Raw genomic sequence first — 129119 nt, 5'->3', positions numbered from 1 at the left:
ATTATGTTACAAAATCTTAGAATTAGCTGAAGTTACTTTATTGTCTGTCTCAAGAGGATATGTGGAGTTTATGTGGCTACGTGGTGTCTAATGGGAGAGAGCTGTGGCAGCATCTCAGAACAAATGAAACACCTTTTTGATGCCTGTTGTGAAAGATCTCATCTATCGATCTCAGATGCAGCTACAGTTCTTTCAGCCTAAATAAATAAAGCCAGTAGTACCTTTTTTATTACAGATCAACGATTCAAGTTAAATTCTCCTCACTTCTCTGTTTTCTAAATATAAACTCCGTCATACACATTCCTGTCCCAGATACATTATAGCTCTACTCCACATTACACATTATTAAACTGTCAGTCCTCATCAGGTGGATTGAGGATGCCTCAAAGGCAGAAATGTCCCTTATTTGTCATTCGCACCCATGAGATTTCATAGAAAGAGATTAAAATAGGAAATGTGGGAGTACAGTTTGTTTTATTGGACATACTGTTCATTATCGTGCATTTATATCCTGCACAATGGGCTGAACTTTGGTTTAAAAGGAGCACAGACAGGTCTCTTTTTGAGCACGATCTCCAGGAAAAGGAGAAACTAAACGAGCAGAAGGATTTTATTTGGACTTCACGTCCTAAGCTGTAAACATCAAACAGAAGAACAGAAGACATGGAGCCAGTTTGTGATTAAACGTAATGTCCAACTCACTGGCCGAGGCCTCTGTTTGGAACTGTGAGCTAACCTCAGGCAGAGGTGGAATAAAGCCGAATTATCTCGTTTGGTGAAATATTTTTAACCCGAGCGTGAGGTCTGTGGGTGATGGGAATCTCGTGGCTGCTAATAAACTACATCAGGAAATCTGCTCTTATGTGTGAGAATGGCAGCAGGGAATGTGTTTGTGTTTGCACCAGTGGTGGAAAAAGTCCTCAGAACTTTAAGGTAGCAATACGCCAGTGTAAAAATCCTCTTATTTTCCAAAAATGTTTCTTGAATTGAAGTACAAAATTGGATTATTGGATCATTAGGTGCATCACTAAAATCTACTTTGTTAGGCTAACAACTGCACAGATGTCAAATAAATGCAGTGTACTGAAAGGGACAATATTTCCCTGTGAGTAGCACAAAATGGGAATACTTAAACCTGCATTAACAGATGTTTTTTGCCGCTCAGGGGCAGGAGAAACAAGCTGCGAACACAACAGTGACATATTATCAAGTTGATAAAGAGCACATTTTAGCAAACAGTCGCTTATTTACACCTCCTGCAGACACAGAGGAACATTCGCATTCATTTGTTGTCTTGTTTCTGTCCTGCCACATTAAGGCTTGTCTCGTCAGCTGCGTGCATGTGGCAATCCCGGAAGGTTGCATAGAAAAGCTCAGTGAAGCGGCTGTGTGCTACTCTTTAATGAGGCATAGTGATTAACTTGATGTACATTTGCCAAACCAGTTGGTTAGCTTTCAGCTGAAAAATACAGTTTGGAAACATGATAAAGCAGAAATCTTACCTTTCTGGCATTTTGATGTTTGGCCGCTGGGGGGAAAACCAGCCACTACAACTGCAGTTCTCACCAGCCATCATGTATCGGGGTGTTTTCCATTCTTTGGCCTCAGGGGGGCAGTAATGAGCACATTACAGTTTGGCACACCACAACGAAGCGAAGAAGCTGCTGCACTAGAAAACTTATTTGGACAAAAAGGTGGAATTTTTGCACCACTGCAAGAATTTTCAAACAGTATTTTTAAGTTTCATAAGAGGAAACACTTCAAGGATGTCGACTAAGCAGCTGGTTTGGCAAAGGCACGTCTGATTAACCACCTAGCCCCTAGACTGGGCTAGTTTCTGTCCACTTGATGAATATATGTCCAATATTCGCTTTCCTTTTACTGCCGCTTCACGTGGGAATTACGTTTATGAGCCTGAACCAAAACATTGGTTGTAAAACTGCAACAATGAGCTGAAAGCTCTGCGTGTGGCTGAGGGGAGTTTTCTGTGGGTTCTTCACTACGAGTAACACTGATTAGTGCAGCTTTAAGTAAAGTACAACTACCTCAAACATTTTTTTTCTGGTGTGTAGACATGCATAATGAGCATTTTCACAACAAACAGCACCCAGAGAAGCACTCTGGGAATTTGCATGAATAACCAACTTTGAATTCTCACTGCTTTGCTTTCCTGACTTAAGTCAACACAGCCCCGTTCCCTCCATTTCTGCAATGTTCTCTGTGCCTGAATAATTCAATGTTGCTCACTGTCTACTCCTGTTGTGTACTGCATGGTTAAGAACCAGTGAAGGGGAAGGCTCAATGCATGGGGACAGGCCTTGTTTTCTGCGCCTGCAGCCAAGCGTGTGTCTTATGTAAGGGCCGTGCATGTGTGTGTATGCGTGTGTCCAACATCCACTGCATGACAGCTCCTGTCGCTTTGTCATCGTGTGTCTTCCCATCCTTACTCTCACTTTCCATGTGTTATGACCTCACTGACACCCTAATTTTTAATGAGCGGTTGAAACAGCTTTCTGTTGTGATATTTCATTTTCTGTCATTCCGTTGTCGTTCTGAGGCTCTCTCTCGTTCCGTGTTTCCATATCTGCCTTCAGCTCTTTATCTCTCGTCCCAACCCCCACTCTCTCCTTGGTCCTCTCTTAACAAGCAGACATTTTGACAAGACAATCATGATTACCATTTTTAGACTTCTTAAGGAGCAATTCATTTTGGCAATTATGTGTTTCCATCATCATTTTTTACATGAGCAAATGTTGTCTGTGTGCACACCAAACGTGAAGATTGTACTCATTAAAATGTAACTGCTGCTCACTGCATCTATTACAGGTTTCTCCAAAAGAGAAGATTTGAAGCTTGTATCCTGTGAGACATCTGGAATATGAGGATTCAGCTGTAACTCCTGCATTATTTAACAAACCCTCCAGTCATCTGATCCTTCGCAGGTGTACATGAGTCTGTTTCTCATGATTTTACACAGCACAAACACTGTGCCTCAGATGTTTCTCAGAATTACAAACAGCCACTGGATTCATCTTTGTGTCAATACGCTTTGTATTCCACATCAAGAAGTTGTTTATCTGCCTTCTCAGGCTGTCTGGTAATGAACAAATCCTTTTCACAGGGTTAAAAAAACTGCTTTTCAATACGCTTGATCTGATGCATTCATCAAGTGTACAGCAATATAGCTAAACTCAAATTAAGAACACAGTGTGTGCAATGCAAAGTCAGGGCTTGTGAGTATTTTTGCTTTGTTTGTTTTTTTGATGTGAAACAGAAATAAATTTTCGCTAAACTCCACTGACCAGCTGTTCAACTGTGTTGCACTAATCTGTCTCACATGCACAAGAAGGTAACTGAAGGCATCAGCCAGTACACACACTGCAGGCTGACTGTACTTCACTATAATGGTTATAGTCCATATTTTTTGGAATAACAATGTAAGAAATGACAATGTAAAAACAATGTAAAATAGGTCGAATTTAAAGAGAATTATCACCCAAATCTGCTTCTCACCTTGACTTTACAGAGCTTCAGTTTGAGTTCATTGTTTAGCTGCAAACTTACTGTTTCGGTTCACTCTCACAGCTCTCATGGCATTGTTTTTTTTGGCCACAGCAGGCAGCTGTTTCCCTAAAAACAAAACAAAACAAAACAAAACAAAACAAAACAAAACAAAACAACTGTACTACCTGTACAGTACCTGTTTAGCACCAATCTCCGTGTGTAAGAGAGTATTTTGAATGATGTGATTCAATGAAACACCCTGAACTATCCCACCACGGTCTCCAACGACAGCTTTGATGCAGTATATTTTATTCTTTGACCGCCATGACAGATCAATACAGTGTTTGACTTGCTAGTTAATGTTTAATTGCTGTGGATTGATTGTGGACTCGTGGCATTCCTGAGCTTTGGACAGCCAATTACTGTCACTCATAAAGCTAAACATACTCTCTGTTACACAATTCTGGAGGAACTGCATTCATTATTTCACCAGTTGCGGCTGCAGGCTCTGCCTTTAAGTACCACTCAAAGTCAGGCTTTTCTTATCTGTCTTAACAAAGTGACTACGTATGTGTTTCTGTTTACATTCTATTCTTCCCAAAGAAACAGTCTGTTTGAATTGCTGAATCTTGTTTAGAGTCACCAAAATGAACAGAGAGCTGAGCCTCAAGTGGAATTGGTGTGTACATATGAAAAGACAATGTCGGACTCCATAGTTTTCTCTGGGCCGCTGCCAAATCTGACCAGCGATGACATGTTTAGCCGCATGTCATTATTCAATTGCTGGCTGTCGAGGTGGTGTCCAGCAAAACGATGTGGGCTTCACTGATAATTGGCAGGCTTTCTGGGGAAGACTTGGTCTGGTTAGGAGAGACGACATCATCCCACTTTGGATGAAGCAGCTCTCATCTCTAGAAATCTGACCAATTTTATTGGAGAACCAAACCCGTGACAACTCACTCAGTTGGGACCAGGAAGTAGAGCTGCAGTCCTACACGCTTCTCTGCGCTTCCATTAGAGCAGTTATCCACCCAAAACCCCATAGAGTCTGTGTCTGTCCCCTGACCATGTAAACTAATTAAATCAAAAATGAGTGAATATCAGACCATAATATTGATTTATTTTGCCTGACTGAAACCTGGCTGTGTCATGAAGAGTATGTTAGCCTAAATGAAGCTACTCCTCTGAGCCATATTAATACTCAGCGGCCAAGAAGGAGGCGGAGTTGCAGCCATTTTTAACTCAAGCCTATTAGTCCACCCTCAACCTAAACTCAAGTATAACTCATTCGAAAGCCTTGTTCTCCACATCAAACCTGAAAAAGAGTGCAGCCAGTTTTATTTGTTATAGCGTACTGCTCTCCTGTTCTCATTCTGAATGAATATATTCATATTTCTGAGTTTCTATCAGGCTTGCTCCTTAAAACAGATAAAGTAATTATTGTAGGTGATTTTAATGTTCACGTCGACGTCGATAATGATATCCTTAGTACTGTGTTTATCTCATTATTAGACTCAGTCGCCTTACGTTTGGTGTACAAACTCTGTTGTCAAACCTTGTTCTGACATATGGCATTAAAATTGAACACTGTGACAGACCAAGAAGACAGACATGAAAGACTTTTTCACAAATAAAGATTTATTTGCACAAAAATTAGTCAATACATAAAAGTTCTGGGCCCATAAAAGAGGTCAAGTAAACAGAACTTAACTCAGGCTATTATAACTTAAACAGAAAGTAAATGAACAGATTGAACAGAAACAAACTTACCAAAATCTACCCAACAAGCTCAACACAAAGGGGAACATATATACTGGCTGGTCAGACCATTTGTGAGACAAAGGGGATATCAAAAACACATATTTCCAGCTAGACTACAAATAAAATAAAACAGCACAACCAATCTGTCAGTCAGTCATTGAAATAATCTACCTAAACAAAAACACTAAAAACCCAACTGTAATTTAAAGAAATAAAGAAAATCCTAAACTAAACCTTCTGAATCCCCCCTGATGCTGCAGGCACTTGGTACAGTCCAATTGGACACTTCCTGGATTTAGTAGCTCTGTTCAAGTAGCCGCATGCTTTGCTCAGGCCTGGTCAGATGTCCCGACAAACAGCAGCCGGACCCCTAACACTGGTAACTCAAAAGATAAACCATTCAAACTTAAGGCACACAAAACTGCAGTATGACTGTACAGCCACACCCACAAATTAAAGCAAACTTCATGAAAAGTTGAAAGGAAATGGCATTCCACCAATTTGGAAGAATTTCGTTCGTTTGTTCAGTGCTAGAGCAGCGCATAACTGTTCACTAATAGAGGAAAGTAAGAACAATTCCAGGTTTCTCTTCAGCATCGTAGCCAGGCTGATGGTCATACTTTTGTTGAACTATGTATCCCTTTAGCCCTCAGTAATCACGATTTCATGAGCTTCTTTAATGATAAAATTCTTACTTTTGGAGACAGAAACTTTCCTTTTTTAAAGGTTACGTAAGGGCTGGCTCAGGCTTGCGTTAGACCAGCCATTAGTTATGCTGCTGTAGGATTAGACTGTCAGGGGACTTCCAATGGTACACCGATCTCCTCTGTTCTTCTCTTCCTCTGCATCTGTACACTCCCTCTCTCTCTCCTTCTCCCTCTCCCAACCAGAGGGCAGATGGCCGCCCACCCAGAGCCTGGTTCTTCTTGAGGTTTCTGCCTGTTAGAGGGTAGTTTTTGCTCGCTACTGTCGCCAAGTGCTTGCTCATGAGGGAAATGTTGGGTCTCTGTAGACAGAGTTTGGTCTGCACCAGCTCTATATGGAAAGTGTCCTGAGACAACTTCTGTTGTGATTTGATAATTGAATTGAATTGATAATTTCCTGACTCTCCTCAGGACTTGATTGGCTTGGCTGACATGTCACTCACTCTCTTGTTGAAACAGTGAAAAGAATAATTAACATTTTTGGGAAATATGCTTCTTGCTGGGTTAGATGAGAAGATCAATACCATGCTTCTCTTCTGAATATACTGTAAGGCCACAGGCAGCAGGTGATTAGCTTAGCATAAAGGCTGAAGTAGCTAGCCTGGCTCTGTCCAAAGGTAACAAAACCCAACTCCCAGCACCTCTAAAATCCCTAAATATGTTACATATTGTGTTCGATCTGAACTGTAATGACAAATCAGAGTTTTATAGGAGGTAATGTACTGAACAATTTCTTGGCAGAGTACTGCTGTCTGTAGCTTCATATTTACCATTCAGGTATGAGAGTGATATCAGTCTTATCATCTCAGGTTCAATGGTTCAATGTCTGGCTCCTACTGCACACGTGTCAAAGTGTCTTTGGGCAAAGCACTGAACCCAGTTAGACTGTTTTTAGAAGTAGTTTAAGTTTGGGGTACATCTGAGATTCTATTAAAGCCGTGTTTTGTGCAGTAAGAAAGCACAATGTCAGATGTTTTTTTCTACTTGTATTCTATAGATTTTGACATACTGGTATGTTGGATGTCATTACCACTTATTGATGTCCTAACTGTTTCAGGTGTTTGGCTTCCCTTTTGACTGGTTGCTACAGCGTTTAGCTTTAGCGTGAAGATGTTGCTGTGAATGTAACGCCTGATGAAGGTCCATGACGTTGAACAAAGGTCATAAAAGCAGCACTGACAGGGTGCGGAAATGCAACTTTTTCTTGAATTTCAGTGCAGCAAATTGTAAGACAACACTCAGACAAAGCTTTTTATGTATGGAGCCAAGCTTTCAGAAGGTGGTTTGATCACAGTGCTATATGTAAGAAACAGTGTTCACCTCACCAGTCAGAGCGAATCGGTGCCCCGGATGTGTGTCACATTCAGTGGCCTGCAGCTGGTGTTCTCCCTACTGAGAATGTCATGTGACGTATGACTGGCAGCACAGAGTCCACTTTGTAACACAGAGTAAATGATAGTTGTGTACGTTGTGTGCACCATACACAGATGCACATGAATGAAGTTAGCATAGACCCCATGGGGAAAATAGACAAATGGCCATATTCTAGTTGTTTACCATCGATATAATAAGCAGGAGAGGTAAAAGTAACACAGTTGAGTCACCGTGAACACTACCAGCACTTAACATTGAGATGAAATGGGATGGAAAGCTGCCTTTCATGCACTGCTATCCAGGCCACTGCCCTCACAGACCGTGGTAGAGTGCCAGTTACTTTATCTGAACAGGCAGGAAACACAGCGAGCCTTTCTTTCCCCTGCAGAGACATGTGTTTCTCACCTGATCCCTCCATGCTATATCCAATCTGCAGAAGCCCCAGATATTTGCATTAGTGTAGATAATGTTCCTGTCAGACACCGACAAATGTTCCATGCTTAGCTTCTTTTTAGGGCTGTTGAAGGAAACCTTATTTCACCTAAAAAATGTCAACTTTTCAAGCACTACAGACGATACTCACAATTACGCAATGGCAATTTCATGCCTAAATCCAAAAATAATTACCACGAAATTATGTCTGAGCTTGTCAAAACAACAAACTGTTTGAATACATCCCTTGTGCAAATATACGAGCAGACAATAAATTTGCGAGACAGTTTTGTGTCTCTCTAAGCCTTTGTGAAGGTGAGGTTTATAAGTCAAAAGGGTGCAACTCTGAGTCACGTTGGGTGACTTCTTCACGTTGATCAGTCATTCTGTGCTTCAGCAGGAAGAGGTTTACAGGAACACGATGGAAGTTTAAACTGTTTAAAAAGTTATTTCTGAAGTTTCTACTTCAGATGTATGCTTCAAAATTCACTTGTGGAAAGGTGACCAAACAACATCCTCTGGAAAGACCAAACAGTCTTCTACCTCTTAAATTAACTCAAAATAGACGCATTACAGGCAACTGCCTGGGCCCCTAACAGTACATTCATATATGTGCTGGGTAGTTTTATCTCTATTAATCTGTCATGTTTTATGGTTGGTTATTTGTTTTGTATCAAAGTAACCTACATATACTCAAGTACTGCATTCAATCATAGTTTGGGTGTATTTGTACTTTACTTGAATATTTATATTTTATGTAGCCTACAGGTTGTTCAGATACAAATTTACACATAATCAGCAAATATGATGTGATGTGTTACTAGAGATGAAATTACCTTAAACAGACTTGAAATAAATGTAAGTACATTGTGCTGTTTGTACTTCTGGATGAATATCATCAGCAGTAAAGCTGAAACCTTCAGCCTACAAATCACTAAATTTGTGTCTGCCTATAATGACAACTACAACTAATGCAAATTCTGCTAAAACCGTACTTTAATTGTGCTCTTTGGTATGTATATGTGCGAAATACTAAAATGCTGTTGAGAAAATGAACATAAACACAGCAGAAATTCCGTTCTGAAACATATGCCCTGAATTTATATGTCAGTAAAAAAAATAACAGAAACAAGTGTCTCTTCATAAAGTTCACTCCTGAGTTTATGGCTCTGTTACATCACTGCTGGTTTGGAGTTTGAACCAACAACCCTCATGAACCTGCAGCTCTGTTGTGCTCACAGGGGAGCGGGTCTCTGTGGTTCTGTGGTGCGGTTCTATTATTTATGAATAATGACTAACGGCTGGAGCTCCTGGGGGATTAGACGCGCAGATCGCTGTAATCCGTTTGGAAACGCGTGCGGGCCGGCCGGCTGGGAGGGGCTTTAGGACCCGGTAGGTGTGGGGTCGGCTCGGATTTTCCCTCGTGGAGAAGCAGCTGGACGCATGCGCTCCAGTTCTACTATTTCTCATCCACAGTGCAGCAGCAAATAGGATGAATTTATCGTGGTACCTGCTTAAAGGCGCCGCCGGTTGTATGAACAGCCCAGCCTGCTTACGGGATAGGTGAAGGAAACAGTGTGTTTCTCCTCTGGAAAGTTTGACAAAAGGGAAAATACTCGCCAGAGCTGGAGGCAGAACAAGCAGATTAATGAGCAGAAGAGTATTTGAATGCAAAGCGGACAATCAGAGAGCGGATTAGACCCCACAGCGAGGAATCAGAGCGTGTGCTGTCAAAGATGCGGAAACAACAACAGAAGCAACAACAACAATCCGGATTTTGATCCATCGGGGTGTTTACACTGGGAGCAGCATGCCTTGGCTCAGGAGAAGGGTGAAAATGTTCCAACTTGGAGTAGCACCCGAACACCCTGAAGTTTTCCGTCTGTTGGGACTATCTCTATGCATCGGCTGATTTTACACCATTCCTCGGGACTAACGGGTTCGGACCTGATTCATCATGTCAAAAGTCATCCAGAAGAAGAACCACTGGATCACCAAGGTGAATGAGTGCGCGGTTATCCGCGACGCGCACGGGGAGCTGAACGTGGAGCTGCGTGGCGGAGCGGAGAATGGAGAGTTCCCATACATCGGACAAGTTCGAGAGGATGCTGTGCTTTACCAGGACGGTAAACTCTGCGAGGGGGAGCTGCTCCTGGATGTGGAGGGGCTGTCTGTGTCTGGATTACCCCTCTATGACATTTTAAATCTGATTGACTGCTGCAAAGGTCCCGTCAGGTTGAAAACTGTGCGTCAAGGTAAGAGGAAACTGTAAGAAGTCATTATCAGGCTACAGTGTGTGTGTGTGTGTGTGTGTGTGTGTGTGTGTGTGTGTGTGTGTGTGTGTGTGACAGACGGATGTGTGTGTGGGAGATTAACACTCACGCACAATAAGGGGAGAAATCCTAGGGGAAGTTGTTTTATAATTGCCATGTGGGGCAGCATTAGAAGCACACAACAAAATGGTGATGCTTGTGAAGTCGGGCGGACGAGCGGTGCTGCATGCTGCTGCTCATCTTCTCTCCACAGCAGCCTGGAGTTTTCTCAGGCTTTGACGGGAAGCTGCCCTGACAGTCCTCCTGCCCTCATTTGTCTAACATCGCTAAACCCTCTGTGGGTCAGACCTGCGGGGTCACAGATTAGGCCACTTACAGTGACAGCAGCTCCAGAGCTTCATCTACACCCAGCAGCGCACAGTCTGCTGCCAGTTCACTGCTCTGACATGAGAAGGTCCAAACTTTTGATACCTAACTCTCTCTGTCTATGAGCACCTGACTTTATGTGGCTTATTTGTGATTTTCTGTTCAGATAGATCCAATCAACAGTTCAGCATTTAGCACTACAGTACTTCTGTCAGAAGGCTGCAACTAATAATCATTATCAATGAGTAGCTGGTCTGTGAAACGTCAAAAGTGTAAAATTTTTATTGACAACTTCACAAAGTCCAATGTGGTGTCTTCAGATGTCTTGTTTTGTCCAACCAGCGGTCCAAAACTCAAAGATATTCACTTTACTACAATATATGACAAAGAGAAGCAGCTGGAATCTGAAAATGTGGAACAGTGACTGTTTTTGCTTGAAAAATGACTAAAACAACTATCAAAGTAGTTGCGACTAATTAATGTTTGGTTGCATCTCATCCTGATTTTCATTGTTGATTAATCTGCTGATTATTTCCTCAATTTAGTGATTGTTTGGTCGATAAAATGTCAATCAAGTGTTTCTTAAAGACCAACATGGTGTCCTCAAATGTCTTGTTTTGCCCACAGCCAAAAGACATTCAGTTTACTCCCATAGAAGAATGACGCTACCAGAAAATATCCACATTTAATAAGCTGGAATCAGAGAATTTTGACTTTTTGTTCTTAAAAAGTCAAACCGATTCACTGATGATCAAAACAGTTGCAGATTAATTAAATAGTTGACAACTAATCGGCTAATCGCTGCAGCTCTAAGTTGATTAATCACCTGATCATTCCGGCTCAGCCTGTTTCTGTAAAAGTAACGTTTGTTTAGGTTAACTCAGGGATGCTTTGTGTGTGAGAGCAGGACACCACTCATGGGCAGCTGGGGTTATTTCTAGAAGTGCTCCCTGTGTGTCAGATGAGCTTGACCCATTGCCCACGGTCTGCTGCTTCCGCATCTGTCTGAGAGACAGCTCGAGGGAGAAGGATGCAGCCACTGACTCAAACTTTGCCTTTTTTTGTCTCAGAGTCTCCAGCATGTTGTGTGTGTGTGTGTGTGTGTGTGTGCGTGTGTGTGTGTGTGTGTGTGTGGTGTTTTTGTTGTCTTCATCCTGGCCAGATCTGGATATTGTGCGATGCCTGAGCGGATGCAGAAATTTCTTCAAATTTCCATCAGCATCTGTATGTTTCACCTCATGCGTCTCTTTCCACACACTCACGTTCACTCCCTGGCTCACACATACTTGCACAATATTTGACAAAGCTTGCTGTGCCTCCTCTCTGGGGAAATCATTAACTGTGTTATATAACAGCAGTTCAGTTTCAGTGTAGCATCGTTGCTTTTCTCTTGTATGTCCATTAGTGGCTGCACAGTGGACGCTTGACCTCTGGAGCTGAAGTCTCGACCCCTGGGACGAGAGCTCAGCACTGACTCTGCTCTGCGCTTGCAGAACAGCCGTTTGCTCGACATATGATCGGACCGGGCTCGCACCATGGGAGAGTTTTCATGTCTATAATCAGTTTTCTAATTATTCTGAACTCCAATGGAAACACTGTGCTTGTGAACACTCGCGCAGCGCCCTCACTGTATACATGAAGGATATCCTGAGTCGTCTTTGTGGCTTTTGTTCGTAGTTTCTTGCACAAGTCAGCAGATTCTCCTTGTTTGCAATTATAAGAGAGGGATATTCTTCATCTATCTGAGTAGCTCACAAGACCTCCATTGTGCCTCTGTTGGGCTCCTGTGCAGAACCGGCTGGGGAAGGCGGTCCAAGCCATTCCAGACCAGGTGACAGCCTGTGTGTAGGCACAGATCGGATCTCCCTCTCCTTTCCTCTCCAAAGAGCTGTGGGTCATATTACAGGAGGCCACATCACCTCAGTACTGGAGGTGGAAACTCTATCGGTGTGTGCAGGTAGGCAGGTCGTTGCCGTGGTATGCTACAGCCCCACAGGTGTGTCGCTACCGCTGAGGAATGCAGAAAGAAAACCGCCTTAGTGAAGTCTGCACATTCCTGTGGAGAAGGTGGGATATTAAACTCTGGTGGTTTTGTGTCTGGGTTTTTTTTTTTTTTATTAAGCTCTGTAAATAACACTTCAAACTGGAGAGGAGTAAAGGAGATGAGAGAGAGGTTGTTATTTACACAACAACTGTAGAATAATACTCTGGAACAAATAATTGTGGCACCTGATTTAGATTTTATTTTAATCTTAGCCTTTTGATGAAAATGTTTTAGTCCATTTTTTATTCATTTGGTTTTTGTTTAATCAACAAAAACAACACACAACACAAAGGATAGCGGACTGAAAGTTACATCCACGTCCAAAGCACTTAATGTCACGTTAGCTTAGCTTTTTAATGTCTGCGTGCTGCTGACATATTTTTGTGGTCTGTCTCAGCTGTTTTGTGGTCGCTTCTTCTTCTAATTCTCAGGGGACTGTAGAAGAATTTAGCCCATAAATCTGTTTCTTCCGAGAATCCGATATGTCAGACAACATATTACTGACAGAGACGTAAAGTTACTGAAAGCGAGATGCTTGTTATTCACAGCTAAGTCAACTTCTAAAAAAGAGATATTTTGGGCTGTTTTACTAATCAGGTGCAGAGCAGTGGTGTGTGGAACTCTACTGGAAGTGACGGTATCCTTTCAAAGTGCAAGTCGTATTCAATCTGAATTGGACTTGGAATCATTTTGGTTGAAGTACAAAGAGGTAGTACTTTCAGGCGTATTTAGACTCTGACCCACCAGTGTAACTCTTGTGTCCTCATCAGTTGAATCATTGGTCGTTGTCTTAAAAGCTGCAGCGATTAGTTGATTAACGGATTAGTTGTCTACTGTTAAATTAATCAGCAGCTATTTTGATCATTGATTAATTGTTTTGAGTCATTTTTCAAATAAAAATAGTCAAATTCTTCTCAAATGTGAATTATTTTCCGGTTTCTTTAGTCCTCTATGACAGTAAACTGAATGTCTTTGGGTTGTGGACAAAGCAGGATGAAACTTTTAGTGAGCAGCTGATACCATCTGCGTACCGGTAAAGATGCAAAGATTGTGCATCAGGTCACACAACGTTATTAGAATGATACACAGAGGTACTCTGATAAAACATCACCAAGAAACAGGTGTTAACGACAGTGAGTTTTAGCTCCTCTGTTTTTTACCTGTTCAAGTGAACCACAAACCCCTCGAGCACTGAACAGGTCTGGTGCTTTATGGTGGTCTGATTGTTGGTGGGTTTGGCCGGGTGTCTGTCTGATCTCAGGGACAAATGACCCTTAGCTGCTTTAGATCTCGCCTTCACTTGAACCCAGCCAGGAATCAGGGCAGCCTGCTGGATGCCAGGCATTCCTGAGAAGTAGGACCAGGAGTTCACTGGTACATCCCAATGAAACACCAAGACTTTTAGACAAAAAAAATCTCCATTTTCATCCTGTTTCAGTCCTCCTCTCTGGTCATCTCTTGTTTCCTCCAGTCGCACTGCTCACTCCTTACTGACAGGGTGGCACAGTGATTAGAGAGCCCATCTGTTCAATCATCCAAACCTGCTGAATCACAGAACTGTAGACATGGAAAGATCAATTAAAGATGTGTTTTACTCTGCTCTTCAAAGTCAAACTGAAATTTGAATTCGCCACACAGATCTGCTGCTTTGCCACTAGTTTCCATTTCTTTGAGTGATGTTTAAAACACACGTTTCATGTACATCATCATTTATCCTTTAAGATCAGTTTCTGTTTTGTGCAAAAATTTGAAATGCATAGATGTAAGGTGGCTTATTGTTGTGTTTGTCCCACATTATACAAAGGAAGGGGGGCTAACTAGCATTAGCTGTTTCTCTTTCATGAGTCCAGATGTGGCAACTGCGATAACTGAAAGTGACGAGTGGAGTACCATGCGGACGGATCCACTAACTGGGACAAGATGGGACAAAACAATGGCTGACAACATCACATCTCAGCTGCTTAAGTGAGATGATATCATAAACTGACACATCAGTTAAATTAAATGTCAACATTGTCAGTTTGAGCCCCAGAGTCCTGCCTCCTGGAGAATATTACTGTAGGGGGCACTATCTGAAACTTATTATTTTTGGTTTTTACGATTTTAAGCAGGACACAAGTTAAAACAAACATCAAAGTTCTAGATATATTAGTGATTAATTAGCAGAAGTGAAGTCTGTGCACTCTGTTTTTTGTCCTTCCTAAACGTGACTCCGTTATGTAAAGACTGCTCTAAGTTGTGTCACTGAAATTGTGTCTGTGGTCTTTGTGCATGGTTAAGAAGGCTTACACACATCCAGAGGATGTGAGGGCTTTGTAGACACAGATCTCTTCTGTGATGTGCTTGTCCCAGAATGCAAGTCCCTTACATTTTCTTAAGTATGAAGATTTGTCAGTCTTGATTAAGTGCAGCCGACTGCATAAGCACATCGCTGAAAGGCTTGTCAATGTCTTGTGACATGAATCCTGCAGCTATCTCTCCTCCTTGTCTCTGTACCCTCTGCTTTTCCCTTTTCCTTCCACATCCACTGTCCCTTTATGAGCTCTGTCTTAGGCAGCAGTGGGGGATCTCAGATGCTTTGTATGTTCATATCTTTTCATATGTTCAACCTTTTTAGGCACAAACAGTGACACAGACAAACAGAGAGTTAGAGAAACTCTGGCGCGGGTGCCTTCAAAGGAACTGTTGAAACAGTCTTGTTTGCATATCTTGCATTTGTTTTACAAGGTTTATACACTGGAATTTTTCTTTTGGTCTTGATGAAGTGACTCGCTGACATCGCTAACAATGGCAGCATACCAGCAACGGAGCAGCGGCTCCACACTCAAGCAGCTTGTGTCATTTAAGCTTGAACAAACGGCTGTTTAATTCAGAGACTTTGCCTCAGGTGTTGTAACAATGAGGTTGGAATGAAATGCAGACAAGAAACAAGAAACAGCCACCGGCACTATGGATATAATACTCCAGCAGAGGTATCCGTTGCTTTAAATTCCATTCAGTTAACTGTAACCATGTCACTGAGTGTTGTGTTACATTATGTTTTTTGTCCCCTTTCATTATACTCGACTTGGGCTGGTCATCAAACCTTATGTGTCCTCATGCAGGACAGAAAGCTTTCAAATACCAAAAACTGAGATTTGTAATCTTGCATAAAGCCGTTAACGTTATTTCACAGGCAGTGCAGACGGTCACACTGAGCCAGACGGCAGCAACACAAGAGCCACTGAGTTTGAACAACAGGCCACATTAGCGCTCCTGCTAAAGTCTCCTTCTAATCTAACGTAGGAACATCAGCACATCTTGTCCTGCACTTTAGCTTGTCAAACATCCACTGCTAACGAGAGTTTACAGGTTAGAATGCCAATTAGCTGCGCTGCTGCAGCGCATTAAACTGCATGTAAACATATCTGCAAATGTCACTGCGGTCCAGTGAGATGCTGGTGAACAACTCTGTCTGTCCATGACGTGTAGGCTTCTGTGCAAGTTTGTTTACTTTGTCTCTCAAGGTGTAACACAACAGTCTGTCAGTCAGACAAAGATGCTGACACGGACAAAAAAGAGTATTCAACATCAGTGTGGGCTCTCCAAGACAAAGAAAAGGTATAAAGAAATATGCATGATAACATGATGTGATCATCAAAATGACAGTATAATTATACTGAAAGTATATGGATGATAGCACAGCACAGCCTAACAGCATTTAAGGCCTGGACGCACACTTGAGCTGTCGCACTAGTGTGATGTTATGTGGAGGTGTGTTAGTCGCAGGTTTCCATTATTTCTCTCATAGTTATGTGAAAAAAAAATGAATTTATTTGACTTGATAATTGAGTTGATAAATGTGTAACATCATTTAAGCTCACTTATAGTTTAGAGCGTGTGTGTGTGCGTGTGTGTGTGTGTGTGTGTGTGTGTGTGTGTGTAATGGAAGATGTGCATTATTTCATTGGTGAAGACATCTGACCCTACACACACACACATGTGCCCAACACACACAGAGAGTTATGTTTCGATCACTTTTGGGGACATTATATAGACTTACGTTCAGTTCCTGGAGACTTAGCCGAACCATAACCACTACATGACAAACCCTAACCTTGAACCAAGTCTTTACCCTAAACTTGAATGATTTATCTTGCGGGGGTTTGTGTTTTGTCCCCATAAGGAAGGCGAGTCCCCACAATGTGACTGTGTAAACAGATTTATGTCCCCACAACATGAGTAATACACGTCCACATACTCACACACACAAACAGAGATGTTGTTTTATTTTGGGAATAATTCATTCTTTGTTTCAGGTGGCATCACAGTGTGATCATATTGTGTGTTTCTCATTGGCACTCATTCAGTAATGAAGAGACAACCTTTTTGTAACGACCTCAGCTGTAAAGGAATGCTGGAGCTGATATTGAGAGTGAATCTGTGTCTGGACAGTTAGTTCATGAATAGATGCCGTCCTCCTCCACAGCATGCCATTTACATTATCAGTAACAAGCAAGCAGAGCCCTCAGGCTTTCTGGGACGTTGTCTATCATGGAGTTCATGTGCATCATGTTTCACCTCAGAGTCCTAAACAGAGACATGATGCTGAAAGCCGCAAATAGGCGGCGTGTTCCTATACGTAGAGACATTTGTGATTGACTAATATTTGAAATGACAAAGGTTTTGCTTGAGTCTGGAAAGCAGAATCACGCCCTCTCTTTTTTTCTGTGTTAGGCATTTTGTTGTTGCTGAAATGTAGGTGAAATTGTATGCTCACATAGTTAAAGTTGTTTACAGATGTGTTTCAGTTCAATTCGTCACACTCACTGCAAATATAAACGATGAAGAGCAGGACTGAACTCAGTGTTCTCGTCAGCAGCCTGAGCATGTGTGAACATAGGCCATTATTATCGTCTGCATATACTGTGAAATATAATGCAAGCAATCATCATTTAGCTTGTACATTTCTGTCATTACATACACTCAACACAGCTCGTACCTTCAACTCAGACACCATGGAAGGTGCAGTTTACAACCAGCGTTTACAAACCTCCTAGCTGTAAACTTTATGACTTTAACAAGGGCCGCCTGAATGTACCATCAGTTTAGTTCTGTGTGAGGCTCGAGCGTCTCGTTAGGGGAGGATGTGCAGCCTCCCAGACCTCAGGTCAATCCCCTGAAGGCCACATCTGCAATATGGAAGTAATGCATGCAGCTTCTTATAAACTCTACCCAGATCGTAGTTGCCATATTCCCCTGTGGTAGTTCCTGTTTTTTTCAAACTGATTGACAGGTTTCCCTGCGATTAATCATGGTTGTGTGTGTGTGAAAACGAGATGCTGTAGGAGCCACATGCTGAATGATCTTCAGAGCAACTATGACCTCTGAAAAACAAGATTACGCACAAATGTTTGATTTGCACAATGAATGAGTGAATTCTGCACAACAAGCGTGGGTGCAATGAGACCCGCTCAGACAGTCTCATCTGTATGTGGCTTTTTATTGCTTTGTTGTGCATGATTAGCTGTGACTGATTGATGTTGATACAAGCAGAAACTTCTGTTATTGATGTTCCAAGGAAAGTCTACCTAATCTGCACTTCACTAAATATTTTATTATATTAAACAACACCAGGTGACACGGCCAGCAAAATGAAACAAGACAGTATCGCATATGAATGAGCAAGAACAAGTTATCAGTAATAAATAAAACCTACATGCGTTTGCAGTACAGGATCATTTACCTCCTGTGTGTTGTCTCTTATCATGTCCCCCCTCCATTGTTTTGGCAGGAAAATAAAAAGTAAATGCATGACTCGCTAAAATCCTAAATGACAGATGTGGGTCTAATTAATGAGAAAGAGATAGGAAGCGTGATCAGTGTGTGGAAATAAGAACATTTTCTGAGCAGCAGAGGAGCAGGCCTGTACAGGGTGTACTGCTAACGCATGGATTGTTAAACAAGACCACAGTCTGCAGCCATCAGAGCGGTTAATTTGTATTTATAGGCCGTTTAAAAACTGGCAAAAAAAGGCTTTTATATATTTTTGCTGATATAAACATCTGGTATCAGCCATGACTTCTGTGGGAAAAGCCCATTTGGAATAGAAAGTGATGCTTTTTATAAATGGCCTGTTATCTGGGAGCTATAGCCACATTGGCTAACCAGGCTAATATCAGCATGACTGATAGTGTCAGTGTACTTTAGATGCTTGACTACACTTCTGTGATTTCTGCCATTTTTCATTTGAACTACCAAGTGAATGTCTTCCAGGACCAACTGAAAATGTTCAGTGACATCACTTTTTTTTAAATATGTAGAATCTGGTCCTGCTCTGTGACAGGCGTCTTTTCATAGTGCCTTTGACTGTGGCTGTTTGGAACAACGTCATATTGTCCTTTGAATGTGGTTGGTGGTTTCATGGTGATCCATTGTGGGGATATTCAGTGTGGACCAAAGTGGTGGACCACCAAACGATATTTCCACCCTTGTAGCCATGCTGCTAACATGGCTGAAATGGCATATTGAGTTAGTCAAGACAGGAATCTGTAAACTCACAGCTGGTTACTTGTGGTTTGCAAGGTTACTTTTTAAGACATGTGCAATACAAGTGGCAACCTGTGGAGCTGAAAAATGAAGCCAGAGGGCAAGTGCCAAAAGCTGCAGTCCCATTTGACACTGGATTCAGAAGTGAGCCAATCCCCATAGACCCCCATATTAAAATTTGCAACTTTACAGCAGCCATAAACATGTTTAGAGACTAGTATAACAAATGGTTTTGGTCTCTACAGCAAATTTCCCTGTTAATGACGACTGTACAGGAGGTAATTGTTTATATAACTCACTATGTTAAGACTTAAAGTTATGCATAATTATGGGCATGGCTGCTGTGAGTGACCGCGAGCCGCCAGAAACAAGCTGGTGCTGTCACAGAGACTGCATCCATGTTTTATACAGTCCATGATGCAATACTGTAGCAGAGGTCTTTCTGTTTCTCCTTCTACAGGTGAGGCTGACGTCTCCACCCTGCCTGCGAGAATATAATGGTCTGAATCAGGTGATCCAGAAAGAAAAATATACTGGGATACAGCTGCAGGAGCTCGCCATTGAATTCCCTCTCGGTCTATCTTACTCGGCCTCTCTCTGCTGCTCTTACATGCACATGCAGTGACCTTCACACTCACACATGCTCTCACTAAGTCAAACACACACACACACACACACACACACACACGTGCACACCCACGTTCACGACAAGATAGTCTCGTATATTGGAGATAAATTGACATTTAAGCTGCGCTCCTCCTCGATTCACACATCTGGAAGGGATTACGTACCATTACGGGCTCGGTTTCATACACATGAATCATAGTCCTACTTTTAGTCTGTTTCTTTGGTTTTGTTGTGGTTTGTAGGCACAGTAATTACACCTTCCTTAAGATGCAAATAGCATATAGTGTGAGAAACGTTCTAATTTTCTCAAAGGTCCTCTGTCATCAAGCTGGATTTCACAAACTGAAGCAGCTCTTTAGAATTGAAAATATACCTATAAAGGACTAGCCTGTGTTCATTTGATTGTTTGTAAAGTAAAGTGCTGCTACACTTGAAACATTGCTCTTATTATATAAACCTTGGTGCGTTGTTTAGCCGAGGTGAAAGGTTTGCAGATGATCCTTAGAGGATTTCTCATGCTGCTGATCTCTCTATCCCTCCCCTCCTCCTAGTCCGTCAAATCTCCAGAGATTCAGGTTGCTCGTAAGCTCTTGAGAGGCTGACCCGGCTCTGCTCGTTTTACCAGTGTATGAAACGCTTTATGTACCATCATCTGATGTCCTGACACTAATGTTCACACTGCTGTTCAAGCTGAAAGCAGGCCTCTGACTGTATGCACTAGTAAAACATGTCAAGATGTTATCCTGCGACTCGACTTTGGAAGGCCACTTAGCAGTTTTTAAAGCAAACGGTGCAGAAACGATAAAATGGGTTTACGAGTAACTCCAGGTTTGGCTTTACCCCTGTTGTACTTCCACTGTTGTGAAGGCTTCCTATTGGTTTGTTGATATTTAATCAGTTACATGGTTGTTGTGAGAGTTTAACTCGCTCAGCACAGACCCTCCTTTGTTTTGCTTGGTTTTGCAGGTAGTGACAGTTGTGGCACGGGTAGGTCTCCTAATAGGTCACAGCTCGCTTTATTGAGACAACAACACAGTGAGGAGGAGGAGGAGGATGAAGAAACATTTTCATGTGAAGTACTTTGTTCTGGAATATCGTCAAAGAACTCAGCTATCTGCTTCAGTAAACAAAGTCCAGACTCTTGTTTGGTTTAGAAAGCACACAGCCTACAGTGTCAGATAGGTCCGTCATTCAAAATCTGCCAAAGCTTGATATATAAGTTTATTAGCCTGTGGTGTAGGACTTCATCATCGTCTCGGACTTTAGGAAGGTGTCACGGCTATTTTTCACATCTCAAAATTGGTGACTTGAGAAAATAATCATTAGATTAATTGATATTAAAAGTAAATAGTCGTTGCAGCCCACAGTGCACCGTTATGCTCTAAAAGCTCAATTGAAATACAAGTAGAGTTTTTCTATTTAGTCGGATGAATAAAATGCACGCATGTCTTATTTTTAGTAAGACTGAGTGAAAGCATGTTCGGTCAGAGGCTTTTAAATGAGGCAGTAGCTTTTCTTAAAAACATGGAGACATTCAGTGCTGCGTTTTATATGGACTCTGGTGGACTTTCTTATGTTTATCCCAAACAAACCACCGTCGTTTCCTCTGAAATTTTTAAAATGCAGCACTTCCTGTGCAGCAGAGGAAGTTTCCTGGCAAAGTGGGAAACCCTCACGCTGTTGGCATGTAGAACAGGAAATGTCAAAGCCTTCATTAAATAGCAATATGTTACATCACTGTTGAATGGCGCCGGTTGGCAAGATAAACCCAGACATTTATTCATACAAACAGCTGGAGATGGTTACTGTGTTGCAGAGATGTGTCAGGCGAAGCTGTTGTCAATACAGATGTAATGCAGAGAGAGAGCCTTCTAGTGGCAGAATCGTGTACTATGACGATGGTGCATTCAAAGGACTGAGGAGGGCCTGTTGTCTCTTGTTTTGATTTAAAGTCATTTAATAATAAATTTCATGTAGTTTTGTCATTTAAAATTGTTTAAAAACGCCATGTTAAAACATGTTATTTACAGTAAATATGTGTAAGAATTTTTGAGAAACCTAATAATATTTTTACTGTACAAAGGAAGTTAAAAGGAAAAACCTTATTTGCATTCAGAGATGCTTTAATATTGAAGCTATGTGGAAAGTAACTCACCCAGTGCCTTGTGTGTTGGCTTTAGTGATGCTACGTGAAAGTGAGAGAAGTCTTGTTTGTTTACTTTCTTCTCTGTTTAAACTTGAAAAAAAGCAATTTGAAGGATATTATTTGAAGCTTACAGTGCAGTGCTTCATCTCCTGACAGATTGGTGCAGTTGTGAGTATAAAAATATAATATTTAATCCTGTTTTTTTGTCATGTGGTCATACTGATACATCTTCTTCAGTTCTGTTATGGTTTACAGAGACAGAGAGGTTCCACTTCTCCTTGTTACACCTAAACCCAAACACACACAGACACACACACACACACACACACACACACACAGACACACACACACACACACACACACACTGGAGCTCCAGCCAGAAAGCAGAACTGGCTTTGATGTTTCAGCTTTAGAGGAACCCAACTAGTTTTCCCATGATCTTGTTCCCAGAGTTTTTATCTTGGAAAAGGTGAAGAAGTTCAATCACACCAGAGAACTGACAACTTCAAACAGGTGGAGAAGAGCCTCCTAAGTTCAAATGCCTGTACGAGCTCTGTGTATGTGACAGAGTACGTGTTCTGACATCCACATTACCTCCACCATTCCCAGTCATATATCTGCACCTTGTGACAGGTGGATGGATGTCTTATCTAAATCAAAAGCAGCTTCGCAGGACCTGGCTTCCTCCATCTGATATTCTCATTACTGTCAAGAAGCTTGAAGACCATTCGGGTTGAGGTGGTTTGACTTAGTCACAGTAGCTGTCAGGCCACAGCGATGAAGGTGAAGGGAGGCCTCTCTGCTGTAGTGTGTGGATCCCTGCAGCTGCGTGAAGGTGCACAAATAAAACTAATAATGAAAAGAAACACGGAAGCTGCTGTTGTATTCTAATTAAAAGAAAAAAACCTCAGAGTTCATGTGTTTAGTAGCTACATAGCTTGATTGATGTGTTGCATGTAAACAGCTGTGTGTGCAGCTGGAACTCATCTCCATAACACCCATAACACACTTCTCTGGCACAACAGGCTGATCAATCATCCCACCTGCCAATCCAACAGTTTTCATCATTTCTTTGAAAGTTAAAATTTTCCTGACCTGAAATGATGTGGCTTTTTCTGCTATACACTACTTGTGTTCAATATATACCTGTAAGGAAAGAATCATCTCTGTCCCTGACACTTTGAGCACACCGTCCCATAGAGCAGAAATTCAGTTGTATAAGAGCTGTATAATTAAATAAACACACGTGAAAGCCATCACATGCCTTTTTATTATAGTTGATGTTCCAGATTTGATCGGTCAATTGGTTTGACGCTAAATCAGCACCTCACCAGATGATTCGGTAAGCTTGCTTTGTGAGATGGACACCAACCTCTTTATCTTTAAAAGAAAAACACCTTTTTTTCCGGTAGTTTGCAAAGTATTTGAGTCTGCAGTCCTGCTCGTGGCGCCGTCAGGCTGTGCTTATATAGGCACATCTGTGCTTTGAGCTAAATATCAGGATGCTAACATGCTCACAGTGAAAATATTAACATACTGATGTTGTGCACATTCTTAGTGTGTTAGCATGCTAACATCAGCTAATTAGCTGTAATCATAATGTACAACTGAGGCGAATGGGAATGTCCTTAGTCACCAAAGTGATGCCAATCATATCCTGAGGGGGCATGAATGTCTGAACCAGATTTCATGGTCATCCATCCAATTGTTGTTGAGACATGTTGTGAAAAACCACACATGTGATCTTCATATGGAAGAAAAGTGGAGTGATCAGTCATTGGGCTTCATGGGGACCACAGATGTCTGCACCAGCTTGCAGTATTTAAGATGGTTCAGTCTGGACCACAGCTGCAGACTCTCTGACCAACATTTCCATCCAAAAAACAAGGTGGACTGTATAGTGCGGTTCTCAGAATAATGGCTGGAACTGAAAGTTGTGTTCAGTATTGATTAATCTGTCCCTAAAATGTCAGAAAGCAGTGAAAGATCATCGTAATTCCCGAAGATGGCATCTTTAAATTACTTGTTCTGTCTGACCAACAGTCCAAAACCCAAAGATATTTAGTTTTACAGACAACAGAGAAAAGCAGTGAATCGTTCACTTTGGGCATTTTTCCTTTTTACTTGACGATAGACTTACTGATTAATGGACTAATCATTCAGCAATGGCCAGTTTTCTTCTGTACTTTAAAGTTCTTCCTAAAGACATAGAATTTCTTCATTTCTATTTGCAGACGGTCTGTGCTGTCCCGATGTACAGAAGTCTGACTTTCTGCTCATGACCACTGGGTAAACACATCACATGAACTTTCCTAAAAACAATATTCTCCTTTGGTCCTTTGGCCTGCTTTCACATACAAATCTACCACAATCTGACACATGCCTCCACCTATCAGATCACTTGCTGTTTTTCTTCCAGCTGTGGCTCTGAATCGCTCCATTTCCAGAGTAAATTTAGACTCTTTTGACAAAGTGAGATAATGATGGAAACATTTTTCTTGAGCTGTTGGTGTAAGATAAATTCACTTTGAACACTAAACTTGTGTATCTCGCTCTCTGTCTCATCTTGTGCTCTGCTGCCTTTGTAAGCTTGACCTGAAACCGACTCAAATCTCATCGAGCTCTCAGAAAGAAAACAGTGTTGTATTCTTTTATGTCCGTCTCTGTTCTCAATATAGGGCCTCAGTGTGAGGTTATATATGGTAGCTGAGGCTGTTTAATCAGTAAACCGTCACTGCAAATGCAAATTTTAAATTGAAGAGCAGAGACATGGGCGTATTTTTAAAACACTCAGCAGGCAAGATGATAAAAGGTAAATATCTGTTTCTCGTGCTCCTCATAGCTAAAAGAGATCATCCAACTCAAACTCTATGCAGATTTGTTCAGTTACGCTTTGGGACTGTTTGCAAGCTTCTGTTTGTCCGGGGAGGGAGTGACCTTGGGCTGCAGCTGTTCATCAGAAGTTGGCAGCATCTGGCTGTGCTGAAGGGTGAGGTGCGGTGGTGGGGGAGTCGGGTGCACCGAGAACTGAAAAACTTTGTGCCGAGCAGGTCATGCAGGGTTAGATGGTGGACAGGACTGTAATTTGTGAAGAGTGAGACAAAGGGAGACCTGATGATGATTTAACACACTGAGAAGTGTGTTAAAGAGTTCGATGATACGTGTGGTTTGGCATGTTTTAGTGTATTAGCAACAAATTATATACAGTTTTTGTCACTGCCAAACATTTTTGAAAAGATCGATTTCCAGCCGAGCTCTGGCACTTTGATCATTTTCATCACCTGCTGATGCATCTGCAGCCAGGGACCCATCTGAAAACCCTCCATAGTGGTGTCTTCAAGGAAATTGTGTTTGGTAACTGTTTTTCTTTGATTTGTGATACCATACCTCATGGCTTTGATGCTTTTTGGCAGCCGACTTGCAAGTATTTAATATCAGAGGATCAGAGCAACCTTGAGCCTTCAAACAAGTTTTCAGTTTAAGATGAAGTTTCCAAGAACTGTCCCTGTTTGCAACTTCAGGACTGTAATAACCAAAGTTATAAATTTAAAAAGTTTTAAAAGATTGATTCACTCAACTGAACTGAAATAAGATATTTTCTCACTCATCTCTTGGGCTATCTAGCCATGTAGGTAGTTTTGGTTTTATTTGCTGAGGTTTTCAGATGTGCACTCTTAGATTTCTTCCTCTTACCCAACATGGAGGTGATTGTAATTTCATTTGTCGTGCTCACTTCATAAAAAAATAACATTTAAAAAACTCAAAAGAAACATCTCTTTTCAGAAATTGTGTCCTAATAATCGTCACGTAACGCATTAAACAAGTGTTTTGTTACTTAATATTCACACCCATAACTGCCAGGTGTCACTGTTGCTCAGCTAACTGAACCAACTGACAAAGCTAATGTTAGCTTGCTAACACAGTCTATATATAATGTTGTCAATCACTGGACACTTGATCGCAATCCTGTCAAATGATGTAAACTACGCATATTTGAAATCACATTTCACAACAATACACCTTGAATTACAAAGTTAACCCAACAATGTTAGCTTAAGTAACTAAATAGTATTGCAGGCTAGCTTAATTGGGTATTTCCCTCCCTTTTCTAAGATGCATTAATACTAGCTCTGAAACATACATTTATCTTCATGTATGCAGGTTTGACTTAAACAAAGTCATTCCTAGATTCACAAAGGATTGTTAGCTAAGTATGGTACAATGTTTGGCCCCTAAAATGTGGATTTTGGCAGATGTGTTACATGTTGTGATGCTACTGTGACTTCCTGTTTACACAGCTGATTGCTTTTGATTGGACAGCACTACAGATGTTTCCTAGTGACCAAATTACACATTACTCAAGTCCTGACAAGCTCAGACATTTTTTAAATTTTGATGGTGCCACCAGATTTCATAAATCACTAGTTTGCAACAAGTCAGTAGCTATAAAGAACTTTGTTTCAAAGGGCAAACAATTATCTGTTTATCTGTTGGCATAAACCCGATGGAGAAGCTGCTCTCTGTCTTTAATACACCATTTTTCAAATGTTCTTACAGTACGCTCTGCATTAGGTTTGAGATTATAGGGAAACAAAATTATAGGAAATTGGAAAATGAATAATTTTGGAGTTTCTAATTATAAGTTAATGCTGCAGCAGTCTGTCAGTCTTTCATATATATTTGATGAATTACTGCAGCAGTCATTTAGAAGCAGTTATGTGTCTGTGTTGGTGTATCTGCCACTGAAATGTGTGTGTGCAAGTGCAAAGTGAGATTGATTAGTTGTTAAATACATTTTGCTGAGATTCACGTTGAACAAAATCTTTCTCAGTCCAACTTTTCTTTAAGTAGCTACTCATTCATCATCATGTATTAGTGCTCACACACACACACACACACACACACACACAAACACACACACACAAACACACACACACACACACACACACACACACACACACACATTTTATAGCAGTTCTAGTGAAGAGGAATTGAAGAGTTGGTCTAATTTTCATGCACTTGGCCACACTGCAGCTGTTATCTCACTGATAAAAGTTTGCAGATATCATGAAAATGAACCTTTAGCATTTTAGGATGAAGTTCCCCCTCAGTCTGGAATATAAACAGGATAGTCTGAGGGATTTTGAATGAATGACAGCCTGACACCAGTCAAAGTGGAGGACAGGAAGCAGGGAATTTAAGGCAGTTTTATGTGATTAATTGGTTATCAAGTTGTTCATATGATTCTGTGGACTACTTGCCTCTAAACAGTTGTTGTATATTCATTGTCAAATAATACCAGACATATGAGAAAGAAAACCTTCCTCTGGTAATCTTCCATGTGGATTATACCTTCAGGATTTACTTTCTTCCATTATTTGAACAGGAAAGGCTTTTTAAAAGGTACAAGGTGTTTGGCCACAATTAACAGACATCCTTCCTTCTCTTAGACCTTGAACTCATCCCTGGCTTGAATGTGCCTGAGTAAGCATTGGAAATTGTCCAATCCTATTGTCATTACCTCTCCAGCTCTGGTGGATTTCTTGTCATTAGCATGAAGGACACGGGAAGGAAGGAATTACTAATCGGGTTTTACCATTTATATGACAATAGCCTTGAACGTAGCAAAGATACCACGCAGACCAGAGAGGGATCTACAAAAGATCTACTAAATGAGAAAGTTCAAAGACTCGATTATTATGTAATCATTTCTGAGTGGAATGTGAAGTTTTATTGTATTATTTCTACTGTATCATGTGTGTAGCATCAATGGTTCCCAGTTATTTTTTCATGTTTCAAAGCTACAGCTTGTGCCACAGGATCCCGTTATGTAAGATTATGTCTGAGCGCAGAAGTGGGAACTGTTTAAAGCTGGAGGTAGAGAGATGACAGTGAGGAGCTTAAAGCTTTGATCAAAATACTTGTGACACTCTCTTACGTCTCTCTCTCTGAACTTTAAATTAGGGCTGTAACTAACGATTATTTTTATTATCAATTTATCTATCTATTCTTTTCTTGATCCTTAAAATGTCAAAAAAATAGTGAAAATTTTCTCAAGAGCCCGAAGTGATGTCTTCAACCAAAAGTTCAAAAGCAAAAAGTATTAAATTTACAGTCTTAAAAGACACTTTCACACCTGTAGTTTTGGTCCAGTTTGTGTTTGCACTCACTTTTTACAAACAAGCTGTAAGTCATATGGACTGACAGGTAGCTCAGTGATTGGACAGTTTCTGTGATGTCATCCTGCATCAACAGCGCTACATAGACCCATGTTTGGAAGTTAAGTTTGGATTACATACAGCAGGTCATGCTGATTATTTACGTTTTTGCTGTCAAAAAGAGCTCATTGATAACTAATTATGATCATTAGCAAACACAACCGGGACCCAACTGGAGATATTTTTATTATTGACTATTTTCTTGATTAATTGATTTGTAGTTTGTTGATTAAATGTAAAATAATTGATGAAAGGACCGATGTGTTAGATTTAGGGGATCTATTGGCAAACTATGGCAGAAATGGAATATAATATTCATGTTTTCATCAGTGTATAATCAATCATCAGTAAGTGTTTGCATTAGCTTAGAATGAGCTCCAGTACATCCAGTTTTTTCTTTTTTCCTTTTTTCTTGCTGTGTCTCCTATCACCTTTTCACCTTTTAGTCATCTCCTTTCATACTTCCATCTGAGATGTCTCGCAATCATCTCTGTGTTCGGTGCTACCCAGCTGTGAAGGAGAGTCTGAGATTTCCTCCAGTCTGAAGGTCAGATATCTGATGGTTTGACGATGAGCGGTTTATGAAGGATGCACAGCGTGACGGCAGTCGAACGTCACACACATATTCACCTTTATTCTGAGGCGCTTTCAGGCAGAGGTGGTCACATCATGGTTTAATGAATGCTTCAGTCTCTTCACTGAGCACAATGAGGGGATAGGCGCTTTGTGCCACCTGAAATGTCCTTTTAAAGGCACAATGAATATTTTGGACAAAGATGTCAAAATCTTTTCAGACTTCATCTTTGTCGTGGTGCGTCTGGTTGATTACAGATCCATCATTTTAGATTGAAGTCCATTTCCGCAAGTTTCTGTCTACACACACACACACACACACACACACACACACACACACACACAGTGCTCACAAAGAGGGACAGACTCTGTTCTGTGGACCATCTGTTACAGTGTCACCCATGGGGGTGCTTGGTAGATTTACCCAATGAATCAATTTTGTTGCATCACCAAAAGTCAGCAGCGGCGCCTGAGTCTGGGAAGTTGTATCTCACAACATAACATCAGCTTTTTGCTGTTCACATGCTGTTAGATTTACAGTTTGATTGATTCTTCACCGGTTTGATCCAACCTGTTTCCTCAACAGTGTCACTGTCATGGTTTCTCTTTTGCCTTCCTCTGTCTCATTCTCTCTTTTCGGGTTGTATTTGAAAAGCAAGAACCAGAAGTTGTGTTTGCGGTGTGCTGCTACATGCTGCTGAGGATGATGAGGTTTGAAGAGGCAGGACTGATACACACCTATGAAAGGTTGCAGCATCATAACAACAAGGCCGGCTGCTGAGATCCAAGGCCTGTCTTTAATCTTATCTCAGCTGTTGATCCCCAGCTGTCAGTCTGCCGTGTGTTATCTCGCCTCTCAGACAGTTTTGATGGAGACTTGAGACCTGAGCCCCGCTGTAAGTGAATCATTCTTGCGGCTCCCATCTGTTTGAAGGCAGGCTTCTTGAACTCCGCTTTAAAAACTGTAATTCTTTGACTCACTTTCTGGTTATGAACACTTTTTAGCATATTAGCTAAATCCTCTAACAAACTTGCCCAGCTAGCATTTCTGAAATAGTGCTTCCTCTCAGCATAAAATTGTGACAGCAGCATCCATTGGGTAACTAACTGAGGAAATTCACACAACAGATTAATTTAATGAATCTCCCTGTGGGGCGTCTTGTCTGTCAGCTTTCTCCCTCCACACAGCTCAGTATATCTGATGGATAACCCCTCGGTTACAATGGCTATTTCTGTAAAAGTGGGTGTCCCATATATGTTAATTAATATTAGGTTTAACACAGAAGAGTACTCAGATATATAGGTCAATGGATGTCCCGTCCTCTAGTCTCAACTTCGAGTCACTGGTCTGTTTGTGTGCCACATCAACAGCACAAGAAACCCTTCAATTACAACCCTCAAGGTACAAATTAGTGGTTATTAGACCCAGTGGAAGGGCTTCTCCTTTTCCACTCCTTCATCCAGATGCATATAATTCAAGCCTAACGTGGTAGTTTCCCGTCTCGTGTTTTTTATTGAGAGTTTCGTCATATTAGCCGGCTTGTGATGACACACTGTGTTCCAGTCTGCCGCTGCAGCCGAGGGAGGCAGGCAAGATGGGGACGTGTAACTCATCTCCGTCTCATTGCCCGTGGCCATCGGCTCCTGTGAAAGAGGGGACTTTAATCACAGAGGGGCCCTTTGTGTGTGACGGCAAGGCAGGCAATGACATTTAACAGAGGCAGCCAGTCAGAACTGATGGCATGCTCACGTATCGACTGAAGCTTGCCGCTTGATGCTTTCTATCAGCGACGGGGAGGATTCAGCCCGCTTGGAGCTTCAGTGTTTTTTACACGTGTTGCCCACGGGAGGAAAAAAGATACAATGGTCACATTAAAATAGCTGCTCTGTGTGCATTTTTTTTTTTAGAAACATGGCACAAAAACGTGTTTTGCCTCCGCTTTAAAAATGAACCCAGGGGATGAGAAGAGAGATCTTGCCATCTGGAGTATGTTGAGTTTGGTATTCCAGTATTTGACAGGAATAGTCGTCCATGTTTAGTCTGTGTTAAAATATTTTTGGCGTGTGCAGAATTTCTAAGCAGCATGTCTGTTTATCTGGGTTGGTGCCCACGTCATTCAAGATTGACCCTCCTCCCAACCCCTCTCCCTCAAGCTTTTACTTGTCCTTTTAGTCTTTACAGTCATACCAACCCTTGTTTCTCCTCGCTGCCTCCTTTTTTCTTCCTCCATCCTTTGGCCTACTCAGCTATTAACACAGAGCAGAGGGAGCGGTAGGCCTGGGTTCCTCTGGTTATATTTAGCAATGAACAGATGCAGCGCACTGGAGCAGAACATACCGCCTCTGCTCGCCTCAGTATATGCGCCTGTGTGTGTGTGTGTGTGTGTGTGTGTGTGTGTGTGTGTGTTGCTTTATGTCTTTGTCTGTGACTCTTCCTTCATACCAGTTCTCCCATCATGCACTGCTGACTCTGACTCAGCAGCACAGCACTGGAGAACTGGGTCAGAACTGGCCTGCCTGCCTCCTCATGTAAACCATCCATACATTTCATTACATGTTCAACAGCCAAAACCAGAAAGTAAACCAGAGTTTGAAGGGAGAAATCTGTGCACTCTTTCTCTAAACTGACTCTTTATTATAATGTCCAGGGCTGTATCTAATGGTTATTTTCATCACTGATTACTTGATTAATCTGTAAAATGTTGGAAAGTAGTAAAAAATTTGACACAATAAATTTAAGTTCTTGTATTCAAACTGCTTGTTTAATCTAAAAGTCCTAAACCCAAAGATTCAGTTTAATATCAAAGAAGACAAACAGACAGAAGATAAAAAGCAAGTTTTCACATTAAAGAAACTGCATTGGAAGAATTTCTGGCATTGTTTTGCTACGGAAAATGTCTTATTTCTTCTAAAATATCTTTTATTGTGTCACATGGCGACAGCATGAGCTGTGTTTTCCCAAAATAAGAAGTCTGGTAAATGGTAAAAAGGTAAATGCGGTGAAAAGTCTATGGTGCATTAAAAAAATGGCAGGTGACTGCAGGTTTGAAGTTTGGAGCTTCCCATGAGCAGCTCAATGCACCAGCCTCTGTGATTGTGTTTTCAGATATATGACCAGGAAATAATGCTCTAACTTTGACAATCAAAACCCAAAATGGAACAGAATAAAATAAGTAAAAGTCTATTATGTCATCAAAAGTGTAACCACGCTCAACCGTGACACAGTGCAGTGACACTTTGACATCAATGCGACAAGGTGAGAAGCAAAAAGAAATTTTCTGGCTGCTGCTGTTAAAAAACTCCTTAACTGTCTCACCTCAGTTTCCTACCACTGAAATGACCTGATACCGTTTGTTGCCTGGAAACCATGTAAAGGCATTCATCAATCTAAAAAGCTGTGAATACACTTCAGGATATGATCAGAAATTAAATAGCTGCAATTTGCATTTGTTAAAATGATGCACCGACTGTACCGACTTTTGCAGAATATGATGGTCTGATTCAGGGATCTTGCCACTGAACACGGCTTTGGACTGGGAATAACATGAAAGCAGCTCTGGGTGTGGCTGGTTGTGGAGGTAATTATAGAAGGAGAAGGCCGGTCCAGAGCTTTACGACGGACCTCTCTGTGATTGTTGTTTTTTCCTCTCCACCCCTGCCACACTGATTGCAGGGCTCATGGAAGGCACCAATAAGACAGCAGGACACAAGCAGCTAAGCTCGCTGCTTTTACATGTGTGTGTGAGTGTGTATGTTTTAATTGACATGAGAGCAAAACAAGTGTGTCCCATGTATAATACTATTATTATCATCATGTCTTCTGTATTAGCTGTCATGACCTCTCAGCTAGGCTAATGGCTGCGTAATAGCTGGAGATTGAGGCTACTTTATCACACCAAGAGTCGAGTGAAACCCATCACAGAGAGGAATATTCGATTCCTGATGTTCACCTCTCCCATACCGCCCCTCCTTATATTGGTGGATAATGTAGAGTTAAATGCTCTCATCTGTAACTGGAGAGTCCACTGTTGACTGACGGGATGTCCTGAGACCCACAGGAAGCCGCTGAAACAATGGAATTTACTGTTTAAGAAGCAGCATTTCCAGTTCCTACTCTGTGGCCATTATTTTGAATCGGCCAGAGGAAATACAATATTATTTGTCCTCTGGAGGAAATGCCGTCTCTTTGTGCTCAGTTTGAGCTCTGGGTTATCGGCCTTAGATGCTCTGGGAGCTGTATGAGACGATGACAACAAGGGCAATTTAAAGATCTTGAGGTTGGCTTAAGAGAAATTAAACTGTAAGGGACAATCAGTGTGGGATTTTGTGGCTGTAATTGTGTTTAGTTTGCCACAGCACCACACCAGATAGGTTGCAGAAAGGATGCAGACAGAGCGGAGCCTTCTTAATCAAAATGTGATAACAGACAGGCTTGCGAAATCCTCAACTGGCCGCTGTTTCTGACATGCTTCTAGCTCTGTGCAACAGTGCTCTGTGTAATACTGAGCACATCTTGATGTACTGGCCAGTTTGACATTTTGAGGAATAGACAGTTTTTTTTTGGAGAGAGTGAGAAAATAAGATTTATACCACTATATATGAAGTTAGAGCCAGCAGCCAGTTAGCTTAGCTTAGTGTAATGAGTGGAAACAGGGGTAAACAGCCTGTAACTGTCTGCCTATCACCACCTCTAAAGCTCACTAATTAACAGGTTATGTCTTGTTTAATCTGTACAAATCAGAGGAAAATTAGAAGAAACAGTCCAGCTCATAAACACCGTAAAACCACACATTGTGGTTTTTGAACTTCAGTTTTTCTAAGGTTTAAACAAACAAGACAGGCCCTCATACTTGTGAGCTAAAAATGTAGCTGGAGCTGAGCTAAGCTAACCAGCTTAGCACAAAGACTGGAAACAGGAGGAAGGTTAGTTTGTGTTAAGTGTGTAAAAACGACAAATTGATGTTTTTGAGGGGGTTATGAGCCAGACGTTTTTTTTTTTTTTTTTTGGATGGGGATCAGTAACTTCTCGGAGGCACCGCTGGTTGCCAGGTTGTCCCAGCAAAGAAACAGACTGGTACATAACCCCTAACCCCCATTCATTCCCCACCCACCCATGAAAAAAACAGAAAATTATTGTTTTTACAAGTTGGTTTTTCTTCAGATGTATTATTAGTGAGCTTTAGACGTGCTGGTAGGGGGAATTTTTTTGACCTCCAGCGCAGAGCGAGGTTAGCTATTTCCCCCCCCATATCCGGCCTTTATGCTAAGCTAAGCTAACCAGCCTCTCAGTGTCACCTTAGCCCAACACCCTCTGGTGGGAATCGAGCCTGAGAGGTCGCCTTGTCTTGCAGTGTAATCCTGTCTGTCATCACTACAGGTGGTGTTTCATTAGGTAGATTAATGTGTGTGTGTGTGTGTGTGTGTGTGTGTGTGTGTGTGTGTGTGTGTGTGTGTGTGTGACTGTCTTCCAATTACTGCAGGATTGTCTGTTCCCCTCTACCCCAAAGTAAGGGCAACCAGCCTGTCATTTAACACCTAATCTGTGCCAGCAGCAACTTCTAGGGGAGAGAGAGCGCACAAAGACAAGCCTGACACACAAAACCGGAGCTCTTCCCAACATGTGTCGACCACGTTTGCACTGACTAGACACTTGCACACAGACTCTTGGCAGGCATCTATGTGGTTTTTCTTTCTTCTGTTGCACCAGATCACTCCAGGAGCTGGGTGGCGAAACCAAGTTGATTTCCCTTTGGTGATGTTTGTGTTTGTTTTGAATCTGTTTTGGTGTAAATAGTGGTAAAACAAGACTTGGTGCGAGAATGTTTCCATCTCAGCGGTGCCATGCTCATCTTATCTTGTAATATGTATTTTGATTACAGTAATTAGTCACCTACCAATTGCAGAGTAGCATTCTCCCAGAGAGCAGCTATAATTTAGGGATTTTTTTTCTGCTGTGACCCGTTTAAACCTACACATTCATGTGTGGTCCGTATCTTAAAAGAAAACATCTGTGTTGATGTCTTTTGAAACCCATTAGACTGAACTGTTACAGTGTAGCTGCAGATTGTTTGTGTCTGATGTTGACTGCCTGCAAGTGTGTTTAGGACTTTCAGCTGTGTTTCAAACATCTTGGTTGGCAGTGTTGGAAAGTACTCATGTATTTTACTGAAGTGAAGTGAAAACAGCACTCTGTTACAAGTAAAAGTCTTATATCACAGATTTTTGTAACAGTACAAAAGTATAATCAGCAAAATCACTTGAAGGAAGCGGCCCCTTTGAAAGTATTAAAATATTATATATTCCCTATTATTTAAATATTAGTAATAGCTCATTTTAACTGCTTTATATTGTGTTGCATAGTTTAATCTGTAATGATACTTTACAGTTTCATCAGATGTTTTCTATTTAAAATCTCAATCTGAAACATACCTCGAGCTGTCAGAAAAATGTAGTGAAATAAAGCATAAAATTACATAAAATGTGAGTAAGTACCTCAACCTGTACTTAAGTACGCTACGTGAGTTGCTTTCCACCGCTGCTCGGTGGTGCACTGTGGGTAAAAAGCTCTCCTAACCCTTCATTTAGCAGCTGATTTTACAGCCTGTTGTTATGACTCTTTAGATGAACTCCAACTGCAACCACAAGAGATTAAGAATCACATCTTTGAAGTCCAAACTCCACCTCTGTTATTATTTTTTTTTTCCAGCCTCATGATTGACATCCACCACTGGGGGGCAGCAGCCCATAATGACCACACATGCTTCATCTCATTCACTGGTTGGCTCTGGGTTGCTGTGGTAACGGGGTCTGCGTGAAGCAGACTTTCAGTGGTGAGGCTCAGAGACACAGAGGGCAGTGTTGAGCCGGAGGACGGGAGATGAATCCCAATCAGCAGCTGAGCAGAGCCACACACACACACACACACACACACACACACACACACACACACACCGAGAACAAACAACAAACACACTCACATGGACGTCTTCTGAAATAAATGTTCCTTCCCTATAAGCTGTTGATTTGATTTGTCGACTTGTTCATATGAATAATCAAAAACACCCCAACCACACCTGCTGTTCCGATGTCTAGCTCTTCTGTTTTGGAATGGTAACCACCTGGCATGATTGGCAGGTAGTGGCAGTGACTCGTAGTGATGGCAGCTGTTACGTGGTGCTATAGGCTGCAGCTGCTTGGCAATCTTCTGCCGATACCATATGTTTGTGTTCTTTTGCTATCTGGCTGGTATGTTTTTAATGCAGAGAGTTGAATCCTCTGCATTAACGCCACTTCTTGTATAGCATGTGGCATGAGCTAAAAACATCCCAACCTTGTCAAAAGAACTCACCCTCTCCAATTAAGATCAGTTTTAAACTCACTCTCTGTGTGTTCACCTGTGTTCATGTTCACAGAAATGTATATGAGAGAACGTGTGAATCACTATCTCCTCAGATGTTTGAGAACCCCCCCCCCCCCCCCCCATGCAGCCCCAAAATGAGACAGGGATGCATAACTAGATTTAAGGTTATGTAATGCTGACTGGAGGCATGGAGGATGTGTATAATCCACTCTTATTTGGGTTAAACCCATCTCTCTCTCACTCTGTGTCTATCTGGAAGAGGACAGAGGCCTCACATCCTCACACATTCCCTCCTCTGCCTCATCCAGGGCTGACTGTCACACACAGTCTTTTACCAGCCGGCTCCACAAACATCTCGGCTCCCAGGAAACATCTCTCAACGCGTTAATGTCTCTGGTGTCTTGGATTTTCCCTGATGGAGTGATTTCATTGTTATGAAAATCAAGAACATCCTCTCCAAGCTCTCAAATGATCCATCCTATCTTCTAGAGGCAGACTGATTGTCAGTTATTTCCAGTATTTTCACTGACAGAATAACATTGCATTCCCTAGAACTGACTCATCTTGAATATGACAAATGCCCTTTAAGTTTCCCTACAGACCAAAACCAATTAACAGTCAGTTTACTATAATAGAAAACTATTTACAGCTTAGATGCTGGAAATAGTGAATTTATGGCATTTTTGCTTAAAACATGACTTGAAACTGTTGTCTAATTGTCTGTCGATTGATTAATCAGAATCATTTCAACTCAGATTTTTAGCCATGCTAACGTTTGGCTCTGTGGGTGGCAGTGTTGGTCAGTTCCTCACCTGTACTTGCACTAACCCTACTTTGCCTGTCATGCTGATTAGCTAATGTTAGCATGCTGACACGCTAAACTAAGATGGTGATTGTAGTAAACATTGCACCTGCATCATCATCATGTTAGCATCGTCATTGTGAGCATGTTAGCATTCAGCTGAAAGCACCACTGTTTTTTTCTGCAAGCTCACAGACGTTGTCTGTTTGTTTGTTTTTTTCTAAAGATGCTCATTTGTTATTTTTGCCTTTATATTTTTATGCATTGTTGTCATTGTGACCACAGGTTTCTCTGTAAAAACAGGAAGTGGTTGGATCAGTTGTTGTTTTAACATAAATGCCCAAGTAGACTATTTACTGCAAATGTAGCATTGATACACTGATATTGATTATATCGATGTGTTCTATGAAAGAGCTCTCTGAGTGTTTGCTCCAACATGAACGTATTCTCACGCAGGCCATCATTTTATTCACTGTACCTGCAACAAAAGCCTATTGTGTTCAAATATCAGTTGGAACAGACAGCTGTGGATTAGCAGCCACAGTGTATGAGAATGTCCAGCACATTCCCTGTAACAATATGCTGTCTCTTATTGTATACAACACAAGGCTCTCCATTCAATACACATGACGAATTGAACAATTCGCCATGTGTATTGTTCAAAATCCGTGGAACACTGCAGCGCAGCAGTTGAGATAATATCGCCCGTTTTCTCACCACATCTGGTTGTTTTTGGAAGACTTTAAGCTTTATTTGTGTTTTGTTTTTGTTACGTGCTGCTGGGAAATGACTCGAAATGGGTCAAGAAAAAAAAAAAGAACTCTGTTGTTTTATTCCAAAGTCTCAAATGCCATTTAATACTGATTTCATAAAGCTGCATGTTATAATAAATGACAGGAACTTATTTTTTTTTCTAGCAGCTGGACATCAGTGTGGTTTTACTTTTCAATTTGCAGAACATTACACCTACAGCACCGTAACATCTGGTTATTTATTCACTGAAACAGCATTTGTGATTAAAAATCCAGGGAGAGAGTAAGTAAACGGCGTATGAACTGTACACACACACACACACACACACTCACACACACACACACACACACACGCCACAGTAGTGTGATTGTAATCTCTGATCCACACGGCTTTAATCCTCATAAATATTGAATATTTGATGACTTTCTCATTGATGGAGCATGACACCTGGGTGGCCCGCCCTCTGCTAGCTGTACGTACCCACAGCGGGGGGTGCGGTGGGGGGGGGCTTATCTCAGGGAAAGCATCTGAGCCAGCAAAATTGACACGACAGTGAATGCAAACACTAATGTATGTGTAACACATTTTATTTTTGATGAGCGCATTTTATATAAATCACATCACAGCAGAGATGGAAAGTGAGCAGCGAGAGGATGCACCGATTGAAAGAACGCTTGTATGTTAAGTGTGTGTGTGTGTGTGTGTGTGTGTGTGTGTGTGTAAGTGTGCTGTTGTATCTGTTTTTCCTTTTACAATCTGACTGCTGCTTGCCTAGCAGGGACTGTAATGATGGTCGTCAGCACTGGCTGGTTGCTAGGTAACAATTACCTGACTGTGCTTTGCTTGCACTGAATTACACAGTGGGCTGTGTGTGTGTGTGTGTGTGTGTGTGTGTGTGTGTGTGTGTGTGTGTGTGTGTGTGTGTGTGTGTGTGTGCGCAGAAGAACGGAAAAATACAGCAAGTAGACTACCAACCAGTGTCTCCGCTACTGGGTAAAAATGCCCCACGGCAGCATCACAGTTGTGGCTATGATAATATTAGCATAGCTGCGCTGCTGAATGTGATTTACACCTTAGATTTTATTATGATTGTTATCACCTTGCCACAAATTTCTGTGTGACAAACCTGTCAGGGTTGTTTTTGAATTAAAAATATATTAGTGGCTGACTTGGTTTAGATTTAATATTTCATCATTGTTGTAGAATTCCTGTAGATGCCTGTGTGTGGTTGTCTTGGGACTCAGTATTTATAGTAACGTCTATGGGGGGAGGAGGTGGATGTGAAGCTGAAGCTGACAGATGATGATGTCACCACGAGGCCACACCTCAGGGCAGATGACAGACACTCCTCTGCTAAGACCGTTTTCACTGTCTCAGCTGCTACACTGATGCTTCTGATCTGTCTGTCCTTGTCCTCGACTTGCTCAGCAGCACTTCCTCTCAGGCTGTAAGCACTTCCTGCCTCCTTCCTGACTCTCACTCCCAAACCTTAGCCACAGCCCAAACTCAAGCCTTAAAGGAATGGTTCGACATTTTGGGGACATATGTTTATTTGCTTTCTTGCCGAGAGATGGATGACGCCATTAATACCCCTCTCTTAGCGTAGCTTAGCATAGGACTTGAGTCTCTGCTGGCTTCCCGGCAACTTCTTGGCTAAGAAATAGTCCAGCACCTACTGCCTTTTAAAGAGATTTTTTTTAATCTTTAGACTTCACTGAATAAACAAGTGAGACATGATGTATTAATGAGTGAGTTTTAGATGTTCTGGTATGTTGATTCTGACCGTTAGCTTGTAAGCTGTAATAGTTATAGCAAAGAAATATCTGAGGTCTGTGTTTGGATGTCAGCTGTTGTAAACTTTGTTTGCATTCCCAAAGAATGTGGATGAGGTCTAATTGATTCATTTTTCCCCTGTCCTCCTCCTCTGGATCTAATAATGCTGTTGAGGGAGGTGTGGGTGGAGGATGAACAGTCTTCTGTAGCCCCATATCACTCTGTATTTGCAAAGCTACACCCATGTTATAGTGAGCCAGTCAAATCTGAAAAATCTCTAGCTTTACGTTGTCCAAAAACATTCCTTTTGACACTGAAATATGTCACATTACAGAATCTAAAGGTGCACTAACTGCCGTTTCACTGTCACTTCAAACCATGTTATAATCCCCCTCAGAATCCAAAGTCAACTCACAGCACGCTGACCTTGCCATCCCAGAGCACAGAGCCAGGAGAAACTGTTCCTCTGTGATCGGAGGCCGACAGGAGGCCATGGCACCTCCCCCAAGAAGTGCTTGCCAGCTCTTCCAGACATGGATGATATATTTGGAGATCATTAAATGGTCCTAAATGAGACCCTGGCGTGAGAGCGAGCTCTGACCATCTGGCCCCATTGTGAGTGCCGGGACTCTGTTAAAACTCAGCCAGCAGCATCAGCACCTCTGATTGGGTGGATGCTGAGTAAGCCTAAGAATTCCAGCCAATCAGAGAGTCTTATAATCAATTACCCAAGCCCACCTCAATCCCTGCATTTCTCTGTGAATTAAGCACCCTGTTACACACCGTGTGTATTTCTATGCTCTACTCAAACTGTCGATGTGGTTTATATTTTTGGTATTTGCTCCATTACCATCCAGTGAATTGGATTAAAGTGTTTCAAGTTTGAGTCAAATGTCCTGGATTTTAGCCACACTGGCTGCATGGCTGTAACAGCTGAAATGCATACAACACGTCACGTAGGTGGCGCAGAGGGGAGTTTTCTACCTGCTACGCAGACTCCATCTTTGTAGCATGTGGTCTCATGCCAGCTTCACTGTTTGCATATTGAGTTTTGCCAAGTGATCATGCTGTTGGTTATGCAGGGCTTGGAAGTGTAGGCCTTATTAACTGGTACTGAGTTAATTAACCAGGTTAACTGTTTTAACTACAGGATCATGGATACATCTTGCGCAGGTGCACACAGCTTCCATGTAATAGCATAATAATAGACACTCTGTGCTGTGGGCATGCTGCAGCAGACCCTGACATGCGCAGGCTATGTCGGCCTCAAGGATGGTAATGTCACTAGACAGTCTGTCGTTCTGTCCACCACTTAAATCCAGAGTGAAATATGTCAAAAATAATTTCATGGATTATTATGAAATTTGGCACAGACATGGGTCATCTCCAGAGGATGACTCAAAATAACTTTGCCAATCCTGACTCAGCAGATTATGAAATCTGGTACAGACATTCATGGTGCCCAGATGATGCATCTTTTGGCGACACACTGAGGTTCAGTTTTGTTGTTTTAAGATGTTTTGAAATGTCTCAACAACTATCGGGTGGGTTGCCATGAAAGCTGGTACAGACATTTATGTCCTCCCCTCAGGATGAACTGTAATAACTTTAGGAAACCCTTCACTTTCCATGTAGTGGCATGCAAAACTAATGATCATCAGCCTCAGGTGGACTTTGTGTTTATTGCTAATTAGCAAATGTTGGCATCATAACAAACTAAACTGAGATGAAGAGCATGGTAAACATTACACATGCAGTATGCATATCAGTATGTTTGCATCATCATTGTAAGAATGTTACCATGCTGATGTTAGCATTTCGCCCACTCTCTATGAGTACAGCCTCACAGAGCCGCCAGCATGACTGCAGACTCCTCGTCATGCTGCATTACATGTACTAAAAAAGAAATCTGTTCAAATTTGATCGCATTCTTTAACGACATTATATTTATATGTAAACACTAAACAAATACATGTATTTACTGGAGGGCCCTTGTTTTTTTCCATGAGGAAGATAGAAGTATCCAGGAGCATTTCAACAGGAGAAATGTCACGGCCTTTCACAAACTTACTTTTGGTGAAATGACAGGACATAAACAACGAAGAGACAAGCAGGTTTTGTGATGTCGAGGTTTGTTTACTTGAGTTTTTGTCTGTCTGCTGTTTCCAGGTCACAAGCTCAACAAGGACCTGAAGCACTACCTCAGCTTGAGGTTTCAGAAGTCTTCCCCCGACCATGAGTTGCAGAAGACCATCCGAGCCAATCTGTATCGCCATGCTGTGCCTTGTGAGTAGGAATACTAATACTTTAGCATTATTTCTTCAGCTTTACCCTAATGACCCACTTTCTTTTGGCTTCTTTCTCATTTGTTTCATCTCCTATTTATCTCATTCTTCCCTCTCATTCACCCATAAATTCTTACACTTTGTTTCCCTTTCATCATTTAAAATCTTCACCAGCTCTGATTCTAACAAATTAAAAGAGAAAAAACACATTTCCCAAACACCATGACTGTAGTTTTTGTTATGTATTACTGTCCATTAAAGACACCCCTGGCTTGGCCGCGCCGGGGCACCATTTTTGCAGCTGTCTCACATAGCTGTGAAGTATGGACAAAGTGTGTCCCGAGCCAAATACCCAGCACCATGCCAGACTCCACAGCTGGGCTCGCTTACATCACAAGCAGCTGGATGTGCGGTTGGGTGACACAGTCCAGCTCTGCTCAGTTTAATGTTCTACTGTACTCATGTCATGTTTGTGTTCTGAAAAGGTTTTGTTTAAGTTGTGACGACCACAAAGCTCGAGGCTTGAAGTGTTTCAATTGAATGACACGGTGAATCTATTGTGGGAGTGATTAGACTGCGTGTGTACATGTGTGTGCGTGTGTGTGTGTGCGTGTGTGTTTGTTTCCCCCTTGAGGAATTGTTTTATCTCACATATGCATAGACATCATTTAATCAACCGAGAAAAGGATCATCATTCCCATCAAACACCACTTCCTCCTGTTGCTATGGACTGGGCCCTGTCTGTGTGTGTTCGTTTGCATGTATTTGCATTGCCGTGCTCCCTAATAAAATGTGGGTTCTCGACCAGATTAATGTATTTTTCCCTCCTTCTGTCTGTCTTTTTCTTTGCTTTTTCACTCTCTGCCTTTCTATCTCAGCTGTCTGTCCTTCTTTTGCGCTCAGCCATGTGACCGGTAAATCCGCCTCTCTGAGCCTCCCCCGGTGCCCTGCCTGGGATTATGATGTTCTGATATATTGAAAATAGATTCCTGCCTGATTATGTGATGAGCATGTTGGGCTCTTGCAAACATAACAGGACGATGGAAAGGCCTCTGTGCACAGAGGACAGACATTAAACTTTAAAAAGCACAGACAAAAATAAAAAATGCTGAATATGTTGTAAGGCATTTTGGAAATCTGAGGGGACACCAGATGCTTTCTGATTTTTTTTCTTACTTTTCATTTATTTTTGCTTTTTTCCTGGGAAAATACTGGATACATGTACCTCCTAATTACTGTAAAATTCCCTAATACTAAAAGTTACTCGATACTTTCACCTCAATAGGCCTCTGAAATCCTTTGAGTGAGTAAGATACTGGATATTTCACCTCTTTGGACCTCTAAAATCCATAAAATGAGTAATGTCCTGAGCAATTTCACCTGTTCAGGTCTAAAACATTTCTGAAATCAGTGAAATACCTGATACCTCCACCTCGTCAAGCCTCTAAAAATCCTTCAAGGGACAAATCCAAGAAGCAATTTCTTCATTTTAAGGGGTTTTAAGCCCAAAAGGTTGGGATTCACATACTGTAAGGGTCCCTCATTTAGACATTACTGTCAGGAGATTATGTGAAGCCCTTCTAGTTGCATTTAACAATAGTGGGAAAGTCTGTGGGCCATCACACGTGTTTTACTTCCACTAAATTTAACAGATAACCATAATGACTATATTAAAATGTGGAAGTTTCATCATAGTGGATAGATTTGAAATGTGTTAAATGTGTTTCTAATGAATGAGGTCATCAACCATGAGTTTCCTGAGAAGCTAAAGTTAAATTAGGGCAATAACCTTTTGGTCAGTGAGATTATAGATAACTGAAACAATGTGCGGCTCAGGAGTCATTTCCTTCAGAGTTTCATTGTGTTTTTTCTGATCATCTTTAACAAAAAAAGCCTCATTGTTGTCAGATCTTGATTTTCTTCACTCTGCTTTCTGGAGCTGCAATGAGCTGTGTTCCCTTTTGCAATGATTTAGACTGATTGTACTGACAAAAGTCCAAATGTGCAGGAAAAAAAACTTTCATGGAGCTACATTAGCTCTTGGTGATTAGCAAAACTCGACAATACTGTAGCTGATTTACTGTTAAAACGCCTCCATCAAAAAAGTCTCCATCAATGCTAGCAGCTCTGTGAGGGCAGGGCATTAGCATGCCCACAATGCTAACATGCTGTTGTTCTGCAGGTTTAATGTTTGCTATGTTAACCATCTTATTTTAGGGGGTTTGCATGCTAACATTTGCAGTTGAGGCTGATTGGAATGTTGTTAGATTGTCAGGTACAGTTGTATTTGGTCATAAACCAAAAGTATTGAATACATTTTGGCCACCAAAGTCAGTAAGATTCATCCCCTGGGACCATTAAGGTTTGAACAAAAATTCAAGGCAATCCATCAAATTGTTTCCATGAAGATGCATGAACTGACAGCAGATCTTTTAAAATATGATGCAACTACACACCTGTGGTTAAAGTATTTGAAATTAGCTACACCTGAACCAGCTGCAATATTAAAATGTTAAATGTATAACTGTATTTTTATACCAAAAGAAGTCAGTGCTCAGACTTGGCATTATCTGTTTTGTATGAACAAAGTGTAAAAATGTTCGCCTCAGTTGATGTTCAGCATTGCATTTTGTTTGCAGCATAAAGCAACACAGTCTGTTGCTTAGACAGATGGTCACCTGAATACATCTTTGTGGAAGAAGTGCCCCTGATTACTCATTAATTGGAAACATTCAACTTTTTCTGGGTTGCATCTCCAAATAAAAGGTTCTCTGTCTCTAAATAAAGCACCATTGGATGGACACAGAATGGACTCTGCCCACTCTGTGGTGATAAATCATTAAAGAATTCGGCAGGTCATGAATGTAAAGTTACTCTGCAAACTCAGGAGTAAATAGTGTTTGTTGGGGACTATTTTCAGACATGAATTTGGTGTGCTATAGTGAGTATTTACAGCAGCAGAACAGTGCATGTGGGATTGGCTCAAAATAAACTACAGTGCCCACATTCACAATAAAACATGTCATCCAGTGAAACACTTTGGCTCTCTGATGTGTTTTTGGACAACAATGTAGGTATATGGCACAGAGGAGTAGGATATACTATGTACTGCTATTTGTTTTTAAGTACAGGAGTGCAGCTATAATGCAAGATTAAAGGTACAAAGTGTAAGGAATGGCCACCTGTCTAAGTTTGCCTCAAACAAATCAGGGGCAGCGTATCACCACCACTAACTGCTGTTCACGATACTCTTTGCTGTTGCTATCTTTCTGTAGCTACTAGCTACCAGTAATTACTAAGCTCAGTTAGCTGTGCAGCTTGTGGCCTGATTAGCTGACTGGAGTCTGCCCCAACCAAGAACTCCGCACCGGGGTACTGGCAGCCAGCCAAACAGGTAGCTAAGTAAGTGATACCATGGATGTAGAAGGTTGTAATTAGCGTGCCATTGAGCAATGAACACAGGTAGTTTGTGTTTTGAATGATTTCATTTAGTTACTTATGCCCATATACAAATGAAGCCAGATTTGAAACATTTAATCTGAGGAAAGCTTGCAGTGCAGGCAGAGGTCATGCTCATCTAACAGGCTATCAAAATGTAGCTTAGCTAGCTTTCATTTCCTGCAGGCACTGTGGACGCAGCACAAGCTGGCCAAGTTTAACAGGCCGGCTTTGAAATGTTTCTTTGCAAATGCATCACAAATAAAGAAGCCCTCAGAGGAGTGAATGATGAATGAAAGAATGCTTTGATGCCTTTTCATCTTTGCTAGTTAACATTAGCTGGCTGTAGACTGGAGAAAAAATCATTTATTTCACTGTGCTGCTCAATGGCCACGGGCAACTTTTAAGGTGGAATGTTCTCTTGTATGTTACTCAAAGCACGAGTTGATCATTCAGCACCCCTAAATGTACACAGAACTTTGACCACTGTATTTTCTTTTATTGGCTCTCTTCAATGACATATGCTTTAGTGATGATCGGATCTTCAAGTGTGTCAAAGAAATGTCCATGAATTTCAGATTATGCAAACTGTGAGTATTCTAGTTCCTCAATTGGAGAAAAAAAAAAGTGTCCAAGCATCATTCTGGTGTGATCTGGCAGCAGTACACCTACGTTAATTTTTATAAGGATTTAGAATGAATTTTCATTGATTTTGGTCTTTCAGTTTGATTTGTTGACATAAAGGCAAATATGTGATATCACCAGGTTTATCCTTTTAAATAATGAGGAAAAATTTGTGTAAGTTTTGAGTGTATTTTGACTGTATTTTTCCTGGTAATGACTAAAAAAAGCAAAGGGCCACAACACAGTGCCGGCCATTCACACTGAAATGTTTATAGCGTTTACCCCTCCTCTCCCTCTCTCTTTCTGTCTTCCTGTTCCTCCCTCTCTCCCGTTCTTGGTGACCTACTATCGCTGCCACCTCCTGTTTATTGTCTCTCTCTCACACACACACATGCAAATATTTCCTTGGCATGACAAGGCAGAATGACAAAAGCAGTCAAATAAAAGCCACACTTCTGAGCCCTCTGTTTCCTTTGTCTCCATGTCCCTCATGTCTCCTCCCCCTCTCCTGAGCACATGTGTTGCTCCCTCTCCCCGTGCTTGACTCGAACAGGTGCCTTTCCCCTCCACCACTGGCCGAAGTGGGTCTTTTTTTCCTCTTTTCAGCATGTGTGTTTATAGGAAGAGCACCCGCCCCCACCTCCCCCTTTCCCCTCTCCTTCATAGCCCCGCTGCTACAGATGGCCATTGTTATCATGTGCAGCAAATGTCACAATTGATAGAGAAGTCGCTGTCTCGTGGGATTCATTTCCCTCTCACGTCTACAGCTGCTGCTTGGGGATGAGGGTTATCTCGGCGTTATCCCAGCGTTTGAGCCACAGAGTGAACCAATCCTCCCTCCCCCCACCTGATCTCTCCCTCCCTCTCTCTCTGCTCTCTTCTCTGTCGTCCTCCTCTCTTCACTTCAAATCCTCCAGTGAGTGTCAGCGTCCCTGTGGTTCGGCGGTGGCTGCTGCCTTCCTCTGTCTCTCTCTGTCACACTCTAGCTGCTCCCACTGTCTCCCTGCCTCTGCTGCTCTCACCCTCCATCGCCTCTTCTCTCTCTCTCTCTCTCTCTCTCTCTCTCTCTCTCTCGCTCTCTCTCTCTCTCTATTTCTCCCTCCCCTCTTCACTGTCCTTCACTTCCTCGCTTCCTTGTTTTCCACTCCACTGCCGATACTCGGGGAAATCATTGTTGGAGACAAATTTCTCTGTTTGCTGTTCACACAAAGAAAAGGGATTACGGCTTGGCTCCAGGCTCGCTCTGCATCCAGGCAAGTGGCAGCTCCTTATTCTCTCCTCCTTGTCTCCTTCTTCTTTTTTTTCCACTCTCACTGCCATCCACCATCCGATGCCTGTGATGTATGCATGGCAGAGAGTGTGTGTGTGGTTGATGCTGTGTATATAGGCTAAGGGAATCAGGGAAGGTGGGGGTAGGGGTGGGAATTATGTGAGGGGAAAGAGGGGGGCAGGCACACTCGGAGCAGGCACGTCCAACCCAGAGGGACAGATGGCCAGTAGCCCTGGTGCTTTTTCCTCTTTGGTTTTCTAATTCACCCTGCAGGCTTTGTGTAAGGCCCACTAGTACACAGACCTTCTTTTCAAGAAGCAAGAGATGGCTGCTCTCCTTAGCTGGAAGAGGGAGGGAGAGAGGGTATCTGTGTGTGAAGAACGGACATGGTATAGGAAAGGAGAGGAGAGGAGATGAAGGAGGAGGAGGAGGGGGGTTTCTGTAGAGGCAGAGCAGGTTTTTGAGAGGAGGTTAGGAGAGGAGAAGAGATGAGGAGCTGAGAGAGAGCAGAGAGGGGGGTCATCAGCCTCGAATGGATGGAGGTCAGGTCCAGATGCTGCTCAAACAAAAGGGCTTCTCTGGGGGAACGGCAGGGGGAAGCGTGGCACTCGCCATTGTGTGTGTCGCTGCATTGCAGGGTGCTGCTGGGGAGCCTCATGCTAATGATGGCCATTCATTCTTGTAACGGATGAGTGGGCCCCAGCTTCTGTTTGCCTGCTTTTCACATACGCACGGTTCATATTTTGTTCATGTAACCAAATATCTGCTGTGTTAACACACGATTCGCTCTGGGAACGACGAGGGATGGAAAAACGAGCTCATTGAGGAAGCTGGGCAAATATGTGTTTTTTGCATAGTAATGATGTATGAAGACAGGTGCAGCCTCTGTGTGTTTACATGGACTATCTGTGTGTGTGAGGTTAATGTTTAATGCATGCGTTCATTGCCTTATTTAGCATATTTTACAGTCACAAACAGGCAAACGTCAGTTGTCACCATTAAAATAAATCACATACAGGCCAAAAGGACTGCAGATCATCCTTCTTGTTTTACTGTTGAGTGTGATTGGTGAGTGGGTGGAAGGTGGCACTGGAGGCTGTGGTCTCTGACATTGTTTTTCTTATTAACAATCTCTTCCAGGCCCTTTTCAAAGACATCTTACGGCACATTATCCAGAAGAAACCATTGCAACCACACAGCCTCTATTTCTGTTTCTGCACTTAGAGTTTAGAACAAGCTGTTCTTTACAGTAACTAAAGCAAACCCGAAGAGAAACCACTGTGATCCAGAATATAAAGTGTAGCTCACAGTAATATCATTGCTCTTCAAAATCCTTATTCATGCTTCCCTTCCAATCTCATGTAATGCAATCAGTCTTTGATCTTGTGAAGATTGTTGACAGGATCACCCCAGAGTCACTCAAGTCAATTTAAAGTAATCAGTCTCTGATTAATGAGCCACTATCTCATCCCACAACTGCAGAAATGCTTCATGTAGTTCTCTCTGTATGGCTTGGAGGGGCTGCAGTCGTTGTCTGCTCAGACCACAGTGATACTTCAGCCAAACTGGGAGTCCTGTCCACATGGAACTAAACCAGAACTTGAGATTGTTGATCAAAGCAGGTGTGAATTCTCTCATTTACAGATTGATGTTTAGATTTCAGACTGCTAGCTCGTGTATCTGTTTGTGTTGTTGTCAGTGGAGGATGATGAAGATAAGCCCGTCTTTGAGGTCAGGGAAATGAACTGTGCTAATTCGCAGCCTGCACAAAGATTCCCTGTGATGATCATGTCGTACTTTACTGGACTCAGCTGTGTGTGAGAGTCTTGTGATGGTTTGGATGTGGATCCACAGTTGTGGCCAGCTAGCCCACATACTGTAGCTCATAAGTGTTTGCAAGCCTCGATGCCTCCAAGCAGTGAGTGTGATGACGCCAGATTGATCTAAAAACGGATATGCTTTAACTTTCTTCACTGAACTTTGTGTACATGTGGGTGCTTACAGTATCTGCTGTTTTTCTATCATATTTACTCCTCACAAATATCATCGCTCCATCAGTGCTCTTTGCTTGCAGGTTTGGCAGTATGTCTCATGCAGTCAGTGAAAGGTGATTTCATGTTTTCGCTCTTTGTTTGAATATGTAGTTATCAGAATAGCTGAGTCGTGTGTTTAGCCATTTTGCAAATTGTAAATGACATACAGCATGTTAAATGAATGTTTTATTCATCCCCCACCATATCGCTGCCATTTTGTCAGTGTAGGTGATCCCTTAAGGAGTAGTTTGACATTTTGGTAAATGCACGTATTCACTTTCTTGCTGAGTTAGATGAGAAGATCGATACCACTCTTATGTCTGTCCACGAAACATAAAGCTACAGCCAGCATGCAGTTAGCTTGAAGACTGGAAGCAAGGGGAAAGCGAAAGTTAATTAACATGTTTGTTCCTTTAAAGGTGCTGGTAGCTAGACATTTTATCATAAAACAGAGCCAAGTTGGTTGTTTCCTCGTCATTGTGCTAAACTAGGCTAATCTGTTGGCTGTAGCTTCATACATGAGTGCTTTTCTCCTCAGCAAGACTGTAAATAAGTGCACTTCCAAAAATGTAGAATTCCTGCAGTGTAATTTCACTACAGGTTGACCAGTCGTCAGAGACTTTACAGGCAACATTTGTATTTTAAAGATATGCCAGAATCCTAAATGTTAAATCTGATAAGTCAGTATGAATGAAAGTGAAATAATCCCTTAATATGCGGAGTCTTCGCTTCCCTTGTTTGACATTGCAAAATTGTGCAGAAGGATGTTCTGTTGGCGAGCTACAAATGGAGCTTAGCTTTATGTTAATCCAACAAAAACATGTCCAACCTTGTCCTACCTAAATCAGCCATTCCTCAGAAACAAATGTTATTTTTAGAGTCGCACTGCTATTGCTAGCCTAAGTAGCCTATGATTTAGCGACCAAGATGTTCGTAAATACTGAAGCGCCGTGTTGACAGGAACATCAGAAAATGTCAGACATATTGCTCATCGTACATTTCGATTCCCTATTAAGTGCATCAGGATTAGATTTAGAAAAATATCTCCAGTTGTATTAAAAGTAAAATATGGAACGGTTATATCGAGAAGTTGCAGCATTCAACACATTTTGTTGATTATGGCCAGTAAAACTGCTATTTTTTTATAACTTGTAGCTGTGGTACAGTGAGGCAAAGAGTGGACCGTGTGAATCCAAACAGAAAGCTGCAGTCCTCTTCCCTCAGGGCAGCTCCTGGGTTTTGTGGTCAGGTTGCCTGGGCAGCAGTCCATGTCCATGCAGGTACAGGCCTGCACTGCCAGGTATGGGTTTTCCGTTGGTCTGCCATCGGGCTCTTAATCTCTCATGGTCCTAATCAAGTCCGGGCTCTCTGCTTTAGTCCAGTCAAAGCATAGAGTAAACAAATCCAACCTGCAACGAACTCTGCAATCCGTCCTGAAAGATTAAAACCCTGATCATCATATTTACACGTTTACTGTATATCTTACTAAGCTGGTAACATCAGGAGCATCTTTCACACGATAGTACCCCCCTCCCATCTTCATCCTTACCCTCATCCTTGTCCTGCTGCCCTCTATACCCTTCTTTAACCCAGTGTTCACCCCTGGAGAGGTTTCATCAGTCACGCGACCTGCCTGAAGCTGGCTGTTTATCAGGAGGGACCATGTGTTAGGTAATGTCAAGAGTCTATATTTATGGCTAAGATAGCAGGAGAAGGGAAAAAGGGAAAGACAGAGGAGAGGAGGGAGAGAGAGAGCGAGAGAGAGAGAGAAAGAGGGAGGGAGGAAGGCAGGCAGTGGGCGGGAGTATGCAGGGGGCTACAGCCATTGGCCTTAGACAGGAACTGGAGTGTGAATAGCTCACAATGGCTTAGCCTCTAAGCTGGGCTGGACCTCTAATTTGCTCTGCTTGTGGAGCTTTGAAGAAAAACGGCAGCTGCCTACTAGCTGCCTGCCTGAATGAGCTCGCAAGCTGGGAGCTAGCAGTCGCTCGCAGACAACTGGATGATCCATGGACGGTTTGGTTGGAAGAAGGGGAGCAGAATTCAGCCCACTTGGATTTATCTTTTTGAATATTTCTGTGGAATAACGTGTGGAGAGGAAGGCAGCAGCAGCAGCAGCGGCAGTGGCGGTGTAGAGGTAATTCTGTGACATTTACTTCTTCTCCTGGGAATGATGCCCTGGCTTCCGGGATTAGATAGGAAGGGATGTGGGTGGGGAGAATAAACAGATGCACACAGAGGCAGAAATACAGAGGCAGGTGGATTTTTTTTTTTTCCAGGAGCGACTGTGGGAATCAGTGCCTATGCAGATTTGTGGTGTGATATTGATAGGCTGTGGTGTGTTGTGCCATGTGTCTGTGATGATGGCGGATGTGTGTGTGTGTGTGTGTGTGTGTGTGTGTGTGTGTGTGTGTGTGTGTGTGTGTACATGTTTGTCTGCCACATCTTCTCCCTCATCTTGTTCTTTCCACATTTTTACCTCCTTGAGTCGGCCCTCCTTGCTTCACTCTTTAAATGGAAGCTCCTTCTCCCTTTTTTCCTTCTTGCTTTTCTCCCATAAACACCCGTTTCTCTTGTGTAATTTTGCAAGATTTCCAGCTAATGATGCTTCAGATTGGATGTGCTTGCCCACTATTCATTTTCAGCTCCCCCCTCCCTCATTCTTCACCCCCATATTGAAAGAGGAGAGATGGGGAGGGAGCAGGGGGAACAGCAGGAGAATAGCGGCTGGGACTCAGCTGTGAGGACTGTTGTGGCGCGAGCTGAAAGAATGGCCTGTTGTGTTGGGCAGCAGCAGTATTGTGTGTCTGGCCTCTCTCCCTCTGTCCTTCTCCTCTTTAATGGGTAACTGCATCATCCCTTTATTCAAACAATCACAGTGAGGAACCCGCTCGTCTTATTTAAAAAAAAAAAAAAAAAAACATAGAAGGGACTCTTTGATAAAGAAAGTTACCCTTTACATAAATTTAGGACTGGGTATTGTCTGAAATGTTTCCACACTTGAAGACACCTGACAGTGAAAGAGTCATTTTGAGAAATATACTTATTTTGAGAAATATGAGCGTGATTTTCCACAAAACCCACATTTGAATTTAGAGCTGAAATTATTAGTCACAAACCCCAAATATTACCTAGTTCCAGCTCTTCAGATGTGATGATCTGCAGCTTTGTATTTTTGTGTTATGTGACAAGAAACTCAATATTTTAGGAAACTGGACTGTTAGTGAGACAAAATAAGACATTTGAAGAATGTCAAATCAGTTAATTGAGAACACAATCCACAGGAAAAACGATAATGAAAATAATCCTAAATTACAGCAGATAAGACAATGGTGTTAAATGTTCATTGTCATCTTAAGCACAAGCTTAAGAATTAAAGAACTTTGCCTCAAGAATATAGATAGCAAAGATAGCAAAATGTTGAATGAAATCAGGAACTGGCTTATCAAAGACTAAATAAATCACACTTTCAGTACTTGACATGTTTCGCTATGGACACATTCCTGCTGGTACCAAAAAAAGGATTGACATACATAAACGTGACCCTTTTTTGTGGCATTGCAGACAGACTTGATGGAAAATATTCAAGGAACCTGTTCTGTTTAACAGTGAGATTTGAAGACTGTTTGAATGTGTGTTTCATTGTGGGAGAGAAGAGGAGGCAGTGAAGCTCTTTGCTGAAGCTTCCTCAACCCCATGGTACTTAATTGAACTTACAACAGCATGGCGTGCTCTTAGCAGCACCCTGGCCCCTGATAGGATCTGGAGAGGGGCTGCTATTTGCTTAATCATTAATCTGAGGGCCTCCGCTACATTGATTCTCTCTCCGTTCCCCTTCATAAATCATTATGGGCCAGCAATCCTTTTAATGGGGGATGGAAGTGCTGATTGAACACAGCCACGGCACTCAGGACGTTATACTCACCTTGGTCTCCAGGTCAGCTGATCAGGACTCAGGAAACAGGTCCAGTACCTGTCCATCTCGGCAGCAGCAGACTTCAAGCTGGACGGACAGATCTTTTAATTAGAATAAGTTTAACTCATGTTCAGACCAAATATTTTGTAATATTCTGCATTAGTCCTGTTAGCGTCTATAAAGAGATTTGTCCAGATGACACCATAATGGATGCAAATGGACATCTAGCCGTAGTTTGTGGTTGAGACGCACCCATCATCTGACCAGTGTATTAAGGGACTACTTGTGTAGATGAGGCCTTAAAGTGCTGCCTCAATCAATGCTGCTCCGGTAATTGGCTTAGAGGCCCAAGAGAGTTCCCTGCTAACTCCCTGTGTGACTGTTGGCTTTCTCTGCTCCTCCCCTGCTCTGTCTGCGCAGAGATATGCACGTAATTTCTTCTCACGTCACCTCTCAGCCTCTGTTTTCATAACACACACTCCCCATCAACACCGAGCGTGTGTTTATCCTGGAAACACGCCCCAATTTATGCTGTAGCTATGGTTTCTTGTGTTGTGGAGGGAGCATGAGCCTAAGTTTGATGTGATATTATATTTTCACTTTAACTGAAGATGTGATTCAGGTTGTTATTTTTTTTTATTAGTCAGTTAATTTAGATAAAAACAACTATTTCCCTGCACACTGTCCAGCCCCACCATCAGGATTATCTCACTCTCAGGTCAGTTGGAAGTGGCTTGGTCTCGTGTGCCCCCCGCCGCCCCCACCACACTCACAACCAGCAGGGGTTAAAACAGCAGATGTTTGGCTGTGTCTGTGTGTGTCCACGAGTGTGTGTGTATGTCTGTGTTAGACAATGAGTGGAAGCTCCTCAGACCATCAACAGCAGGAAGGCGAATGAGGGTATCAGATGTCACCACAGTGCTGTCAGCTCCACTGCCTTTTGTTAATACACAGGAGGGCGTTTTCTCACCTGGGTTTGTGTGTGCTGCTGTTGTGGTGGTGGTGCGGATGGTTTTCTCTTTTTCTTTCACTGTCTAAATTGTGGGCATAATTATAAGTAGTTTGTGTCTCTGGTGACGACAGGCGGGGGAGTAAAGATCTGAACAGTCAAACAGGAGGTCGTGTGGGTGTGGGTGGAGGGGTGTTCAGGCTGTCTTGGCCCCAGGTGAACAGTGAACCAAACTGAACCAAAGGTCAGAAGAGGACATCAAGAGAGAAGCTGCAGAGGATGCAGAGACAGATTTCAGCTTTAGTCTGACATCCTGCAACTTCATTTGTGTGTTTGCACAATATGAAATAGAAACATGAAATGTAAAAAGATTGAGCAAAATTCGGACAGGTTAACACAAAAGGAAGGAATCATGGAGTAATAACAGATGTGCGGGTAAAGCCAAAAAGCCAGGAGGCTTATCGCATCACTCTGCTTGAGGAGCAAACGTTCACTTCAAACAACACTTCATTTCTCTTGGCAGCTTCTGCACAACCAAACCATTTTGAAAAATATGACACCATGAACACATTTTTATTTTTGACTTCTGAAGCATGCTCTAATAGTAATGCAGCGCTATCGAGTGACTATATTATGTCAGGTGAAAATATACTGAGTGAGGTGAAACAATAGTGTGGAACACAGTCTGCAGACATCCAGGGTTTGGTTCGGGGTTCATTTTCAGACTAGTGTTAATGGTAGAAAAGAAGTTCAGGATCAGGTTCCTGTACTAAATATAGGAGTGTGCTGTTGCTACTTCACCTGCAAACAAGGTACTCAACTAACAAAGGACCAAATTTAACAACAGGGATGAAGTAGAATAGAACAGAAAAGATAAACTGTTCATATGTCTGTTTTCCACCTGATAATCAATATCAATTGTGTTAAATATAATAAATACACATAGACATGAGACAAAGAGTCTACAGCCATGCTAGTGGCTCCGTAGCACAGCAGTGATTTGCGCTAACATCACCATGCTAATATGATAATGCTAACATGCTGATGTTAAGTAGGTATAAGATTTAATGAGTTCATCATCTTAGTTTAACGTGTTAGCATGTTAGCATTCGCTAAAACGTTTCAGTCAAAACCACAAATGTGAACTTCATTGTGACACGACAGCGCGAGAAGGAAAGTCGGCAAAGTTATCAGGAGACATCGTCAAAGTAAAAAATTTGTCAGGGGATCACTGAAATCAAGAGGGTTTGTCCTCTAGGGAACATGAATATCTGTATACAATTTCATGGCAATCTGTGCAATACTTAAGATATTTCAGACTGGACCAAAGAGATGGACCGACTGACCGGCTCTGCTATCCCTAGAGCCACGCCCTCGAGCATGGCTTAAAAGTGTCATTTAAATTGAAGGCTCATGAAATCTAATTTCAGGTGCACTAAAAACCTTTCACATCCATCTTTCCTCTTTTTTGTAGTTCCAACATTATAGTTCGTACAGTTACAGATCACATTTTTTAATCCTTCAGCCTTGTTCTCATGTGCGGTACATAACAGGGACATGTGGATATCCCTGGCAGGCTCGGGCCACTTTTAGACCATCCAAACATTCACTCAGCCACATGAATGAAATATTTAGTCAGCCTCCACAGATAACAGCTTCCCTCTTAGTATAAACTCACACAGCTTGTATCAGCCCACCAGAAAAGGCTGCAGTGCAACTTGGTTTCATGCAAAAATGTGATTTATTTTTTTATTTATTTATTTATTTTTACAGTGTATAGTAAAAAACAGTGTTTGCCAGTTTCAACTAAATACAACCCCATTTGTATTTTTTCCTTGACCTTGGTGATAATTCTAGTGTAGTAGCATTTCATTGGGTCTGTATGAGCTCAGTATTTGTGATGACAAAATGCCAAATGATGTGGAGCAATATAAGAAGGAAATTATGAATTTTTGGCTGCAAAAACAGTGAAAGTTGAGCCTTGTGCATTGTAAAAGATTCAGCAGCCATATGGCCTTAGAATATGCTTTTCTCTGAAGCCAGATAAAATGGCCTCTAAATGGTTTGTCACGAGTACTTGCTCATTTACAGTGCGTAGTGGCAGAAGCATGCAAAAACATTTGGAAAATGCAAACTCCTCGAAGCAGATCCTGTCTGTGTCCATTTTAATGAGATTAAGGAACTGGAAGATGTTTCTGTTTAGATGTTCTGGTGAAGGTGGAAGTGAAGTTTCACTGGAATGTGAAATAATTAAACATCTTGTGTACCTATAGACTCCTCTAAAGCAGCTTTCTATGTCATCTCATGACAAAACTAAAGTACAGTGACCTTCGCTAATGAAATGCAACTGTGTTTTTAAGTAATTAAGAGAGAACTGTCTTTGTGTCATGAGTTGAGCGTAAGAAAATCACTGCCATCATGTGGTTGACCCATCATTAGAGAGGTCTTATTGGTAAGTTTTGCTGCTTTCTGCACCTCCCTGAGATACTGCTGCTATGCTTTTCTGCCCTTCAGTTTGGTCTCTTTTGGGGATTTTAATCATCTTCTCAAAGACAGACATTTATGTGTGGATGAATAATCACCTCTTGCCATGACAGAGTTGAAAATGATTTTTCCGAGATTGCAGATTAAGACAACCAGTTCATGAAAAAGGACTGTTAAAAGTGTCCATCGTGATTCAAATACCTAGAGCACCTACTGTAAGGTGATAACATTTCCCCAAGGTCTACAACTCCAAGGTCTGTAATTAATGACTTTGGACAGCTCGGATGCTCCTGCAGTTTATGGTGCGTGTTCGGTAGCAGTGAGTGAGTGGCCCAGTATTAGGAGACAGGATGTGGGTCATAGCAGGCACTCAAACAGGGACACATGTCCCCTGCTCCAGAGCTTTTTATGAACTGCCAGTGAGGACAGAAACTGGCTTCCACAACCTGCTATTTATAGTCCACACTCTGAATACACTATATATGTGTTTACACACTCCCTCTCTCTATCTGTGTCTCTATCTGTCTCTCTGATTGTGTGTCTGTGTGCTTCTGTTAGCGTGGAGGTTCATACCTGCATTCATGTGTATGTTTACTGTAAACTGTCTGCCATATGCAGACTGAAGCTAAATGTAGAGCAGAGCACAATGGAGGGTTAGAAGTAAGCACACATGCAACACTAGTCTTTCATTTGTACTCTAAGATTTGGCTCATCTCTGTTTGCCCCTCCACTTCCTTTAAAGGGGCGCAGATTAACACACCTGACAGTACAGCACAGTCCACTCTTATCTTTGGATCTCATACCGTCACAAGAGCAGGGTTACTGCATTGGATTGCTTTTGGTCATATGTTAATGTGTCCACTTCCTCAAATGTTCTAGTGCTGCAACTATTTATTTTTATTTTTCCATTATTGTTGAATCTCTGGACTATTTCTTTGATTAATCTACTAATTGTTTCATCTCTGAAGTATCAGAAATTATGAAAAATTCCCATTTCAATTTACCAGAGCTGAAGTTAATGTCTTCAAATTGCTTCACTAATACTCCAAAAGATGCTCAGCTAATGATATAAAACAGATTAGAGCTGCAGTGATTCTTCAATTATTTGATTAGCTGATCAACAATTTTAATTACTGGCTAATTATTTAAATGAATAATCAGCAAAAATGCCAAAAGTTCACGGGTTTCAGCTTCTAAAACATGACAATTTGTTGCTTTTCTCTTTGTTTTATGACTGTAAGTTAAATATTTTTGGGCTTTAGACAAAAGAAGCTATTGGAAGTGTCATCTAGAGCTTTGGGAATCTGTGACAGGCATTTTTCTGATGTTTTGTAGACTCAACAGTTAATTGATCGACGATTAGAATAATCATTACCCTCAGCTCTAAAATAGATACAAGCAGAGAAGCAGGAGCCAGTTCATGTTTGGCATTTTTTCTTTGTTGGTGATTAATTTTGAAATCAGCAACTACTGGTTACAGCAATGACTTGGTTTGCATTGTAAGGACAGAGCGTTACCAGTGCAGCGAAAAAGACAATGTTGATGGCGTGACAGAAGTGAGGACATGCTTGCTTGGACTCCTTTATCCTTTTAGCAGCGCTTAGATCAATACCTCTCTCTCTCTCTCTCTCTCTCTCTCTCTCTCTCTCTCTCTCTCTCTCTCTCTCTCTCTGACACACACACACACACGCACACAAACACACCCAGCTTCTTCCTCCTTGTGCGAAAGATAGCGAGATGCTACTCACTCAATAACACCATGCCCAGACAAGATGAAAGTGGAGATGTGAGGAGAACCAGCACAGAGTGTGCCGCACAACGAGCCAGAAGAGCTGTGTGTGTTTGTGTTTGGCTTCTCGTGGTGTGGCGGTAGTTTGTCAGACAGCGAGAGGTGAGAATGAGGGAGAAAGCGCGAGCTGTTTGTTGCACGAGGGATCTCACGTGTCCATTAGGTGATTGTTTTTCCTGTTGTGTGTCATGCATCTGTAGCACCCTCGTCCTCCTCCATCTTTCTCCTTTCTGCCGTTCCACCATTTGGCAGATGCCCCCTGTCACAACAGCCGTGCACTTTCCTCCCTTCACCCCTGTGCGGGTGGACCACAGCTGTGATTGACGTTGTTGTTGTTAAGAGAGAGATTGAGCCCGGAAACATCCGTGCTGTGGGGGACACTTCATCACACCCAGAAATTACTGCTGTGTCTGCCCACTACAACCTATGAATATTTTCAAAAGCAGGACGACAGAAATAGAGAAATTAAACTTCCTTGTAGTGACAAATGAAGATGAAGACAGAAGAGGAGGAATTAATGTTGAGGTGGAGAGTGTGCACGGCAGGAGAAAGGAGATACAAAGGAGGAATCAAGAGAAATGGTGGGAGGGACAGAGGATGCTTAGAAGCTATGTGGAGCAGACAGTGAGAATTATGTGTATTCATTACACAATAAAAAGTAAAAGGTAACAAAAGGGAGCTGTGGGTTTAATGCTGGTGATTTTTTCTTTTCTTCTCAAAGCCATATTATGGATTCAGTCCAGCTAACTGACTTGCAACATTGCCTGCAACAGCCGAACACAGCCAGAGAGATTAAAAGGATTGTAACCTTGGTAAACAAACAGGACAGCGAACTGTACAGCAAAATCTCTGACAGCAGACACATTTCTGTTGTCTCACAATGTGCTGTATACCAGAGTATACAGACCTGTACTATGAAAGCCAGTGGCTGACTTTACAGCTTTGTTGAATCAGGCTGTAATTTGGTTGTGCAAAGGTTTTTATTTTTCAAAAGAGAATTTGTGAGCTACTACTGCATCAAACACGGCTGCAGGTTGTAGATTTTACTACATCATATGATTCTTATTTCAGTTTAATTGTGAGTTATCTTCTCAATTAAATTGCGTGAGGTTGATGTTTGTGGCTTTCAGTGAGATGTCTCAACAAGCATTGGATGGATTACCGTGGAATATGTGGCAGACATTCATTTCCTCCTGAGGATGAATTGCAATTGTGCATTTAGTGCTCGTTAGTGAATGTTAGCATGCTAACATGCTCAACTACCTGCTAAACAGATCCCCATCAGCATGTTAGCATTTGGCACAAAGCGCCGGTGTGCCGCGGTGCAGCCTCACACAGCCGACAGTGTGGCTGTAGACTTTTAGTCTTCTTAATAGGCTGCTGGCTTTAGCTTCATATTAACAGACATGAGAGTGATTCCCATGGTCTCACACTCTCGAGAAAGCAAACAAGTGCCAAAATGTTGAACTACTCCTTTAAGTGTAGAAGACCCTCAAAATGTGTTCTGTGGTCAATCAGAAGTCATTGATAAATATATCTGTATGTTCTGTTAACACTGATGATAAGTTTTCAGTAATAATTGTCTTAGCTGTAAAACTACAGTCAAGTAGTACAGTAAATCTGATTCTATAAAAGTCAACCAAAGGTTCAACCAAATACAGTTGTGGTGTTAACATTTGGCAGATTTAAGACAAATACTTCAACCAGCAGTGAACACACTCTCAGCTGCGAGTCCCTGTGGCAGCTTCAGCCTGGGCAAGATGAGTATGTTTGAGTTACTGAGGAAGGAGCTGCTGTGTAGACTTCAGCTTCCTCTGTTTGATGTGCGTGAAGCCTCTCTATCTGTTACAAGCTGTCATAAAAAGGTCTGAGCCTATCGCTGCTATATGACTGCCTGTTTGTGGACTATTTGTTGTGTTATTTATGCATGATCCACACCACATTGGTAGATGTAAGTAAAACACATAACTTTTCCGTCTTTTAACACAAAAGGATTGGAAAACATACAGAATCAATACCCCGTAACGCCACTGTAAACACAGAGGAAAGACACAGACACATGGGCAAGCTTGCACAATTTCTTCCAGCCACTGAAAATTGCTCATGGCACTAAACGCATGAGGTGAGTGTGCAATTTTTGTATGAAGTCAAGAGTCACTCAAATGATTAGCTTTAGAGAGCGTGCAGCATCTTTTCAGTGAGGTGCATTTAAGCCAGTGTCGGCGCTCGATTAAAATGCCTCTCCTTTAGTGAATAATCATACCCACCAACAACATTAAACTTGAAATGCAGCGTGCAAAAAGTGGCTTTTCAAGAGCGTATTTGATGCCTGCAGAAGTCGGCCCGGGCCTGTCATATTTGATTTTCTAAAAGCAAAATAAAGTAGACAGCAGAACACAGAGATCTTCATTTCACTCACAGTTCAAAGAGCTTTCACGTTTTTTTCTACCAGTGTCAGTCAGTCAAAGGATCTATCTTTGTGATTAATTATTACAATTACTTTTGAGAAATGTTGCTTCATTTGGGGGGCTTTCAATGCTTTTACCTGGGATGTCAATCTACTGGGAAAACCATAGAATAACAAAAGAAATACAGGGAGTGGAACAAATAGTGTAATCCAGTGCAATATCTCTGCAATAAATACTTTGTTTGTGAAGCTCATAATGTTTAGTTTTTTAGCAGTGACAAAGAGATATTGCTTCAGCTCTTTGGTTATTTTTAAGTGGTGGTTTGTGTTGCTGTTGTTGTATTGAATTGCATTTATTTTACAGCTGTTACTGTTACTGCACTCTGTGGCTAATATGAAAGCTCTGCACTGGTTTTCCTACCAGTGCAAAAGAAAAAGCACCCATGCATCTTTATACTGTCTCTCTGGATGAATGAGCACCCAAGTTGTCCCTGAACAAAGATTACTCTCTGCTGGGTTTGGTGGTATTTCAAAACTGAAGACGTTTCCAAATGTGCTTGTGTTTCATTTTTCCATTCATGCACGTACTGGCTGGTTTCTCACAGTGAGAGAATGGAGTCCATTGATGACTGTCGGTGGAAGTTAGTTCATCAGACCCGGGGTCGGGGCTGACTACGGACCAGTCATTGTTTCTCTGGCCAGAGAAAATAGAGACTATCCACAGTGATAGTAAGCAGACGAGCCAGACCTCTCTGTTGATGTCGCACACAGAGAGTATTCCGACTCTCTCTACAAGCTGCCGAGTATGAAACAGGAGCTATATCCCGAACTTGATCAAATGCCCTTACTTTAGTTTATGATGATTAAATGGTGCTTTAGCAGCAGCAAAGCGTATGAATTCCATCATCAAATGGGCTGGAAAACACATTTTATCATGGTATGCATGTTTATCATCTCTTTGTTATGGAAGATTTTCTGTGCAATCTGCAGATCATTTTCTCATTTCACTGTGTCTATAAAATGTCCAAGGTGACATCCTGAACTCAAAGGTCTTGTTTTGTCAAATCAATGGTATAAAACCCAAAGATATTCAGTTTACGGTGACATAAAACGGACCAAAGCACAGAAGAAAGGAGAAAATACTCATATTTGAGGAACTGGTGAACCAGCAGGTGTTTGGCATTTGTGCTTGAAACATGACTCAAGCAATTCTGAAAATATTTTTTATTGACTGATTGTTTTGAATGAGTTTTGCATCAGCGTGAAGTGCATGGATCTGTGAACAAGATCAGTGAAACACATTTTCACTTGTCTATTTCATCTATTAATTTATCTGCAATTTTAGGCCTGCAACTAAAGATTACTCCCATTACTGATTAGTTTTAGGATTTTATTCTGGATTAATAGTTAATGAATCCATGTATAAAACATCAGAAAGCAGTGACAAGTGACACAAGTACAAGGTCCCATCATCAAATGTTCTATTTTGTTCTATTAAAAACCTGAAACCCAAAAAATAATTACATTTACTATCACACAAGACAATGAAAAGCAGTGAATTCTAAGATTTGAGAACCAGGAAGCATCATATTTGGACCCACATTTGACTGAGACAATTGATTACCAAAACAGCTGCAGATTAACTTCTTATGATCACTTGATCAATTTAGCATTGCAGTTCTAAACAATTTCTTGATTTATTTTCTAGGAAATGTTTTATATTACAATATACAGATATTTTGATATAAAATTACATGTACTGTCATCCATATCGTGCACACCTACTGTAGAATGTGTCTGTTGATCTTCATAAACTCTAATGGTATTGCTAATACTGCTTGTCATTCCCTCCAGGAAATAGTCTGCACCATGGTTCTTCTGTTACTCATGGATTTATTCGTCTTAAGTGCACTTTCGCCAGCATCAGCGTCATCAAATCCACCGTGGAACTGTTCAAATACATGACTATGTACAGAATAACCACACCCTCGTATCACACAAAAACTCCACCGGAGCAAACATAAAATCCTCAAACTGGCAATGCAGTATCACTTATAAGCTTTTAAACTTTGTATGTTTAACTGTATATGAACGTGATTACCATGGTCACACTGTTCCCATGAATCTTTCTATCAGGGCATCAAGCTGGACTCTTGCTGTCTCTTTAAAGTACGACATATTTGAACTCACATATAGCGTCCACTTGTTGTTAACTCTGCTTGTTCATTGATTCATTCATTGTGCACTGCTGGCTATCAGTCATCGTACTTTGGTTGGACTAGCCAGGCTAATAGATGCATGTCAACCAACAGTGGAAGAGTTGAATTTCTCTTTTGTTTTCAGTCTTCAGAAGGACGAGAAGCTGCTCTTGGTTGCTGGATTAGCTTTAAAACACTCAGAGGTCGACAGAAGAATTCTGTGTTTCTGCTTACACCATGTGGTTTTTCAAGATTAGTGTCTTTCCTCAGAAATTATAGATTGTTTACTTCAATAATGAATGCCTTTTTTGTTTGTTTTACCACGAGTGTATTGCACTTTTTGATTTGAGAAACAGTGTAGTTGTAATGCTGTATTGTGACAAACAATTGTCTAAAACTGGAATCCCCACTGACTTCACTACGGTCATTAATATTCCAGTAAAAAAAATGTGAGATTCTATTAGTGCATCAGGACATTCTGGGGACAACTCACCATCTTGGCATTTAATGATAATGAATGGGCATCTGTGGCTGTGACATCATAAAGTACGTCACAACGTGGCCCACTGTTCTGAAAATACTGCATTTAAATTATTCAAGATTTCACAGAGTGCAAACACAAGATCAAGTTATGTAACCCAGAAGCTCAGATTGTCAAGTTTCATGAGGAAGTTTAATTGTCAAGTGGTTGCAGAGTAGTTCTCTGATAAATAAACTAGTTGAATGCTAAACAGGTGATGATGTAACTCGTGATGGAAGTTGGAAGATTTGCAGGAATGAGGCAGGGTTCAGCCTTCAATATTCAGTAATATAGGCACACCAGAATTAGTCGTCCTATCAGAGTCCTCCACTGTGGGGAATAGCCTGGAATAACAGCTCCATTCCCTTCTCAGCAGACAGCGTCATTAGAGCACACTGAGGCTCAGAAACATCTCCCACCACGGGACCACCCAGTCCTATGACTCAAACTCCCAGACAACTTCACTTTCATCTCCTCCTGATCCACTGAGGTGAATACAAAGCAGCACTTTGCTTGTGTGCTGCTGCTGTAAATATCATCATCATTATATCATGTTTTTTTCCTCGTGTGAGGGATTTGCTATCGTGCTCACATTCTGAGCGCTACGTCTTGTCAATTAAGTTGCCTCCTCCTTATCGATTTATCTTGAGGATCATTTTCAAAATGGCAGCAAGAAAAAGCGATAAAGAGAAGCCGTGTTGCCTTTGCAGTGCAGTGGAGGTGTAGGACTGAGCAGTAAAGACTTGTTCATTATCAGGTGTTTGTGGGCTGGATGTACCCTGAGGGATGGAGTGTGAGCTTGCATATTGGAGAGGCTCAGGTAAACTCTTGAACAAGCAAGAGTCTTGTATCAAACATGAGCTTGCTCACTCATCTAGAATAGAACATTGTGATAATGTTACAGGTGCTGCTTTCAAAAAGTGATTGTATTATGTATGTGTGAATGCATGTCTATCTCTCTATCTATATGCATGTTTACACTCCTGTCCTGACCACAGATGGGTCACAACTTCCGTCAACCATCTGGCCCATCATCTCATCTCCTTTTTGTACAGACAAAGACACAATAGCCCCTGTCTCCATTGTCTGGTGTCAGCTCCCCACTACAAAGTGTTCCCACTACAAAGTAAAAACGCCGCAGACCACTAATCATTAACCCAGAAGGGGATCAGGCTCAGGGCAGGAAGGCCAGCAAGGAAAATGTGAATGTTGTTTTGCCTTTTGACAGAATGTGAAACCAATGGGTTGATGGAGAGTCCTATCAGCCTTCTAATCTGCAGTTCTTTCAGAATTATGTCAAAACTCCTGAGTTTCATTGTCATGTCTTCTCGACACAAGGGAATCCGTCCTGATTTATATTGTCTCAGACTGAAAAGCTTTTATTGTACTTCTCTCACTCCTAACAACACCTAAGAAGTGCAGCTGCTCAGCACTGCAGTTGTAACAGGGACAATGCAGCTTTAACAATCAATAACAGCTTAAATAAAACCACTATGATACTATTATGTGTGTGCATTTCACAATTCCAGACTCACCATGAAGAAACTGTTGGATTGATAACAGTATCAAGATTATTGCCGAAGGCGACCTTTATTTTATCTCCTGACTGAGCAGGCAGCAGTTTCCCATGAGGCAGAGACATAGCAGGAGATGCGAGCCTCAATTTAATTTCCTGACATAATATTCACAGCCACTCGCCAGTCACTTCGCCTCCAATCACAGCGCTGAATTACAATCACACCCTCTTGATTTCAGAACTCTCTCATTTGCAGCTTTGGTAACCCTTCGCCATGGCCGGTCATGATTTGAAAAAGCTGAATCGATGTTTGGATGTTGCATTTTAACACTAATGACAGGCTCTCAGTGTGGTAGTTGTGAGAGAAGCATATTGAACATTATGTGCTCGGGGGAAAAATATGATTCAACCTTCAACTGTAAGCACGTGGTTTTAATTTTAACGGGTTATTAGCAGCCGTCTAAACTTTGTTTTGTTCCGTCCTCAGGTACGACCCGCCCCCCTCGAGACGGAGAGGTCCCAGGGGTGGATTACAACTTCCTGTCTGTGGAGGACTTTCTAGAACTTGAGGACAGTGGCACACTACTGGAAATAGGAACATATGAAGGTGAGGATGATGATTATGATTGTAACTGACACTCATGATAGCGCAGGTGTCCCGATTCACCACAGATACACTGTGCGTGGCAGCGATCAACATTTATTTCTTCCTACATGCAGGCGGGCTGTAAGACTGTGCACTCAGTTGATTCCGATTAGACTGTGCATGATGGGAGGAGATGCATCCAGGAGACAGCAGGTCACTCCACATCTGCCCCTCTCACTCTGATTAGGACAGTGTTGTGCAGTGCTAAGTCTCATACTGACACAAACCTGTATGTGTCAACATGTGTGCACGTGTGTGCGCTTGTGCATTGCGTGTTTGTTTGCGAGCCTGTGCGTTATGCAGGTCTAAGTCTGATTTGTGTGTGCGCGCGTGTGCATGCGTGCGTTTGTGTGATTGTGTGCATGTAGCCGGGAGAGAATGTTACGACATTAATCTGCTTGGCACCGGTTCTGCTGTGTGTTGGCACGTTTCTCTCTTTCACGCAGACAATGTCAAATACCTGTCCACAGGAGTCCGTGGCCATGCAGACAACCAGACGAAGACAGGATTATTGATTCATAGCTAACTCTGCATTAAAATGTTTTGCTTATATGCACCTTCTTGTAATTTAGCTCAAAATTTTGTTAAGTATTTGGGGAAAATGGGGGGGGGGGGGGGTCTTTTTAAATTGATAATGAAAGTAGAGATTTGAAAGGAAGTTAGAGGAATTGACATTTAACAATATCCATGGCTAAATTTGAAAAAAAAAAAAAAAACAGTTCAGCATTTTGGAAAATACGATTGTTGAGAGTGAGGGGGTAACTGCTAGCATGGCGCTGTCTGAAGCTTGCAAAATCTGCCTAATTGGCTGCTGCCTGTAGCCTTAAATTAATGGACAGATGTGAAATTCGTATTGATCTTCTCATCAGTAAGAGAGTGAATTAGCATATTTTTGCCAGGTGGCCAGTGTAGAGTCCAGGACGTTACTGGGCCCAGTCAGGAAATAGTCGTAAAACAGCAATTTGTCGTTGTTACACTGTTTGTACATATTAAACAAATGAGACATATTTGTGAACTTAAGAGGGGCTGGCCGGTGGACCTATGGTGGGTTAGCTGTTTTCAGTCTTTATGCTAAGCTATGCTAACACCTTCAGCCTCATATTGAACCGACAGAAATAAAAAGTAGGTATCGATCTTCACATCGAAATGCTGAACTGTTCCTTTAACGTTGCCCTTACATGTTATGCATTAGACCCCTAGTTCACCGGGGCACTTCTTCATCTCATTCTTGAATATTTCATAGAAAGAATATTTGGATACAGGATTTGTTAAATAAATAAATAAATAAATAAATAAATAAATAAATGAAATAAAAAACCTCAAAATAAATTCATTGTTTGCACCACTGACGAAAACTGTGTCAGTCAGAAAAAGCTGTTAAGTCAAGCTGGGTGTTGTGAGCTTGTCCATTGTTTTTCTCTCAGTGTGCTTTCAGAGTCCAGACAATGCAGCTCTGCAGCCTCAAACACAAACTAGAACCGTTGCTTTCCCACCAGCTGCTTATTTCCACGATTTGTGGTCACATTGTGATCCAGCTTTCCTCTCAGTGTAAGATTAGGACGTTTCATAGATCCACTGCCTGTTTTTATCCCCGGCTTCCTCTCTCTGTCTCGGTTTCTCCTTCTCCCTCCTTCTGTGTCTCTCTCTCAAGCATGCTAATGTCCTTCTTGTTGCCTAGGTAACTATTATGGGACCCCCAAGCCGCCAAGGCAGCCCATCATTGGGACAGTGATTCTCAGTGATGCAGGCTCCCAGCAGTCCACCCCGAAGCGCACCAAGTCCTACAATGACATGCAAAACGCCCGAGTAGTGCCTGCTGACGACGACGATGACGACCAGGCCACGGAAATGAACAACAGTTTTACAGGTGAGGGCGTAGCTGCACCTCTCCGGCCAGCCGCTCTGTTTGTTGAAGTTTCTTTCCCTGCAGCTTTCTTTGTCTGTGCATGCGTAGTATTCTCCACCTGTGCTGCGCCGGCTCTCGAGTGGATTCAGGAGTGTCTGTGCATCCGTGTGTGCTCATTATTATTGTGTATGTTTACGATCCTCTCCTCTGTTGTATGGCGCTCGGTGTCTGGCGGTTACATCATGTCTTTGTGATGCTGATTCCTCTTCTGTGAGCCTCCAAACACTGCCACCTGCCTGTGAGGAGGGGGTTCAGTGGGGCAGGAAGTAGATTACAGGCTACACTCATAAGATTGATCATTTTCTCCTCATGCTGCAGGCCTCACATCCTCTCCTACCTGTGTCTTACTTCTTTCTTTTTTATTGCTTTTGCTCATTAAATTCCCTCAAGCGTGTGAACATCAAGTGTTAATATTTCTGCCTCAGGTGATAATAGTATTTTCACGCCAGATATTTCTCGTCATGTCCTCGCAGAATTGTCATCTGCATGTGAATCAATTCGGTAAAATATATTTAAAGAAGAAACCCGGTGACAATACGAGATTTTTATGCAAAAGTGTCGGTGTTTCCCACCTTTTCCTCTCTTTTGAGCTCGATCCTGGTTTTGTGAGTGTGTTTTTTCTCTCTCGATGGTGTGAATCTATGCCCTCTCTGTGTCCCCCTGCCAGGCTGCCAGAGTCTTGAATTAGCATTTGATCAACCCTGAAAAGCCCACGGAAGTGGTGGAGAACACTGGGCCAGAACTGGGGAGCGAGTGGGGGTGGGGGTTGGGATAGCTAGCTGTAGGAGAAAGAGGCTTATGGGTGGAGAGGTAAAACAGGGTGGGGGGTCAAAAAGAGTTTGGGAGAGACTGTTTCTGGAAGAATTAGCATATTCCTGGGGCCTTTTCAGTACACTAGAAGTGGGCGGGAGCAAAGATAGGGGGAAGGGGAAGTGCTGGGACTTGGTTAAAGTTGCATGATATGTGCTAAAGAGTGAGTGTGTCTGCTTTACTGCATCTGCTCTTTTCTTGCATGCACGCAACATAAACTTTGTTTTTGTTCTTTTTTGGTGTTCTGTCGTTCCGTGTTGTGCTCGTTGTGTTACCCAGGATCCTTAGTGCGTAGTCTCTTCCCCTCTCCTTTGTTGTGCACAGGTAACCCTAACGACCAGGACGAGAGCCGCGGCGGCATCCTCCGGCCGTATCCCGCACGTGACAATGCTCCATCCTGTGGTCTGAACAATGCTGCCACCTCCACCTCAGACAGTGGGCAGCAGACCCTCGCAGAACCCCAGGTGTCTCCAGAAGACCCGCTGGGACCGCTGCCTGACAACTGGGAGATGGCCTACACTGAGAATGGAGAGCTTTACTTCATAGAGTATGTATCAACAGCCTGCAACATTTTGCAGTTTGACCTGCTGCACACACTCTTTGCACTGCAAGCATTTGTCACAGGAGCTCATACTGTGGTGTTTTCTGTATTTTACCTGCACGATTATCGCTTTTGTTCGTCCAGTGGCTTGTCTTCCCCCATGATTTGGTTTTTAGGCCTCTCCCCAGCCAACCTGCCCAGCCCCCTGGGTGCCACTGCTTTCCTGTTAATCCCTGCATGTCCCGATCTCTAAAGGAGATCACATCCTGATCACCTGACTACCTCCACCTCTCTGTCCTCTCTGCAGCACGGCAAAGGCACACCACCAGGACATGGCTGTGTATTTTCAGAGCTTGTATGTTCATTTCTGCTATCACTGAATTACAGTATGTTCTTGTGTAACAATAGAGGGAAAAGTCGGGCCGTTTATTGTTGTTATCCTGCCTGCGTTGCTTTGTTATTCTCATTTCTCTTTGCAGCAGACGCCTGCTGTCCTCTGTAAACTTGCTGACGCGGTTTACTTTCTAATTCTTATTGATGCATTCATGCACCCCTGCTGTGCTTTTATATGTCAGTTTGACGGCCTGTTGTGTTTTTTCCCTCTCAGCCACAACACAAAGACCACATCATGGCTGGATCCTCGGTGTAGAGACAAAGCTTCCAGGCCTCTGGAAGAGTGTGACGACGATGGTAAGCTGCTACACATCATTTACGTAAGAAACGAGCACGTTCACACTTCTGTGTAGTGGTTAAGGAATAAGTAGTGGTGCTTGAGGTCTCATACAGTGTGCTTCTCTGTGTGACACTGTTAAATTTCTTAGTTTCTCAGTCACAAATTCATAAAACATGTTTTATCAGAGCTTTGATTTGTTTTTCTTCACAAGATTTGTTGATTTGGTTTGTTTCCTACATTTGCCACGCTGTAAAAGGCTAATTTTATATTCTCTCTCAAATACTATCACATAAAAAGATGACAAATAATTCCCAAATATACAAGAAATGTTTGATAAATTACAAATGATAGTTGACTGGTTCAGAATTCAGAACACAGGTTGCTAAATTGCACCATCCAGTGGTGAAATGTGAAGTGACACGGAGCACTTCTCTGCATGGTTCAGGTTTTTTGGGATGTTGTTTTATCCTGTTCATATCAGTTTTGAAACTAAGGTGTTTCCCTCTGTGCCTTTCTCTGGACTGTCGCTTCATTCTTTATTTGCTCTCGATTCCTCACTCACAACCCACCTCTCCTCTGCTATCCATCCCTTTTTCTATTCTTCATTTTGTTTTCTTTGTTTCATCCTGCTTTCATCTTGGAGAAGAAGGGATACATACAGAGGAAGTGGAAACTGATCTAGGTATGGTTGTTTTTTTTTTCTTTTAGATTTTTATGTTTAAAAATGTTGATGATTTGTTGGTTTGGAGATTTCTTTATTTGAAATTCTCGACTGTGCCGGCTGCTGTAGAGAGACGTTTGAGGCAGGATAAAAGATAGCTGTAAGGAATTAAAGGAGCTTTTGGCCATGAGTGGCACCCTATTGCAATGTTATAATGTTTGTTTTTTGTGCTGTACCAGCTTGTGCTCTGCATGCTACAAGCGGGGGGGTGACATGAAAGATGACTGTGCCAGCTGCAGACAGCTGTGGTGCATATCGTCAGTTGGTGATGGTGCTGTGGTGGTATGGTAATACAGTGGTAACAGCAATACGACTGAAAAAGAGCAGAAGAGGACTGCGAGCTAATGTAAACAATGCAGGTTTAATAAAATCAAAGGAAAAAAGTCAGCAATGGATTTAATATCCTTTCTGAGAACCCAAGGATACACACAGTGTGTTTTGCAGAGGACTGTAAATGTAAACAAATCTGTATTTGTTTACTGAAAAATCCACAGAGTAACTTGAAAGCATAATGGATTTTCTCAAGATTTCTGGAGCTGGTTTATGTTCAGGGATGGTACATAAATCCATCAGATGACAACTTTGAATCCAAAGAAGATGGGACTGTGAAAAACAAATAAAAACAGAATGTAGTCATTTACAAACATTTTACAAAGTGTTCCTGAGCCCATGTAGCAACATCCTTCATACCATGTATGTCAAACACAAGGCCTGATGGAATCATCTTTGGCCCGATATCTAATTATTATTAGAGCTGGCCCACTGGTATATTGCACGCACCACTAGTACTACAAGTCCCCCGCACTGCCAGTGCGTTGGCACGTCAATCAAAGGCCTGCGAGCGCGAGTCCCTGCCCCACTCATTCATCAGCAGCCTGATGGAGCTTGTTACCTGTGGTTAACTTTCAGCTAGACTGTCCCCGAAAAATTGCTAAACGGAAGGTGGACTTTGAAAACCGGTTTTCAAGGCGGGTGGGAGGCAGAATACGTGTTTGCGGATATGAAGGACAAAGCTGTTTGTCTTCTGTGCGGAGACAGTGTGGCTGTCACAAAAGAATATAACGTAAGAAGACACAATGAAACGAAACACCTTGACAGGTAAATTACTCTGGAAAGCTGCATTAAGAGCCAGAAGAAATGAATGCAACCGATTTTTCTTGTATTTAATGTTTAACATAGTTGTTTAAAGATTAAAAACGGTCTTATAAGATGTGTTAGTTTCACGTTCAAGTATCTGGCTCAGAGTAGTGTGCATCAGAGAGCAGCACTCTTTTCTTGCTACCACAGGGCACGTTTGGTTTTTCTTTGAAGGAAATGATTTTTTGGCTGTTGTTTTGCCTGTGGGAAAAAGTTTTCATTTCAAATTACTATTAATGTTGTTTTATAGGCAATAATGTATAGGCTGTGTTAGTTCCAGGTTCAATATATCAATAAGGTCATTTCAGTAAGTTTTCAATAAACATTGAACCAGTCTGGCCCTTGACTTGGGACAAATTTTTTTAATTTTGACCCACTGTGTATTTGAGTTTGACACCCCTGGTTTATACAGTCATGTGTCAAGTGGTGAACCTCGGTCCATCCTCACTTGTGAGCGACTGAGCCTTTCCAGGATGCCCCTTTATACCCAATCATGATTCTGTCACCTGTTACCAATGAACCTGTTCACCTGTGGAATGATCCAAACAGGTGTTTTTGGAGCATTCCACATCTTTCTCAGTCTTTAGTTGCTCCTGTCTCAACGTGTTTGAAACATGTTGCTGCATCAAATTCAGAATAAGCAGATATTTACAAAAATCAGTCAAACCAATGAGGTCAAATATTAATATATTGACTTTGTACTGTTTTCAATTGAGTATATGTCACAAAGCATTACACATGATTTGTTTTATTTATGTTTCACACAGTGTCCCATCGTTTTTTGAGCCAGGGTTGTCAGCCATCATAAGTTATGGCTGGCAAAGTCAGTTATGACTTTGATGGTTTTGGCAGTTGGTTTTATTACATTTCTTGCTCTGTTCTCCAAATGTGTCCCACAAAAATGTCAGCTTATAAACTGTATGTGGATCAGTTATATGTTGTTGATCACAATTCTGCCTTTTAATTCTAATATCTAATTGTGCTTTTTTTGGATCATTCAATTTGCCATTGCCGTAATAGACACATTATTCCTCTCCTCACTGTTTGCTGAGGTTTTAGCCATGGACTCAGGTTGATATATGTACTTTAAGTTGCTTCACTGACTGACTGGCAAATGGCTCAGCTGCTGATTCTTGGCCCTCTTGCAGGTAGCACAAACAACCCCGTAAAGGAAGTCAGTCTCACACAAGGTCTTGGATGTCTGGCTGTAAGGCTTTATGATTGCTGGCTGCTCGGATGCAGACAGTCTGTGATTATTGATTGTGAAATCCAGTCTCTTATAAAAGTGTTTACTGGACTTGGGAGAAGCCCACAGTAACACAAGGAGGTAATGTCTTTGTCTGAAATCAAATACAGTGAGGAGGAGGGCTGAGATGCCAACAACTTAATGGGAATGTGTCAGGTTGATCAGCCTCATCTTCCCGCCTGTTCCCATGGAGAGTGGTTAGGTGTGTGTGTATAATGTTCATGGGTGTTTGAATGGGTGTGTTCACAGACTGAGGAATACTATGCTGTGTGTGTTGACCCTGATGCGATGAAGGCTTGTTTGAAGCTGTGTAGCGTCTTCATTTTCACACAGTTTTTGTGAGATGTTGTAAACATAATGAGCGTAACACAAGTGGTTGTAGGCAGCAGGAGAGTGATCCAGGAGACAATTACAATAGCAAACAGGCATAGCTAGACTCCTCTGTACCCAACAACACTGTACAAGTCAATTTTTATTTCTACAGTGCCAAATCATAGCAGAAGTTATCCCAGGGCACTTTTCATATAGAGCATGTCTAAAGGTATTCTGAATAATATTATTTATTGTTATTTTTATTAACAGACATTTTAAACAGAGCCTTTATAAGTAATGTGGACCATGTGTTGCCATAATCAGAGATGTTAGAGAAGAAGGAGGAATGTAATCCTCTACACCTTCGCATCAGTATCTACTGTAACTGTGGTATAATGACTATGTTGCCACACTAACTCACTCTACTCTGCTAATGGACAAAGTGTTATTATTCTGTGTTTAATCTAGTGTGCCTTCTGTATTTCAGAGCTGCCTCCAGGATGGGAAAGGATAGAAGACCCAGTGTACGGGGTGTACTATGTCGAGTAAGTTAATTACCTTACTGACACATCACCTCTCACAGACAAACAGCGTTTCTCCAAATTATTACAACATCTTACAAGTCTTTTCTCTCCTTCAGTGATTCTGAGGGTTCATACTGATAAGAGCACATTTGGTGGCGCTTTGATAGACCGAGACTGTCATTTCTTCTTTTTTCTAATCAGTCTTTGCCCGCATTATCTTGTTTCCTCTCCCTGTCTCTCTTTCTCAGTCATATAAACAGGAAGACCCAGTATGAGAACCCAGTGTTGGAGGCGCGGCGTCGGAAAATCCTGGAGCAGCAGCAGCAACAGCCGCAGCCTCCAGAAGGTGAGCGGTATATTCGAGGTTCGTTTCCTGCCCTGGCACGGCACCATTTCTTTCTTTCTTCATGTCTGTGAGTGTCACGTCCTTCTAGTTCGTCCAGTGCTCTCCCGGGTTTGGGTCAGACTGTCTCTACTGTGACTTGACTTCAACTCCTTTGTCAAGACATGATGGAAAAAACATTGCTCACTAAATGATAATTTTGATTGTCATCAGGATTAAGTTTTACTAAAATAGAGCTGGCCCAAGCCCTGGTGTCGTCTTTGGTGTTTAGCTTTTAATTTATGTGATTTAAAATCATTCTGTATTTGATCATTTAATTTTCTTTATCATGAGAGGGCAAGGAAGAGATTTTTACTTTGGCCCAGAGGTTTTCAAACAGTGAGGCCTCCCCAGGCGGCCGCTGGAGAGGTGATGGGGGGGACGTGGGGGGAGAGATTTGAGGCATACATACTGTGTGAAATGAATGGAACAGGTGCTTCTGAAGACAACGGGACGTTAGTTATTGTAGTTTGGCTCATTCATCAGCACAGTCAGGAGGTGGAGCTGCAGCAGCTGTGACACACAGCTCGTGGAGGCAGTTAAAGCACTTCAGCACCCTTGGCGCCAAATTGCCACAATTTGTGTCGCACACGAGTTCCACTTTCCAAGAATGTCATCATCCCCAATGTCCATCGCAAATACATGGGCATAAATCTGCTCAGATATGCTAAAAACAAAATATCTCAACTCCAAACTCCTTATAACTCCAAAACTTGCCTGAGAATCCTCATGTTTGAAGTTTCCTTCAGAATCAAAGTGATCCAGTGATAGTTGTCCATACATTGAGGTATACTGAGGAAACAGGAACTGCTAGTTCGGCAGACTTTTAATGGTGGCAATTTGCCAAAATGTGAACAAATATATGTTACAAAAATGGGGCTCAAGTTGTAGCCCACAGCTAAATCACAGAATCCGTGGCAACATCACGCTTCCTGTTCAATCCTCCAAAACCCTCTGAACACATAGGCTACCATTATCACCCAAAAGAGCAATAGTAGCAGTGATGATATTCATCACTATGTGATATTCATCACTAATATTAATATTTTTGACAGCACTGAGGCTCAGATTGTCCCAATGTGCCCAATGTTTGTCCTGTGTTGAAATCTCTGGACAAACAGGCAGAGGGGTCTTGATTTTGTCTGAGGGGGTCCCACAGCGTCCATTTCGAAAACCCATGCTTTAGCCCACGATCTTTTAACATTTAACATTTTGCAAATAACATTTATTATTTTTGCTACATTATCATTGCTGAGATCAAATGTAATTTTTTTTTTTTACAACATTTAGAAAAATTATCTTACATTCAACAAATACCACCAGTAGAAGCTGATGTACTGTCAACGAGGCATTAATTACAACTGAGGCCTAAAAATGAATCAGTGAGTTTGTACAGTATGTGCTTAAAGCTCTGTGTGTCTATTTGTGTCTTGCTGTTCCGTGTTTATACGTGTGCATGTGTGTGCCATGTAAATACACCTTTGTTGTGTTGAGTGTGTGTCGATTAATATGTGTGTCTTGGTTGTGTCTGTGCAGAGTGGATAGAGGAGCACTCCTCAGCAGCGGCTCCATTAGCAAACTACGCTCCAAACCACCTGGAGACCTACAGGGACCCGCAAGTCCCGCCAACTCTACCTCCCGGCCCTGCAGGAGTCAAACGTAAATCCCTATGTTGAATACACACTGTAGATACTTCATCACTGCTGCTTGATGTTTCTATAATGTGCTCATGACAGCGGCCCTTAGATACATCATGTAGTTCAGATGAACACAGGAAAGTAACAGCGTTTACTATGTCTACACTGGATATTCCAACTGTACTCTGACAGAAAACAGATTTCATTTCTGCTGATTTGTTTACAGTCTTTTGAAGTGACGTTTGAATAGGACACCACCAACGACTCGGGAAACTGCTGAATGTGGAAGTGACAGGCGAATGTTGTTCTAAATTTCAAACTGTTGAAGCTGTCCATGTATCAGCAAACAACACTTTTACATTGGAGGAATTAGTCCTTGTCCTAACCCTCACTGTCAGCTTGCAGATTTCTCCACATATAAGAAGCAGTTTACAAAATCTGATCCTGATCTGAGGCAAAGAATTCCGACTGTATGTACAAAACATTGTTCAGGAATATTGAATGCAGAAGAGTAAGAGCTGTTTGTCCGGTGTCCCTCAGGAGGGAAGCCGTTTTTCACGAGAAACCCGGCAGAGCTGAAAGGAACCTTCATCAACACGAAGCTGAAGAAGAGCCGTCGTGGCTTTGGCTTCACTGTGGTCGGAGGAGACGAGCCGGATGAGTTTCTACAAATCAAAAGTCTGGTACTGGACGGGCCTGCCGCCGTGGATGGCAAGATGGAGACAGGTGCAGTACATACCCACTGCCAACAGGGGGCACTGTTTTCATTCAACACACATGGCCGTGCTTGGCCACCACATCATTCTGTGCTACTTATGGGCCCAGTTAGCAGTGTCCTCTCTTATGCACGCAGGGACTTTGACGTGCACTTCAGCAAAGTCAATGAGGGCTCAGGGCTGTCCCACCTTCAATTCAGAAAGTGCCTAAGGGTCCTTTGATTGATTTTGTTAAAGCACTTTATGCACACTTTCCACAAGTCTGCAACTCTGCAGACCTTGCTTAAGGGAATAACCCTCAACAAAACATCCAGGAGTTGGAGGATGGATTTTCCGGTTAATTATAAACACACATTGTCAACCAGCACCGATGTTTGTCCTCTGATGACTTGATAGTGACCACAAAATATAGTCATTTGGTCAAAATACTTTTCTTAATTATCAAAAGGAGGCAAACAATGAATGATCCAGCCAAATTTTCATTAAACTGAACACAGTCAGAAATATCAGCCACCTGCACTTCACCATGCATAGAAACGTCTCTGTCCACTTAATTTGATTTCACAAAGTGCTGTCCAATTCCTCATGCAGCGCTTGAAGCCCTCACACCCACCTGCACTCGCACAGTTACATGATGACACAGGTGATGTCAATTAAAGGGGAAGTCCACCAATTTAAACATCAAAGTCTGTTCACAGGTCTTGAGGAGTAGTGCTGCATATGTGGAAAAAAAAGTTATATAAAGTCTTTTGTGGGTCCAGAGGAAGCTGCATGAAGTCTGATAAAATGCCTCGAGTGAGGTCTTTTTAGGCCGCACAGGGCAGGGCTGAAGGCTTATGAGAAAAAAATCTGGGGGTGTGGAGTTAGGAAAAAGTGAGGTTACCAGACCTCATGAGGCTACTAGTATAACACACCCAAATGTCAGACCAAACTGCTACTGGTAGAGTTGCACTGTGGGTAATGTAGGTGCCAGGTTTTAATAGGAAAGAAGAATGAGTGCTATAAAAATGATGAAATCTCTGGTTCTGCTGTGCCAATTTGATCCTTTTTTCTGCCCATTTCAATGTTAAAGGCTAAATCTGTGGAAAACTCTTTTAATGTCTCTGAGGATTCAGTGCTCAGGGTTTAGGGGGGGCATAGGAACTGGGTCAGAGTAGCGGGTGGTTGGATCATATCCCAGCATACACTGTCTAATGCATGGTACACCCCTGTTGGCGCTTATTACAGGCACTGTGGCGCTCTCGCTTCGTTTAACTGAATAATGGAATTTCGCACATCTGGAGAATAATAGGAAATACCACCAACAATGTTTAAAAACAAAAACAATAATTTGACTTCAAACTCCAGTAAACAACTGTTAACTGTATAATTGATGGCATCACTCACTGTATAATTTTCCTTGCTGCAGGTGATGTGATAGTTAGCGTGAATGACACCATTGTGCTGGGCTACACCCACGCTCAGGTGGTGAAGATCTTCCAATCCATCCCCATCGGTTCCATGGTGGACCTGGCCTTATGCCGTGGCTACCCGCTGCCCTTTGACCCCGATGACCCCAACACCAGCCTGGTGACCTCAGTGGCAATCTTGGACAAGGAGCCTATCATCGTCAATGGACAGGAGACATTTGATTCGCCTTCCAACCAGGCTGGACCCATTAACGGCATGAGGGAGCCGCGGCCACACAGCCCCTCGGCTGAGGTGGCGTCTAACGGTTCGCATGGCTACTCCAGCGATGTGGTCACTCTGGCCTCATCTATAGCCACCCAGCCCGAGCTGATCACCATCCACATGGAGAAGGGGGATAAGGGATTTGGCTTCACCATTGCCGACAGCCTGACAGGAGGAGGACAGAGGGTAAAGCAGATAGTGGACTATCCACGCTGCCGTGGCCTAAAGGAGGGGGATATTCTGATGGAGGTCAACAAGAGGAATGTCCAGAATATGAGCCACAATCAGGTGGTGGACCTGCTGAGCAAATGTCCCCGAGGCAGTGAGGTCACCATGCTGGTGCAAAGAGGTACGTATTACATCTTGGTGTCAAATATTTGTCGGCAGAGGCGGAAAAACGGATGCAGGAACTCAAGTCTTGATGTGATAGGATGTGTGATTAAGCGCACAAAAGAATACACTGTTGTCTGCTGAAACAGACAACAGCTTGAATTGTTGGCATGGAAAGAGTGACATAATGAGATAGCAGGAGAGAAAAGTGAGGAAGAGAGTGGGTGGCGGGCTGAAAATGCTCGGACTGGATGGGATGAAACGAGGAGAGGCAAAGAGACGATGGGCTGAGTTAGCATGGCATTCGATGAGCAGATGAGTGTGGGAAGGAGTGGGAGGCTGGGTAAAGAAGCGAGATGGATGAATGAGAGGGGAGGGGAGGAGGAGCACATTAGGTCAGGGATTTGTATATGCTATGAATACAGATGCTGCTGAATTGGATTTCAGAGACTTGGTTCGTCTACATGTTTGCTATTGTCTCATGTTGCCTATATGATGATTGGGTACTGTGAAAACTGTGACTTGATTTTGAAAATACTGTACTTGGAATGGATAAGTGAGAGGAGATTAGATCCAAAATGACTGAATGTTTCTTTTCATTTCATTTGGCTTATTCTTATGGTTACTAATGTGGATTTTTAATGGTGGACGGCAGCCTCAGCCTGTTCACTGCTACATTGTGCCATTCATGTTCCTACACACTACACTTTGGCCAAGAATGACCCAGGGATAAATGGTTTTCTCATTGAAATGTCAAAACAAATTGTTAGTATAAAGTATCCATGCCGACACTGAATGACATTCGCGGTCCCTCGTTTGTGTCCAGTCCTTATTGTCGTTAAATTGCCACCCATTCCACCAGACCCAGATCTCTATTAGTGGCAGGTTGGGATATGCACCCCACATCAATTATGCCCTCTAATGAGTTGACCTTGTGCTCTGCTGCTGGAATGCCGCTGCTGTATTGTGTTAAATGTCAGCATCATTATGGGCCTGTGCGAATGTGTCTTCAGAGAGAGTGAGAAAGATACGATTGCAGGGCAGTATTCCCTCTACCAGAGCATAGAGGGAGAGGTACAAAGAGAGCAAGAGCAGGACAGAGAGGAAATAAAGGAAAGGGTAAGTGAGAAGGAGGCTACAGGCAGTCACCAGGGCAGGCAGGGCAGCTGACAGCAGGGCAGATCATCTCTGTTAGCTTTGACACCACTGTGTCATTATTATGAGCTCAGGTGAGAGGCCAGGTGATGACAAAAACTACATACACAGGGAGCCAAGGGGTCAGTATTTAGATTAATGAAGCCGCTATCTTATTGTTTGAAATTTGAAAAGTGGTTGTACAACAACTTAGGTGAAGTAAAATATGAAATTCTAAGCTGGCGTATTATGCTTTAAAACAAAAACGGCCTGATCAAAGTGTAAGTAAAGAGGAGTATAACCGTTCCGTGCAAGCTTTCCGTGACAGCTGACAGCTGAGTCAGAGTACAGAGGTTTGTTATGCAGCCTTTAGATGTGCATCTGGTATAAAAGAGGTAGATTCAAGATGGGAAGTCTGATATAAGCTTCTTGATAATTTCTCTGAGATGTTAAGTTGATCTCACACTGTCTATTCTGGGCTGCCTGAGATTAAAGTTGACAATCATGAGCGAAATGTGGTAAATCTCTGGCTGTCACTCCATAACGGTGGTCCTTGATCTCACTGTAAGGGAACCGAGAGCCTATTTGGAGCTTTGACGACCAAAGGCAGCATGTGAAAAAAAATTCTCAGTGTGGGAAATTTAGACCAAATTCTCACAATGTGACTGCTGCCATGATCCACGTCCACAAACCAACAAATGATGCAGAATACACTGGCCGGCGTGCAATTTTTAAAAAAGTTTAGGAAGAGAAAAACAAGCTTGTGGGACTTTGGCAAAGAAGAAAGCCTTTGTGGAGTTCAATTTTCAAAGCATAAAGATACTGTGCAGTCTGACACAGATTGGGACTGAGATTTTAATAGACCCACCGCGCACACTGTGACATGCAATAACCTTACACAATATTTGTTGTCTTGCAGTGTAAAGGCGCCTTTAGCCGACAACAGAAAATGAATCAACAACAATTTTGAAGTCATTTATCAGGCAGGAATCCCAAACACTCTGGGAAAATGTGATGGCCATTTTTCACAATTGTCTGTCATCTTATTCAATGACTCCAAAATATACATAGCCAGCATTGACAATAATCATTAGCTGTACTCGACATTCTTGAGACTGAGATGTGTGCTCAGTTTCCTGTGTGAGAATGATGTGGTGACCTTTCAAGTGATCGCTAGCAGCTAGCGCATAATCATTCACAAACAGCAATTATGGGAGCTAAGAGGAGCGAGGTAAGGCAGATAAGAAGAGAGAGTAGAGGATGAGAAATAGGAGGGCCAGGGATCATGTTTTCAGAAAGTGGAGGTGGAGGATTAGAGGAGAGGGTGAGATTTGCTGAACAGCACTGGAAGTTCAGCGAGGGGAGCGTATATGAGGGGATTGGTTTAGAGAAGTATAGGCGGAGGAGGAGGAGGAGGAGGAACAAGGTGGACTTCAGCTAGAGGAGAAGAAGCCTTAATCTGTTCATCTGTGACTCATGAATCTGAGCTGTCTGACTCAGAGTCAGCAGTCAGTTTTTAAGAGAGGGCACAAAGCACAAGGTCAAACAAACATAACACCACACAATGATTTTCCACAGGGAGACTTTTCTCTCAAACATGACACTTAGCTTGTATTTCCCATAGAAATCGTTATATTCTAATTTTGTGTGTGATTTTTATGATTTTTTTTTTTAAGTAGATTGAGTTGTGCCACAGAAGTTACATTATGCGAAATAAATCCTGGTGCACTGACGAAATGCTAAAAAAAAAACTGAACCAAACAGAGTTTCAAAGATTCAGATTGAGTTGTCTGTATTATCAGATGTGCATGACAAAAAGAGAAAAACATCTTTTGTAACACTACACCAGTTCAACAGTTTGTCCCAGGAGGCAGCACTGCTCTGAACTGAACAGTGTCACAGTAGCTTGCTTGTGGCTAATCTCAGATAGGTACACTGCCAGTTCAGAAGCTTCACAAGTAAAAATTCAAATGTGTTTTGTCACAGAGCATTTGCAGAAGGCTGTAGTGCACTTTGCCATTACCTTAATGCTCCCTGCTATGGCAGAGTAGTGCGTCTGAAATGAACAGGGCCACATTCTGCTTTCTGGATTGCCCAACAAATGGACTCTCTCATTTCGATTCTGTGGTCGTCGAACACCTAGAAGAGGGGAGAATGGCAACATGTAATTTGTGCAATGGAAAAAGATGGAGGTACAATAGGTTGTTGTGGTAATGAAGGAAGCAGCTGCCAGGACTGTGTAGTGACAGATGTGAAAAAGAAAAAACTCCACAAGCCATTTTCAGACTCGGAAGTAATATTTATTCTAATTTATAGCTAATGACTTCATCTACACCTTCAATTCCTAAAAGGTTGGGACTCTGTGGAAAACATAAATAAAACAGAATGTGACAATTTGCAAATGCTTTTTGATACACACTCAATTGAAAACAGCACAAAGACAATATATTTAATGTTTTACCTCATCAGCTTCATTGATTTTTGTAAATGTCTGCTTTGGGACAGGAGCAACAAAAGACTGGGAACAACAGACTGGGAAAGTTGTGGAATGCTCCAAAACACCTGTCTGGATCATTCCACAGGTAAACAGGTTCATTGGTAACAGGTGATAGTATCATGATTGGGTATGAAAGGGGCATCCTGGAAAGCCTCAGTCATAGCGAGGGTGGAGAGAGGTTCACCACTTAGGGAACACATGATTGTACAAAGGATATTACTACACGGGCTCAGGAGCACACCGTTGTCGGTAAATGCAGCTTGTTTGCATTTTGCAGTTTGACTGCATTCTGCTCCGTATTTATGTTTTACACAGCATCCCAACTTTTTTGGAATTGGGGGTTGTAATAACACTGCACAAATGTGTGAAATGCAAGTGTGATGTGCAGGATCACACTTGGATCGCACCATTTTTATCATTTAGTGATTTTGCAGCCCCCTTGTGCTCCAAGCAGTTGCATGTGCAAATATGTACCTGGTAAAAATATCTATTATTACCTTAAGCTTTTCCAGTCTTGGAATTTTTATTAACCAATAAAATTTTAAAGACAACATCTGGTGTTCTCACACACAGGATCTTCCTCTGTAAAGGAGGCCAGGCCAGCTATGACTCCCTCATCTTGTCTTCCCATCGTTGTTGCCATGACAATTGTGCACACCGCTCCTGTCCCCTGAGAGACAGAGAGGAAGAAGAGAGAAAATGAAAAGACACAGAGAAGGGGTATAAAATGTAGAGGAAATGAAGGTAGAGGAATGAAATATGATGGTAACAGACGATGAGGAAGAGCAAGACAATATAATTTAGAGTAGATGAAGAGAGAGGACTACCAGATAATAGGACAATCTTATAAGTAGAACGAGGACAAATGTTTACAGGTTTGGCTCAACAAAAGAGAGCATTACTCATGTTCTACACACTCTAACAATGTATACAGAAAAAAAACCTGGAGGAAGGACCGTTCGCCCGCTCTGTGTGGGCTCTGCGTAGACCCACCAAGGCCACAGATTCAACAGCATATTGAAACACCGGGCCACTCATCACGCTGCAGATTCAGTTTGAAAAGATCGAGCTTTTTCAGAGCTGTTGCTCCAGGATGAAAAAATGACTCCCCCACCCCCCTCACACACACACACGCACACGTTTGTAACCACACAACTATGCCGAAACACACACTGTTATGCATTTTACTGAACTCTGGTTCTGCTGCTCACCAGCGAAAACTGGCATCTGTGCATGTGATTTAGCAAAATGCAATCTCTATGTGTCAAGTTACTTTGATAGCATTGAGGGATGGGACAGATGGCAAGGACACTTTTTTAAAGGTTCATCGAGATAAACGAATGTCTGATCCACTCCTTTATCACCAGTACGCACAAATCATACAGGCCATTGAGCAGAAACACTAATGCTCATACTGTCGATTGATAAAACATGTGTATCTACGCTCCCTGCTGTTAGTGCTGTTCAGTTATTTACTCATTAGCATTTAGCATTTCTTTGTAATTCTGATGCTTATTATAGGCGTACTTCACCGTCTACTGTAAAGGAAGTAAAGGGAGCAGCCTCCTCCACACTGATGCTTAGAGGCAGTTTAGGTCACCAAACAACTGACGGCGCTTGCTTTCACTTCCAATTTGTTTACTTCCCCTCTCATTTGAATGATAATGGACACAGTCTTAGTCATTCTGGTAGAAGGGTGCCTCGGTAATAATAATAAAATCAGGCCTTTTAAGCCAGTGTTACATCCTCAGTGATCAATTCAGTCTTTTAAATGGAGCGGCGTTGTGTTGTGGGGTATTCAGCAGAGCTTTACTGTCATTCAGCAGCTTCCGCAGAGTAAAAAATATCAGGATTATGGCCCCGGCGCATAATGTAAATGCTACGTGTGTCTGTGCGTGCCTGCATAATCGTCAGTGTCTGCGTGCTGTGCATAAATACATGCTCACCTTCTTGCATACCTGCCTGTGCTGATATTATATCTGTACAGCATGCATGAATTCATGGGTGCTTCCAAACAGTCGCGTGTGCAGGAACATGCGATTCCCATATTTCTTTCCACCGAGCTTCAGCTGCTCATAAATGTTAGATTCAGCCAGATTCTATCGACTCTGAATTACATGCATGCATCAGCATCACAATGCCAGAGGAAGTGTTAAGCAGATTTAAAGACTGCATCATGCATGAAGCTGCGTTTACACCATGCTGCATTTAAATCTGCTGTTCTTGCTGACACAGTGGATTAATGCGGAGTCGGGGTCAAACTACGTCAGTTCCTTGAATCTTTATTCCCCTTCAGTTCCGTGCCCAAATTTATTGACCATATGGCCACAGTTAAATTCAATTTCTATATGCTTGATGATAATTATCTCAACCTCGCTGCCACTTTGAAGATTTTCAGGGGTTGTTTCAAAGTGAAAGGTTTTTATTGACCTCCCACACTGTGTAATTTAGGGCTCCTTGGTCATATAACCTGCGGTTGAAATGAGAAACACTTATTATTGACATCTGACCTTCTGATGGGTGTCCTTCCTGGGTCAGACGCACATACAACAACATTCATCAGCATGTCAGCAGCTGAGATGTTCCACTTGCTCCAGTAAGTGGCACCCCATAATCTGAGAGAGTGAGAGAGAAAGAGAGGGAGGGAGAGAGAGGGAGAGAAAATAGGGAGGATAAATTATGAATCGTGTAGAGAGAGGGGCTTTGCAGCAACAGAGAGTTTTAACATTTAATGATTTTTTGCCAATGCAGCAGAAAGAGGCTAAGATGGATGCTTGCATGTTGTTGCATGTCTTAATGTCGATGGAACGTTCCATTAGTACGTGAAGTTGGTTTTCCTCTGTGCACGCCTGGTACCAGATATTTGCAGGAGAGGAATACGTTTTCACTGGGCTCAGCAGCAGAAATGAAGGAGTGTGTGACGCTGTAACTGATCAAAGGTCCGTCATTAATGTAGATGCGCTGCCGCTGCTCACTAACATGCTCACATATTCAACAAAGTAGACTGCTGCCACTGTATACAGAACTATTTGATTGCCTTGGCAACAGCAACTCTTTGTCCCAAGCCTGCCTCATGTCGTTCATGCATTCATTTGTCTATTTTTGTCTCAATATACTGTGCTGGATTGTACGTGGCAGGAAAAGGGGCTTCAGGGAGAGAAAGGAGTTTTCTTGGAAAGCAGTGCATACTCTCAGTATGTGGGGTAAACAATCAAGTGAGGTCTGAATAGCTTTGTTTTAATGTGTTCGTGGTGGAGGAACCTACATGATGAAGGAATTGTTGGGTAGTGATGGATGTGAAAATAAAGCGGTTAAAGTGGGAATGTAGATTATTCCCAACACTGGTATGCTGTGAATCCTCTCCCCTGACAACTGGCTCGAAGTATTAATATTTCATTAGCACAAATGAGATTGATCTTCTTGGTGACTCTCTACTCTTCTCTACTCTCTGGTATATGAGAGAGAGAGAGAGAGAGAGAGAGAGAGAGAGAGAGAGAGAGAGAGAGAGAGAGATGGAGAACAAGTCATGGTGCACGGAAGGAGAGGAGGGGGAGGGAGCAAGAAAAAAAAAAGGCAAAGAGAGAAGATCAGCTTCTCAATGTAAGCCTTGAGCATAGCAGAGGGAGTGGAGAGGAGAGGAAACAGCTCTGTAGTTACTTAGAAGATGTGCATAGTAAGGCAGAAGCTGAGGCTTTCCTTTGATATGATGCTCAAGCTGCTGAGCTCCTTCTCAGTGGGTAATAGTTGAGATTCTGCTGGAGAGCTTGTGTTGGAGACAGCTGGCAAGCAGACTAAAGGGGAGGTGTGGTGGCAGTGGGTGGGTGGGTGGGGGGGGGTCTGTGGCTGCTTGTGGGGACCTGTAGCTCAGACCAACAATCCAGGGCTGCTGCAGCATAAGTCAGCCTGTCTAATGCAGATAGATCAGTTGCTCCTCTTCTAATAGCTCGGGTGAGAGTGCCGAGTGGAGCGGGATACAACACAGGGGGGAGGAGATCACTTGGATTAGCGAGCAGCCTAGCGCAGTGTGTTGCTCGGAGAGAGAAAGCAACAGAGAGGAGGAGGAGGAGGAGGAGGAGGAGGAGGAGAGAGAGAGAGAGAGCTGGGCCAGTTGCGCTCTGCTCTGCAGCAGGAACCAGGGTCCATTCGTTCATCCTGGGGTGTTTTTGATCGGAGGGGACAAGGGGAGAGCACAGCAGGTCATTAATGCTCTCTCTGTCTCTCTGCCGATGTTTTGCAGGAGTGGTGCCAGCCAAGAGGAGTCCAAAGCTGGTGGTGAGTACTCTGATCTTCAGCTCTTTTGTGTGCGTGCGTGTTAGCTCCACTGAGTGAAAGGAGCGCTATTTAAAGAACAAAAGAAAGAGATGTGATATCTAACTCTTGCTCCACTGTTCTGCATCCAGAGCTTCATAAATCTTCACATTTTATCCTGCCGCCACCAATCCTCTTTACTTCATTCTCAGTCTGCCACTTTGACTTTTGCTTCTTTCTTTTATTGTTTTCCTCCCCTTGCTTTTCTTGCCTCTGTGTTGTCATTTCTCCTTTCTCTTTCTCCCTCCACTCCTGCCACGCTGCCATCCTGTGACTGATTAAGCATAGCCTGGGCTGAACAGTGTAACAGTGACCAGCTGTTGGGGAGGGCTGACATCCACAGCTGAGGGAAGATGGGAGAGAGGCATGAAGCACAGATAGGAAAAAAAAAGGATGTGGGTGAGGGAGGAGAAGACAAGTGTGGAGATGGTTTGTCCCACAAAAGTGAATCACTATGATAGCCCACAGATACAGAGGATGCTCTGAGGCTAACAGACAGGGAGAAGGGGGCAATGACGACAGAGTGAGCTGGAAACAAAGCAGAGGGTGATTAGGGAAGCTGGAGGAGAAATTGCAACAGATGTGACTCTTAGTTGTGATGGATAAGAGAGGACGGGGCAAAGAGGGCAGAAAGAGGCAGAAGGACCAGCTCTGTGAGCGAGGTCTCTTAAGGGACAGCGCAGTTATTCGGGAGTTTAAAGAGCAAACGCCTCCTTATTTCTACGACTTATCTCAAGCTGATAAAAAATCAATACAAGCTCAGAAGAGATGCCACTGCAGCTTTACATTACTGTCACCCTAATTCACCCCTGGAGAGCCACAGAGTTACAGCAGAAGGACATTTCCTCTGGACAGGCGCATCCAAGGTCAGCAACGGGTTTAATTCCCATCACTTGAATGAAAGAAAACCTCGTCCTGTGTCTCTTGATCGACATTAACAGCCCTCCCCTCAGCTGTCTGGATGCTAGAATTAGGATTAGTTTGAAATGGGTGTTACCTATTCAGGTCACATGGCACGGCGGATGGAGGAGGGGTGGGTGCTGTAAGGGGGTCGAGTGGGACCTATAGTGGCACTGCCTGACTGTCACTTTGGATTAGTTTTCCAGTGAGGAAAAGCCAGTTTTCCCCCCTCTGTGTTGTGTCAGTGAAATGTCACGCTGCATGCGACTTCGTGTCAGCCCAGAAGAGCCATTTTGCCTCCAGTTCAGGGTCTAAATAAATGCTCACAGTAAACTCACATATGCGAGAGAGACTGTGCTGTCTCAGCTCATTAAGCAAGTCTCCAGTGATCAAATGAGAAGTCAATTTTGCATGCCTGTTGTCCTCATTAAGAAGCATTACGGGAATATTTGACCCTTCATCTCGTACAGTGTGATGAGTGAGAGACTGGGACGCTGTGCCACAACTTCTCTACCATTTCATGCACTGGTTTATTATTCATATCAGATGAAAAATGATTCAGTTGTCATATTGCCCCTTTTTTCACTGGCAGTAATTGCATTTTCTCAGTGCGGCTCATTTTTCATGAAGCTGTGAAGTGTTTTGTAATGTGCATCTGCGAATAATAACATGGGAACATGTACACTCTCTGGTTGCAGAATCAGAGTAGAAAGATTAAAAAAAAAAAATACACAAGGGGCCGAGCAGCACAAGAGGCCATAAAAACCATGGTACTCTATACATTGTCTAAGTTGGTGTTCAGATCAAAAACAAACCTGCGTTAAAGCAATGCAAGGAGCTTCATTAGTGGGGCTGGTGACACAATCAGATGCAAGAATTTGAAGGTTTATCTGACACCAAAACACAGGATTTTACAACTCTGGAAAGTTATCATGAAAGCATTTTATCATATTTTTTGTTGCTACAATCGTGAGGTAAAAATGCTGCATTCCCATCGCAAAGTAATCTACAAGGAATGTGCCCTTGCACGTATTTGATTGGCCACCGCAGCGTTTTGCCGGATGATGTTGCGTTGCAGCAAAAGTTGAGCTAGGTTCATCAGCCTAATATGCAACAGTGAATATTTTAATTGCTGTTAAAACAGAATTCGTTAACTGAATAGCATAAACAAAAAAACAAACACTCTCAATACCTCTCTCCCTCCCACCAGGACTCTTGTCTTCTGTTGAGATTTTACAATCTGCTTTCATGGCAGATTTTACACATTCCTGTTTTAATTGAGACCAACCTTGATTCTGTGCACAAGCTTCCAAGCATGGGACCCTCTGCAATAAACAAAGAATCACAGGATTCATAAAAGGCAATATCTTTGTTCATTAAAATTCCCTCACATTTCAATCTGTCTTTGTCTCGCAACCATGGAAACCAAGTCACTTCCGTCACACTCCAGCAATCGTTTTTACTGAGAGATGTTCTACTGCAATGTCTAAAAAAGATGACCTTGGATGCTTTTTCCTTCTCTTTGTCCTCCATCAACACCTTCCTCACTCTTCTCTTTCCCCCTATATCTCGCCTTTATCACTGACTCACTTATCACTCTCACTTTTTTCTCCTCCCTCTGCCCTCTACCTTCATCTCCTGCTTATATCCACCCCCATCCCTTACATGCATACACCTCTCTCTCTCTCTCTCTCTCTCTGTTTTCTGTCCACCCAGCACCAGTTAGAGAGGAAAGACAGCCAGAGCAGCTCCCAGCACAGTGTGTGCAGCCATCGCAGCACCCACACCGATTCTCCCAGCCACCCACCCTCTGTCATGCCCAGTGAGGCTGTGGCTCCCACTCCTGCTGCCCCCACCCAGCCTCTGCCAGGCCTGCCCCCTCAGGACCCTGCAGATGGCACCCTCACCCTCCAGAAGAAGCCAGACCCCTTTAAGATTTGGGCGCAGTCCAGGAGCATGTACGAGAGCCGACGTGAGTAGAATTCTAACTTATTATAGGAATTTGAAAGCTTTGCTGAGTTTTAAATGGTCAGAAAGGTCTATCCACCAGTGATATTACAGACCTTTTAACCTTCTGTACGGGTGAAACTGGCCTGAGATCATTTGGAAGAGACCCCTGATGGCTTAGATTCAAGATAAAAGCTAAAAAAAAAAAAAAAAAAGCACTCAATTGTGGACTGACTTGCCTAAAGTTCTGAGGCTATACATTTTTGTAAATGGCCATTTATGTAAGGATTTAAAGGAACGTTATGGCAGTGTTAGATGACAAGATCTACCTCTTGTTTGTGCTGTAAATATGAAGCTACAGCCAGCAGCAGTAACCAAACAATCTCTGCTTCACAGGGTTTATACAGAGAATATTACTTGCATTAGAGATGCCGGTGGGTCTGTTTTGTTATCTTTGGACAGAGCCAGGCTAGCTATTGCCTCCTGTTTCAAGTCTTTATGCTAAGCTGAGCTAACAAGCTGTGGGCTGTGGCTTTGCATGTGATCTTCTTATCTAATGCACAAAGAAGTAAATACATTCACTGCACAAAATATTGACTGTAAATGATGTTGAGTATGTTTCTTGTATTTTCCATGTATACAGTTTAATTCTTTGTGCGTATTATTCTCTAAAATGTCTACTGTCTGAATTTGGCATTAAACATGCAGCTCAGGAAAAATGTGATTCAACATATAACTGTTGGGTATTTTTTTTAAATTTTGTCCACTGATTGGGTAGTTGATCAAGTGAAAAGATGCCCTGGAAGCATCTTTGATTGCTTTGCATGGAAGGCATTAGCAAGTATTTGTTCAATCATGGAGAAGTTGCATAGGGTAGAGTCACAGCTGAGAATACGGTGTGATCCCCACAGGGCACGTCTCTGTCTGTTAATGGAGGCCTTCTTGTGTGTTTGCTAAACAATTGTATGCTTACTGAGTCACAACTGATCCTATTGACAAAGGTTGCCTCCAAGAGGGATGTCCTTCAAAACACACCAGTGCTTGCTAATGAGTGGTGTGATGATATGTGTGTGTATATACATGTCAATCATACACACTCGTTGCTCTCGTCTTCCTCTTGCTTTAAAAGAAGTACAAAAAACGTGTGTGTACTGTCCTGCACCCAGGGCATCCTTCACCTTTTAAATAGCTCTTAAAAGCTGACCACATTTACATTATCAGCAGCCAACAGCTTGTCTCACACCCTGTTTAGTCACTGGAAAAACAGAGAATCCAAAATCCAAAACTGGAACACCAGAAAGTAGGCAGCCTCTCTGTGAGACTCCTCAATATCATTAGCAGTCATGGCCTATTCTTGCATTATTCATGGGGAAACACTGTAAGGGTGTCAAACCACTTCTTTTCTGTATAGAAGAGTCTGTGAGAAAGGGGAAGGATTCTCCACAATAACGTGCTCACTCGATTGTCGTGGCTGAATTGCATCTCTCATACCGCCTGCGCTTGTACCAGTGGTGATATTTAAAGGGAGAATAGGTCTGCATATGTGATGAAATACATCACTGCATTGCAAAGATTGCTTGGTGATTGTAGGTCTGCTGTGTTAGCTTGTCACACATTGTGACTGTTGCCAGCCAGATGTGGACATGACATGTATTGCCGTGTTGGTTAATAATCATGGCCGCCTGTAGAATCTAGGACTGTTGCTGATTAAATATTAACTGGGCCCAGAGAGGGCTGCTTTAAGCTGCTGCTGATTGGTATATCTGTTTGATAACCCCTGAAGGAGCTGCAGCCCCTTTTTGAGTCTGCGGGGGAGGAGGGGAGACACAATGAAACAAGAAAGAGAGACGGAGACAAAGAATGACAAAGAGGCCCAGATTCCCTGCCTGTTTTTCCATGTGTATTCATGTGCAAGCTGCCACATACGAGAGCACACTCTTGAATTTGTGAGCAGGTGATTCCATGCATCTGCTGAGTGCACCAGAAGAGAAGTATTTCAATGGCAGGACAGTGTGACTGAAAGGGGAGCCTTTGGGAATTTGTTCCCCTCGATGCTTCATGTTACCTGTCGTTTGATGTGGCACACAGGCCTTACCTCTTTCCGTGCGTTTACGTTTAGGTTAGATGACAACACGGGTCAGCGGAGGGGTAATTACAAGTCTAGCCACAGCAGTTTAATTCACACAAAGCACCTTATGGGGGGAACCGGAGAGCTGAAGCTAATGGGTTCACTGCCGGCCCTGTATGGCAGCCGTGTAGACAGCAGGCAGTGTGAGAAGAAATGGCCTGTGCCTCCTGTGCTGACTGGCCCTGTAGGCTGAACAGACTGACACCAAATTGCCTGTGTCCTCCTCCACAGTCTGCTCTGTCCACGGCGAGATGCAAATGGGCAGGGAGTTGTGCGTGTGTGAGATGGAATGCAGGAGAGAAACAGGCCGAAGTGAGGCTACAAATCTGTGTGCGTAAGACGGGTTCAGTTGTAAATGGGGGCTAATAATAGGGATCACTGTTGAGTAACTTTCTGGACAGCAGGTCAGCGAATATGAAGAGGTCACAGCGTGAGACTTTGCAGCCTAGTCTGTTGTCTACATGTAAGAACAAGGAGCCAATCTGCCCAATGAGGCAGGGCAGAGGTGAGGGAGGGTGCGGCTGTTGATCCTGCCTACTCTCACTGTGACGCTAATAGAAAAACAAACACCTTATTGATCAGTGATTACGGTAATTAGACAACATGGGAGATATAACTTGTCGATTAGGGCAAGAAGCTTTCAGCGATCAGCGATCAGCCTAGACACGAGTCAGTCAGCGCTGAGTGGAGCCTGCAGGTCTTTGGCAAATTTGGTGGTAGATCCTCATGGAGGCCTCTCACAGTTCTTCTTGTGTGTTTCAGTGCCAGATTGCCAGGAGCAGGACATTTTCCTTTGGCGGAAGGATACAGGCTTCGGATTCCGCATCCTGGGAGGAAATGAGCCCGGGGAGCCTGTAAGTATCCACTTCTGAATCCCATCAACAGTTTATCGCAATGAATCCCATCAACAGTTTATCGCAATGAATACAACATACAACTCATCCATGCTACTGCTAATAATTTAAAATCTCTGAATGCTTTGGCCTTTTTCTTGGTATGCTTACCAGTTTTATGTAAGGTTCACTTTTTGGTTAGTTTTCTCAGTCTTTCCTTTTCCTCCCGCTTTTCTGTTTAGTTTGCCTTTAAACCAGAGTAGCACAAAGTCCGAAACACATCACTCTGTCTCTTACTGGAGCTGTTGCTCTCTGGAGGATCATATAGACAGCTTGTTAAGAGAAGCAAAGGCCTTACCCACAATCCCTCTGGTTGTGAGCCATATATTTGTCTTAAAAGGAGGGAGCAGGAGGGAGAGTGGAAGGCAGATATTGAGGAATAGAGGGAAATAAAATGGCAGCAGGCTCCAGGTCTACCCCACAGGAGTTACTTGTTGTTTGTGCCAAAACTGCTGGTTGGTAGTGGTGCGCTTTTTTCTTTCAGAGCTGTTTGTGTAGACTCCCACACTATGCCTAAAGCACACAAGCTTCCCCATGGCCCCAACAGGCTGCAGCGGCCTTCTTGGTTTCTCCGAACGTCAGCCACAAATACCTAATGCGATAGTAGACTCTGAAATGCTGCTGTGCATAACAGATTAATTCAAAATCAGAGGGAGACGAGTCACAATGAGTCACTGCGCTCTCTCTTGGCGGGTGGTTTAATTTACTGCAGTTTAATGACTCTTAATTAGCCACAGTACTGTATCATAATTATAAAGCTACTGTCTTCATGCCACTCTGTTGAATGAATTACAGCGTCATTTAACAAAAGTTAGTAATCCGTTACATCACGCATTGTGTGGGTTTGCCTTCCAGATCTACATAGGGCACATAGTGAAGTATGGGGCAGCAGATGAAGACGGGCGCCTGCGTTCGGGCGATGAGCTCATCTGCGTGGATGGCACGGCGGTGGTGGGCAAGTCTCACCAGCTGGTGGTGCAGCTGATGCAGCAGGCCGCCAAACAGGGCCATGTCAACCTCACGGTCAGACGCAAATCCCCCGGATATGGAGGTGATGGGAGTTTAACATAAAACTTGTGCATTGGTACTCATACATGTCACATGCATCTTATACAAGCAGAGCGCTTGCTTTGCTGTGCACATCAAGGTTCCTGACATAAAAGAATATGCATGAGTAATTCTTGTCATCCTCATCCCCAGTGTCAAAGGGTGAAGGTGACGTTCCCCCATCGCCAGCCTCCTCCCACCACAGCAGCACCCAGGCACCCAGCCTGACGGAGGGCAAGCGGACCCCCCAAGGGAGCCAGAACTCTCTCAACACCGTCAGCTCTGGCAGCGGATCCACCAGCGGCATAGGAAGCGGCGGTGGCGGAGGCAGTGGCAGTGCGGTGGTGCCTGCCTCCCTGCAGCCGTACGATGTGGAGATCCAGCGTGGAGAGAACGAGGGCTTCGGTTTTGTCATTGTGTCATCTGTTTCCAGGCCTGACGCCGGCACCACCTTTGGTAAGTGAGGCAGACTGAGCTGAAGCTAGTTGAGATTGACAGGGACTTTCATTCAGTTTGACATGAGAATTATTTTGCCCACTAACTCTGTTTGACTTCAGTGTGGTTCAATTTAGATTTTAATCTGACTCTACATTTTTTGGGGGGCATTTGTAATCTGTATTGGTGCATGTTATGTGAAAGAGTTCTTGAAGATCATTATTTTTCTCTGTGATTAACTTACTCTCCAACTGCGAGCAGCAGCACAAATAACTTCAGAACAGAATAATACTTTGATCTAAAAGCAATATTCTTCAAAGGTTACCACATGGCAATGACGATAAAGCAATTTGAAATTCTACCTTTTGATTGGGTTTCTCCAGGATGTAGCATGTTTTAAGACATTTTTTACAACATGGAATACAGCTTAATACCTGCTTCACAACTATTCCATCCAAGGTATGAGACTATGATAGAAAACCAGTACAGACAACATGACCTGAACCAATACAATCAGAGAATGGAAGGATAGCTTAACCAATTGAAAATAATTAATTCATTTAAAAAAGATTAAGTACTTGCTAAAATCCAGACATGCCCGTTATGAGACACCCGCAGAAGTGACAGTGCATGCTGTAGGTCTGATCGGGCTGAATGAAACTCGATTGGGGAAAAAAATTGTCGAAACAATCCCACTTACAGTTAAAGGTGTTACCGTCTCTCAACCAAAAACTTTTCTAACTAAATCCCTGCCTTTGACAGACAAGAAAATATTTAAGGCATCAAATTTACTTTAGCAAATTAAATTTAAGACCGTTAGATACCTCCTAAGGCTTCTTATTTGGATGAAACTAAATGCAGTTCTTTTTAAGCTTTTTCAAGACCTGCAGATACCCTGAACAATTTGATCTCAAAAAACTGATGTGAAATAGCCCCAGCTTTACCTCCAGCAAAGACACACATCCACAGAGAGCGTACTGCAAATGAACCACTGAGTAAAATATGACTGATGCCATCTTCTGGCAGGATTACAATATTTTTACAGTTACTCCTCATTGAGTTTCCTCCACTTAATGAATAGCAGACGAGTGGCATTTGACAGGAGTGCACTCTACGCCTCAGGCCGAGGTCACAAACCTACTATCATGAGCTTTTAGGGATAAAATCTCTTCATGTGTGGAGCCCACTCCCTCTGGATCAGGCCGGCTGCAGCTTCTTCACAAACACCATCATTACAGATTCATGCCTCACAGCTGCCCCCACCAATTCATTCAGCACGTAATTGAAGTCCACTCAGCACACTCCATAGCTGTCTATACCATTTACGCATCACAGCAAAGCAGCAGAATTCCATGTATTAAAGTTGCTCACGCATTGATGAGGAATTGTAGATGGCCTCCTCGAACAAACTTGCCATTAACCTCCGAGTGATAAATTTCCGACACCAATGTCATGCCAAGGTCCCTTGTATAGTTAGCCATTATGATGATGTACTGTGGTGTGTCACAGGAAAAACACAAGAATGGATGAGACGTTAGCCGCACCAACTGCCCAGGGAAATTTCATTGATCCCATGGGCTGATGGTGTTGCTCTGCAAAATGCAATGCAAGAATTAATGTGTTATTTATAGTGACACTAGTGACAGTGCTAGTCAACAACTTGTCTAAACGTCTTCTAGTCTTTTGAGGTTCCTGTTTTTGCTGCTGTCTCACCACGCTCTCCTGCTCTGCTCTGTCACTATTTCTCTTGGGACGGTGAGATGAATGGACTTTGTGCTTTCATGTGCTGATCTGGGATCGTGCTGTAGCATCCTGTGTTCACTCTCCTAATGGATTCCAACCATGTGGGACATGAGCTGAAACGTGACAGAGGAATGTTTATTACTTACAAAAAAAAAAGGGAGAGCTACATGTTTGTCAGTCCTGGGAAGAACAAAGCAGTTTCAGGAGATTCAATCTCCCATACATCATGGATACATACACCATTTTTCTCCAGTCCAGCAGGGCCCTACCACCCTCTCATCCCCTCCTACTATGACCTGAGATTGGTGTTGTGCTTAGCAGTTTGGGTATTAAATCCTGCATACTTGCCACACCCTGTAATGTCCCACATCTCATTATTTAGATAGAGTGGCAAGTGCATCTTACAGTCTCGACAGAAGGAGGGTAGCTGCAAAGTAAGGTGATGTAATAAATATGGATTTTGCAAAAACACTGGATAGGAAGGGGAGCGTAGGGAGGAGAAGAGAAAAAGGGAATGAGATGGAGAGAGGGTGAGGAGAACTGGAGATCCCTGGGGTCTGTTCAAAGCTTCTGTGTAAACAAGATGTGCAGTATTGAATACTGTCACTCAGGTGTAGCTTGTATTTCTTGCAGTGCTTGCATTGACCACATGACTAGTGTCATATATACACTATAGGCTGCACATCTCACCTCAGAGTGCCCCTCTTTAGGAATCCTCATTTTCTGAGCTGGTCAAGATCCTACAGCTCAATTACCAGAACGTCTTACACTGCAACAACGATTGTGTGCTTATTGATCCATGGCAGGGAGGTGTAGTCATGATCCTGTGACCAGTGTATTGATAGACTGTCAGGCGTTAGCCACTATGGGCTCTGAACAGTGGCATATGATTCACAGTCTATTGATTAATTCGTTGGACGATGGGGGCTGAGGAAAGACTCTGCAGTTTCCCACCAAGCCCATGAATTTTGTTCTTGACATTATACAGTTTTACCCCACCCACAGCACCCTTTTAGAGGCATCTGCTGTAGTATTTTGCACGTGTACTAATTGCCGCATGTAAACTTGGGATGTACGCTCAACTTGGGTGAATTGGGATGTGGTGATTTGTATAATTAACTTTTCTTTTCATGTCTTTCTGTCTGTTTTCTTTATCTTTTTTCCGTTCTATAAAATATAAATCAATACAACCAATCAACAAAATCAATCAAATCATCACCACACACTATTTTTAACATGTACAATATACATGCAAACAAACATGTACATTAACACAAAAGCTGGAAATGCTTGTGTGGCCATGCCCCACAAAATAGGACGCATCATCGAAGGTAGCCCGGCAGACCGCTGCGGGAAGCTGAAAGTAGGGGACCGAATACTGGCCGTCAACTGCTGCTCCATCACCAACAAGTCACACTCGGACATCGTCAACCTGATCAAGGAAGCCGGGAACACAGTCTCGCTCAGGATCATCCCGGGTGATGGTAAGGCTTTTGGCTTCCAGCCTCACATGGCTGTTTCATAATGCAGCATGATGTGACTTATTCATAGATGTGGTGGAATGGAAAGGGCACCGCTGCTCTACACAGGCAAGAGCACTTTTCATCAGGGTGTGAACCCCGGTCTCTCAGAGAGTGAGTCATTGAGTAGGAGTAAGGTGAAGTTGCCCCCAGAAACTACGGTGGCACTTCAACAATTCTTCTCCCTCCTTTTTTCTCTTTCTGCTTTTTGTTATTTTCCTCACCGGATATCGAAGCATTTGCAATATTTTGTCAGTTTGAAAGGATTAAAAACACTGTCTGCATTTAATGAAGTGCTTCCCGGTGGTTTTAATCTCTTCAGCTTAGGAAAGGAAATAGAAGTGCATAATATTACAGAACAAGCAGTTTGCAATCCGAAGCTCCACATTTTGGGTAAAATATGTCAAGAGCTATAACAAGGATGCTTATTACTGGCTGAGCCACTGGTCAGCCAATGAAAACACTGAGCAGAGCTCTGCTGTAACACCCTCCACAGAGACAGAAAATGAAGCCTAATTAAGACACAAGGTGAGAAAGGTGGGAACAAACTCCCACACGCTAACTCACAGGCTTGTGCGTGTACATGCACAATGCAAGGTTTCCTAGTAGAAAATATGGCCTTGTAATATCAGAATAACAGCATTTATTGGTCCACCATGGCTCTCTACTCTTCACCTCAGATAGACAGAGAGGTGGCCCGTTAGGAAGTCTTATTTCTTCGAGTAATCAGTGGAGAGTGAGTAAGGAGCCTGAGACGAATGAGTCAGGCTGATGTTCTTGCTAAACACAGATGGAGCTGTAATCCTGCCAGTGTCTGTGGAAACTAATGTGTGTTGCAGTGTTCTTGCTGGTGATAAGATGGAATTGAAGAAAGGCAAGAAAAGACAGTTGTCTTTGTTTTTTCCCCTCCTGGAAAAACAGATGAAACAAAATGATGCAAGTCACGGATTCTTTTTTTTTTCTTTACTGCTGTTTTTCTTTCGTGCACTTTGGGCCAGTGTTGTCCATGAGCAAATGACAAATGACAACATCACAGGCAGTTAGCATCAGGTTGAATAGAGTAGCCTGTGGGCGTTTCAGTGGACTTTTCTGGACAGTAACATTTTGTTCTCCGCACTGTCTTTTGAAACACAGCTGTAGGCAAATACATTTAACAAAAGCACTCATTGTATTTTAGTTTAGCTGTTTCTTTTTCCATCTATTTTTTCTGTGTTTCTTTCCAGAATCTTCCAATGCTTCTCTGCTGACTAATGCTGAGAAGATAGCTACCATCACCACCACACACACACCTCAACAGTCCACAGAGTCCCGGTAGGTGATGATGCATCCTTCTTTTAAACATGCATAAATGCAACTGACTTTCTGGGAAATAATCTTTAAGACAGCACACTGTGTATTCATAAGGGTCTCTGTTTTTAAAAAGGAATAACTCAAAGTCGAAAGGAGCCCCTCCTCCTCCACCCACACAAACTCAGACAACACAGGTAAGATGTTTTCACTTCACAGTTAGTGATCGTCTGGGTTTTACAAGAATACATCTGTTAGTGAATATCAGTCACATACCAGATCACATTCTAGAGCATAAACAAAGAAAAGCTACTGATCGTAAGTCTATAAAAAGCCATTTTTATCAGGGTTGGCCACACAGTGGCACACAGTCTCTCTTGGAAGGCATTCATAGAGTTGTTTGCAAGAATAGTGACAGAAGCTTATGTTAAAAATGTAAAGGAATGCTAAAGAACAACAGGGCCAATCACGACAGTGATGGGTGTGAATGTCAGATTGTTGGTTTTGAAAGAAAGAAGAGACAAAGGCCATAAATCAACATACAGTAAATGCTAAAGTGCAACATGTTTTCACATACAGTGCCTGTAGTGTTCTACTTGTTCCTGGCATTTTAAGTACCATTTCACATGCAATGTCATATTTTTGATTCATGTTTAAGTTGGGGTGTTATATACAAACTTGCATCACTATTTTTCTATCACTATATCTTGATAATTAATTGTTCCTTATCTCAGATGCTTTAAGTTCATGATATTAGCACGGTTCCATACTATTCTCACTTGAGCTGACCTCTTTTGTTTGTCTTGACTTAAAAGTTCAGACATTCAAATGAGTGGGTAGTTTGATTATGATTAAAGCTCTGGACCTGTGAGTGCCAGAGAAAATAATTTTGGGAGAGACTGTACTTCTGTTGGGAGGGAACTTTTGATCAGTATGGTGAGTTTTGGTGTTAGTCCAGCCCTTGTGGTGCCCTTGCTTAGTTATCTGTACCCTGCTCACAGACTCATGTGGCATTAATTATTCATGCATTCTAGGTATTGTACTGCCATTGACATTTTTTGAGTTTTCGTGGGACATGGCTTGATTAGTCCTGAAGTTTAGACTCACCTTTTGACTCCAGAGTGGACCATGGATTAGTCACTCCTCTCTGGTGACTCTCTTTATCTCTCCTTTTCTGTCTCATAGGATGCAGAGTTCTACTCTGTGGACCTCGAGCGGGACAGTAAAGGTTTTGGCTTCAGTCTGAGAGGAGGACGAGAGTATAATATGGACCTGTATGTGTTGAGATTAGCGGAGGATGGGGCTGCTGTCAGAAATGGCAAGATGAGGGTATGAAACCATTTAAAAGTCGAATTGGTGACTACAGAGATGCTGGTTTTGCATGCTGGCAGGCTAGATCTCTGCTTTGCACTCTATTGATGAGCTTTGCTGTGACAATAAAATTATCTCTCTGTTTCAGGTGGGAGATGAGATCCTGGAGATTAATGGCGAGAGCACAAAGAACATGAAGCATTCACGTGCCATTGAATTGATCAAGAATGGTGGTCGCAGGGCGCGGCTTGTCCTCAAACGAGGAGATGGATCTGTACCTGAATATGGTAGGTAAACATGTTGCAGTGTTTTCCTCCTTTCTGTAAATTACACTGCTAATGCCAGCATGGAAATCTTAGTATTGTTCCAGCTGTATACACCACAGACTGGAATAAAGCTTTTTATCTGCTTAGTGCTCCACAGGGACATTTTCATGAATGTTATTACTGTAAATGGTACACATTTAACAGAAAGGCACTTTCTGATCCATGAATTTAAAGTGGCCTGTCATAGATTAAGACCAAGACTGAGCTGTCAAATGTTACAGATTAATGAAGCAATGGTTGACACAAGAGTTGTTCAATGATTTATACTGTATAGGATCTGCAGCACAGATGTTTTACAGCTCAAGTAATATTCCCTCCCAAGGGCTGCATGCTCTGCTGATGGATTATTCCTCTCGCACTTTGAGTCATATTGTATTTTTCAGCATTATATTCTGGATTATCTGGGATTTCATTCTGACATTTTCCCTCCTCTCAAATGGTTTTCTGATACTGTAGAAAGTGTAATGTTTTCTTGTTTTTCACAACAAACCCCTTCTTCTCTCTATTAAGATGCACTGTAAAACAGCCTCTCGTCTGTTTTATTTGTTTTCTCCTCTATTCCTCCTTCTTTCTCTCTGATTGTCTCTTGTTGCTGGGCTCTTCCTCCTCTCTCCAGCGATGATGGCTCCTCATCTCGCTGTTGGTACAATGAGGAATGACAAGATGGGAGAGCCCTGTTTCTACCTAATGGGCCAAAATCAGACCACGGTTTGTAGCCAAAAGTCTGTCCCAATCCACACTCCCTGTCATCTTTTTCTTTTCAATTTTATCCACCCTTCCTTCCAGCTCATACCTACCTGAATCCCACTTTGTGTGTGTTTGCGCGCGGGTGTTTACATAGTGTGCATGCTTTATGTCTTGTCATGCCTGTATTAAACTTTACCTTATTTAACTTCTGTGAATCCTTACACGTTAAGACTCTCCCCCGCTGCCAGCCCCACACCAGATATTCTTACTGGGACTAATTTAATGCCACTGCTCATTGCCACATGCTGCTGCCATAGCAACCTGTCTCTAATTTGCCAGACCTACAGCCAAACACACTCTTGTTTTTTTGCTTTTGGTTTGTTCTTCCCAATGATGCACATTGAGTTGCTCACCATTTTGTTTTGAATGATTTCCTAGGTGCCTGCTGTGTCGTTGATAAACCCTGCCCTACACTTGCCGATGTGTTGTACCTGCTGTTGTTGCTGACATCACCTTGTGTCTCAACCCGCAGCCCTATAAAGAAAACATATTGAAGTGATTTATCACTTCAATGCATTTTATGTGTGTAGATGTAAAACAGAATGTTACACATCAATTAGTGTGATTGTGTCTGGGGATATGTACAGCATATGAAAGTGCACATGTATGCATGATAAATCTCTGCATTGACTTTGTCATGTCAATGCAAGAGCTCACATGAACCAACAAGGAAAGTCATGTCTGCTGAGCACAATAAATGTCACGTTGCTGACGTAAAAGTACTCCCCAACCTCATTTCTCTTATAAAATATTTCTAGTCAACAAGTTTCTCCTCCCTTCTCCTCTCCTGTAGACGGCAGCAGTGACGGGCACCCTCCCACACCCGGGGCACAAAACACTCCGGAAGTGAGAATGCTGCCACCTAACAGCAGATATCACACCTCATTGGAGTCCAGTTATCCACCAGACCTTCACAAACCATCACGCCAGGAGGAGGCTGCACGTGGCCAAGACAGGGACAGGAACAGGGACAGGGCTGGGTCAGATCAGATGGACTACCAAGGCCGGCAATTTAACCCCCACCATCATCACACCTGGAATAACAATCACAGTCAAAGTACCCTCAGTCAGCAGTCTCCAGAAAACAGTAACAGCAACAGCGGTGGCAACAAGAAGAGCCGAGGCCGCAAAGTCAAGAAGTCCGAGTCGGAGAGCGGCATCTCTAAACTCCTAAAGACTCTGAGGAAAGACAGCTCGGGGAAGAAGGCTGCAGCCGCCGAGAAACTGAGGGGGCGAGAGCTCTCAAGCAGCAGTTCTACTTTGGACGGGAGGTTTCGTCTGCAGCGCCGCGGCTCCCTTGACCGCTCACCAACCCGAAAGCGCAACTCGTCTCCTGATCGTCGACGGGCCAAGTCGATGGACCGCAGGGCAGAGCGAGCACATCGGGACCGTACACCCGAGAGGGAGTACGATGATGGAGGGTTCCTCGCAGTCACCCCTGACCGCAAGTTCTACGAGCGGAGGCTCCTCAAGGACCCACAGACAGCTGGGCGAGTCAGGGAGACCACAACACCCGAGCGCAGCAACAACAATGGGGATTCCTTGTCTCTTTCCAGGGGCCGTACATATGACAGAGTGACAAAGAACGGCAACCTCCTGAGAGACTCTTCCTCAGAGAGGAGGGAGGAGAGATATCAGATGAACGGGACACCAGAGAGACGATATAGAGTGGAGCGGGACTCTTCCCCTGACAGCAACTACAGCCGGGATGAGCTGAACTATGCAGCAGCACCCAGACTGAAGGACTACTACAGCATGATGAAAAACAATGCTGCACACAACAATGCTGCCTACAACAACACAGGCCATAACAATAACGCAGTAGGCCACAGCCCAAACCAGCTCCCTGAGCCCAAGAGAAGGCTGTACAAAGAGAGCCCCAAAGACCTCAGCATCTAGAGCAGAGCAGAGATCCCCCTCGCCGCTCTCTCCTCTATCTGTGCAAACTATGTACCATACACTGGAATTGGACTTCTGAGGATACTAACTCTTGTGCTTTATTTGGTCGACTGGTTATTGATTGATTTGATTGACTTAACTACTTGTGATCCCACCCAGAGATTCATAAAACAGCAGGAGTACAATCCTTGTATCAGTTCATACTGGTTGTTTTGTCATTGTTAGAGTTATTTTGAACATAACAGAAGTTGTTGTACTACAGTAAAGGTATTGTATGTGCCTGCATATAAAATCAGTGATATTGCTTTTTGTAGGCATTGCTGAATCTAAATATTTGTTCCCTCAGAGGTATGACACATTCTTCCAGTTGTGGTAACTTCTAACTACTAAGCTTGTTTTCAACTTGTTTTTAGATGTCTTTTCCATTCCTCAATTGCTTTACTGAACAAACTATAGCACAAGACACTGATGGTTCACAAGAACTGTCGACAAGAAGGCAAAAATCTAAATTTAAGATCTGATGGTAAAAGTAGAGTGATAATTATATAATGTGATAGTGATAATATATGACTTTTTGCATTTGCTCACTATTTATTTTTAATTTGGCACATATCTTGAGCAAGCTTCATTAAATCTTTAAGGACCAAGGTAGAAGTGCACACTGTACCTGGGAGAAGCATGCTGTACCCTTACTTGTGTTGCATCCTTGAAATGTGTGGCAGCTCACCCTCCTCCTCTCACACCTTCCCGAAAATTAAGAAAAGAAATCAGACAACTCATGTGACAATTGGCAATGGGGTTATTAGTTTCTCCCTTGGAGTAGGAGTATAAAAATAACTTGAATACTATACCCTTTGTTCCTCAGTGTGTACTTGTGTAGCAGGGAAGGAACCTGACTCACTTTCAACTACAGGCAACCAGCTGTTCTGGTAAATTCTCTGTTGTGGGGAAAAGTTATTAAAATTTGTTGTTCATCAAAATTTTAATTTAGAAGAGTTTGCATTATGCCAGAATACCAGCTTGAAGCTGCAATAAAATATGATTAAAAGTTTGAAACAAACAAATGTGTAAATTATCCCTGTGCAAGATGCATGTGTAAATCTAAGTGTAGTTCAACCACTTTATCTGACAGGTCTGAGCGAGAATAATCTATATGGAACATGCACTGTAATCCCACAGTAATTGTTAGCCCTGTCCTCATGGTGATGATACCCACATTTGCGCACCGACCACCTCCTGGGTCCTGACACAAAGAGCTGATGTGGTTTGTTGTTTTGGTAATATATGGAGAGTCCCGGTACAGGAGACGACCAATCTGCCATGCTGAGCCATGCTGTCACGCCACTGGAGTCTGACTGCTGCTTTATAATGTGTTTTATGTGTATTCTCTGTTTTATGTTTCATTAGAGAACTAAAAATATATTGGATAAACCACAACAAATGCATTGTTTGATCACTGTTGTCGCCATGGTACTGTATTAACGAAAAAGAAGAAAAAAAAAAGAAACACATTTAAGAAGTTAACCTGTTGGCCATCACCTGTAAAGAATTTTTCCAATGTAACTATTAGGAACCTGTCAAGGAATAAAATGTTGCCTTTTTCTTGTACAAAAGAGAAATTTATGAACCCTCAGCAGTGAGGAATGTGATATTGTGTTTATATCTCTGAAATGGACCTGATGATTTATGGGAAATATGTTGATTTACTCTGGATCAGGTATGTAAAGAAATTTTAAAATGAAAGACTGTATTTGGTCAATCAGAAACTGTTTGATGGTTTGAATCTCTCTCGATGGTTAGCCTGCCTTTGTATTATAAAGCACTTGTATGCAGTCTGTGTTCTTCAAGCATTAGTTCTTGCAATGTGCTCCGGACATAATGCTGTCTCTGTGTTGATAAAAGCAGTACATGTATATGGGCCAATCTTTTTTATAAAACTATGCATATATAAATACTACATTGTTCATAGCTTTATTTGACCCATGAAGCTATACATAACATTAGTCTAAGTACAAGTAGATGTGGACTTATCCAGCTTCTTTCCTTGAGATGGATTACAATGTATATGTAGCTATCAAAAGAAGTCTGTGAATGCTATTTTTATTATCAAATAAAGTTTTCCATACAAATTCAAAAGGATTTCATATTTCTGCACAGCTGTTTTTCAGTAATGTCTCTGGAGAGGCTTTTGAGATTGCACACTCTTTTTGATCAAATCGCTCTGGTGTGTCAGTTGAGGTCACACTACGTTTTAATATGCAGCTTTGTTTTACTGACGATTGACACTGGAAGAAGAGTTACTACATTTAACAGTGACTGTACACTGGTTCAGTCACTTCCATAAAAGTAATATGAGCTGTCAACTGAATTGCATTCCTTGTCTACTTAGAAAGGCATTTCATTTAATTTCTACAACACAATGGCACAGTACAGTCTCACTGCGCACAACAAAAGCACAGTTCTTGTTTTTCTTTAAATTGTTAGTAAGTTACAGCCAGTGCTTCAATAGCAGAAATCACTGCACTTTGTCCTCTAAAATTGTACAATATAATATAATTGTATAGTAAAAAATCTGGATTATTGTGAACTTTAAGATTATAACTGGTATTTCTTGTAACAAGCTAAATGGCATGTTGTCTGTGTGAAGAATAATTCAAAAGGTTGCCATTTATCCAACATTCTTCAAATACCTTGATTAAAATTTTGAGAGCATGACTGTGCAACCACAGCAAGATGCTTTTCTTTTTTTTTAGTGCTGAATTAAAGCAGTGAGTGATTGATTTGGTTTTTCCTTAAGCTCTCAGCTGGAGCTTGACTTCAGAGTGCTCAGTGAGTATATCTGTATTCCACAAAAGATCCACCGGTATGATGGTTGCTATAGCTACGCTTGAAGGTCATTATGGGAGAGATCCTGAGGTGTTTGTTTTTCTCTAGTGTGGCATACTGCAAAACCAAGAACTGAAGAGGAGGAGCTCACCTCATCAATTGAGCTTGTGTCATTTATCATACTAGTACAACTCATCGTAACGTCTTTCACAGAGTAAACAAAAAAAGCCCAGCCTTCGAGAACTCTAGTAAAACAATGAAGCCATAAACCTGTGTAGCTCTCAAGTGGGTCGATACTCATTAATAAACTACCCCATGATTATCTGAGATATCTATCCACTGTTAGGACTGCAGTAGTCACTAAAGAGTATTGCTGTATTTTGTTTGATAGTACTGCTGACCAGAGAACCTTTGCTCTAAATCTTGTTGTCAACATTCTGAAAAGAGAAGATTCTTTAAAATCTATTCAGAAATGTTGTGCAGTTTTCCAAACTCACTGTTCTTTGACCCCCCATTTAGCTGTATATTACAGATATATTATATAATATTGTATTATATTGCTATATTTAATAGATAATTCATAACACACTACGTTTGTACTACTAATGTAGTAGTACACAGTTGTAAGGACATTTAATGCACAGTACTGGTTAGCAATCATAACTGGTAATACTTACTTTAAACTCCCCCCCAACCTATTTAGTAAACATAAGCAATACATAAACATTTAATAAATAGTTTGTGTTCAATACGATGGAAGTAAAGAGCACAACTGAGGAGAAACTGTCTCCATTTCATAACCTTTGCATCAAGGTGTCTCTTGGTAATACCGGTTTACGTTATCCAATAAGTCTTTGTCTGTATTAACCTTTAATTAATGTGATTAATATTCATCATCAGATGAAGTTGGTGTTGTGTCATGTGTAAATTCATCCCTGATTAATAATGTCATAATCCCTTGGATAGGCCAGGTTCTAAGTACAAGGTGACCTGTGACTGAAATGAGATTACAGTAGCAATGCAGATGCCTCTACAAAAGAAATTCACTCTTCTCCGTTTCTGTATCGTTCTAAGTGTCTGTACCATCAAGTTCGACAGCAGAAGAGCAGTAATCACTAAAAAGCTCTAAAGTAGAAATTGACTCAAGACATAAATGCATTCTGAATAGATCATTCACATTTATTCATTTGATTAAATATACTACAGTCATATGAATTTCGCCACCCAAAGTGTAAGTAAAACATAAACAGGTTGAGTCATTTGCAAAGTGCGATTTATTTTACGTTGCCTTGATTACATGCCTCTACATTCAAAAATAAGCCAGTATCATACATGATCCAACTGTGAAAGATTAACATTTTTCCCCTTTCCTCTGAGGAAAAAAAAAAAAATCTCATTGATAGTTAAGTTGGATATTCTGTACGTACAGGAAAAAACTCTGTAATGGGCTGACCTTTCCTGCAACTGTCTTTAGGTTGAACCAACTCATTTGTAAAAATACAAAAAGGAAGTTATTTCTGTAGACATTAGCCTTCAGTCGTTTCCCGGGGGGAGCAGAAGTCTTCTTCTTGGATAATGGATCATGGAGCCTGTGTTGTTAGCCCTTTTATGCAGGAGACACAGAGCTGGAGGAGACAGAGGAGGCCTCGGTCTTGGAGGCAGTAGATGCTCCCTCCTCCTCCTCGAAGGGATTCTTCCCGCAGCACAAGGTGGTGATCATGCAGTGGCGGAACTGCTTGTTCATGCAGATGTAGATCATTGGGTTGTAGATGGCAGAGCTCTTGGCAAAGAAAGCCGGGAGGGTCATGAAGACTGGTCCGAACTCAGAGCCCTGATGTGTGAAGATCCACCAGGCTACACCAGCATATGGACACCAACATACCAGGAAGCCGATGACCATGATTACGACCATGCGGGTGACTTCCCTCTCAGCCCTCTGGGTGGTCTCAGACTCCTGCTGGGCAGCAGCAGCCTCCTTGACAGCACAGAGCAGACGGCCATAGCAAAAGAACACAACAGTCAGTGGAATGAGGAAGTGGCAGATGAACATGTAGATAACAAAGGACTCATTGTTGAAGCCCTCTGCACGTGTGTAGTAGTCGACTCCACATGAGCACTGCATGCCCTCAGGGATGTAACGAGACCAGCCAACAAGCGGGGGCACGGCACAAGCATTGGCCATCAACCAGGTGAAGCCCAAACCCATGATTGCGTGATTCTCCCCGAAGCGGAAGTTGCTGATGGGCTTGCAGACAACCACCCATCTTTCAATAGCCAGAACAACCAGTGACCAGAGCGAAATCTCACCGCCGAGGGTAGCAAAGAATCCTTCCAGATTGCAGCCAAGGCGTCCTAGGACAAAGTAGCCATGCATAGAGGTGTACATCGTTGTGGTGAATCCTCCAAACACCATGAAGAGGTTAGCCACAGCAAGGTTCAGCAGGATGTAGTTTAGAGGGGTTCGCAGCTTCTTATGTTCCAGGGTGACATACAGGGTGAGGAAGTTGACGGGGAAGCCAAGAAGGATGAGCAGGAACATGTAGGCACCCAGGGCAGCATAAGCTGCTGGGTTGACAAGGTAGTACTGAGGGTATTCATAAGGACTCCGGACAATGCCGGTGGTGTTTACCATAGGGACATAGAAAAATGGTCCCTCCGTGCCGTTCATGGTTGCGGCTTGAGGTTGCGATCAGCCCGTCGGTGGTGTTTCCTCTGGCTGTTCAGGAGAGTGATGGAGAGGGACCTTGCTACAAATGGACCCAGGTCTGGCTTTTAAAGGCACACCTTGGATTATCACTTTCCAAATCCGTCAGCACAAAGTGATTTAGGCCACAGTTAATATCTAATCCAGCCACGACTGCAAACATAACTGACCACTCATCAAGATATTAAGGTTACACCTGCTCATACCGATCACACAGCTACCTGATACCTGCTTATATTAAAGCATAATTACAATATGACAAATGTTTAAATAATTCATAATTTTGTGAACACTGAACTTGAAAAATATTATTGAGAGTGACTTGTTGTGCACAGTTTGCATGTCTCCCCATATTTGTGTGACTTTCTTTCAGGTGCTCCCAACTCCTCAAGTGAAAACATGCAGGTGGAGGGGATTGTAGCCGCAGATTTGCTAATATAAAGATGTGTATTTAAGCAGGAGTATCAGTCTGTTTTAGCTGAATGATGGCAGGTGACCTTTTCAAGGTGACTCTCTGCCTTCTGCTGGGAGACACTCCAGACCCCCCTGACCCTAAGCAGATCTAAGCAGGTAAAGGTGATGAACTAATGTAAATTCATTTCATGATCTGTAACCCTAAAACCTTAGTCTAATCTATGAATGTATAGTAGAACATTTTTTTAAAACTAAAACATCAAGGGTAACTTTTATTCTAAAAATATATTAATTAAAGTCATGTGGTTTTAGTCATTCTGACAACATTTTGTGATATATCTGAAAACAAGCGCGTAATTTGGACCACTTTAGTTAGGGTGGTTACAGGTGGATTAGAAAAGTATGTATGAATTCCATTTTGTACATAAAACCAAAATCAGTCTTATATACTGGACTACAGTTTACCTGTCTGACAAACAAATAATAGTCTGCCTGAAGATAAATTACTCACAAGTCAGGCTGCAACTACAACGGTTCTTTTCATTATCAATTGATCTGCTAGTTATTTTCCTGATCAATGTTTAATTGTTTAGTTTCAGTATAACACATTTGAAAAAATTGTGAAAAAATGCAGTTATGTCTTCAATTTGCTTGTTTTAACCAAAATGATAGTCCAAGACCAAAAGATATTCACTTTACTGTCAGATATGGCATAGAAATGTGGCAAATCTTCCAACCACAATCAAATGTTTGCTATTTGTGCTTGTTAAGTGGCTGAAATTATTTGATTATCAAAATAGCTGCTGATTAATTTTCTGTCGATTGACTAATTGTTAAATCAACAAGTCATTGCAGCTCTACATCCGTTTTTTTATAGTATAATTCTTACAACAAAGAATGCCTCATGGATTTATGAAGTAACAACCTAGTGCTTCTATGATTATTTCTAAAAGATGTTAAAATGAGGGGTAGGGCAAGAGAGAGCATACATAATTTGAAATCACTTTAGCCAGTACTTCATTTCATTTTTTCGGAACCTAAAAATCTCTCAATCAAAACAGCAGCAGAAAATAACAGGGCATGAACATTTCTTTAAAATATATAACATGTATCTTGTATTAATGTGTGGTAAGTGGTTAATTTTTTGTACTACACTGAATGCAGAGCTGAGGCAGTGGTGTTGCTGAGTGGTGGACCATCTTAGCAGTTGGTAAAGAGCTCAGCACTTTCCTAATGGGTGTTGTATTAAAGAGATTTGGGGCTTATGGACGTGTTACTCTCACAGGCCAGTAATGGATTTAATGTCGTAGAGGGTCATTCTCACTCAGCCGGAAGTTGCTGTCTTCAGATGTGATACCTTATTTCAGTCCTTCTTTCTTCCTTTTTTTTTTTTCTTTTTGTGTGTGTGTGTGGGGGGGGGGGTATGTTCATGAATGGGTAGCATGTCACAAAAAAACGACACTGTATGAACTACAAACAAACCATAGAGCATTTGTATGTAAGCAACAAGGCCAGTTTGAGGGCCAATTATGGCGTCAGTCAGTTTTACATCAGTAATTGTAATTTACAAGTATGCTTAAATGCTTTGTAAATTTGTTTTATTACTATAGTGTGGCCAGGACACTCATTGGACAGGCCAGACAAGGAGATATTGGCTGAATGGTATACAATTTTCCTCGATGTTGGAGGAAGTGTGAAAGAGTCAACGCTATGCATTTGGTGTTTTATTACTTCAGTAAAACTTATTTACTATTGTAAACAATAGTTCTGCACAAATAAAATAGGAAACTATATTCTCGCTTGTCACAAAATCTTCGAATCTTCGAAAATCTGCATGGATGTCAAGTCGCAGTTGCAGAAGTGCAGGAGTACAAGGAGCAAAAATCTAAGTGTATTTTCAGAAATCATTCAGAAAAAATTTTGAAAATCATCTCTGTTTGAAGTTTCTTTTAGGCATGGGGTCACCTGTAGGTTTGATCCCGGGGGTTAAGTAATGATTAGGTTAATAATTAGGGTTCTGCTACTTTTTAGTACAAAATTGTCAGAACAAACTTGTGGTGTTGTCAGCAGGATCACCCGTGAGGTGACATTCGGGACTCAGCGCTGCGGGTTTTAAGTCTGATCAGTTGGAGTCAGGGACTCCAAAACCCCGAACCTCCCTATCAAAGTCGGTAGAGAAGTGAGGGACCTGGCACATGAGGACCGCCACCCACTCACTGGCGTGATCCAGAGAACTTTTTCTGGCACACAACCTTGTCTTTCTGGTGAGTAAATTCGGAAACGGTAAACGATCCTCACCACCTGGGGTGTGTTGTGATAGACGTATTAACAGGGCAGGTTTTTGGAAACCGCTGTAGGATCAAGGAAGCTTGGGGTCTGGGACCCAGGGGGGGCAGGTTTTGGAAACCGTTGTAGATTCTGGGACTCATTGGTACAGCCCCTGTGCACATTAATAAAGCTTTGAATGTTACCATCAACGATCATTTAGTTTTAGGTTTGCAGTACTAAGAACGCAGGGGGTTAGAATAGGAAACCAACAGTAAATATCTACGCTTGATTAGTTGAAGTGGTAATGATTAAAAATAAAATCCAAGGTCCTTACAAATCCACCTAAAGAGAAGAAGAAACTAAAAATCCAAAACTATTTTTTTCTCTATTCTTCTTATCCTTTTCCTTTTCGACAATGGGTTCCAACAGCAGTAAAGAAAAAGCATCTGAAAATGTACCTCTGATGTGTTCTCCCAATATTCGGTTTATGATCACAAAATATGGTGAACAAAGAACTGACCAAATTAAAATCTGGGTTCAGGAGTGTGGGTTCCCATGTACTGGCAGTTTAGCCTAAACCAGTTAGAACACTTGAGAGTCCAACTAACAGCAAAGGAAAAAAGTCAGTCAGACAAAGCAAAAGGAAAAAGGAAAACTGTTTAAAGCAAATTGGGAAGCTTTTGATTGTTGGCTCACTGAAGCCAACATCAGGGATAGAAAACAAAAGGCAGGGAAAGCTACACTAACCTCTGCATCTCAGTGCCTCAAACTAGATCCTGATCTGGGATCGGCTCCGTCTAGAAGACAGCCAGCACCAGCTGCGGACCGAGGAGGAGCAGCCAGCGCTACGGAAACAACTACAGCCACAGCCCAAGCCTCACCATCAAGGCCTGAGAAACCAATACTTCAACCGAGAGGGGAAAAAGAGAGACTTCCACCTTATGCTACCAAGTATTGCCCACTGCACACCTCTCCTCCACGGGATGTGCACACAGCACGACAAGCCACCATTTTCAATTCAACAGACTACACAAAAGACAAAGTCACATAGACGCCTGAGGCAGTAAAAGCCTTTGTGGACTTGAAACTGGCATTATAATCTCCTCCGACATTAGGCCTTCCAGATTGCACCAAACCATTCACACAGACTGTTGACGAATGGGGTGGGTACTTGACACAAGACCATGGGGGACGACAGAGACCTGTAGCCTATTTCTTGTCAAAACTTGACTCAGTTGCTGCAGGACTTTCTACATGCCTTAGAACTGTGGCAGCTGCTGAAAAAGCTGTGATAGCGTCACGTGACATTGTAGGCTATGCTAATCTCACTCTACTGGTACCACACGCTGTTTCAATGATTTTGCTTGAACAGAAAACTTCTCACCTGTCAACAGCAAGGTGGCTCTGATATAACACCATTCTGCGTGACATGCCTAACATCACTGTTAAAAGATGCAATGTTCTTAACCCTGCAACTTTTCTTCCTACACCAGATGATGGACAACTGCACAACTGCGTGGCAGTCATAAATGAAGCTTGCTCCCCCAGGCCTGTTTGTGGACGATTCAGCCTCGAGAAACTCAACAACCGGTAAAAACCAAGTGGGCTTTGCTGTTACAACACTACATGACACAATTGTTGTACAGCCACTCCCCTCAAATTATTCTGCTCAAGCGGCAGAATTGGTTGCACTGACAGAAGCATGCAAACCTGCTTCTGATAAAACTGTCAACATATACACTGACAGCAGATATGCGTGGGGAGTGGTGCATGATTTTCGCCATCTTTGGGCCAATAGGGATTTTTTAACTTCCAAAGGCAAACCCTGAATCAATCTGAATAAATAAATGAATCAGCAACTTTTTAATTGTTTCAGTCATTTTTCAGCTTCACAAACATGAGGACTTTAATTGTCATATATCAAATATCTTTGGGTTTTGGACTATTATTTGGACTGAACAATTCTAATACACTCCAGGCTTCGGGATGTTGTGCCTGGTGTGTTTCACTAGTTAATATTTAACTGAGGAAATAATCAGCAGATGAAACCGAGAATGAAAATAATTAGCAGTGGCAGCCCAAGTCTAACATTGTACATGTAGCTCTAAACAGTAAAACGTATCATTTTAATACATAGATAATATAAGTCTGGTACTGAGTGTATAAATAACTAATAACTAAGACTGTGCATAGATATACCAGTGTTATAGTAAAATACTTCATTGTTGTGCAATACTATTCTTAAGTTAAACTAAAGCCATTCAAACTGTAAATAATTAGTTAAAGACAAAAATGACTGGAGCCAGCAGGAGAGAGTTGAGAGCTACAATCTGTACACCTGATATTCATCCACATGCTGCAAAGGGTTTACAAATCCAGGAGGAGATCAGCATTGACCTGTTGCTGAGCTGCCAAGTCTCTCCACTCTGCTGTGGCAGATCTGTAGGTGTTTTGCTGCCCTCTTCAGGAAGCTAAAATAAGTACAACTTAAAACAAATCCAAAGGTCTCTTGTCACTGCGACCAGAAAATCATCAACCAAAAGTCTGATATTACATTGATTCAGAGTATTTTTTAAAAACCACAATCACTGGGTGTTCACTTGGTGGAAACTGTTTTGTTACAGTGGTGGAAAGTAACATTTGCTGAAGTACTGTTCTTCAGTATATTTCTGAGGTGCTTGTCTATATTTGAGTATTTCCATGTTCTGCTACTTTCTGCTGTTACTCCTCTATGATTCAGGGGAAAACATGTAAGTTTTCACTAAACTGAACCTCTTAAGCGTAACCTCCCTAAAAACAAAGTTAATCATTTTCTATCTGATACTTTGTTGTCTTGGTTTCCCTCATTAAGCAGGAACCCAATGGGATTTCTTTTTTTTGACGTACTTGTGAACTATGGACGTAATGAACCAGCTACATGATCCACCCTAATGTCCCAAAGAAGAAAAGCTTTGTCTTAGTCTCTTGTGTATAAACAATGGTGTTGGCCATGGTTATGGTTTTTCTGTTTGTAGAACTGGCTGATTTCTACTGAACTCCCTTTCAATGATGTTAAACTGAAAATGGACAGCACTGTAGCATCCACCTTGAGTTCAAGATGCCTCAGACAAGGACCTTTCTAATGAATAATACACAAAGATTCAGCCTTATCCGCATGAATAGTGCATGACCTTCTCTCCAAAGAGAAACACAGATAAGCACAGGAGATGTACTGTTACTGCCTGGAGGTGTGCTAATGTGTAAAGCACACATGGTCTGGAGGAAACACTGTTTAAATTTTTATCTACACCATATGAGAATAGTGCTGAATTCAGATTTTATATAGTAAATGATGAGTTGCTGCATTGTTACTAAACTCTGTCTGTTTATCTTGTGTTTTCTAAGATTTAGGTGTATATCTCAGAAGATCCAGTGTTTCCCTCATTAGTTCTATGGTTGTCAATACATATAGTCTCCCCCTAGTCTAGTCAATCTTTTATGTTACGTATATATTCCAAATAAAACTAAGTATGTTCAAACAGCCACTGCTTCACTGTCTGACTTCAGCTTTTTTGTGTGTTGTTGTTGCATTTGAAGATGACTGTGGTTTTTAGAGGACAAATGTGTGGGAAGAGTGTGATGCTCTCTCACTCTGCCCACAGGAACTCTCTTGCTGAGTGACCGGTAGAGAGGAGGGAACACTGTGACCAGGACATGGCACATTCCACACCACCAGCTCCCACATACATTTCACACTGAGGCTTATACATCATCAGGCCCGTAACAGCAAAAATAACATCGGCTGGTGTCGAGGATGTCAAGATTCGCTTTGTAGTTTCACTGTCCAAACAATAAAAACTCAGCGCTTAAAATAATCTTTGTGGCTGTTTGGTTAACTAACTCCAGATTACTTTCATTACTGATTTATCTTTTCAGGATTTGGTGCTTTTCCTTATCTTACATGTTAGTTCACTGAAACTCTCTGGTGTTCGGACTGTTTCATTTTATAGACAAAATGATGGAAAATTATCGATTAAACAAAAAAACTCAAAATTGTGTGTGTGTCACAGCCAGGACCTTGTGTGATTGATAAAGAGAAGCAGAGGTCCCATGATTCGAGTATTCAATTGAGTACTTGTTTTGTCAAAATTATGGAATTTTTTTGATGATCAGGTCATTGTAGACTTATTGTTTCAGCATTCATTTTCTTCTCAGTAATTATCTGGGGCTCTGCTGATGGCTGATGGGTTGGCCTACATATAATCACACACAAATTCCACACTAAAAAGCAACACTCCAGTGGATATAGTATATCATAAACATTATAATATCCTCCCATTTCAAGACCCACCTTTCCCTGCCGTTCAAAGCTAAAAACAGGTCTGTAAATCAATCAAAGCTTCAGATAAAGGCAGTGGACTGGAAATCTCTGGTGTTTCACATGCCTCAGGATGTTTACCAGCAGTGGGAGCTGTTAAGCTTCACTGTACTGCCTGACATGAAATCATTCACATTCTGCATTATTATTGATTCAGCAATCGACTGAAGCAATATTTGCATCTTGTTGCTGAATTATTAGCACCCTTTCAGGCCGGGAGTATTTGATACTGCCAAGCTTTTTAATACATTATTTGTAACAGCAGAGCTTCTCTCAAATCCTGGTGCAATCGCAGCTGATGCATGTCCATGTTGCTTTAACTAAATCGATGTCTTTTGCACCATCACTGCTATTAGTACGTGGAGGGGGATGTGTCAGCTCTTTCAGCACACAGTAATATATGTCAGATGGACCTCTCAGGCTCCCCTCTTATCAAAGACTGCTATTTGTCAGGAATAGCATCCGGGCCCATTGAGTCACCGTAAAGTGCACAGAAGATGAGGTCAGAGGTGGTGTCACAGCTTCATTCACTGGAGACCTGCAGGAAACCAAATCATGCTGCATCAACACCATCCACTCTCATCTGAAAGAATCAGGGGATGATGTATTGTGAGACTGGTTTGTCAGGTGTGCGAACAAGATTTCTGCTTGGACTTGTGTTGTTCGCATTTACATATGACTACTGATCCCTGGAGTGCAATCAAATGTACAGCAGCTAAAACCTGCGTGTGACTCTTCAGAAGAAAGGGTACATAACCACCCCTCATGTGTTTTAAAAGCTACGATTATTGTGAAAAATGAAAAGAAATCAGCAAACTGATGAGGCGCTTACAGTACTTCCCTCTGCTCAGTCATAAGTATTAACAGCAAGCAGTAAGTCTCTCTCTCTTCTTTCACTCTATCACCATCCTCCGATTAGCCTTGATGTTGCCTCTCTTCCTCTCTGTCTCTTTATGGTCTCTTTCAAGTGCACACATACACACACACATAACATTCTGTCTGCGGTGACGTTTCTGTGACTCCATCTTACCGCCCATTGTTCATGTTTGACAACTGCAAAGAAATTAGCAGTCTTTGGCATAATTCATCATCTTTCAATCGACTGGTTGCTAAGGTGATGAATCCACGGTGTATGTGCAGAGTGCTGAAATCCTGTGGAGTGTGTGGAAAGCGGTGTCCTCACTTTGACACACATACACACACACTGACTATGCAGTGGAAGCGGGACTAAACCGTCGGGCTGAGCTGGGTTCTTTCTTCTCCTGTCTGCTGGTTTTAGGGTTTAGAGAAAGAAGACCCAGATGCTGCTGGTTAAACCTCTCACTGTGCACACAAATGTCACTCTCATCAGTAGACACATCCACACACACACACACACACACACACGACACCTCCCACGCTCTCATCTGCACACGATCACACAACAACCCCTTCAAAGCCACACATATTCATCAGCACTCTCTAAACTCCTTTTATCATATCTCATCATTCATATGCTAAACAGCCACACAGATTTTGGGGTTGTAAACTAGAGCGCGGCAGCCAGAAAGGTGAACACCCGGGTCCGGCTTGATCCCAGCGTGTTGCTTTTGTTACCCTGTTAAGGGGCAACTTTGTCGATTTCCAAGCTGAATCTATCTAATGCGGTACACACATGTAGCCAAGTAGCCAGAATTGACTTAAATCCAATATTTCTGATTGCCAAAACTCTGGTCATGACTGTTCTGACTGTGCCCAAACCAGCGAAGCCACAGTAACCTGAGCAAACATGATATTGATCTATGAAGATATATATTCAAAAATGTGACGGATCCACCTAGCATTTGGTCTGTAGTTGTCAAATAAATCCTGACCCATGCCTTATGAGGATTTGATGCTTTTTGTAAACTGAATATCTTCCAACTATTGGTCAGACAAGACATTTGAAGTTATCACTGTGGGCTCTTTCATTTCATAGACAAGCGTTTAATTGAGAAAATAACCGGCAAATGAATCAAAGATGAAGATAAAGGTTTACATGATGCCCTACATCCCTTAAATCTGTTTTGTTACATAAAAATGCTTATTTTTGGTATGTCTACACTTGTAATTCCTTACTAATCCACTTACAAATACACAGATAACAATATATTTGCAACACACTGATATCAGTCAAATTTTTTGTTTCACTCTAAAGGCAACTTTTGAAAAACAGTCTGTAGTTTCACCTGTAAAAAATACTGTTTCTATAGGTCAGACTGGCATAGGGCCCTACGAAATCTGCTTAAATTTTTTCCTGATTCCATTGTATTTGTCACAAATTTCATCCAAATCAGAATCAGAATTACTTTATTGATCCCCGAGGGGAAATTGTTTTTGTTAACCCTAACTCTAACCCATGTTTTCCGTTTAGATTTTTCTGAATTCTGTGTTTCACAATTTAAGTGCAATTTGTAATCACAAGGCATGTCTAATCATGTGGTGAATGAATACAATTTCAACAATTACATAACATCAGAATTTAATGTACATCAGTGAATTTGATGTAACACAACACTGCAGTATTTTTTATTGTACGAATCTTCTGCAGGACAGCCTCCATCATGGGGCTCTACTGACGTAACATCCCCAATCCTGACAGTTGTAGGCCTGCTACTCTTGAACTAAACGTCTTCCAAACCATATCATCTTTTCACTATAATTAGAACCTAATTATACAACAGATGCATCTACCACTGCCATCAGCGACTGGCATCTAACTGCTTCCAAATGCAAGACACACAACAACAGTTGGATGCGTTATTATTTAACTCCTTCTATGCATGCATAATGTTTTCTTCCTGACATACTGTTTTGACATTATCAGAATTTGGACTGACAATAGACACAGAATGTGCCATCTTGTGTGCCCATTGCACAAACCACATTATTTTCACATGCAGCTTGACCATTCAGATGCATAAGGCTACAGACAAATTTAGCTTATTTATTGCTTATTAGGTGTATCATAGCTATTATGTGCCTTTCTGGTAGCACAAGGGTGGACCTCACCCTTTTTACTTGTCCTATTGAAGGTGCCTTGTCAGATTGTTTATTCATTCTGCAGCCTTGTCAAGAGGAACACAGCTCAAAGCATGATGACGCTGTTTTGTGTTTCATTTCTAGACATCACAGGTCAAAAGAAATGGGGGCTTTGTCAAGTGAGGGCCATGAATAATATTTAAACACAGAGAGTGTTTGAAGCTGGACCATGCTCATCTGTGTAGGTGCATTAATATTAATTATATGTGTTTGTGCCCTTCATGAATGGAGCAGTAATCCATTATGAGCACTAGTCATCTACAAGATTATCTTTAGTTCAAAACGAAATTCTTATTGAAGCATGACTGTTAGAGCCATTCACCACTACCGATTTCCAGTTTTCCACCACAGATTAGTTTTGGTGAACTAGCAAGCTGGTAAGTTTTGCAGACATTAATCATTGCGCTCACAATGTGGCGTGAATAGTGGAAAGTGGGCGAAGATGAAAGCATTTAACCAGGGTATGCATCAGTGAAGCTGCCGCCCCATATTTGTCAAGTGTGTCTGTAATTTAGAGGAAGTGAAGGGGAGATAGAGTTTCAAAAATGTCAGAGAATTAACACAATTTCCAATTAAGGCTTTCATTTCCTTAATGAGAGGGAGGGACTAGTGCAGATTCAGAGACAGCTCAGCAGATGATGGATTGGGCTCCTGAGGGGTATGACTGGGGAATAGGCTACAAAGGCTTTACACCCCATCTGCTTGGCAACCTGATTTGACTCCTACATAGAAGACATGCCATTACATTCACTTGACTTATGAATAAAATGTTTTAAAGAAGCATTTTCCTGTAGGTATGTGTGAAAATTAAGTGTTACACTGTTCTAAATACCAGAGATAACACTAGAAATGATCAAGCCCTCTTTACACGTCAAGAGGATTTGTATTTTGCTAATTCAGTGTTATAAAACACTCCGGAATATCTCTCAAGGCTAGAAAGACTGAGAGCTAGTCATGCAGACTGCCTTGCAGAAGCTGCAGACCTACATATCAAACATATGACTGTTGGACACAAGATGGCTTTTCAGTGTAGTAGGAGACAATAAGTAAGTAAGTTGAATATTGGACCAGAGTTGGCTTCCAAACTAGTTGTAATGTCACAAATCACGATTGTAGGCCCGTCTCTTTAAACCTGCATTTTCAATGAGCACTGACAAAGTTTCTGCTTTGAGCAGACAAATGTAAAAAAAAAAAACCTTTTAGTGCCAAGCTAGAAGAAAGAAAATTGAGTGGAGGGGTACTTGTGTCATACATTCACTGGTATTTCTTGCCTTGTGTATTACATATATGCCATATCTCATCTCAGTGATACATGGCTGCTGAGTTCTATTTTGTAACCCTCTGCATTTTCTGCTGCTTGAATGCTGAGAGGAGCATCCTTTTTTTCCCCATGAAATACAAATATAAAGCCATTTGTAGCTATAAATGGTCCACTCTCCTTTGACGCAAATGTTCCTGAATTATTAATTCCTGCTGCATGTTGACAGGGAACACAGCCAAATGTAAAAATCAAACACCGTGACAGTTTAAGAATATTGAAACGATGTTTACATTTAGTAAAACCAATCAGTACGCTGTACGAACAAAAATCTGTGTGCAGAGCAGGAGGTGTTAATTCTGCATTTTCCACAAGACAGATTAACGTTTCCAACCATTTTTGCCAGACAATGAAAGCAAAGAGCTGTATGAACACATGCACACGTTACATGTGTTTGAATCACAATCCCTGCCTTTAGGAGATGCTGATTATTTCTAACAAGGATGGATGTAGTTTTCATTTTTAACTTCTCTCTGCCTGCCTTCAAAATGTGCTTTGCAGAACATCCAATGTGCTTACAATGTTTTGGCTAATTAAAGCTGGATCAGATGAATATTTATTGCGAATCAGTCTGCGTCTTTGTGTGAGTTTGTGCATGTATGTGAACTGACAGACTCCCTGGTCATAAATGAAGGCTGCATAGTATCTTGTGATGTTTGGCATATTTATGTGCATCCACTGTTAAAATGGTTAAGCCTGCTATTTTAGGCCCAATGCATAAAATAATGCACTGTGCACATGCATGCTCCCATCTTTCTCACTACCTCACATTTAAACACACACAATTGTGCCACTTCTGTCTCATCCTACTCGCTTACTTAACGACACAGCCCATATTAGATAATTCCTCTTAAATGATGTTTCCAAAAATATGATAGGACCAGAAGTAATCCCTGCAAGGCTTGGAAGAGAAATGAATAACCCAAATGCTACATGATCATCCAGTACTTAGTTGCGTAAGTGTTGGTGCTCTCGAACACAGAGTGGTTAGGTACTGCCGTCCTTCACCCTTGCTCTCTTGAATCTTGTGATTCTGCTGCTGCACAGTTCAATCTCTGTATTTTCTAATCTGTTTGTTGCTTGTCTAGGAAGCTGCTGGCATCCCCAAAGCTCTGTGCTAATCCAGGAGACAGAGCTCCTCACTGTCTGGTAAAATGACAGTGTCTTACAGATCATGGCCAAACAGTGTGCTCATGTCTGCTGAGCTTGGGGTCTTAGTGAGTACCAGTCTGCACAGTTTAATATTCCAGACACCCACCATATGAGCTCTCGCCAGTAACACAACCTTCATTCAGGCCTTGCTCTGGCCTTGTCCTGGCTTTCCACAGGCCTGCATCAACCAACGGCAGGTTTGTGTATCATGTTCGATGAGTAAAAGTCTTACTGTTTGTTTTGTTCCAGCAAATATGAAACAAAGATGGAGCAACTGATTTTGACTACATGCGGCTCAAAAGTGTTTGGCAGAGGAACACAGCAAAGGCGCTGTGATAAATCATGAGACCTGAGAACATAAAACACAGCACAGCGATCCCTATGTTCCTTCATCTATTTTTTCATGCCAGTTAATTCGATGCGTATCACATCCATCTGATGTAGCTCATTTCATTCATTGTATATTTCAAAAAGAGGAAGAAAAGAGGACCAACTGCTAGCTGGTCCCAAGACCACTCTTTAATGTCTGTCTTGGCACAAATGCAAACCTCTTCGACAGCAATAGAGGCAAATGTACAAGTATTGTAACCTCGAATGACAAATTCTCCTTTGCTAAATGTTTATGCTTCTTTTCACTGTACAGTTGGGAAGGTCTCTGGAGCAAGCATGTTTTAGAAATTCATCTGAAAGGGTTTATCTCCACTTAAGCCATTCCCTGTGGTGGTAGCCGCCTGTGGTAGTACAGTCCTTTGATGTCAGCTAGCACAAAATAAAACATTTATTCAGCAACTGTACATTAAAATTTGTTTTTGGGTCCTCTAAACTGATGCTAAGAGATGCTGATATGCATGAGAGAAGAGAGAAGAGAGAGAGACAGGGAGAGTTTCAGTCTAAGCTGAAATTACTTTGGCTGATCTGTGGCTGCTAACAGCAAATTTGCAGCTCTGGTTGTAAAATGTAATACACTTAAATTAGTATATGTTATACAAAAAGTTCTGAACAGTGAACTAACTGCAGTGCTAACAAAAATACATGAATTTACCACAGTGGAGTCTGCATGGAAATCGCGACTGCAAATGTTGAAAGCCTGGCAATTCCATTCCTATTGATGTGTCCATAGGCAAAGGACTAACTATTCTTAAGCGGTTGGTGATATGGATTAAGTCCTCTGTTTGATTTTAATTCAATAGAGAAGCTATTATGGATATAATAACAAGAAAGGCATGTCTGTTTTTGGCTCTTCCAGAAAACTAAGTCAAGGTACTTCATCCCATTAATGCCAAAACCATAAAATCCAATACTGCCATAAACCAGGCAAGCTTGGCCGCAATGACCTAATACAAGCAGAGATGTTAAAGGGAGACACAGCTAGATACGGTAAATTATCTATCTGTTGACACAGTTTTTTTAATCTGATGGTACATATTGTCATATAGCTTGACTATATATATATCATGAACACAATAAACGTCTCAGTAGAACAGCCCTATAAAAAAGCACAATGCTATTAAACTAAAAAGAGATGACCACATGACTAACAAAGACACTGAAGACCATGGACAACACAGTAGGCGGCAAATGCGTAAACACAGCTAATAACACACAAAGCAACACAAATCCATAGCAATACAGAGCATCATCAAAGCAAACAACATATAAACAGCATCAATTGAAAAGCAGGTGTATGTCAGTATTCAGAGAGATGATTGCAGTTTGTGTTATAGTGAACACACACACACACACATACACACTAAGAGCGGTGGGAAATAAGATTAACATAGGACTACAGATAAACTTAAATTTGTTGATGAATGAACCCGATAAACTAAGTTTTGCTGATGCGTCCTTTGAGACGAACAAGCAGAAATGTCACTTCCGGCCACCATCTTAGTTTCATAAAGTTATAGCTCAAATATGTAAACAGGTTAAAAATTATATGTACTGTTCTCCCCTCGGAATATTTTTGTTCCGGCTAAGTGAAAGTGTGTTTAAGGAATGTGTAAATGTCTTCAAAACGACAAGAAACTGTGCCAAACACTCGTTACAACGGATACAAACAAATCACGTAATGTTACGCGGTAACGTTGGACTCACCGCTCGGCGTATTCTTGCTAGCACCTGGTCTCCTTCTCCCCCTCATCCGTCGGTGACGACGAGGCAGGAAGAAATAATCCCATTTATGAAGTTTGGAAACTTTGTGCGCCTTGTTTAGCCTTTTATTTCCACTTTTTCAACTGGACGTTTACACTTGCGCTGCGACTGTTTTGAAATACACGCCCACTGTTTTCAAAACAGTTTTACGCGCTAGAACCGCGGATTCAATTTGAGCGTTTGATCTGTGCATGTTAATCTCCCCGCCGGGCGGTGCAACCTACATTTGCCATGGTACCGTCCTCAATCTTAACCGTTTTGCTTTGTTTTGTTTTGTTTTTTTTGCTTGTTTTTTGTCTGTATTTTGGCTAACAAGCGTCATATTATTTTAATTTTAATAAGTCTGAGTTCATTCCATTCACCAGCTATTTCAGGGCTTTAAACCACATCTGGCAACTAAGTAAAAGCACCATTGCGAAAATACTCCACTACAAGTCCTGTATTCACAACCTTGCTTAAGTAAGTAAAAGTAGCCCTGAATATTGTTAGGAAATTTTACTTAAAATATTAAATGCCAAGTACTTAAAATGAAAAGGGATATGGAAGGAAGGATATGAAAAATGGCAATGTAAAAAGTAACTTGTAGCTAAAGCAGTCAGACAGATGTAATGGAGTAAAAATGTTTGTCTCTGATGTGGTGAGGTATAGAGAGGTATAAAGTTAGAAGTATAAAGTCAGAGTACCTTGAATTTGTCCTTAAGCACAGTACTTGAGTAAATGTACTTAGTTACATCCCACCACTGCACATATGGGAGATCATAACCTGTATCTCTGATTACTCCTGTCAATGACTTTTACCCTCATCCCCTGTGATACTGTGACCAGTTTTTTTTTTTGCAGAGGGGTTAACATAATGTAAAGAGCGTAGAGCGTTTCCACCTTTTATTGGATATCTTACAAGATGAGTGAGAGCATGTGGTTAATCCTGCCTGTATAAATTGCAGCTCTTTATCCTTCCCAAAAAAGGAAATTGTAATCAAATTCAGAAAGGGGTATGATTGAGACATCCCATTTGGCAGAGAATGGGACTGACTGAGCTTTTCCCCCGTCGACGGTATCATGTGATCCTTCCACCCTGGATCTAACAATGTTAGGGTGACCTGCCCCTCCTGTATGATGAGGTAACGTCCTACTGAAGCTGTTAATCCATGACAGTCATGGACAGCCTCAGAGCGGACAGAAATAGAAATGCAAATGGCGATGGTTTCATAACATCTCATATAGAAATCATTATCTTGATGTTTACCTTCATGTACCACATCCTTTCATGCAGCATAGTGCAGGAAACATATCCAAATGGGTTTTCATGGGTTTTCACTTCAGCAAGCTTAATTATTATCCGATTTGATAGCTGAAAATTGGTTCATTGAACATGCGGGATGCTTCCATTGTATCAAGGCCATATCATTTATTGAGCGCTGTGATGTACAGAGATTTTTTGTTTCTTTTTTTATTAGATATCATACCACAGAGGGGGTTTAGAGGGGTTGGAGTTGCACTCTCTAAACACATACTGCATATGAGACCCAATTAGAGGTGATTTACTGCCCTCACAAAACAGGTGATTGGCTGATAAAATAAGCAATCTGATCCCCAGATGTGACTTTCTCTTTTACTTTGCAGCACAGAGAATTTATTCAGCATCACTTTGTAGTTTTTTTTTTGGCAGTTTGTTGGGCTAATTTGTGCATTTATAGATTAAAGGTTTTGTAGCTTTGCTTTTATTAGATCTACTACAGCAGTAAAGGCCAGAGATGAGAGAGGGGGGGACAGATAAACATTTAATAGTCCCCCGTGTGGCATCTTGTGAAAATGGTAACAGATAGGTGGGATTAGAGGGCAGACTGCACACAGTGCCCATGTGGTTCCCATCTCATCTATTCAACATGTTGTCATTAAGTGTCTTATCTAATTACTTCCACTCAAAGTGGATGTGGCAGATCCAGTAGGCTCGTCCTCTGGGCTTCACACTGTTGATGTAATTCCTTGGTGCTAAATGCAAAGGGGCTCATGTTCACAGATCATGTTATACTGTATGCTTGCAAAAATTATTAGCTGCAAAATAGTGGCAATAGATTTCTGTTTATAGACACAGGATCTCGTGCAGGAAAGATGCACGTTCAGTTCATTCTTAATCATTTGCTTTTGTCTTATTTCAGTGGAGATTAAAAGATCAAATAGCTGCAGTTAGACCGAGTCTTTTGAAATGCAACAGATGGAAAGCAGCACGGGATGAAACGGGGATGGCTTCTGAAAGAAAAAACAGCCGGAGACCTTGACTTTCATTCCTGCGCTATTCATTTTCATTTCATCTTCCTTGAATGAGAGATCGGCGCATAACTGTTTCTTTTTTGCTCCCATGAAAAAGCCAAAGTCTCACAGATAACTGAGATTTTCAAGCTGGGGATAATAAACACATCACGGCACAGTATAAACTGCCTGTTCAGTGCCTTGCATGTATTTTGCTACACACTTATTGTGAAACTGCATTTTCACCCATTGTGTGCTCCTGCGGAGTATTGTGCACATTTGCTTGTGGATGTGCACACACATATCTGTATTGTGACTGTCTTTCAGTTGAGTCTTCTTTTTTGACAGGAGAAAAAATGGCAGCTGAGTACCCGGGGAGTTGTGATAAAGAACGCTAACATATAAAGATGTCTCCTGGTTGACACTTTCTCCTCTACAACGTTATAACATGGAGTCCCTCTGGAGGAGGGCTGTTTATCACTCAGGGACTTTAAAGGGAACAGGTGTACATGGGAGGATGTGGAGGAGATGGATGTGAATAGATTGAAAATGGCTGACAGACGTGGAAATGGGCAGAGAGGGAGACGGATGTTTATAGAGCAAGGAGAAGAAAGCATGTTTCAGCATGGCTTTCTTTTTCGGGGGGGGGGGCATAAACCTGTTATTAAAGTTTTTGCTCGTGATGATACACTGTGCGTCCAGGCTTTTAGCACAAACAGCAAACTAATTCTACCTAAATCTTGTTTTTGAATTGTATGGTGTGATCCAAATGCTTTTTCTGGCCCATGAAAGTGGATTATCTGTGCTGCGTGACTCTCCTCCTCCTGTATTGTGGCTGTGCAGTTGTGCATTGAGCCACCAGGGAATCAATGGCTCATCTCCTGAAAGCCCTTAGCAGTCTCATGACTGACTAGTTATGACCAAGTGTTAATCCCTTAGTTGCCCTCATTCAGACAAGATCCTCACTAGCCTTAAATGTAACACTAAACCAATTGTAAGACAGAATATTTTGTATACCGTTCACTTAAACATGAAAGGTACAGAGGCTTAATTTACAAAATACTTCATCTTAATTCATCTACACATGAAAAAAAAATAGCAGCACAAAAACAGTTGCTTTGCAACATTTACCACTGTGAATAGTCAAATCCCTGCAGTCTGAGTGTAATTAGATGTAGCTTCAATTAATTGCATCTTATTCCATGCATCGGCACAGTCCTCATCTAATAAATGCATTCAGTTAAAAGAACATTTAATAGACTGGAACAATTATCTACTTCAACTGGGTCTCAACTAGTATAAAATGTAATAAAGCAGTTTTGTTGTAGGTTTATTAGATTTCAGTGAAGAGGTTGATATTTCCAGGGACAAAAACATAGACGTTTGTCAGCTAAAAGCAGGAATGGTAATTGGAAAAGGGACAATGGGACATAATCACTCCATCACAATCTTGGTATGGCTTGTAAGTATTCACACTTTGCTTGCACAGAATAGCGCTACCTGGAAATGGTGATGTTTTGTTTAGATGGAGAAGGTCATCTATAAAAAGCAGGGCCTAGCAAAACTGAGCACAACATGTGTCTCAGGCCACATTTCTGCAGCGAAATGTGTTTTCACCCAGAGGAAATAAGTATTTTTCATCTGTGTCTTTGTGTCGGTTGTGTTTGCTGCATTTTCTGGGAAGGGGATGGCAGTTCCTTCACCCTTTGAACATGTGTGAATTGTATCTGGTCTCAGATGAATAGTTGCAGTTTTTCACAGAGGGCTTTTTTTTTTTTTTGGCAGTGTTTTGGGCTGTGTGGACCCAAACATGAGTATAACAGATCCAGTAGACCGTCACTCTCGCCTTCCAATTTCTTTGCTGGGCGAGAAAGGTAAGTTGCTGATGGGTTAGAACTGTGGATAAACTAAAGAGAACTGGATACCACATTCAAATGTGTCCCCATTCAGTCCTATAAAAGATGCTCACTGAGTACAAATGCTGAAAAAGCCTCAGTGGGCCCATAGAGCGTGCACACTCGTCTTCTGCTGGCCAAGCTGGATGACTTCCTGTTAGCGCACAAATTGGATTAAATTATTTAATCCTACAGCTCTCCAGCACTTCCCAAATACTACTGGACCAAATGGAGCAACTTTAGATGATAAGAAAAGTAATTTCATGTTGCTCAGAAAAATGTAGTCACTGTTTTGCAGCTGCTTCCTTTCAAATGAACACGTAAGGGACAAATGCTTTCTGGGCCAGCGTGTGTGCGCCATACAAATATAGAAGTCGCAATACCCCGTGTGGCCACCACACCAAAATCACTACGCAGCACAGCAGCTCTGATGTTTCAAGTGTAACGCTGGGTTCAGGCGGGAGGCCGAAGTAGCCTGACTGTTCACACCAGAAGAGCTCCTCGCTGGTCAACAAGCGATTCTGCTCGTTGCTCTTTTCCGATCACAAGAGCTGATCTTTAGATTGAAGTACATAACTTAAATCAGAGGAACTGAAACTCCAAGAGAACAGCGAGGAGAGAGCCAGCAATTTCAAAAGGGTTGGCAAGCCTGGGAAGTAGACCAGACGCCAAAACTATCACTATTTTTATTTTTGGCCGTATGAGGGCAGCACAACAGGTTGTGACACTGACCCATTATCCCTTATAAAGCTGATAAGGTGAGGGGTGAACATGCTGAACGTACAGTGGGTTTGTCTGAGCTTTGTCACTGAAAACAGCTTCCTGTTGCTGCCCAAAATGGTACTGATGAGGTCCGAACAGTAAAATTCTGGGCCAGAAAAGCAAAATGATGAGCTGGATGAGGCGAGAAACTCTGTAGAGATGAAGTGAGCTATAGAGTCGGACGATGATTCTCTGTGGGTTTGTCAATACAAATGACACCTTTCACTTTACACACAGTGATTTAAGTCATTGGACGCTCAGGTAACTGTTGGACATATTCAAAACCAGCGGATACTGGCTTTTGAGGGGCTTTATGTCAATACTGAGAGTATTTATAATGATATATTGGCACATAACACACAAAATATTTGATACATGAGGCTTGATGCCCCATAAAGAATAATAACTGTTGATCAATTAAAGCCTCAAGATATAAAATCATAAGTACAACAAATAAACTTGAGCCAAGAAAGATAAGGGTCAATTCTGATAAAAATACAGCTTGTAAAACTTTTTTTCTGCCAACATTTGCACAGATACAGAAATACTAATGCGAGCCCACTGATGTATTACTCACACTCTGAGTTACACTACAACAGATTTTGTTGTGGGTTAATGTCCCCACTGCTAAATTTCCAACTTCAGGGATGATAGAGGAAGATTGAGCGAGTCAGCAGACTGAGTCCTGGTTGGTCTAAAAGTTCAGGCAGAGTGAGGTGCAGTCTCAGAGAGAGGAGAGAGAGCAAATACAGATTCACCTCAAAGGGTGTCCTTTTACACAATGGGAAGAAATAATTCCTTTATGCCAACCAGGCTTGTTTTATTTCCAGTACAGCTATGTATTTTGTTTGAAATTAGTCACTGTTCATTGTATTATATGACTAGGCCTTTGTTTTGGAGAGAGTCTGGGTATCAGGCCTACTCGTTGCAGTGACAGTGAGGGATGAGACTCTTGCTTATCGGCCTGTAGAACTGCCTGTATGATCAAATCAAAGGGCAGGTAGGATGACACAGACTCTAATAGGGGCAACACATCACTGTCATCCTCATTATCTCCCTTCTCCATTGACCTCATCACCTCAGTAACACTGCTCACCCAGCACAATGGGTCATCAGTCTATTAAAGTGTAAATAATTTTGGAGATGTGGAGCTGAATCCTACCTGCAGATACAGCCAGCTGCAGTCGATATAGTAGATATAGGTAAGATACATGTCTGCAGGCACATTGATGTGGACACACACATTGTGGGTGTTTTCTCCCACTAAACACACATGTTCACCTACAGGCTCCCACACACATACAGTTACACCTCTTTAAAGGGAAAGCATTAAGGGTCGGGGCCTTACAGCTTTGTCATCCCCTGACAGCGCGCAGTGATGGAAGAGATAAAACCCACATGTGTCTTCCTCACAGTCCTCCAGAGCTTAGACTTTTTTTAGTTGCTGAAATGGAGTATGGCAGGACTCCCCCCCACCCCCCCCACCCCCATAGCACTGAAAGTCAGTATGCTGGCATCAGATGCAGTGGCCCTCGAGGGACCAGAGGAAGTGTGCTGTGGGTGAAAACATGACAGAGACACAGACTGAGAGAGAGAGAGGAGTCCCAAATGGGGTGTGAGTACCTTGACAAACAGATACTACTCAATAATGTCCTCTGGGTCTGATTTGCCCTTTTTTATTGTTCACAGGCTATCACCTTTGATTGCAGCTCTGACCAGTGAATCGTTTCCCTTTGACACACAATAATCACCGAAATCCTTTTAACGTCATCTTACTCACACAGAAATGTGACATTACTGGGGGAAAGATGCAACTGATCAGGCTGACGCCACCGTAATGTGGAAGAAATAGCCAAGCCAAATGATATGATTGTGCTATTGTAGGTGTACAATGGCCTCTGATGAATGCGTGATTGTGATA

The 129119-nt window shown here is 42.1% G+C and overlaps 2 protein-coding genes across 16 annotated transcripts; one reads left to right on the top strand and one right to left on the bottom strand.

Annotated features, from left to right (window-relative positions):
• The first annotated feature begins 9695 nt into the window (after window positions 1–9695).
• Window positions 9696–104177, top strand: LOC143326627 (membrane-associated guanylate kinase, WW and PDZ domain-containing protein 1-like). 15 transcript variants are annotated; one of them, XM_076740365.1, is made up of 25 exons: window positions 9696–10030; window positions 41408–41524; window positions 65155–65274; window positions 66992–67180; window positions 68309–68576; window positions 68878–68925; window positions 69178–69260; window positions 69887–69925; window positions 73147–73204; window positions 73432–73547; window positions 75102–75224; window positions 75743–75928; window positions 77327–77938; window positions 85788–85822; window positions 88475–88730; window positions 91596–91687; window positions 92582–92777; window positions 92927–93229; window positions 96232–96435; window positions 97695–97782; window positions 97895–97955; window positions 98944–99087; window positions 99218–99356; window positions 100012–100103; window positions 100936–104177. In XM_076740365.1, the coding sequence occupies exons 1-25, from the start codon at window positions 9733–9735 to the stop codon at window positions 100990–100992; spliced, it is 3924 nt and encodes a 1307-aa protein (XP_076596480.1). In that variant the 5' UTR covers window positions 9696–9732; the 3' UTR covers window positions 100993–104177. The 15 variants fall into 15 exon arrangements, with proteins under 15 accessions (XP_076596480.1, XP_076596471.1, XP_076596468.1 ...); XM_076740356.1 differs by lacking the exon at window positions 100012–100103 and having other exon boundaries at window positions 68354–68576; XM_076740353.1 differs by lacking the exon at window positions 100012–100103 and having other exon boundaries at window positions 69890–69925.
• Window positions 104178–106123: 1946 nt separating this feature from the next.
• LOC143326629 (rhodopsin) lies at window positions 106124–107625 on the bottom strand. Its single transcript, XM_076740368.1, has one exon. The coding sequence runs from the start codon at window positions 107533–107535 to the stop codon at window positions 106474–106476; it is 1062 nt and encodes a 353-aa protein (XP_076596483.1). The 5' UTR covers window positions 107536–107625; the 3' UTR covers window positions 106124–106473.
• Between the last annotated feature and the right edge of the window lie 21494 nt (window positions 107626–129119).

Source organism: Chaetodon auriga, chromosome 10, assembly GCF_051107435.1.
Source record: "Chaetodon auriga isolate fChaAug3 chromosome 10, fChaAug3.hap1, whole genome shotgun sequence".
Taxonomy (NCBI): Eukaryota; Metazoa; Chordata; class Actinopteri; order Chaetodontiformes; family Chaetodontidae; genus Chaetodon; species Chaetodon auriga.
Note: the sequence above shows the minus strand (reverse complement) of the source record. Positions and strands in the feature narration are given on the sequence as shown.

Coding starts and splice junctions, on each gene's coding strand:
- LOC143326627 (XM_076740352.1), top strand. CDS start 9,733: ATGTCAAAAGTCATCCAGAAGAAGAACCACTGGATCACCAAGGTGAAT. Junction 68,926..69,177: donor GCTGTGTATTTTCAGAGCTT/GTATGTTCATTT, acceptor TTTCCCTCTCAG/CCACAACACAAAGACCACAT. Junction 91,688..92,581: donor GAAATGAGCCCGGGGAGCCT/GTAAGTATCCAC, acceptor TTTGCCTTCCAG/ATCTACATAGGGCACATAGT.
- LOC143326629 (XM_076740368.1), bottom strand. CDS start 107,535: ATGAACGGCACGGAGGGACCATTTTTCTATGTCCCTATGGTAAACACC.